The 144,179-nt window shown below is 33.0% G+C and overlaps 6 protein-coding genes across 7 annotated transcripts; 4 read left to right on the top strand and 2 right to left on the bottom strand.

Moving 5' to 3' along the window:
• Positions 1–14,199: 14,199 nt before the first annotated feature.
• LOC127723178 (sphingosine-1-phosphate lyase-like) lies at positions 14,200–32,009 on the bottom strand. Its single transcript, XM_052229689.1, has 12 exons — positions 31,739–32,009; positions 30,565–30,714; positions 25,513–25,615; positions 25,039–25,204; positions 24,515–24,631; positions 22,770–22,921; positions 22,065–22,164; positions 21,401–21,515; positions 20,738–20,859; positions 19,800–19,902; positions 18,634–18,752; positions 14,200–14,465 (listed from the first exon to the last, which is right to left on the bottom strand). Exons 1-12 carry the CDS (start codon positions 32,001–32,003, stop codon positions 14,346–14,348), a joined length of 1,632 nt encoding a protein of 543 aa, XP_052085649.1. The 5' UTR covers positions 32,004–32,009; the 3' UTR covers positions 14,200–14,345.
• A 2,599-nt stretch (positions 32,010–34,608) lies between these two features.
• On the top strand, positions 34,609–51,220 carry LOC127723176 (UNC5C-like protein). Its single transcript, XM_052229687.1, has 5 exons — positions 34,609–34,766; positions 40,905–42,127; positions 42,577–42,719; positions 46,827–47,418; positions 49,442–51,220. Exons 2-5 carry the CDS (start codon positions 40,949–40,951, stop codon positions 49,577–49,579), a joined length of 2,052 nt encoding a protein of 683 aa, XP_052085647.1. The 5' UTR covers positions 34,609–34,766; positions 40,905–40,948; the 3' UTR covers positions 49,580–51,220.
• A 13,113-nt stretch (positions 51,221–64,333) lies between these two features.
• LOC127723177 (uncharacterized) lies at positions 64,334–71,759 on the top strand. Its single transcript, XM_052229688.1, has 3 exons — positions 64,334–64,472; positions 67,574–69,332; positions 71,515–71,759. The coding sequence occupies exons 2-3, from the start codon at positions 67,673–67,675 to the stop codon at positions 71,523–71,525; spliced, it is 1,671 nt and encodes a 556-aa protein (XP_052085648.1). The 5' UTR covers positions 64,334–64,472; positions 67,574–67,672; the 3' UTR covers positions 71,526–71,759.
• Positions 71,760–72,490: 731 nt separating this feature from the next.
• LOC127723175 (deleted in malignant brain tumors 1 protein-like) lies at positions 72,491–94,696 on the bottom strand. Its single transcript, XM_052229686.1, has 18 exons — positions 94,629–94,696; positions 94,022–94,051; positions 93,219–93,351; positions 91,996–92,162; positions 90,248–90,395; positions 89,013–89,179; positions 86,778–86,934; positions 86,210–86,388; positions 83,086–83,239; positions 81,434–81,603; positions 80,639–80,798; positions 79,819–79,988; positions 79,101–79,254; positions 76,268–76,449; positions 75,526–75,608; positions 74,872–74,940; positions 74,099–74,228; positions 72,491–72,691 (listed from the first exon to the last, which is right to left on the bottom strand). Exons 1-18 carry the CDS (start codon positions 94,654–94,656, stop codon positions 72,564–72,566), a joined length of 2,409 nt encoding a protein of 802 aa, XP_052085646.1. The 5' UTR covers positions 94,657–94,696; the 3' UTR covers positions 72,491–72,563.
• An 11,433-nt stretch (positions 94,697–106,129) lies between these two features.
• LOC127723182 (uncharacterized protein ZK673.1-like) lies at positions 106,130–119,241 on the top strand. 2 transcript variants are annotated; one of them, XR_007991925.1, is made up of 6 exons: positions 106,130–106,301; positions 109,880–110,049; positions 113,141–113,335; positions 116,070–116,183; positions 117,503–117,770; positions 119,144–119,235. XR_007991925.1 is itself a non-coding variant. In XM_052229709.1 (5 exons), the coding sequence occupies exons 2-5, from the start codon at positions 109,989–109,991 to the stop codon at positions 119,194–119,196; spliced, it is 423 nt and encodes a 140-aa protein (XP_052085669.1). In that variant the 5' UTR covers positions 106,145–106,301; positions 109,880–109,988; the 3' UTR covers positions 119,197–119,241. The 2 variants fall into 2 exon arrangements, 1 of the variants encoding a protein (XP_052085669.1); XM_052229709.1 differs by lacking the exon at positions 117,503–117,770 and having other exon boundaries at positions 106,145–106,301; positions 119,144–119,241.
• An 8,228-nt stretch (positions 119,242–127,469) lies between these two features.
• On the top strand, positions 127,470–143,803 carry LOC127723180 (uncharacterized). The gene is made up of 5 exons (XM_052229705.1): positions 127,470–127,643; positions 131,861–132,022; positions 136,892–137,147; positions 140,977–141,093; positions 141,728–143,803. The coding sequence occupies exons 1-5, from the start codon at positions 127,576–127,578 to the stop codon at positions 142,085–142,087; spliced, it is 963 nt and encodes a 320-aa protein (XP_052085665.1). The 5' UTR covers positions 127,470–127,575; the 3' UTR covers positions 142,088–143,803.
• Positions 143,804–144,179: the final 376 nt, after the last annotated feature.

Raw genomic sequence — 144,179 nt, 5'->3', positions numbered from 1 at the left:
TTCAAAAGTAAAACTTATATGTCATGCCATACTTATAGAATAACTAATCGAAGAATTCAAATAGAGAAAAATATTCAACGAGTGACCGAACAACACATTAATTCACGAATGCGCGTAGCGCATGAGTTAATTATCAGTGTTGTTCGGTCACGAGTTGAATATTTTTCGATATTTGAATTCTTTGATTAGTTATTCTTTTTATTACATTGGCAAATGGCTTTTTTTAATGAAATTAATGTAGAAAATGTAAGGAACTATATCTTTTTTCTACGCATTCACAATTTGTTTTGATCCGACGTTATCGACGTCTTGACAACGCCTATTGTTGTATGACGTCAGAGAGTGAAATAACCACGTTTATTTCACATGTGAAATTATCGGTTTTTATTTGACTGGGAAATCAATGTAATTCAATGCTACCAATGTAATAATTAAAAATATTACTTTTAACAATGTTTAATCAATAACATTAACTTTGATATCATACAAACGTTTATTTTTTTGAAGTAGATTTCTTCAACATTGGAATATTTAGAAACAAGGGAGGATGCATGGAATGGTCAGATAAAATTTGTATTAACTCTAGCTCAAACGTTGTTTTTTAACTGAAAAGTTCGTTCATGTCGTAATAAGATCTTCGGTTATGTTTTAGTAATGACCATGATAACATTATATGGAACTAATTCTACTAAGCCACATTCGCATTTCGAGAAATAAAGTCAATATATATATGCTCGTGTTCAAACTATTTAATTTGGAAATCCAAAACTAAATACAAACGTTAAAGAGCTCATATGATAAAATATAACCACAACGTACAGCTAAAACCATTACAAGGAATCAGATATATGCATAAGAATTAGAATAAGTTCTAATTGCTGCAAAGGTCTCTGCACATAAGGGAGCTCTGAGAGACGCACTGTGAAAACGACTTAAGCGATTTAAGCCCATTTTGCAATAACTTTCAACGTTCGGGACAGTACGTTTGAAAATCTATATAACATGTTTGCAGTTAACTCATTCGAATTTTCGTTTTTAAAACAAATCAGACTCTTATATATGTCACTAGTGATACGATGATGGTTGCTATCATTACTAAGTGTATTGACGTCAAAGGTAAATATGTATATTGTCATATTGAAAACGACATTGTTGTATTAGAAATGCAATGTACAGAATAGAATGTGTTGTTTCAACACGACAAAGGCTTTGTCTGAATATATCTATTTTTTTGTATTCAACAACAGTATTGCACACGCTATTAACAAATACTCCACTGACACAGCTATCTCAGTGAAGGTCCCTGTTTCATTAGTACCAGAAGTTCAGGGATTCTTCAGGTAGATAAACTGCATATTGTTAGTCGTTTACAAAAATATTAATATAACATCAATAGACAAATAATGCTATTATATTTTAATAAAGTATTTATATCATCTGGCGTTATTTTCGGAATTTCATAGTTCATCCGAGTTTTGGATGATTTATAACCTATTACCAGTTTCCATGTGTTTCCGGATAACGGTTTATTTCAATCAATATCGAAAAAGATTGTAATTAGCTTTTTCTACATCATTATTCAGGTAAGACAGTTATAATTTGAAAGATTAATAGTCATACGGTAATCGAAAAACAATTGTGCTGTGTTTTTTGTAATGTATATACATCGTACCAGATTATATAAATATTGCAATGTCTATCATGCATCATAATTATATAAATACAAAATTAGATAATAAATTAATTAATACACAAAGATAACATTACTAACCATGTTATCAGTTCATACAATTCAAATACACCTAAATATTTTTTCTAATATACCTTTTCTTTCATGGTTAAAAAAAATTGTTTTGTAGAATGAGCCTATTTCTAAGCTCAGTTTTAAAAACAGAAAATACATTAATATTCTTTGTTCTAAACTCTGACAGATAGTGTATTTTGTGAATTAAAAACATAATCACTGTAAGAAAAAAATTAATATCATAGTATTCTATATCACTTATTTTGTAACCCCAAATCAAATTTTTTAGTGTTAAAATGTGTTTTCCAAGTTTAACTTTTTCTAACAGATTAAATATTTTTTTCCAAAATTTATCAAGAAAGCGGCATGTAATAAAAAAATGTTCATAATCTTCTATAATATTACAGTGATTACAGTCTGAGTTTGGGCATATTTTCCATTGTTTTAATAAAACTTTGTTTGGAAGAATAAAATGTAAGAGTTTTCATCTGAACATTTTTAATTTATTTTCTTTCAAATAATTATGAACAAATTTTAGTATATTTTGAGCTATATTTTCTATGTTCTCAAAATTTAGTAGTCTCTTCCACTTGTAAACTGAATATATCTATTAGTGTTGGATTTTCAGTTGCAGTTTCAAATTTTCTATTTTTCTCCCTATTTATATGGATTTCATCAAACCTGAAAAAATGTTGACCAAATGTGAACACGTTTTTTGCTGATTCATCATTCAGGTTTACATGCAATCTCTTTTAATATATGTTATATGTTTATAGGTTACTATTACATAAACTGAAGGTCTAATTAATGTAAATAAAATATGATTTTGCTTAATACATCAAGTAATTAAATGTGAGTACATCAAGAAACAGCATGAATGAATAAATGTCATCAAGCATGTACTTGGCTAGAAATAAAAACGAACATACAAATTGATTTCTATACCCAAGAACAGGAAATAAGGAATAATGCATCTTTTGTATTTTTAACTATGCAAGTAATAAACTAACAACAAAAAATTGCCTAATTTGATTCGACTTTTGTATTTTTCTTTTTAAATTTCTTATATCTTCTTTAGTTATTGAAAACTCATTCACGTGGATTTCAAATTGAGAACGTGTGCATGTTAACTTTTGTCTCATTTTATTAATATTTTGGTATATGATTGCAATTACATTGTCTGTATTTAAACAAATGTTTTGGAAGGGCCTCCTTGTGGTGGCATATTTCAAAGAAAAAAATGATCAATATGAAGATAAAACCTAAAGCAGAAAATGTGATAGTTTAAAATTAAGTCTCTGTGAAAATGCATATTTAGTATTTATAACCGCAAAATGTCGTGACTAAATTTAATTACATTACATAAGAAATATGCTTAGATGGCGTTGATAAATGAACCTTCTGATGTACTCCTTTATATCATTATAGTAACCAAGACATGGCCCATCAGACTTGAATTAAGCCTAATGAACATTTATGTAACTTACGTCAATAAGACAATAATCCGACAACAGGCATTAAATAGACGAAATAAACATCTCCATGTCCCAACCTGACCCTATACATACATGTATATCAGAATCAACGCAGAAGTGGTTATCGGCGGTCAGTTTTCATCCGTTTCGAAACCAACAGATGTGTCATTTTTCTAGGTACCGTTGATTCATTTATTTTCGTGGATAACAATTTTTTGGATTGAGGACAAATATAATTTTCCTGGATGTTTGATTTCGTGGTTGTGGCAAAGTCTCCATATAGACCTAACCAAATGTGTACGTCGTTGGGTTTTTAACATGCGTGTTTTACCTATAGACACGAAATCCACAACAATTCCACGAATAATAATGAATCCACAGTAATAAGGTGTCAATTTTATATATGATCTTTCCGATTATTCATTAATTCGATTTACAACATGATTTTCACTGAAATTTTATTTTCAAAACTAAACCTTGTATAAAAAGTAACGGACATATTCATATTTTATTTATCAATAAACGTTTATTTACCAAAAACATATAAGGAAATATTTTACTGTGAATGTAAAGACGTGACCTGTCAATTACCAAAGGAAAACGGTTTTGTTGCAAAATTCTACGGAACTGACTGGTATTACCTGGACGCCTCCTTGCAACGTTTGAAACTTTTCCGCGTAAAAAAAGTTTATTCAGGCTGTTTGCAGCTATACGTGCTGTCAGAGAATTCCGCAAGGATTTGATTAATTTCAGTCTACTTTTAGGATCAGTTAGTTTTCGACGCAGGTCTCTTAATGATAATGATAATTTATCTTTTTTCAAGCGTCCTTTTCTTAACATGATTGGAAACTTGGTTGGAATTCTTTGACGATTTCGATTTGAAGAAGCCGCTAGAGTCGATTTAGTCCGTTCATTTTTCCTTATATCGTTTTTGAAATTGTTCTGTTTTAAAATCACATTATCATCATCATACATCCGTCTCAAATTCAAAGGTTGTTTTTTTACCTCCTGAAACATGTTTAAACCATTTTGGTTTCTTATATTAGTGTTCATGATTTCTGACTTTTCCAGAGGAACTATATTATCTTGATAACGGGCAAATTCATTATGGCTCAAGTCCATATTTTTTTGATCGACTATTTGCATATTAGAAGATCCTTCACTTTTGAAATCTGTTGATAGTAATCCGTTCGTGATGGTTGATTTAAAAGAATTTTTACGCTCACTGAGATCGTTGTTCAAATTTATGTTTTCCTTTAAATCCAATGAACTTTTAGGGAACCCTCTAGATAAAAAACCGATCAATCCATTGTTCCGTCTGGGAAAATTTGATAAATCTCTATGGATTATTTGCTTCGAGTCATATTGTTTTTTTGGCATAAAAATCTTTTTCTGAATGGGAGATCCTGAGTCATAGAAATAAACCTCACCATCATTCTGTTTGCTATAAATAGAACTGGACCCGTCATTATGAGCGGGAGTTGACTGTGTTGTTGAACTGTTGAACATCCGTCTTTGCATTACAGCAGACTGAGTACCATCAATACCGGTGTATTTTATTCTAAAACTATTGTCACCCGCCTTGGTTTCTTTGTTCATTAAATTTCTCTTTAAATTCTTTACCCCATGTGCAAAATCAGCTCTCGTTATTCCTAATGCACCACTTTTGTGGGAATCGGAAATATAATTCAATTGTTTCGTTCTTTGGTCCTGTTGTATAATATCATGAAAAGGAAAAGAAGACAGAATTTTCAAATTTAAATCTTTATCATTTTGAAAAAATATATCACTTCTTCTCCTCTTTGCAATGTTTAATGCTGGAGAATTTGATGACTGTGACCTAAAAGGATTATTATTTCTTCCAAACGGATTAACTGGAACCCCGTGTTTAATGGAAACAAAGGGTGTTTGCTGTGAATCCCCTACAAAACCGAAAGGCATAGATCTGATTGGCGTTTTAACACCTTTTAATTTGCTTTTGTTATTGACTGTGAGTTTCAATTGACCAAATGGTTTCCATGTTGTATTTGGAAGAGTTTTAAATTTTTTCTCAGAAGTTTTTTTGAATTCTGGCGCTCTGAAAGAAGAGAAAGTCATAGAATTTCGTTTTGTCTGTTCACTGAGATAATTCGGTGCCTTTTTGTTAACAAGGCTTCCTATAAATTCTTTTCTCAGCCTATCTGCATCAGTTTCTGTGTACAATTTATTAGACATTAAATGATGTCCAATCAAATCAACAGTACTCGGATATCGGGAGTCTACGTTATTTTCCATTTTCTGGTTGTTCAATTTGACAGCGGGTTTTGATTTTACAGTATCAAAATCATGTGACCTCAATTTGTAAATTTTAAATTCATTATTTGTATCACGTATATTAGTAGATCTCTCTGAAATCACTCTTGAATTAGGAAAACTGAATTTTGTTCCTTGACTAGAAATCGTTTCTGCCTGCAATGACTGATTATTGAAGGTTTTAGTTTTTTTACTAATATTGTGTTCAGTTTGAAAATTATTATATTTTGGATATGTCTGTCGTGTATAAGATTCATAATCATTTTTTTTCCAGCTTGCTATTTTGGCAAATTTATCTGCATGGTCGGGTCCGTTTTGCTGATACCATCTTGATTCAAAGACACCAGGTTCAATATGTACCTGCCGGTATGGTTTGGTTTCATCGCCATCATTGCCATGATTGATCTTTGCTATTTTAATATAATCCTCATTGCTTTCCCCTAACAGTGGAGTCTCTATATATTTACGACGTATATTATTATCTGATAAATAAATAACACTTTTTAAATCATGAAATTTATCATCGTCGTCGCGCTCTCCGTGTTTCAATAAGCCATAGTAAGGGTAAGAGAGATGTACCTTGAGCGGTTTTTTCATTGACGGTGATAATTTTTTCAAGAAAAGCAACGGATGTTCTGTTATTTGAGACCTTTCTGGAGAGTATTTTATACCTCCACCTTTATGTGTGGAAAACAAATCCTCCTGTGATTGCTTTTCATTAACACGCGTATGTCCGGACTTTGCTAACGGGAATGGTAGTTTCCAATATTCCTTGTTTCTTTGTTTAGGAAATTTAGTCGGAAATTTTCCATCCAAAACATGCAAACTACTGTATTTTCTTCCATTCTTATCGTTCCGGTTGGAAAAATAACCACAAAATCTACATTTACCATTACCATTCTGAAAAGCCTATATTAAAAAAAGAGATAACATTTTTAAATTATGATATTCAGAAAATTAGTGTAATTTATTGTAGTAATTAATCTAACACAATATGAAGTAATTCTACATGCGTCTTTATCTGGAAAAAGTCGGTTGATGGTGGTCTAATTTGTTTTTGTAATTCATGTTATCTTTTAATTATAGAAACAGTACAATGTACACATATACGATGGTCAATCTCTACTAGTATTCACACAATGTGGTGTTTCTAAAGCTCGTACACATAAGGTTTGTAACTGTTCAAAAATGTACGTATATTCTTTTAGGTTAAAATGAAATAATTATTTACATAGGCTACAATGTTAGCCTTTCTGGGTCCTGCGTTTGTACTATAAAAGATCTGTTGATAAAATTGTCAAATTCTGAATTATCAACTCCTTTTGGGTGTGAATAAAACTGCAAAACACATGTGGTGCCTCAGCTTTTTTGATAGAAAAATGGCATGTTTAAGGGTACTCTATGGTTCCGGAATAGTATGAATGAAGAACACCCCTTACTTAATTTTGCACAAAAAAATGTTCCTCGTCACAGAGAGTTTTTTCCTAGTTTCTTGCTATTTCTTCAACAAAAGGCCAACACTCATTTCTCACTATTTTAATTTTGTTTTCTAATTAACAGGGCAGCAGAAAATTAAATTTACTTCTTTCTAGTATTATCTTGGATGTAAAAACTAGGTGGCGCCAGTCATCTTTAATTACTTCCTTTTAACCTATACTGACAAATACTGAAATAAAATCGGACAACTCTTGCATTAGTCGATTACTATATACCCCTGCTGCTTCCCTTCATTTTTTTGGATTAAAGATAAAATTGTTCACCATTTAAAATTACTTTCTTCACGGGTACCCCATTTGCAGAAAACGTTTCTTTTTCAAGACTTGGGGGACAGCATATTTTGACTGGTTGGATGTGTTTCAAACGATGTTTGATTAATTAAGTTCGTTTAAGTTCGAAGCTGATGATTTGATAGCTGTGTCCAATGTATATGTTTTATGTCAAGAATATATGAAAACAGTTGCATGAGCGAAACATCAATTTATGAAATAGACTATAAAAATGCTGAAATTAAGATTTTATCATTGCTTGAATCAATCCTAATCCTATCTTATTTTTGGGAAATATTTTTACAAATTCAAATGTGACGTCACTTTGTGCGTTGAGGCTTTGGCTAACTCGGCTGTGTATTTTTATGTGTTGGATTAAGTTGTTTTATGTAATGTATCCGTTTTTATTATGAAGTTAGTCCCCACTTCGGTTTTATCATGTATATCTATTATATAGACATTTTAGAAAATTTACTGTTTGCAAAATTATAAATTATTCTAAATAATAAGGATGTTCTTATCCCAGGCAGAAAACCCTGGCCGTGTTAGGTGCAACTTTTTGGAAGTTTTGGTCCTTGGTGCTCTTCAGCTTTGTACTTGTTTCATCTTTTTTCATCTGAGCGTCACTGGTTGGTCTTGTGTGGACGAGACGCACGTCTGGCGTATTGAATTTTAAGCCTAGTACCTTTTGTTAGCTATTATTCGTGTGTTTCTTTGTCTTATATGTTCTCCCATTTATTTGTATTGTGGTCCTGCCATGTGATGTTGTCGTTTTGGTGTTGTGTTTGACGTTGCCATAAAAGCGGGAGGTTTGGCATGCCACAAAACCAGGTTCAACCCACCATTTTTTTCTTAAAATGTCCTGTACCAAGTCAGGAAAATGGCCATTGTTATATTATAGTTCGTTTCTGTGTGTGTTACATTTTAATGTTGTGTTGTTGTTGTGTCGTTGTTCTCCTCTTATATTTGATGCGTTTCCCTCAGTTTTATTTGTAACCCGGATTTGTTTTTATCTCTATCGATTTATGAGTTTCGAACAGCGGTATACTACTGTTGCCTTTATTTATGGGTTTTATGTGAACCGTGTACAGCATATATATAATTCGACGGTACTAAGAAGAAAAATGTATAGTCTTTGAGTTCTTACCTAATTTTAATATTTTAAGGGCATTTTGGCAACATTTTAGCAATTCAAAATACAAAAAAAAAATATGCCCCTTTTTTAGATATGATAAATACATGCAATGTTATCAAAAATGAGATGAAATGATGAAAGACTGTCCTTGACAGAATTTTCGTTCTAACAGTGGGTTAATGAATCCTACCCTTAAACAGAAGAATAAAAAACAGTAAAACATTGATATAGACTATAGGTTCATGGTGATCAGCCATTTTCTTCTGATTCAGTTTACTACCTAGTAGCTTATTAATTTACCTATCCCATTTCTAAAATATCTTGAGAAATACAGTGATACGCCAGAAATCTACAATAATTTGAGTAAACAACTATAAGATTTTAACATTGATAACAGATATAATACCACAGTTGCTTCATATCTACGTTTTTGCCGGGAAGGTATCAAAAATGAACGACTAAAACATGTAAAAATTTAGATCGATGACGAACATGATTATTACTTTGTTTTGTTGTGTTTATTTCAAATGTTTTATTACAAACGAAGTAACAATAGAACTGGATCAAAAAATTGCATTAATACGTTTCCGTTGATACGATATGCAGAACAAGTTCACGTTCACATTTTAACCACTAGTAACCAGAATTAAGATTGAGTGGCCATATATTTGTCCATCTGACATTATAATTTCTGTGATGACATGAAATATCATATTTTATACATTGTTATATATTTACCGTTTCTAAAGAGAAGTTTTCGAATCACAAAGGTTTTCCTACTCTAGTCATGTACGGCCTTTGTCATTTCGGCACAAATTTTTGGAAAAATTTGTTGGTTCGATATTCTTCAATTTTGAATTTGATTTTGCTTTACAACTATTCGAGCTCGACTCATCAGTCTTATCTAGACTAAACGACCATACTAGATTACAAAATACCTAGTGTCTTTGATGATTTGTTTTGGGGGTACACATCAGGTCTAATCACTTGCCACCGAATACAACCTTTAAATACCTGAATGGGTGATACGTAGCATGGCAACGGATGCTTACGCTGTCTCCTTCCGTTTGGAATTAATTCGAATCCCAATATTTTTGCTCGTTACTTGTACTTTTTGGATCTTGTCTCGTATAACGGCTAGCAACCTCAAATTTAGTGCTAGTTTTTCATCCATGAAGATTCGTACCAACAGTTGTATAGAAAGATCGAATATTTTTAACACGAGGACACTTTTCAATGTGTGTACATAACAAATGAAAAAACTTGGGAGGTTAGGGGGGAGGGGAAGTGAACGAGAAAATAATTATTTCCCAAGGAAAGAAAATTTTTACTATCGTCCTTTATATAAAAATTCCATGAATTTTTTCGGCGGTGAACCTAGAAACTATAAGAACATTGGAAATTATAAAATGTAAAGAAATAAGGGGGTTGTACTTCAGATAAAAAACTCATGAAATAATAGAATATTACTAATGTACATACAACTTTTTAATTATTAATTGTAAGCGGTTACGATTAAGGTTGCTTCAATTGTTTTGTCAAAATTAAAGCCGTTAGATTTCTGGTTTGAATTGTTTCACAGTTTTATTTTTTTTCGGTCTTTTTATAACTGTCTCCACAGTATGGTTGTTGCCAATTGTGGAAGTTTGTACATTTCACTATAGTCGTTTAATCTTTGTCATTCGCACTTGGTGGATAGTTGTCTCAATGTCAATCATATCAAACGTCTTTTTTTGAATGGTACAAATATAATATGACTCACAGCAACACCTAATAGTCTTCTATTGTTAACTTTGATTGCATTCTTTTATTACAACCAATAACTGGTAAATATGTTTTTGAAATGCATAAGTGATGCGGTAGCAATTAGTAAATTATAATGCACTGTAATGTATTAAAACCTGTCTTTTCTGCAACTGATAGCACTCATTGCACCAAAATGTTTTTTTTTTTATTTACATGATAACCTTAAATAAAGTAAAAGATAAAAATGAGGATGGGGTAAATTTTGTTCGTTTAAATGTATTCCATGTTTTTTACTTATCAACTCTGACTTTGACAAGGGCGTTTTGTGTTCCTGATATTTGCGGTTACTGTGCAACCATGTTAACAGGATGGTTGAAATCTTCCTCTACAAATTCTAAGATTTTACAATGTGCAAATTTGATTTAAAGCAGTCTTTGAATTATTAAGAAGGAAGAATATTTCAGTTTCAAATTGATTTAAAGCACGCTTAGAACTACTAAGAAGGAAGAAGTTTTCAGTTTCAAATATATTTAATTTTGAGTTATTCAGAATCCTGTAGACAAAAAGAGACTATAAACATATTTAGTCAATTGTCTTTGAACAAAATTTTATTGTGCTAATGATAAACGCACAGACATCAATCTAATAATTTAGTCTGGTCCCCAATTCTAAATTAAATTTGAATTTGTAGTAAACAAAGAAACATAAAATAATTAAATGGGGTGACAGTGTAAATACAAAATAAACAGAATTACGAGATAAACGTTAAGAATATAGCAAACATAGAGAGTAACAGCATATTTTGGATTCATTTATTTTCGTTAGTACCAATTTTCGTGGATTGAGGAAACTTATACTTTCGTGGATATTTAATTTCGTGCTTTTGCCAAAGTCTGCATACAAGCCAATGGAAAATTTGCAATTTGATGAACATTTAAATACGTGGTTAACCTGTACCCACGAAATCCACGAAAATTGGTATACAACGAAAATTAATGAATCCACAGTACTTTATTTTATTAGCGTGGACAACATTTTTATACTTTTTAGTATATAAATAATTTGTAGTGGCGAAACGTTTCAATTGAGAAATCTGATAATTTAACAAACTGCTGTCCCTTTTGATATTCAAACGTTTTGTATTTATTTAGTTCAAGCAAGTAAATTTTAACAAAGAGGGTAGATCTGGGTAAATGGAGATATTTTTTTATCAGTAATGCGTTAAAGTTTGTAATTGGCACAACCATCAATGTTTTTTATAGCATTCTGAAGATATTGAACAGATCAAAATATTATTAGTTATTCAAAAGTTTATAATATATTTAATATAGATGGCTGTTAGAGATTTTTAAGGTGTATCAACTAACTTATGTCGATCTCCGTAAATTTTTGCAATATCGCGCTATAAATTTGTGGCACACATTCATTAAAGAATGAATTTTAAATGCAACATATTCCTACTTTATATAAGAAATCAAAATTGACCAAATAATGAATTGCGAATGTTATGTTTTTGGGAGTTATTACGTTATTGCAAGATTATTTGACATTTTCCAAAAAAAAAAAAAAACAGTGACACCAGGCGATTTTCATATAGCTCCATATGCAGAAGAGTGTATAAAAAAAATTGTAATCAATGTTTACGCTATTTAGAAAAAAAATAAAAACTAAGACAATACTTTCTTTGCGATCAAACAATTGACAAACAGATTACTAGTACACGGCGTTTTCCTAAATGATATTAAGTATCAGACAAACAAATACATTACACAAGAGATGAATTCTAACGCAGACGTTTGTAATTTGTTAGTTTGATGAAAATTAATAAAGTTGTACATGTATATCATAATGAAAAAGTATTTAATAAAACATGCTTACCAAAAAAGGAAAACAAATTCTACAAAATTGCAATTGTATAAAAGTCCATTCTATAGGCCTTTTAAATTTACATTAGTTTAATTAGCATACGGGTTTTATGCAAACTTTTAAACGATAAAACTGATGAAATTTCCCAGAATTTCAGTAGTAACTATGTAAGTTCCATAAAGGTTGCATAAAGTAAAATTATACTGACACTTATAAACATTAGAAAATAAAGACTTACTTTTTCACTTTGATATTCTGCTGTTTGTTGGGGCATGCTTTTATCAGCATCATGAACTTTCAACCAAGACGACTCTCTAGGTATGATTCGAATATTTTTCAAATATGCATAACAAACAACTACATCCAAAAGCAAAATGGAAAGCAACATCTTTTACAAACATTACAAGCAATGAGAAATCCACTTCTAAGCATATCCAACTTTTTTTTTAATAAAACCGATATAATTGTCATATATTAATTAACAGGTTTTAATTTGTTGTTCCTGAACAATTTATAAGTATATTGAATAGTTGACATGAATGAGGTTACAGAGGGGTGTTCAGACAAGCTTGTTTTGTTTCCAAGTTAATTATGTTGATTTAATGAAATAGACATGTTTGTTAAAATTTAGTTAATATAAAACGAAGAATTCACTTTAAATAAACTATTAAAAAAAGTCACACCTCCGCATTTTTTTTCAAAACTTCGATTCAAAATAATCAACACTTAAAAATATTATGCATTTACAAAAGATCCCTTATAACAAAATGACATCTCTATTTAAAAAGAATAGCAATCAATTTTACTTATACACAAATTTGTCAATCAAATAATTTATGGTATGCCATTTTCGTAAATATAAAAATGTCACAAGGATAATAAACCAGCATTAGAACAAAAGCTTTCATAACAATTAATATGTATGCAGTGATATTGTCATATTCGGGTAATTAAAAAGTCTAGTGGTTTATACTGTTGGTGCAATACAAGGGAGTTAAATCATTTTGAATTTGTATAATGACTAGACTTCACAAAGTTTTTTTCTACCGCCAGGAATGATAGTTTTAGCCAGGTTTGGGATACCATTTTGAAATATCTGGATTGAAATGGTAGTTAACTTCTAGATTGACTTAGTGGTTTATTAGGTGGATTGCAATACACAGGAGTAAACAATTCTGAATTTTGATAACTAGTGTACACAAAGGTTTTTCTACTCCCCAGGAATACATATACTTAGGTTGATTTGGCACAATAAATTTTGAATTTTTGGTTTGCAATGCTCTTCAACTTGGGTATTGAACTGGCTATCCAACTGATTCGATTCGGGCATCTATGACAAGTCTTATTCAAACAAAACGCGCGTGTGGAGTCTTTAATTATGAACCTAGTATCTAGATCAGTGTATACATTAGAAATTTTAAAGTTTAAAACTCGAAAACAAATACTAACAAATTGGCCATAAATTTAAGTCACAAATCTAGAAAAAATGAAGGAAAAATCGCATGTATTCAAAGAGACAAATTGTACATTAACTGACTCTTTCAAAATGACACGACAATTTTTTTCAATTACTAAAACACGTACTATATAAATACAAAATATACTTGCAAACTTATTTGCATATACTTTAATGCTACACATAAGATAAAAAAGAGACTTTAGTAATTCGAGATCATTATTAATCATGTTAATTAAGAAATGCTTTCCCTCGTATTTCTTGTCCGGGCTTGGTTTCACTTTTGATCCATCTTAAATTTGTCAGCTCTTCAATATTTCTTTTGGGGGTTTAAGACTTTTAAATATTTTTGCCTTGAGCATCACTGAAGAGACATTAAATATCGAAATACGCATCTGGTGCAAAACAATTGGTACTGTTAATGTTATTTAAATAAAGTCTGTTTGTTTTGCTCACACATTGTTGTCAACATAATGGATTTTTTTTTCGAATGTCATACAAGGGAGAGGTTTAGTTAGCTATAAAACTAGGTTAAATCCACCATTTTCTACATAAGGAAATGTCTGTAACAAGTCAGGAATATGACAGTTGTTTTCCAATTGTTTGATGTGCTTGAGCTTTAGATTTTGCCACTTGATAAGGGACTTTCCGTTTTGAATTTTACTTAGAGTTCGGTATTTTTGTTGATTTACTTTTTACCATTCATAATTACTAGTAAGCATTTTTACAAATTTATTAAGTAGTTCTTTCATATAAAACAGACGACAGAATGAAACTTCAATCTAATCTGCATCTTCGTCTCAGTACTTTCCGTCAGTTCCACAAAACACTTGTTCTGATATACTAGTTTGATCTCACAAATATATCATTTATAAACTTCACTAAAGAACTCTACAAGGAAATCCGAAACAATGGTTTTGTCAGGGATCGTCCCAATCATTCCATACATTGCCGCAGTACCCTTCTTAGCAAGAGTCTTGTTCTCCTACAATACAGAAATAGTTATTCTAATATGTCCTTATTTCGCTTTTTAAACAAAGCCGTGTTCTAATTAGCACAAAATATGTTTGACACATGCGCAAAATTTTACTGTTAACATTCTCGTTATTTTCATTTTTATCCTAATAAAATATATATATCTTAGCTGCTTATATAAAATTTAGTTAATATGAATAAAGGTAGTACATCTATTGAAAGTTAATTTCACACCCTATTATTAATTCACTTATGTCTGGCAGCTATGGACCTAACTATTGCATGGTTGATAGTTGACTATCGAATGGTAGATATACATATGTTTATATATATAGTAAATGAATTGTAGTCTGATTCGTCCATTCTGATCTAAACATCATCTGAAAAGTTAAAACGTAAAAACGGTAAGTTTTGTTTAGCAAAAAAGGTTTTTTATCAATTATTTTCTTGCAGTCAATCAAGAACTGTTCAGTTGCTTTTAAAACAATTCAATACGTTTACCAGGTCTTAATTGACTGCAAGCAAATAGTATAAACATAGCTGAATTTACCGTAGTGGGTAAGTCTGACCATTGACAGAATAACCGGAAAAGACCTAACAAGTTATTGTCGATTCTTTAAAGGGCTGTTCACTTAAACGTTTTAGTTCAAAAGTGGTTAACTAGTATATGGACCCAACCTCCTGAGCGGGACATGCACGATGTTTAAATATTGGCTAATTCAATGCTTTAATTTTGAACTTTATAGGATGAGAAAATAAAAAATTGTGTCTGAGGACACGAATGACCCCGCTCAAATTTTGTAATTTTCCTAACTAAAAAGTGGCATAACTCTAGAACCGTAAGTGACTCATTGACTACATTCGAATTCTGACTGCGAATAATAAGTATTTGTTCTCAGCAGTGTGTATGAGTTTCATAAAATTTGGATGAGGAATACTTAAGTTAGAGTGAGGCAACCAAAATGGGACGAACGGAAAGACGGAAAGACGGACGGTCAAGGGTAACACTTAATGCTCCTTTTGTCTACTGCGGGGGCATATAAATTTTAAAAAATAAAATGCAAGACTATGAATGTAATCTACTACTAGGATAAGGCTCGTTAGAGATACGAAATATCGCTGGAGTCTGCTCTGTCATGCACATTTCCGGTGCTAAGACTCTCGTTATCTGGAAGACCAAATTAATAAACATCTAGACAATTGCAAATGCATGGACAGCAGTAAATATAAGTACGGACGGCGTGCACAAAGTTGACGGCAACTGTAAAATGCGCTTTTAAAAGTAGTCTTATACAGCTGTGTTTAAAATATCTTTTGAATAGGAAGTTTTTTTTATGATAAAATATTGAATGCTAGCCATTAAAATCCACATTACTAGTAAGGTTATCAAAATTAAATCTATAAAGTATGAAACAACCATAGAGAAAACGGCAAAAATATGTGAAACTTGTAACACTGAATAAGCATAAAATATAGTTTTTGACCTAAAATTTATACAAATTCAACATATTTTCCCGCATTTTCTTATAATAGAATTTTTCGGATTCGGACTATTACGTCAGACGAAATTCAATGCAACAAAATTCAAAAACGGCCATGGAAGATGAGTTTGGAATGTAGTTCGTTATGTGTAAGAAGTAGTAATTTGGAAGGATTAATATTCGAAAATGTAAGAATCGGTCAGAAAAATATGAAATTGCTATTTTTTAATTTCGAAATAACTTGATATCCCATATGTGCATAACAAGAGGTTTAAAAAAATCTGTAAAATATGAATGATTCGATAGTCCAGGCTGAACACCTGAAAATTTTAAATGTCCAGCTATTATGTTACAATTTAAAGAAATGACGTTTAAACGCTATTTTCTGAATAGGGTACACGACATAGTCGCTTATTGTTTCCGTTAGACTGCTCTTAGCATATATTTATTTATATTTCCGGAATGTGTATTTGCTGCACTTTGTTGTTCGAAAAATAAAGAAATATGTTTAACGTTTATGTTTAAAGTTATGTGATAAACTAAGTGTCCAGTGTTTTTGTTACGCGTTTGTTTTCTGAGGAAAAAATGTCGACGTCGTAAATGATTTAAGTATTTTGAAGACGTTACGTTTGTAGTCTCAGCTATATGCACGCCGTCTACGAGGAACATACCTAAAAACTATCTGTCTGATTGACATCAGTAGACATGTTTGAACTTTGACGAAGTAATGAATGTCATTTGTCAGACGAGAATCTGAGACATTGTTATGATCGAACAATTATTGAAAGCGACTGAACAAATTATGAATGTCATTTGTCAGGTGAGAAACTGAGACATTGTTATGATCGACCAATTATTTTTAGTATAACTAGTCAGTTAAACGGACGAAAAAAAAAAACACCTCTTCTCTTAAACAAACAGTCATTCTTTTACGCAATTCTGTATTCTTTAATTTTCAAGCCTTTTATCTCTTATTCTTTATTTATTTTGCCCATTATTCTCTATTTCTTATATTTTGACACCCCGTTATTCTCTGTTCTTGATCTTTTAGTCCTATTTTTCTGTATTTTTTTTGCCATTTTTCTGTAGTATAAGTCCATGATTCTCTATTCTGTAAACCCCATCCAGTCCCTCATTTATATATATATTTGGTTAAGAAAGAAAATAAAAAATAGTGTAAATATATCTGATAACGAAATCCAAGTTCTTTCAACCTGGTTTCAGTGGTAGGAAAAGGAATAAATCAGGTCAAATAAATACAGTCACTTATTCCAATACGTTTCACTTTTTATTGTTATTAGAAATAAAGAAAGCCAACCTTTTAATCAATTAAGGACGGTCGCTTCTTTGTTTCAAATTAACAAGCCGTTTTAAAGACTATTATAAATTGATAGTATAAAAATAACAGAACTAATAAAGCAGAAAAAATGAAGGGTCTGTGTCCTTGTTTTCGGATATAAGCCTTTGAAAACTTGGCTGGAAATTATTCTCTCTAGACTTTTAATACGTTTAACATTGACATTTTATTTCTTTCAAAAGCTATAAGAAAATAAGAAGGAGTTTATAAAACTTCAAAATATAGCTTTTTAAACTATATATAATAAGATTATGAAAAGAAAAGAAGGGGTAAGAGACCAAACCTCTTAATGGCACTACATAGATAAAATAAGAGAGTAGAGAATTCCGAATATCAGACGAAAAGTCAAAAACAAGAAGAGCGAACATCATTAATAGCTTCGAACATTAAAAACAAATTGAAAATTGAAATACGAAGTTATTTGTATAAAAATATGAAATAATTAAAACATTGCCACATAATAATAATAATAATAATAATACTTGATGTGCGAATATACATATTAATATACATATCAAATTAAAGATTCAATAATTATCACGCCTAATAGAGCAATAAATATTATATTGGCGTGACAGTGTGACATTATTAGAATGATTGTCATTTCAGAGAACTGATGTACCGCCGTGCCATTGTACAAGAAAATTATTGAATGATGAAGCGATTTTCTGATGTATAATTAATGTATTGTTTTTTAAATGTATCGGATCATTAGACTAAGATTTAATTTCCCCGTCTGACATTTCAATTATACCGAAGGGGTAAGATTTTTTTTTGAATGAATTTTCATTTTTCTTTTGACATTTTTTTATGCGGTGTCTGTACATGTTTGACGAATTTTCAATTGCTAAAATATATCTTCACACACACACACAGTTTCTTACATGTTTATAAGAGAACGGAAGCATGTCTAACACAGGGTACGGCATCAAATATAAAATGACAAGAATATACCCATGCATACATATACAAATATACAATAAGTAACGGGACTCATAGGCGTCATCATGATACTCTAGGGCGTAGAAAAAAATGATATATTTGAGTCCCAAAAACTTCAATTACCAAAAATATTGAGATTGATTGCAGAACTCGTTCTTTGACTCACATTATCTCATTAGACTCCATATGATAAATTATCTAACTCGTGATCATCAAAACGTCGTCATGTGCGGTTCACTCGATTATCCTTAACAAAAAGGGACGTAATCAAAGAAATAAAGTTGTTCAAAATTTGATATGTAATAGGATCGATCGAATGAAGCCCCCCCCCCCCCCCCCCCAAATAAAAAAGACAAAAACCATCCACAACAAACGACTAGAAATAAAGAACGGCAAACCTTGACTTCAGCAGTGCTGTCTTTTAGATCCCGGATGAAATCATCTGCTATAGCAGTATGGCGTGGTAATATAGAACAATGAATACAACTGGGTTTCTGGTTCCTTTCTATTGTCCATCCTTTATGAAAAATATTTTAAACTTAGTTTTAACAATGATTCTTCGTGTAGATCATCATGTTATAGTATAAACATAACGTGAGGGTACCCAAATTGCACCTATTTTTGACAGTTTTTTTCACCTACGTTTATCTATGGTACAGACAAATGTTTCCAATCTGTGTTTATTTTGTAGATGTATTCTTGTCAACTATATAGTTTCACCAATTTAATTTTGAATCCATATTGAACCATAGAAAAATGGGTTTGAACCACCCTCCAAACGACCTATGAGTCAGTAATGAGGAGTACCCAAATTGTATCCATGCTTAAATTCACATCCTTAAAAATCGAAAAACATATGCTTGTTTTATTTCTTCAAATATTTAGAACAATTCGACATTAGTCCATGCTATTTTTGCTGAATAGGTGCAATTTGGGTACTGTGACGTTAATTAATATATATATGATACATGAAATAAGTTGAAAAGTATCTTTAAAATTCTGTCTCCTAGATTTAGAGTTATGTTGTTATAAAGTCCAAATACAGTAATTATTCTAGATTAATATGCGTCACGGATGATTGATTATTTTTGGTTATAATCTTTTGGAAGATAACAACAAGTGATACAAAGGATCAACTCGAATTCTCGTCCTGAACATACATGAAATATTCGGCACTGAATTAAGCAACCAACAAAAAAGCAATCGACTCGAATTCATACATTTATATACCCATATTCCGACATAGATAGACAATCTAGTGTTTCATCATTATTTCAAGATATAACTTTTGACTTGCTGTGAAAAGGAACTGCACATAGTAGGTCCCAATAATAAATTTGTAGCATGTATTTCCTAACATTTATAAGATTAGTCTTATATACATGTACATCCAACTCAAAACCATTTTTTCCTACGAAGTGTCTCGATTTGTCCGACATACATGTAACAAATTTAGAGTCAAAATTAAGTTTTGCATCCTCTGTTTCTTTTATTTTCAACCTATATGTATAACGTTTTACTCCATTACTCTTTGATGTAATGTTTAGACCAGATAGAAATATACCTTTCGTTTCCATCGCATCAGCGACTGCATATATATCCAATTCTTTATCACGTGGTCCTATAGCAAAAGAGGTCATATGCGGTTCGCCCATTATCTTTAAACCCTAAAAGCAGTTTAGATATTTAAAACAGTTATGAAAGGCTAATGTATGTGCTCTTTTCGATGAATTGTTTATTGAAGGAAAATAATATTATCAATGTATCTGTCAAGTGGGCGGTTTTGCATCGCTGCACTTGGTTTATCGATTTACTCACATGTGGATCAGGATCTACGTACCCTTCCGGAGCACCTTAGATCACCTTTAGGTGGGGTTCGTGTTGCTCAGTCTTCAGTTTTTGATGATGTGTTTTGTGTACTGTTGTTTTTCTTTTGGTCTTTTTTATTTTTTGCCATGTTATTGTTAATTCATTTTGGATTTATGAGTTTGAATGTCCCTTTGGTATCTTTCAGCGCTCTTTTATACACATTTCCTATTTAAAGATCTGAATGTCTGTTTTTTTTTCTAGCTGTAAAATAAGATTATGGTCGGTAAGATATTTATGGAATACAAGAGTATGAATAAAAAAATCAAGAGAAGATACTCATTGAAAGACGATAAGAGGGAATTTCAAAGATCAAAGAATATCAAAATGCATATTTTACTATAGGTGAAAAGCAGCTAACCAAACGAAAACGGAGAATGAATTCAAATATCGTTGCTTTTATAAATCTGTGTTCTGGTAATTGATTTGTTTTTACCAGCATATCTGTGGTAGAATACTAATAATACACTATAAATAATTGAATGAATAAATACTTGAATGAATACTTTACTCTCATAAACAAATGTTACAGATAACATAAGCATATTAACAATATGCAAACTTATAGTGCATGTGTGAATTACATAATTATACATGTATAAATCAATACTAAAAAGTTCGATATACCAAACATACCTCGATTTCCTTCACGCCTTTCATCATTTTTTCTGTTGTATCCATCAGCTCCTTAGCTTTATCCATAAATCCATCCACACCCAAAGCTTTCAGGGATACCCAGGCTGATGCTATAGTACCTCCTACAAAGGAATATCTCTTGAGAGATAGTTAGATGCTGCATAAAATCATGTGTAACTCAACGGAAAGTAATGTTTAAAAATACATTAAATTTGGAACCATTTGTGCAGATAGTCGCGGTTGGTAAGGCTGGCATAGCCCCGTACCAGGCGACGAACATACATGTATATATCGGGTCTAAAGCTATTCGTACATTTTCCTACCATGTTATGCTCCTTGAATGGTCATATTCTTTTCTGAATCCACCAGCTAATACGAACGAAAAATTTAAGATTATTTGAAAGATTGAAAATCATCTTGATAATCTTATTCCATTTGATGATATATTAAATGCCACAATATTTTTCCCCTATAGATAAAAAAATTAAAGCAAAATAATCGTAAGAACAAACAGAAAATCAAATTCTCAATAATAAAAAATGTTTTTTTTTAACAATACCCGCAGTTTATAGAGTTCAATCATTCTAAATCTAAATCTTGCTTTGAATCAGTTAGTATGAAATGAAAGATTTAAGGTCTGCCTTGTTGATTTAGCAAGCATACCTCCTCGTGTTCCCGCCATCGATGGAGAACCGTACAATCCGCCTGGCCATTCAGGATACGTATAAATTTGATGTTTTCTGATCTCAGCATTTCGGTAAACTATAACACTCGATCCCTATGAAAGACATGTAATCGGTATCTATACATTATAATATATTATAGTACTATATTCATATCTTGTATACGAGTTTAACAGTGAAAACTTTCGAATTTAAATGAGGAAATCGTCAGTCAATACAATGATTAGATAATTAAATAGAACAATATGTTGTTTTTGTCCAATTCGAAACATTAAGATTTATCGAAGTTGAATAAGCTATGGAATTTCTTTAAGGACAGAACTACGTGAAATAATAATGTGTAGATATTCCAGAATACAAAATCATAGTATATAACTTTTTCCCACAAGTATCAATATCTTTTTCGAAAATAAAGTCTACATGGATTTTTTTCACCAGTGTATTTATTTCAAAAGGACAGGAAAATGTGCATTGTCACTATACCGTTTTTAACTGAAACTGAGTTCTATAATATTGAAATTATGTCGGTAAAATTCTTTATTGCTGACCTTTGCATCTTTCGTGGAAAAAATAATGGAGGAATATATTTCACTAGGTATGAAAGAAATATAACATTATTTAAAATAAAACTTTAATAAATATACCTTTACTGAATAACCGTATTTATGAACATCAGCTGATATTGAAGTTACTCCGGGTAACCGGAAGTCAAATGGTGGTATATGGTATCCAAGTTTTTCTACCCTGTTAAAATACAATAAGCAAAAAATATTGCACTCATTGGAATTAAATTTTGTTTTGCCCTTTTTCTGCACCTTATGTCCATTATGCTCTATTATGCAAATCTCATCCAGAACCTCATTCATGTCATGCATACCTGTTTGTTTTTCTTTGTTGACATATTGTTTGTTTTTTTAGTGATTAAGATTATAACACAATGTTGACTGCTGTACCCCTATTTTTGACGTTTTTACCTTTTCTGTCTGTTTGTTTTGTTCACACATTGTTGTCAATGTAATGGCAATTTATGCGACTGTCGTACAAGTGAGAGGTTTAGCTAGCTATAAAACTAGGTTTAATCCACAATTTTCTACATAAGAAAATGCCTGTACTAAGTAAGGAATATGACAATTGTTTTCCATTCGTTTGATGTGTTTGAGCTTTTGATTTTGCCATTTGATTAGGGACTTTCGGATTTGAATTTTCCTTGGAGTTCGGTATTTTTGTTGTTTTACTTTTTTCTATGTTAAGTAAAATTGTGAAGCTTATCTCATAGATATACATTATTTCAGCATATTAAACTAATTTGAAAATATCCTTCAATATATATTTGATCAAATTATACACACCATGGAAGCATGAATCCACCAAAACAGCCATCCACATGTAATGGCAAACCCTTGGCTACAGCTAAGTCCGATAACTCTTTGATTGGGTCAATAATACCGTGACAGAACTGAGGTGCAGAGGCGACTAACATCACAGTGTTCTCGTTTATAGCCTGGTTAAAGTATTGAATACTAATTCATTGGTAGTTTGTTTGTTTGTTTGTGTTAAAGGCTACTTGTTCTCGTTTATAGCCTGGTTAAAACATTAAATACTACAAGTAATTAACTGGTTGTTTGTTTGTTTGTTTGTTAGTGTTAAAGGCTACTTGTTCTCGTTTATATCCTGGTTAAAACATTAAATATTACAAGTAATTAACTGGTTGTGTGTTTGTTTGTTTGTGTTAAAGGCTACTTGTTCTTGTTTATAGCCTGGTTTAAACATTAAATACTACAAGTAATTAACTGGTTGTTTGTTTGTTTGTTTGTGTGTGTGTGTTAAAGGCTACTTGTTCTCGTTTATAGCCTGGTTAAAACATTAAAATACTACAAGTAATTACTGGTTGTTTGTTTGTTTGTTTGTTTGTGTTAAAGGCTACTTGTTCTCGTTTATAGCCTGGTTAAAACATTAAAATACTACAAGTAATTACCTGGTTGTGTGTTTGTTTGTTTGTTTGTTTGTTTGTGTTAAAGGCTACTTGTTCTCGTTTATATCCTGGTTAAAACATTAAATACTACAAGTAATTAACTGGTTGTTTGTTTGTTTGTTTGTTTGTTTGTGTTAAAGGCTACTTGTTCTTGTTTATATCCTGGTTAAAACATTAAATACTACAAGTAATCAACTGGTTGTTTGTTTGTTTGTTTGTGTTAAAGGCTACTTGTTCTCGTTTATAGCCTGGTTACAACATTAAATACTACAAGTAATTAACTGGTTGTTTGTTTGTTTGTGTGTGTTAAAGGCTACTTGTTCTTGTTTATAGCCTGGTTAAAACATTACATACTACAAGTAATTAACTGGTTGTTTGTTTGTTTGCGTTTCACGCCACTTTTAACGACCGTAGCTATATCATTTATGCCATTACTTATTGTTCGAGGAAGCCGGAGTCTGCAGAAAGAACAACTGATCGTCGGCAGGAAAACTACCAGTTCTTGATAATTAAGACTGTAGTCAAACAAAATGCTATTTCAAAAAATTCTTCATTGCACATTCTGCATATTATCTTTCATTATTACCGCGGTATTTTACATTTGTAATTACTCATAGAGTTTGATTACTTGTGAGTTGGTCTTCTATTTCATTTAGCGACATTTTTTTACTTTGGTTAACTTTTTCCATTAAAAATATTAGATAATTGTAATTAGAAAATTAGAAGTATTGTTACCCCAATACCACACGCTCCCCACCAGCAAACACACATACACCAACTTTACCGTTATTTTCCTTTTCGGAAGTAAGCATATGCTTGTGAATTCTACAAATTGTCTTCAGTAAGTTAAGGTTCAATGTTCGAAGTTACCTAGCTTAAACCATTTAAGCGTATCATTTTATACATTCCGTATGTGTGGTTTTGTTTTTCAACCATAAAACGCAATACATGTAATAGATTGTTTACGAGATATTGTCTCTATGTATTAACGTTATATTCATACAATATTCATCAGAATTTATTAAGTGTCAATAAATGATTGATACATATATTTATAGAAAATAATGATATCTCAAATCTTTTCTCCACTATATAATATAATTTCTGACACATTTTCCTGACCTCTTTCATGGCTTGTACATCAGCACGGAAATCATCTCCGACTGGTGTATGGATCACTTTCAAACCAAAATAATGGGCTGCTTTATCAATCGTTGGATGGACGGTAATTGGTGCTATCTAAATTATAAAAAAAATAATCACGGTTTCATTTTTATTGCCTGTAAAATGGTCCTTACGAATTTCTGTTTTAGAGTCTAAAGAACATTTAGTAAATGTATAGTTCGTTTCTAAAAAAATCCATTTTTTGGCTGAATTCCCATTGTTCAGGACGTAGTTTAACAATCACAATGTTTTGGTTCACATTTGTACACATTCTCGGGTCTTTTGATCAAACTGGTTAAAGAGATTATATTTATTTTACCATATGCTTGAGCCATCAATGTAAAAAAAAAACCAGCAACTATACTACTCTATACTAGTATATGAAGTATTAAACTATATTTGACGATCGTTGGTTGTCAAAGCGTGATCATGGAGACACATAGGTAGAAATGAACAAACTTTTTAAGTAGCTGATAACTCACTATTTCTGGTACTCTAATATTAGGTCTACTTTTTCGTGCCATATCGCGGTAAGTTTTAACAGCCATTAAGTTGCTTTCTGTTCCACCGGAAGTAACAAATCCAACAACATCCTGATCTCCATTCAACATGTCTGCTGTCATGCTTACAATTTCCGTTTCCATTTTTCTATCATAAAGAGAGAAAATACAATTTGATAAGGTTTATATCGCTACTCTTTTTTTTTACAAAATTCATCGATTCATGATTTATAAGAATTTAACAATTGATTGAAGCTAAATTGAACGACATGTAAAAATTTATTGTTGTTATTTCGACCGAAATCTTCACTCCATTTGGATTTATGGATGTCAAAAATAATAATCTGTCTCACTATGACAATGTTGAAGGATTTTCTAACTTGTTTCCTTTTTTACTAAATCTGACTTTTGTTGATTACTTTAACTGTACAATATTGTTCAACAATACCTGCTTACCTGAGACTAGGAAATACCATAGGATTTAGTGCATTCTCATGTAGGAACGCATGAAGGAATTCAGCTACAATGGTGTCATGTTCTAAAGAGTGACCGATTTTTTCTGTAATAAATATAGAAATAAGGATACTTGTACGACCTTGGTATTTAGAAATACACGACATATTGAAGGGGGTCTCATTGGGGAGTTCTGATCCCGGATCCCGCTTACTGTTTTGACAGATTCCCGTATCCCGCTTACACTATGTACGTAAGCAATTCTCATTTTTTTGTAATTTCCCGTATCCCGCTAGACTTCATTTCCCGTTTTCACGGCACAATAATTTGACTTTCACGTGTCACGCTTATAAAAAATCGGCAATCCCGCGTCACGCTTAGACCCCAATGAGACCCACATTGAATGAAATGACATTTTAGTAAGAGTTACATCCCTTTAATGTGAGTACAATTGCTTTGATGCTGATCATGAGTTGCGGTGAGAGTTTATTTTCTTCCGTTTCTTTGCATGTTATATTTAGTTTGTATATGAATAAAATATTTTAATCCTTTACATAGCTGTTATATGAGTCGCGTGCAAAGCTAGATATATTGTTATTGTTAAAACTTATAAGAAGAACTATAATACATTGCAGTGACAAGTGCATACTGGGTCAAAAGTAAAGTACCCCATATCAAATTGTTTATTGTTAATTCAGAATTCATGAAATGACTTATTAAAATGGGGTGTAGACAGAGTAGTACTTGAAGTGTACACTGTTCAATGACGAAAAACGCTATATTTATCATCTTAATTACGTATTATCACGGTAGGTATAGTGTCCGGCTAGGATCGTGGTTTTTCGAGTGAATCTGTCCATTTTTTTCGAGTGTAGATCGGATTTTTTCGAGTGAGAAAACATGCATTAAGGTTAATTACCTATTATTTCGTAATTATAATAGCTTTTTACATGACTACCCATCTTATTTTGAATACTATACATGTTTTGAGCAACAAAAAAGCCCAATTTCCTTGTATTTAACTAAAACAATCAGTTTTTAATATTGTCCGGTTTTTTTTCGAGAGCAACAGTGAAACCATCCGGGTTTTTAAACAGATTGTCCGGGTTTTTAAATGAAAATTTGAATAAGAAAAAAGGTATTCTTGACTTTAAAAAAATGACTGTTTCTAGTTTATAACTGTAATTAAGTGAGGAACAAAGTCATATATTCCCAATAAATCACCAAAACATATGAAATAGTTATACACTGAGGGATAGGTGTGTCTGGATAAGAAACCCCGACGGACGGAGGCCGGAGGGGTTTCACATCAAGACACACCGTACCCCGAAGCGTATAACTATCTTACACCCGATGCTAAACCCTTTATTTGTTTATATTGAATATTAAATGAAAAAGAATGGATAGCATTTGTATTGACATGACAGTATCAAATCATGATTAATAAGAATTTTAATTTTTTTTTTAAATGAAACCCCACTAGTAACCTTACTATGACATCTTTATTCAAACTTTCACAAGTGGGTAGATGTTACAAAAGTCAAAGTTGACGTTTTTCATATTCCCGTTATTTCCATGTGCTAATATGGATCAGCAGGGCAAGGTTGGCCGTATCGTGCATTCTTATAATATAAAAAGCAATATATCATACTCATGATATGCAGTTGTCAATATGGACCGGTATAAGACGGACGACATTTTGAGTCATTCGTTGGATTTGGCAGAAGAGACTGAAGATAATGCAATATTTATAACCCCGCTCGTCACACCTTGTGGTCGAAATCCACTGTTATTCCTAACAATAGATCTATTCAATTAACACTTGCTTCAGAAATCGAACTATTAAATATAAAAATAAAACTGGCGTGTAATACAACGTGGATCAAAATTAACCTTTTTCAATTTAATGCAAATTTTCTGTTCGGAAAACGTACCACAACTCTGCAGTGTTAAATTAGAAATTATTGGATCCTTTATGAAACGGTCTTTAAAACATAGTGCAGGGGACTCATAATCTCATCAACTTCATTCCATGCTACTTTTGTTTTTACAGTTAACAATATTTTTAGTGGTGAACCCCGGGGTTTTTATAAAAAGGAGTAAGAAACCTACTAGACAGCAGTGAGGAATCAGAAAAATGCTATGTAATAAAACATATTCTACTAAAGGAGGCCTTCATGCATAATTAACAATGAAATGAATAGTTCATCAGCTTAACACACTATCTGTATGTACGTCTCAATCAAAATAAGCTATGCTACATTATATTGTTGACATCACGAATATATACTGTGCATGTAATTTATAAGATATGACAAACTACAATATATAGAAATGACGTACGATACTTGTTTATAACATGTAAGTGTTAGTACACCATTTTCAAACTGACGAATGCATTGGTTTCATGCCTTGAAATGTACTAACTTTAAACCTTTGTTTATTGTTTTTAAACGTAAATACACTGACACATAACATTTTAAGCTATAGGAAATTTGTATAATCACTCGAAAAAAAACGGACGCACTCGAAAAAGCCCGGACTGCTCTCGAAAAAAACCGAACATAAAGAAATGAATTTAGTCTCAAAATGTCGTTTTCAATGCAATAACAAGAATTTTTGTAAAGTGTCTGTATTTCTAAGGATATATAGATTCCATGTATGCATTTCCTTCGACATTTGCATTGGTATGTGTATAAAAATGGCTTTATTCTGTATTTTGGAATAAAAGTATTTTAAGGCTAATTTTAACTTTTTTAACGAAAAATAATGTCGGATTAATAATATCTTTTTATATCAAATACTAACATACATTGTATAACCTTGTTTTATTAAACTCAAGCGTCTATATCACGTCTTGTTAGAAAGGAAGTCTGTTTTTTACATTTTTGTTCATATTCACTCGAAAAAAAGTGGTCCCACTCGAAAAAAACCCGATCAAATCACTCGAAAAACCACGCTCCTAGCCGGACACTATACATACCGTGATTATAGTGTTCTTTTATTTGTCTCTGTAAATTATTATCCTTTACTGATTAGTCCATTTTTGGTAATATCCTTTAGGCGTGGCTCGGTATACTTATGCATCCCGCCAATGTGTTATTGTGCTGTGATCATTTTTTGTATTCTTGTCTTTCATTTTTGCTTATGTGCTTTGTGTATATGCCATTTTGTTTTTCTTTGTTGATATATTTGTTTGTTTTGTAGTGATTAAGATTATAACACGATGTTGACTGCTGTACCTCTATTTTTGACATTTTTACCTATTATAAAATTGAGAATGGAAATGGGGAATATGTCAAAGAGACAACAACCCGACCAAAGAGCAGATAACAGCCGAAGGCCACCAATGGGTCTCCAATGAAGCGAGAAAATCCCGCACCCCGAGGTGGGCCTCAGCTGGTCCCTAAATAAAAATGTGTACTAGTTCAGTGAAAATGGACGTCATACTAAACTCCAAAACATATAAATGAACTAAAATTAAAAAACATACAAGACTAACAATGACCAGCGGCTCCTGACTTGGGACAAAAAATGCGCCAAAATGCGGCGGCGTTAAACATGTTTTGTGAGATCTCAACCCTCCCCCTATACCTCTAGCCAATGTAGAATAAAGAAACACACAGCAATACGTCTGTTTGTTTTGTTCACACATTGTTGTCAATATAATGAAATTTTATACGACTGTCATACAAGTGAGAGGTTGAGCTAGCTATAAAACCAGGTTTAATCCACCATTTTCTACATAAGGAAATGCCAGTACCAAGTCAGGAATATGACAGTTGTTTTTCATTCGTTTGATGTGTAAAATTGATTTTGCCATTTGATAATGTTCTTTCCGATTTGAATTTTCCTTGGAGTTCGGTATTTTTGTTATTTTACTTTTAATGTAAGATTAAATGCAAAACCCTATGAATCCGATGCAAACTAAAAAAAAAAACACATTTATATGCTAATGGAGGATGATAGGGTACAGCAAGCGTTACTTAATCTTTGCAAACGTATCTATCTTTCAAAACATAACTACAATTACCTCAAACCTTAAGTGAGGGTTAGATTTCAAACCACTGATTAATGAGCATGTCCTTAGTTAGGAATCTCGACGTGGCTGTCATTTGGAGAAACATTAATAAAGGTAGCATCGACTCTTTTCTCAAAAAATGGGGGAAAAGTATCTTAATTTTTACAGAAATGTTCATGATTTACGGTTAGTTCTAATCTCTTGTATTGAAATAGCTGAAATATTGTCTGCCGGACATTTATTTACGTTAGGGACAAAAATTTCAGGAACCCATGTAGTTCAGTGGTTGTCGTTGGTTCATGTCTATCATATTTGTTTTTCGTAATTGTTTTGTTATACACTAGGCCGTTAGTTTCTCAATTGAATTGTTTCATATTTTTCATGTCGGGACATTTTATGGCCGACTTTACGGTATGGGTTTTCTCATTGTTAAAAGCCGTACGGTTGCCTATAATTGCTTACCTCCACTTCATTTGCACTTTGGTGGATAGTTGTCTCATTGACAATCATACATGTACCACATCTCCTTATTTTTATATTGAACCTACATGTATCAAATGCCTTCTTGTGAACAAGCACGTTATAAATCCCAAAACAGCATGTCAGTGAAGTACAAAGAAAGGTTCACAGTAATTTCACATAAACAAGTTCTCGTCCAGGAATGCATGTAATATTTGCCACTAGACATTATTTTATGCATAATGCTGACATTAGTTATATTATTTACCTTCAAACTTGTCATGTTCCTCAGACTGTTTTGGATGAACTATTTGCCACTGGACGTATATGATACACAACTGACATTATTTTCAAAGGTACATGTACCTTCAAATTTATCAAATTCCTAGGACTGATATGCATGTTATATTTTCCACTAGATATTACTTTACATTGCATATATAGATAATTGACATTATCTTTAAAAGGTACATTTTTTATTTTCAAATTTATCAAATGCCACCGACTGATATGCATCGGATATTTTCCACTAAACATTTATAATGCATAATAATGGCATTATTCATAAATAGTACCTTCAAATTTATCAAATGCCTCTGACTGTAATTTCCAATGTTGATCTATGACGGTATATACGTATGCAAATATTTTCCCTTCTTTTGCTGACTCAGCCTCAGCAGACTTTAATATGTTCATTTCATTTCGAAGTTCTTCAGAAGAAATTCCTGAAATATGTACAGTATCTTATTTAATATTCTAACAATGACAAAAAGTACAATTGACCAGCTCCACTCCCCCTCCAAAAAAGTACAATTGACCAGCTCCACTCCCCTCCAAAAAAAAAAAAGCACTCACATTTGTAAATATTCAGTTGTTTACATATTAATATTCTAAAACAGCATGACTATTTCTTGTGCAAAACATGTCACCCGAATGATGACTATTATGTAAAAAAATATGGTTACTTGGACTTCCCGTCGTACAAAAAGAACTACATGTATGATAAGGACATTTGTTTGGTTGTGTTATGTCCGGTCAGAATGATGTGTCAAGTCGGATGACATGTGGTGGGAGAGTGTTAATTATGGTGTATGTGCATTAAGGAACCCTTGTAACAAATCATTTACAGATCCTTAGGTGGACTGTTGCAATGGGGGAAATCTTTATCATTCATTCGCTCTTCTTCCAGCGTTCAATCCACATTCATCACATCCCTGTCAAATGGGAAAGAAGTGATGCCTGCATTTCCTATCGGTAATTTGTTCTATTCCTCAATATGCATGAACTATTTGTAACTGGGCATTAAACAAATCAAATCAATATATCAAAAACATGTAAAAAAAAAATTTAAAGTACACTTTACAGAATATACTGCATTTCATTCCTCTTTTTTTGATGAGGGTAGAAAAGGGTTATTTTCGTGCAACGTGTTTTGTCATTTTTATTTCACGTGCAGCCGTGAAAAAGGTTCGTTATTCACCGTGTTTCGTGAAATCGGTAATAAGATAAACGTGAAAGAAATTTTAAATTGTTCGTTCATCGTGAAATGGCAATTTTATTTCGCCTTCTTCCGTGCAGATACCCCCCCCCCCCCCCCTCCTTTACCTCTCTCCTCTTTGATGATTACTTTGTTGTAAACTTACATTGACAGTCACAACATGTTTAGTCTAACTATAATATTCAAAGGGAGATAACTTAACTTCAATTAATTTAATTAAAACTTCAAGCATTGTAAACTGGATTAATTACCTTCTTTAGGTAGTTGCACTCTCTGAACAGATTCTTTTCCTTCGTTTTTCTTAGCTAAAGCAGTTGTACTAACAAAACTTGTCACTTCATTATGCAGAACCTTTCCAATCAATGATTTTACTCCAGGGAGAGCCTTCAATCCTACGACAAGGACACGAAAAAATTCCTCTTTGCCATTCTTAAGATAAATGTTTATAAGAATTACAATTACTAACGTAAAAACAATATGTTCGGTTAAATTTATCCATGAGAAAAAACTGTCCATTTTTAGTTTTATTTGTTAGTTGAAAGGGGTATATGTGTACTTTGTTTACATAATGGTGGACTGTGTACTGATTATTTGATATAGACAAGTTTATCTGTCTTTAATAGTACGTTATAAGTACAGGTATATATACATGTATAGTTATTTCAGTCTACGTGTAGGAGTTTAGAATGCATCTTGTGTGATTTCCGGAAAAGTCCAAATATATAATATATATAAAAATAAGAAGATGTGGTATGATTGACAATGAGACAACACTCAACCCAGAGACCAAATAACGTTTAAAAATGTATAGCTCGTAATGTATTTCTCCTTAAGCTTTTAGAGTTTCTGAACTCCATTATTACACATCTGCACTGATGTAATCATAATAGATAATTCGTGGATCTGATATGATTAGAAGCTAGGAGGGGAATGAAATTAGAAGCTAAAATAATGAGCAAAATGTAGTTCCTTGTCGAAGTCAAACTTTAGTTTGAAAGAGGGATGTGCAAGTAAGATGTTCGGTCAAGGTAAAGTCTGGTATCAGGGGCGGATTCAGGCGGGGCGTGGCTGGCGTGCGCGTCCCCCCTAAAATTTGCAAGGCATGGGTTGAACTCAGCTTAATAAAGAATATTTCGATAAGTTTGCGTCCCCCTAACATAAAATCCTGGATTCGCCCCTGGGTATCTGTTTAACTATTCGATGTTACAATGTATCTCCTAGTATCACGGAAATTATTAAAAGCTATGCAAATCGCCGAATATTATTTCCGATAAAATGGCGTGCAATGAATTTGATTTTTTAATAAAACTACACTGGAATTTATACCTCTGAGGAAAAATACTTCCACACATATCTTTCCTTATATAGCGCGAAATCAAATCCTTGAAAGTAGGGGAAAGTATATTGACGCAGTAGGTTTTAAGTCAGTTTTAAGTCAGTTATCTTGTATATTAACGATGTATATTTACACAATTGTTCCTGCTGGATCCCGATCATTGATACGTTTACCAATTATGTCTGTTTATACTAGTGACGCAATTGTGTCAATATATTGGAAATATATATAACTGTCATACAATACAAGGTTTTGCTAGCTATATTTACACCCAGATTTAACCACCATTATTTTTCGGAAAATGCCTTTACCAAGTCAGGAATTTAGCTGTTTTCCAGTCGTTCTAAAATGGCGGGAAATACCACGAGACAAATTTATCCAACGTGTGGTTTACCAATGTTTATTAAACTGGTCCGAACCTGTTTAAATGCATACAGAATTAGAGAAATTCTGCTGAACACAATGTAAAACAGTCAACTTTGAAATAGAAAAATGGAAGACATTTAATAATGCCAGAGAAATCGCTGTAAGTTATTAGAGGGACAAAGAAACTTTATATTAAACTATAAAATTATTGAAAAATTAGAAATATATTTTTAATAATTAAAAAGAAAATTAATCTTAATTTACATGCAAGTAATTTCCACAATATTTTGATCATGTGTTGTTCTTTTTTGTTTGTCTTCTACAGGTAAATATTAAAGGTGTGGACTCAAGATTGTGCTGTCCAATATTTTGGGGAGATTTCTGTTATCCTTTTTGTGTTTTGTGTATTGATCAATCATAAAATGAAAATTTAAACTTTTTTTTAACCATTTCAAGTAAATATCTTGGTTCCTTAAAAAAACGAGTTAGAACAGTCTGAGGACAGGCTAAAGGGAGCCTCTCGATTTATTTATTTGATCATGTGTTTTATAAATTTTATGAGTGGCATTGTAAATTTTGTTTTTTTTTGTATTTGTCACAATCTTATGTATAGTTTGTTGAGTTTAAATGACTATATACATGTAGATCTGAATTTAATTTTGTTCAAATACTTTGCGTTAAAAATTCAAATAATAATTTTGTATAACTTGGACAACTTTTGATCAAGTTCTTAACCTGGGTTCAGACAAAAAGCCATTCAAATTCATATACACATCATTTGTATGTTAAGCACTTCTTTACTGTAAATATCATATCAATAATTGAATTATCTAATATGCTTAACCGATGAACCCGTACGTTCATAACAAAACTTACAAGTTTAAAGATATTTACAATTTAACTTTGTTAAAAGTTGTATTTTTTTGTTGTTGCTAAATGCTTCAATTTCACTGTAAAATAGAATCAAGTAACACTAGACGTTTATTATGTAAATGTATTCGATTACATTTACATTATGTTGAAAATCCATTATGATACTACCGGACTACAGTTTTATGTATCTGTCTGGACTTTGTCAAAATGCAGGGGCGGATCCAGTCATTTTTAAAGGGGGGGGGGGGGGGGGGGGGGGGGGGGGTTCCAACCCAGGATAAATGGTGGGGGGTCCAACCATATGTACCCATTCAAAAGCATTGAACGTCAAAAAAAGGGGGGTTCCAACCCTCGGAACCCCCTTGGATCCGCCACTGAAATGATACCCCAACCCATGTTTTCATTCTCTATATATATGTGTTTTATTTATACATTTATATTCCACCTGTAAACATGTGACGAAAAACCTTAATCTTCCGGGTTCAGCATAACAGATTATCATTGGACAAACAGCTCAGATATCACCGACCATACATATATTTGTAGATGTGGGAATTCACAGCGGTAACAATAGACACCGAGACCTTATTTTTAAATGTTCACATTTTGTGTTTGTCCCTTTCTATTACTCGCAGAAGGAATAAAGTAAGAGGATGCATTTAGATTTCATAAAGAACAATTGAACAAAATGAACAAAATGAATGGTGAGTAAATTTTTCGTTGCTTTACAAAAAGTTTACAACATGCAATCAATTTAAATCCCCGAGGTAATGTTTTGACATATGTGTATTGGGTTCGACATATAGAATGCATTTTAAATGCTGTGATTATCCTTGGGACCGTAAATTTAATTCGAGACTTCCGAAAACGAGTTAAAATATATATATTTAAATGGAACAAAGTTCGGGACCACTGAAAAATTTCAACTCATCCAAAATTTCGAGTCAACCGAGTTCGACACAACGAGAGTTAACTGTAAATGGACAATTTGCGTTGCGATAATACAGTTGGGGTGTGCGCCTAAAACAACACTAACAGGGAATACACCGATCAACCATTTCTCCGTTTGCACTTTCCATGTATTGATGGCAATGTGTCTGTTGGATCAGATATAACATACCATGCAGAATAAATCTCAGACGATTTAAAGAAGAACTACAACAGAACCTCGTTGTGTCGAACTCGGTCGTGTCGAAAACTCGGATGAGTCCAAGTATTATATACACAACAGGCTGACGATTTGCTGACACCAATGCTCTAACTTTCGACCAGGATGGCTCGAATCTCGGATAAGTCGAATGATTTTGTTTGGTCCTTTCGTCTTATAGAGGTTTGACTGTGAACATCTCAATTCAGTCCAGAGAATGATTGCATTTATCAACAATGAAAATAAGAAGCACATTGGTTCTAGATGAAAGAGCAAACAATAAAAAGTACTATTATAATGGATTCATTATTATTTGTGAAGTACCAACTTTAGTGGATTTCGTAGGAATATGTAAACCAAGAATGTATGTATTCAACAAAGTACCAATTCCATTTTTGCTTATGGCCAAATAACGGAATCAAGTATAAGCGAAAATACAATCTTTCCATAATTCATGAAAGTTTTTACCCATGGAAATAAATGAATCCACAGTCTATCGCAAAAGAATAATGAGCGCTTAACAAATATTGCGACGTACAACCTACCATGATGATATCGGTTGTACTGGACTAGTAAGCATATGGAAAAGTATCATTTAGCATCTACAAAAACAAAGCCGCACAGACAATAGCAAGTTAAAAAAGACCAATTAACACAAGACTATAAACCTTGAACAAAACAATTTTACACAGATTATTAGAAAACACCTAGTCCAGTGTGAAAATAATTATCCGGTTTATAAACGCCTTTCTAATGTCCACTCATGGATGGAAAAACCGATAGAAGTACATTTTGTGTAAGTTAAAATTGGTGAAAGTGTAACTAATACATTTTGTTACTTAAGGACGTATTTGTCAACCCACTTGTGCGTATCAGTCAATATTAAAATATGTTAAGTAATGTTTGTAGGTCCAGGGTGAACATATCCTGATTACACATTTTGTAAAACGCCTTTCTAAAGTCCATGGATGGAAAAACCGATGAAGTATCTTAAAATTGGTACAAAATGTAATTCATACATTTTTGTTACTTAAGGTTTTTGTCAACCCACTTATCAATAAAATATTTCAGTAAGTATTTTTATGCCCCCGCCGTAGGGCATTAAGTTTTACCCTTGTCCGTCCGTTCGTCCGTCCGTACGTCCCGAAAATTGTTTCCGTTCTCTAACTTAAGTTTGCCTCAACCAAATGTTATGAAACATATACACAATGCTTATTACCACAAAACACAGATCACATGACTTTGAATTTGGGTGGCGTCACTTTTACCTTTCTAGAGTTATGCCCCTTTACAAATGGAAAAAAAATGCTGATTTTTTCGTTTCCGTTCTCTAACTTAAGTTTGCCTCAACCAAATGTTTTGAAACTTATACACAATGCTTATTACCACAAAACTCAGACCAAGTACGAATTTGGGTTGCGTCACTTTTACCGGTCTTGAGTTATGTCCCTTTATAACGTTATATGCAAGCGGGGGCATCATCTGTGTCCCATGGACACATTCCCCATTAATTTTTTAAACAGTCCATACCGAGAAATTGACTCTTAACTGCGCCTTATAATAGTTAACATGATTAAATCCTTGTAAGTTTTCTAGCCATAATGCAATCGAATGAACATTGTGTATTCCTTTGATTCAAAATTTTCATGGAACCTCTGAAAACTTGTCCTTGTCCTGAAAAAGAATAAAATGTTGATGAATGATCATTGAAGCAAAAAAAAACAGTCGCGTAATTTACAGAAAATGTTGTCACGAAACTGACATTTTATTTTAATTCGCCGTTTCAGAATATATCGCAATCTGGGTAATATTTTCAAAAGCGTTCATCAACGTTGTAATTGGCACCAGTATGAATTTACCCAATAAAGGCCACTAGATTCGAAAATTCTATCATGCCTCATCTTTTAATTTAATTGCATTGATTTCTGTAGCGTGTATACAATACCCTAAATTATATTTCAGAAAATAAGAGTTTTCCTTACAAATATACACGTGTGTCATTCAAGTGTGATGAGGATTACTACTATGAGTTTGTATTGCGCATGTCTGTTTAAGGTTGCATTGTCTGCAATCGTGATTTTTTTTACTTATTTTCAATCCATACAACATAACTATAAACTTGGGGAGTTCCCTCGATACTTTGGATTATATTGTGGCCCAAATTGTGACCTGCACATACCTGTTAGAGTATATCAATTTCATTCGATGTTGTTTATATTTATTTTCTCCTAGCATGGTGTCGATTGACACGAAAACTATATTATTTCTGTATTATTTCAATGCATGCGGTTGCTGTGTTTATTTGATTAAATACTGAATTGAAGCGCAGACATGCTTTAGGTGTACATATGTATCCTTTTAAAATTTATCACTGATAAGAAGAAGATAATGTTGTAAAATTTATGCAAATTTAAATCCGATTTACGTGAGTTTACATTTGATGTACGGAAAAACTATCTAAAACAATTCTCAACACGTTCGTTTATGGTTGATGATTTATTCAAATATGTCTTTACACTATATATATAAATCTGTATAGGAGTCTCTGGATGGGAGTCTGGATGGGAGTCTGGATGGGGGTCTGGATGGGAGTCTGGATGGGAGTCTGGATGGTCTGGATGGGGGTCTGGATGGGAGTCTGGATGGGAGTCTGGATGGGGGTCTGGATGGGAGTCTGGATGGGAGTCTGGATGGGAGTCTGGATGGGGGTCTGGATGGGAGTCTGGATGGGAGTCTGGATGGGGGTCTGGATGGGAGTCTGGATGGGGGTCTGGATGGGAGTCTGGATGGGGGTCTGGATGGGAGTCTGGATGGGAGTCTGGATGGGAGTCATTTTCTTTATTCTTTCAATTTTTATACAATTTAATTTCAATTCTTTTTTTTATTTTGCACATTATTCATTTCTCTATTCATTCTAATTTAGCACCCCATTAATCTCTTTTCTTTTTTTTTTTCCTATTTTTGTCTATTTTTTATTTTTTTATGCCAATTATTCTCAATTCTAAAAATTACATCCAGACCCTCCTTATTCAGACCTATTTTTGAAATTTTCTATATATGTTTAGTAATGTCTTTTTTTTTCAATTCGGTTGGTTAAACCTGGCTGGTTATTATTTAAGTTTCATCAGATCCATGCTGGTTCATTGCACGGATGTTGTTTAGGTTAATGGAAAAGAAAAAATCGGTTGAATTGATTAACTACACGACACTTATCCTTCCGCAAAGAAAAGTTACTTTTTTTCGGCGTCTTATGATGAAATCACAAGGAAGCCTTTAAAAGCTCACTGCTAGTTTATAAAGGGTCTTGAGTATTTGCATTGAATTAATCAACATTTCATTACAAATGTAATTATTAAAATGTACATGAATAAATGAGTATTTTTATGGACTTTTACATCCTTTAAAGTTTCCCTACCATATTGAAAGTTATTGTTATATTAGCTATGCAACTTATGTATATAGAGAAGTAAATACTATATTAAAATACAAGCAATTTAAAATTTAATATTAATTTTGATATACAATTGAAAATTTAGTTTCCAGTTAAAATCAGTCCAAGTAAATCGCACTCTATTCAGCCAACGTTAACTAGATTATTCTATCTCTAGTAAATCTGAATATTGACCACCCTTTTTTCTTTTCCATTTTTTATGTTAATTTGTAAATATTCTTTGATATTTTTTAACCAATTTAATGTGATATTGTTCTTATCCATACGATATTACAATAGCAGTAGTTTATGTGTACTGCCCTTCTATTATTAAACACAGAAAATTACTCTAATATTAATATACCTTTTAAACAATAAAAAAAAGTGTTAAAATGTAATATTAAAAAGTGTGTTTCAGAGGAATATGAAAATAAAATTGAGAATGGAAATGGGGAATGTGTCAAAGAGACAACAACCCGACCACAGAACAGACAACTTTAAATAAACTTTCAAAATTGGATTCTTCATCCAAACTTTGTCTTTATGGGAAATTAAAAACTAATTGTCAGTCTGAGGAATATTTAAATTATAATAATTTTATACATAGGCAATTACTCTCAAAATTTAGACTTAGTGATTATTTCCTAGGCATTGAATTGGGAAGGTACAGAAACATTCCAAGAGCACAAAGTTTATGTAAAAAATGTGGAGTTCTAGATGACGAATTTCACTTCTTTTTGTATTGTGACATTAACATATCATTGCGTTCTAATTTGTTTGCTTATCTAAAAGACTATGTACCATTATTTCATCATCTTGATCCATTTAATAAACTAAAACACATTCTTAACCCCACCCCTGAACAGGTTTGTCATATTGGAGTCTTTATTAGGCAGTTTTTAGAACTAAGGGGGTCAGACCCATGTCAGACAAGCTTATGATTGTGTTTTTTACATAAATTTGATAATTGAACTCTTAAAATATGTTCCATTCATTGTATTGTACTGCATTGTATTGTATTTAATTGTATCATTGTTTGTTTGTATTGCTTGACCCTTATGGGTGTAATTTTGTAATAAAGATTATATAACTATTATTTAAAATTATGAAGTATTATAAAAGAAGTTCATAAAAAAAACACGAAAAAAAGAAACAAATGGGAGGTCCATACCGTGACCAAGCTTCTGTGGTTTAACCCGACTACAAACTCGACAGATCATCTGTTGAATAATTACGGACATAGTTATCTTAAAAATGAATGAGAAATGCATAACCCTATCCGATATAAATACTTATCGTGCATCCACCCTTCACTCACAAGAGTTGTAGAGACCTTTTGGGATCCTCTGGTTTTGTCGTAATGATAAATACCTTTAAAAATACGGAGGCAAAAATTTAACTGACTGATGCTATAATAATTACCAGGAAAACGAACGGAGTGTGTTTAGATCCTTGTAAGCAAAGCGTGGTCACAGGATATGTATTTTTTTTATTATATTGCATATAACCACATACAATGTAGGTTTACCTCTAATTCATAAGTAAAGTTTCAACATTTACAAATGCAATTGTAAATGATAACAAACTAAATTTACGGAATAATGTTATATTATAAATCTAAACGAACATGTACATGCATATAGAGTTACACCGCATGCACATTTTTAAACACGACTTTCACTTATAAGCGCACTTGTGTTTGAATACTCAATAACCAGCCCCCATATTGAGTAGATTTCTTTCTAAAAAAAAGTAAATTCATCATGATAGAAAACACTGAGATAATTTCATAATTCTAAGAGTATTATAACTTACAATTTGTTCGTTGTTTCCTGTTGACTGATACCATTTAGAAACATAAGTAATATATAAAAATAAGATGTGGAATAATTGCCAATGAGACAACTCTCCACCAGAGACCAAATGACTTAAACTTGTTTGCGGGCGGCCAACCCTCCCCTTACCTGGGACTGTTGTGCAACAGCACAACATATAAAACTATAAAAATTAATTGAAAAGGACTTAACTCGTCAGATCGATACAAAGCAGAAAAACAAATAACAAAAACAAACCGTGACGTGGCAGGGTATTTATACATCCCCTTAACTAAAAAGACACTAAGTACATATCTGAAAGTACTCGCAGTTACTGACAGCTAGTTCAAAGTATATAACAACTAATAAATCATGTATCTAAGACTAATATATATATATCGTTTTATTTTCTGATATTCGAAGGAAAATATACAAAATTTATATTTTTCAGATTGACAAACAAGACATGATTTGTACAATTTCACAAACATCTAAATGGCGGTAACTCAAACCTACAAGACAACCACATACCACAGATTTAAACGAGATGACCAAAGACACGAAGAGTTTGAAGAAAGTTCGGACTTTTTAAAGGGACAAGGATTCTTGATAATTATATTTTTGTTGATAATTTTAGTAATAGTTTCAATAGTTATACTTGTTATTATGTGCAGAAAAAGGCTTTTCCGTAGACAAAAAGAGTCGTGTACGGAAAATAATATCCGATGCCATTGTTTTCTCAACAGAGGTTTTCAATTAGAACATGGTGTTTCATCACAGAACTGTTCATGTCAACAACCCCGTTCTGCGGAATGTATGCAATGCAGATATTCAATCAACAATCATAATGGATTCACGTCGAATCCAAATAATGGACAATCCTTAAGTATTCCATCTACCAGTTTTAGAAATACTGCCATACCGGGTTTTCAAGGGAGTATTAGACAAGCGCCAAGTCCAATACAGAATGAATGTGAACAAATTGTCCAAAGTCACGCAAGACCTTCAGTTGACGAAACGGTGGCCGATTATTCAAACAGTGAAAACGAAGATGAAGAAGAAACACACCCAATTTCAATTCCCAATCAAGAACTATTTGCTAATATTCCTCCTCAACTTTTACAAGTGTGCGAACGAAGTAAAACAATACATGTACAAAATAAGGAAGTTGTATTCATTTCAAGAAGAGTTACCGATAAGGGAGATAACTTGGTATTAGATGGCATGGGTATATCTTTGTTTGTTCCTCCTGAAGCTGTTAAAAAGAACGAAACAAAACTAATCGTTCTGGTTTTAAATTGGGACTTAAGTGACAACCCACACATGTCAGACAAACAAGCATTAGTATCACCAGTTGTGTATGTCGGCCCCCATGACCTTAAATTGGACAAACCATGCACACTTAGTTTCAAACATTGTTCCTTTGACCCTAGACATATCCAGGTGATGAAGAGCGAAACCGAATTAATCGAGTCTAAAGAATGGGTCGAACATTGCTCCCTAAGTGAGAATAGCGGTGCTTGTGTGGTGACACCCGACGAATGTCAGCTTAAAATCGACTCATTCACCCTTTATACGTGTTTACAGTCGCCAACAGGTTCAGATGATTGTAAAAAATGGCTGCAGGTGGCTGCATTTTCTAGTCCTTTACAAACCAGCATTAATCATCAACAGGTAGGATAAAGCATAGTATATACGAACCAAATATTATATTTTCAATTACACATTTATATTTATATGTAGTGATTTTCATATCAAGCGGCACATTTTTCTCACAATTCGTCTTCCATCACGTTACAGTCTCGGTGTTTTTACAAAAGAAGTTTTGTTCAATGAAAATGTTTAGAACAAATACCCTTATGTCACATGATTTCCGAATCAATGATTTACTTTTAATTTTGTTCCTGAAATTATAAGAAGTATAATTAATAATAATATTAATTGGTTTTGTTTGCTTAAAGTCCAGTCTCAAATATGTCAAGCTGAGGTGGGGTTATTGTAAATGAGACAGCAATCCGACGAAATTAAAAGTCGAAAGACTGTATAGATATAATAGTAAAGACTTGATGTATTTGTACTACCATGACTATAAGATTTAATCTTGATTTTTGTTTTTGGTTTAGGTGCGTGTTTATTTTCTAAACAAGACACCATGTGCATTACAATGGGCTATCCAGAACGAGGCTAAGTTTGGTGGACAGTTGATGGGTCCAGAGAAGGTTTATCTGTTTTATGGAAATGCCCAAGATATGTTTATTGCTCTTAGGTAAGTATATATTCAATTTCAAATGCAAGTCTTTGTTTCCTTTTAAGTGCTGCTTGTACAAAACGCGATTCGGAAATGAATAAAATTGAGATCACATGGATATAGGGCGGTAGTACAATGTATAACTCGTAATGCATTTTATTTGTAATTTAGTACTGTAACTTATTATGAAGAAAAGTTTTCAGTTCATCAATTTGGATTTAGAAATAATCATAGGACAGCAGATAGTATTTTTATTCTAAAAACTTTAATAATAAAATATTTGACAAAAAAGAAGAGTAAAATTTACTCTTGCTTTGTTGATTTGCGTCGTGCATTTGACACCGTTTGGCATGCTGGTCTCTTATACAAATTAAAAAAGGATGATGTTCGAAAGAAAATATTTGAAGTAATTAAAGATATATATAAGTGTTGTGAATCTTCAGTTAGAATAGATAATAAACAATCTGAATTTTTTGAAATAGATAAAGGGGTCAAACAAGGGGACAGTTTGAGCCCCACATTGTTTAATTGTTTTATTAATGATCTCCATTCAATTTTTGATGGGACATGTGATCCTGTGTCCTTAGATAAAACATCAATAAGTAGTCTTAGTTTTGCTGATGATCTTTTAATATTATCAGAATCACAAAACGGTTTACAATCTGCTTTGAATAAACTGGAAAAATATTGCTACAAATGGCAACTGACTGTAAATACAAATAAAACAAAAATTATGATTTTTCATTCTAGAAATTCTTTTGAGTCAAAATTTTTTTATAAACAAAATCAGTTAACTGAAGTTAAAGAGTATAATTTTCTTGGGAACGTAATTGATAATAAAGGAAAATTTAAGAGATCTACACATGAACTATCCAAGAAAGCGCTTAAAGCGTTATTTTCATTAAAAATTATATGTCTAATTTTCATCATGTTCCTGTTGATTTATCATGTAAATTATTTGATTCACTAATTAAACCCATAATTTTATATAATAGCGAGATCTGGTTTATGGAAGATTATTACTCAATTTTTAGAGCCATAAATAGAGCCACTTTGCATGGAACTAACTGTGATATTTTATCATTGGCAGATAGATTCAGCTTTGAGAAAGTGCATCATAAATTTTGTAAAACTGTTCTTGGAATTAAAAAAAACCTCATGTAATATAGTTGCAAAGTCTGAGTTGGGACGATTTCCGCTTGACTCTTTTATTAAAACTCAAGTTTTATTATATTTTTGTAGAATAAACTGCCATGAAATAAACCCTCTTGTTAGAGAAGCTTTTGCAGTAAATAAGTCTATGTCTGAAGATGGAATATATACTTGGTATACTTTTGCCAAGCATATTTTTAAAGAATTTAATATTGATGAAGAAGAATATGTTGATTTTGATAAACCTTTTAAACTTATAAAAAATTCACTCAAAAAAACTTTTAAACATATTGTGAAGGAAAAGTATAATAACATCACTCTTCAAAAACTTTCAAATATTGATAACAGTTCAAAACTTTATCTTTATAGTAAACTTAAAAATGAAATTAAATTGGAGGACTACTTGCACAATCTAAACAATTTTAATAGTCGTCAACTTTTAACAAAATTACGTGTAAGTGATCATAATCTGGAAATTGAATTAGGACGTTATAAAAAAAATTCAAAGAGAACACAGACTGTGCAAAGTTTGTAAAATTTTAGATGATGAGGAACACTTTTTCCTTCATTGCCAAATTAACAGTAATGTAAGACATTCCATTATAAATGCAATTAAAACCCATTATCCTAATTTTAACCAGCTTGACTCAAACTCTAAACTTAAAACTATTCTAGATCCCAATAAAGATATTTTGTCTAGTGTTGTAGACTATATAAAGCAATCTATGGAATTGCGAAAATAGGGTCCACATTGGTCAATTATTATATATATATAAATATATAATTAATATGAACTTGACTTGTTTAAAACATTTATTATGTATTATGTTTCTTGTCACTTGTGTATACAATGTACTATGTTTGCATTTTAACCCGCCAGGGTTTCATGTTTTGCAATAAAGTTTATATAAAGTTTATATATAATTATAAATATGTTACATTTTATTCAATTAGTTAATAACAGCTTTCTTAATGCATTTTTTAAAAAGTTAATATCTACAAGTTTTCTGATTAACCCTTCATTTTAATCTAAGACACAATCTTCCTGTCGTGGCAGTACTTGATGGGGGAATTACTAGACTTTTGACCCAGATTTACAAACAAAAGACGAGGTCGCGCACTACCACCTACCGGTCCGTTGCTATGATATTGTGTAATAATATTCTTCTTTTAGTCCAAATAAGTGTCAGTCGGTTTATATTAACGATAACTTATCTCGAAAGTTTTTGAGGGGATATATAAGCCTTAACGGTCAATATTTGAACAGTTTAAAATGTGACCTTGCATACTTAAGTAAACGATATTATGTTTGCAATCCATGCAGATATATTGTCAAATATTTCATAGTTTAAAGTTTAATTATTTTTGATACATTGCACAAGCTTGAAGGAGTTTAAATATTACAGTGTATTACCAAGGTATTTAGAATGTTGACCTTGCTCATACATGTACAAATGCTTATTTTCTTTTATCTTGTTTCTCGAAAAATGGGGAAGACCATAATTAGGGTATTTTTTTATGGGAATTATCTTTTTTTTCACCAGCGTTTAAAAGCAGATGTGTATTTATTTACTCCCTCCGTATCAAAATAAAATAAAACAATTAATATTATGTTGTATAAATCAATGCGTACTGACTGTGTCAATTATCTTTTTATGGCGCCAATTCGTGATGCACATTAGGTGTCACGTGACAAACGACACACGTCTTCAGGGATGTTTCATTTATAAGAAACTTCTCAACTTCAAATAGATAACAGAGAAATTACAGGTTGATACAATTAAGATAGATAAAAACGCGTTCCTTCAACTAGACAAAAATGAAATTACAGGTTGATGCACTTGACATAAATAAAAAACAACTCCCTTCAAACGTTGGAAATATGTCAATAACAGCGCTTATTTTGCCGTATGAATAAAAGTAGACGATTGGTTAATGGGACATCAACTCAAACAAAACTAATAACCAATAGACATTAAGAGGTTCAGATACAGTCTCCAACAATGAACAGTTGTCAGACTACATCGTCCCGAGTCTAGCAGAATGGTCTCCATTTTATATGCAGTATAAAACAGTTTAAAAGTTCTAGATGTGGTTGTCCGATAGTTTTGACCATTGGAATTTTGCACAGGACCGACAAAATTGGGATATTTTACAATAGAAATAATAGTGACGACCAGCAGATTTTCTTCAAAGATCATCAGGATTTTTTTCTCGAGTACTCTGATTCGTTACGATGCGTGTTACATGTAAGCATGTGGCATTTGAGAGTAAGAGCAACGACTGGTCGACTCGTTCTCGGAGTCCATAAACTAGCTGTCCAGCCTTTCTAAGGTACAGCACGGATCTGTGTGTTGGTCTCATATAAAGCATGCAGGGTTCATATTCATATCACATCTTGATCTCGGGCTGACAAGCATGTACTAGTTACCATTATTCTCTATTCTTTATCTTTTTGACACATATTTTTGTACTATTGGCCCGTAATTCTCTATTCGGTAAACCCCACCCAGACCCTCATGGGCATTATAATTTTGCGGCGAAAAGATCATTGTAGTTATCTTCATAACAGCTTAATTTGATATATGTACATTTATAAAATAACTTTCATAGGTATATATTTATACTGATTGTAATTGTGTGATCCCGGTCCCCTTTGGGATCGAAAAGTAAATATTGTCTACCCCATATAACTTATAATATGCATAATTAGCATCTGCAGGCTCTTGCTAATTTTGTTGAAAATCTTGGATCCACCACTGGCATCCATGTTGATTTTTTCGAAAGATTTAATTTATGCTGACAAACATAAATAATACATGTTTGAGTGAATGTTTATTGCATGCACACGTATAAAAATTGCGTTTTTTATCCAACGCAATCATAGGTTTGAACGTTGTTTTTAATTTAGACTTGTTTATATTCTGTTATATATATACATAAAAATTAAAGTTTTTAATTTGATATTTACAGATACTTGTCTGATGGCTGGAATAACGTAGACAAAGAAGTTGAAGAACATGTTCCTTATATAAATATTTGGCATGGAAAATGTCCGCATATTACAATGTGTTTTAAGAAAAATTGTCGGCCTCGAGAATTAACATTTAAATTATTTTTGTATCAATATACACTTGAAAATGAAGGTGGAAATTTTATAGCTCACGTGACAGAAGAAAATAAACGAGACCTTTATTCCGGAACTGGAAAAGAAAGTGGAAAACAGGAAATAGTAGTGACACTTCCGAGTATGCGTAATGATTTGAAACAAGACAAAAATGAGAACCGTCCTCACTCCGAACCGCAGGTTCACCTCCATTTTACAACACCAGACGTTCGTCTTGAAAAAGTTGAACAAGCGACAAAGGACTACTATCCACATGACCTCAAAGTCAAACTAAAAGTTCTTTTAGATCCACATAGTGCTTTTGATAGAAACTGGAAAGCGCTTGCGTCAGCGCTTGGCAAGGATAAATGTATTAGATATTTAGAAACAATGAATAGTCCAACCGAAAACCTCCTTTCTTATGCTGAATCCGCAAAGTTGTCGTTAGAGACCTTAGCGGTAAGTGTATTCTCCTATATGCCTTTAAATTTGTATACCAAGTAGTCATTTTTATCCTGTCATATACCAGTCAGCTATTATTTACTATTCCCTATACGACTGAATCAACTTTACAATGTTTCATGCAAATATGAAAAAAAATGTTATTTAGGATTTTCATAAGACGGGAACCGAATACTCCCCCTAAAATAACTAGAGTATAACTAAGCACGCGATATGCAATATGACAAAATACAATCTGTTTTTTGTCTTGGCAAAATGAAAATAAATAAATAATTTGATTGATTGCTTAGTGTTTAACGCCATTTTCAGCTCTATTGACTATTTCGGGGCGGTGAGATTTTTTTGGCGGAGGTAGCCGGAGTGCCCGGAGAGAAACAAGTTGAACGATCATCGGTAGGACAATCCTAGTCAATTAAGATTGGAGTCGAACACACATGTCACGTGCGGGATTAGAACTCTCAACCTCAGTGACTTAACAGGCTAGTGATACAATAGTCAGACTACTTAGACTACTCGGCCACCGAAGCCCCCTAATTTTAGATAAATAAAACAAACAAACATTTAACAAAAAAAATATATAAATACACTTACATTCAACTGAAACATTTAATTTAATTGTTAAACCAGCCGAGGATTTCCAATAATTATTCATCATTTATCAAACTTTACATTTGTAGTATACAGGAGCAGACATTCAGAGGTCAAAACATTTTTACAAAATGAATAGTTACCATTATTGAATCCTTTAACGTGTCGAGTCAAAATATCAGAAAAAAGGGGCGTTAAATCAGATTAGATTAAAACAAATCAATTATAATCATATTATATGTGGACACAGATGTACCAAAAAACGCAATTAAGATATAGCAACTTTGTTTCATGTTAATGGGACAAAAGCAATCCAATGACACAACAAAAACCTAAAGATTTCCTGAGTTACAGCTTTGAACACTTCGGGTGCCACATGTGGAGCAGTATTTGCTTTACCCTTCCTGCGCTCACGAGATCACTCCCGGTTTGTAGTGGGGTTCGTGTCGCTCAGTCTTTAGTTTCTTTGTTGTGTTTTGTGGTCAAATGTACAATTGTTGTTTTTTTTTTTGTAACTTTGTTTTCGATTTATGAGTTTGAATACCCTTTTGCCTCTCTTTTTCAATCCATTTTATTTCTTTATGTATTATTCATAAAAGAGCAAGTAAGGAAAAGGGGGGGGGGGGGGTGAAATTACACTGTATAATATAAAATATAAAAAAAATTTGGTCATGCATGATGACCTTTAAAGTAAAGTAGTAAAAAAGGTAAACAATTATGCTTGCATCTAAAGCTGTGAAACTGATTTCAAGACCCCCTTAACATAAAATAATCCATAGTTTGAGTAAGAGCTGATAAACCAATAATTTTGATATAATTTGTCCCAAAAGAAGAACATGCAATACACTGTAAACATGTTATTGAGAAAATGCAGGTGGGATTTTTTAAATTGCTTTTATTGTTATAAAAAATGCACTAGAAACTGTTTGTGTTATCGGGCCAAGTTAATCTACACTCGTATGTCAAGCACTTAATCACCCTAAGCCTAAATAAAGACTGATAACGAATTTAACATAGACTAACAAACAATTTTTAAATAAAGTACACTGTTCAAGTTTTTTTTTATTAATTCAACAGACCCGACACAATATATATAGTTTCAAACTACAATTTATAACACACTTCAGATTGTCTTGTTTTTGTGAAATCGTGGTGTGCTTACTTTTGTATGTTTATTTTTAATTCTTTAAACAGAGTACTTTTGTCCTGTTTAGAGTTCACCACTTGCAATGTTTGGCATTATTTAAGGTACATGTATGTAATATGAAATTAGGAGATGTGATATGATTGCCAATGAGACAACTATCCACCAGAGTTCAAATAAGTTGATGTAAGCAATTATAGGCCCCGTGAGTTTGTCGTAATTTATTTAACGCACTTATCGGTTGATTTTGTTACTTTTGTTATTTTTGTTATTTTTATGTATTTGCAGGATATTTTATCTTGTATTCAAAGAGAGGATGCTTCAACGCTTGTTAAAGAATATATTCCACAAACAACCAGAAACGGCCGTGCTGGACACGAGTCGACTGAGAATTCGTATGATTACAACATCCCAGAATATCAATGAAGTTCTACAATATTGATTTGAATTTGTAGTTATATTTATATTGTTTACTTACTGTAATTTTGAAATCATCGATAATTTCGCGATTAATACAAAATTGCAAAAATATATCCCTTCGCGTAAATTTTATTTTAAATTATAAAAAAATGAACCAATGACAAGAAAACTGCGATAATAAATCCACGCGAACAGGTTTCAAATTAGCCATGGCAAAATTTCAGATCAGAAAAAAAAACAATTTCAAGTGTTACAGTACGTGTTAAGATAATTAATTATAAGAACTTTCAGATTTGAAATAGTGTACCGGTACCATGGGTACATTCAGAAATTATTTTTATTATTGTGACTGCCGACCAATGGACAAAAGGGCGAGTTTTATTATTGTGACTGTCGACCAATGGAAAAAAGGGCGAGTTTTATTATTGTGACTGTCGACCAATGGACAAAAGGGCGGGTTTTATTATTGTGACTGTCGACCAATGGACAAAAGGGCGAGTTTTATTATTGTGACTGTCGACCAATGGACAAAAGGGCGAGTTTTATTATTGTGACTGTCGACTAATGGAAAAAGGGCGAGTTTTATTATTGTGACTTTCGACCAATGGAAAAAAGGGCCAGTTTTATTATTGTGACTGTCGACCAATGGACAAAAGGGCGAGTTTTATTATTGTGACTGTCGACCAATGGACAAAAGGGCGAGTTTTATTATTGTGACTGCCGACCAATGGACAAAAGGGCGAGTTTTATTATTGTGACTGTCGACCAATGGAAAAAAGGGCGAGTTTTATTATTGTGACTGTCGACCAATGGACAAAAGGGCGAGTTTTATAATTGTGACTGCCGACCAATGGACAAAAGGGCGAGTTTTATTATTGTGACTGTCGACCAATGGAAAAAAGGGCGAGTTTTATTATTGTGACTGCCGACCAATGGACAAAAGGGCGAGTTTTATTATTGTGACTGTCGACCAATGGAAAAAAGGGCGAGTTTTATTATTGTGACTGTCGACCAATGGACAAAAGGGCGAGTTTTATTATTGTGACTGCCGACCAATGGACAAAAGGGCGAGTTTTATTATTGTGACTGTCGACCAATGGAAAAAAGGGCGAGTTTTATTATTGTGACTGTCGACCAATGGGAAAAAGGGCGAGTTTTATTATTGTGACTGTCGACCAATTTATTATTGTGACTGTCGACCAATGGAAAAAAGGGTGAGTTTTATTATTGTGACTGTCGACCAATGGACAAAAGGGCGAGTTTTATTATTGTGACTGCCGACCAATGGACAAAAGGGCGAGTTTTATTATTGTGACTGTCGACCAATGGAAAAAAGGGCGAGTTTTATTATTGTGACTGTCGACCAATGGACAAAAGGGCGAGTTTTATTATTGTGACTGCCGACCAATGGACAAAAGGGCGAGTTTTATTATTGTGACTGTCGACCAATGGAAAAAAGGGCGAGTTTTATTATTGTGACTGTCGACCAATGGACAAAAGAGCCAGTTTTATTATTGTGACTGTCGACCAATGGACAAAAGGGCCAGTTTTATTATTGTGACTGTCGACCAATGGACAAAAGGGCCAGTTTTATTATTGTGACTGTCGACCAATGGACAAAAGGGCCAGTTTTATTATTGTGACTGTCGACCAATGGGAAAAAGGGCGAGTTTTATTATTGTGACTGTCGACCAATTTATTATTGTGACTGTCGACCAATGGAAAAAAGGGTGAGTTTTATTATTGTGACTGTCGACCAATGGACAAAAGGGCGAGTTTTATTATTGTGACTGCCGACCAATGGACAAAAGGGCGAGTTTTATTATTGTGACTGTCGACCAATGGAAAAAAGGGCGAGTTTTATTATTGTGACTGCCGACCAATGGACAAAAGGGCGAGTTTTATTATTGTGACTGTCGACCAATGGGAAAAAGGGCGAGTTTTATTATTGTGACTGTCGACCAATGGACAAAAGAGCCAGTTTTATTATTGTGACTGTCGACCAATGGACAAAAGGGCCAGTTTTATTATTGTGACTGTCGACCAATGGACAAAAGGGCCAGTTTTATTATTGTGACTGTCGACCAATGGACAAAAGGGCCAGTTTTATTATTGTGACTGTCGACCAATGGAAAAAAGGGCGAGTTTTATTATTGTGACTGTCGACCAATGGAAAAAAGGGCGAGTTTTATTATTGTGACTGTCGACCAATGGACAAAAGGGCGAGTTTTATTATTGTGACTGTCGACCAATGGAAAAAAGGGCGAGTTTTATTATTGTGACTGTCGACCAATGGACAAAAGGGCGAGTTTTATTATTGTGACTGTCGACCAATGGACAAAAGGGCGAGTTTTATTATTGTGACTGTCTACCAATGGAAAAAAGGGCGAGTTTTATTATTGTGACTGTCGACCAATGGAAAAAAGGGCGAGGTTTATTATTGTGACTGTCGACCAATGGAAAAAAGGGCGAGTTTTATTATTTATACTTTAGGAAATGCTGCATACAAATTATGCTAGTGTGTTTTTTAATATCAATTGCGAAACTTATTTCGTGGCATTTATTTTCAAAAATAAAAAACGTCACATAAATTTCTCAATTTCCAGTAGTTTATGAAGTGAATTAGAATTATTATAGTGGTGTGTAAAATGAGTATGACAATAGGTACAATTTAACCAATTTTGTTTTACTTTTGGGTTGCTTGGCATACTTTTGGTAAAAATATTTTATAAAATGATTCAGGACAGAGAAACTGCTTATCAAATTTCCCCTTTTTTTAATCTGACATTTTTGTATTTTTCACACGAAGTTATCAAAATTTTCCCACAATCTTGATCATGACAGACAAAAAATTAAAAAAAAAAACTCTTTATTTTCAGATCACAGAATGATTATACGACAAATACGACAATTTAAACATGTTTAGTTCATTCATTCGACAGCACATATTATCTACCTTTTATATAAATGCAAAACGCAGATTTGTAAAATCGATTTGTGAAAGAAAAGAAAACAGTGTTGTGAAAATATCTTATTTCCTGTATCAATTGTGTAACAAATACTTAGTTGAAAATACAGACGTAAATTGATTGATTAATTGATGGTTTTACACACCACTTTCAGCACTTTCAGCTATATCATGGCGGCCAGTTTCTTGGTGTGGAGCCTCAGAGGGCCTTCGACAGGAAAACTAGCAATCCTCGTCAATTAAGTATTATATATACAATGAATAAGCGTTGATGCTTGAAAAAGAAACCATGAGCCCGGAGTAAAACGTATCTGCCACGAGTGGGGATTGAACCTGCAATCTTAGTGTGTACAGGCTAGTGATAACTGTAGTCGAACTACTCAGACCACTCGGTCACCGAAGCCGTCAATATGATATGAGACACTGTTATCTTTGAAATGTATCTAATAACTTTAACATAAATATAGCCAGTCCTCGAAAGTAAGGGTAATTTCATTGCTTTGAAAAAAACATGCTGCAGGTAATTTCTAAATAAAAGATTTACGTATAACTCACCTTTCTTTTTCATTTTCACTCTTCTCTATACAAATCGTTGAAATAGTTTTACTGTCAATCGTTGAAATACTTTTACTGCCAATCGTTGGAATATTTTTACTGTCAATCGTTGAAATATTTTTACTGTCAATCGTTGAAATATTTTTACTGCCAATCGTTGAAATATTTGTACTGCCAATCGTTGACATATTTGTACTGTCAATCGTTGGAATATATGTTCTGTCAATCGTTGGAATATTTTTACTGTCAATCGTTGAAATATTTTTACTGTCAATCGTTGAAATATTTTACTGTAAATCCTTGAAATATTTTTACTGTCAATCGTTGAAATATTTTTACTGTCAATCGTTGAAATTTTTTACTCTTTCTTTGATATCAATCGTTTATATTGCAGTCGCAAATATAAGTTTTCCCATGTGACACGTGAGCTGATATGTCAGTTTTTCCAATGTGCTTCTCGAGTAAAGTTAACCATTTTGATTTTTAAACAAAACCGAATGAACTGAAATAGAAAAGTAAGTTTTATTTACAGAACAGCATTATTTATATTAAGAAAAGTGATATTTTGTATAGACTAGAACTGTTAGTTTATTTTAGAGAATACATCTAGAAGCAGTACATTTGTATATACTTGGACTTTTTAAAGAAAATATTATATATCGTCGCTGGGCTTCCTAAATGTAGTAAATTACAAATTTTTTAACAAAAAAATTACTCATCAACAGGCTTTGAAAATTTTGGTTGAAATGCATGCTTCCAAAATGTCGTATTTGAACTTGAACATTTTTGTAACTGGCTGTGAAATAAAAACTTGGACATTTCTGGATAACACAAAAACTAACCTCATTTTTACAAAAATAAAGAAATGTAAAAGTTTAAGATTCCCAAAGGCACTATGCAACAATTTTCAAGTTTACATACAACATTTTGGAAGCAAACTTTACAAAAAATTGAGATTGGCAATTTTGTCACATGTCTTATTTCAAATAATTTGATTGGTCTAAATGTATATATAATATTTTGGAATAGCAGAGATTTCCTCCCGCCAAACCGGTTTCTGTGAAAAAGTAGTTTTAGCAAAAAAAATCATATACGACATTTTGGAAGCAGAGCGACGATATAATCCTAGTCTACAGTTCTAACTTATACAACTTGAATATCCCTTCTGTATAAGCTAGAACTGTTAGTTTATTTTAGAGAATTGATGTAGTATCAATACTTTTGTATATGCTTGGACTTTTTTTTTTTAAAACATTATATATTATAAACCTACAATTGTGAGTCATGTATCTTTGTTTGTGTTTTGCTTTGAGGAGGTAGAGGTTTTATGGAAACCATTATGGTATTATGTTAAATAACCATGATAATTCTCCATAAGACAGCATTTATTGTATTCCATTTTGAATTCATCAAATATTTATTGATGTATAAAACTAGTCTGCATATTGTTATACATAATATCTTAAAAATCTACACCCTCCCTCTTCATCTTGTTTTTGAATTTTTGTCAGATATTCGGAATCCTCTGGTTTTATCCATGTAGTGCTAACGAATATTTTGCCCGCTAACCCCTACTTTTGTTTTCATAATTTTATTACATATAGTTTAAAAAGCCATATTTGAAAATCTTATAAAGTTCTTGTTATTTTTTCATAGTTTTTGAAAGAAAAAAGGTGCCAATGTTAAATGTATGACAAATCTAGAGAGAATCATTTCCCGCTAATTTTTCAATGGCTTATATCTCGAAAACAAAGTCACGGACCCTTCATTTTTTTCTGCTTTTTTAGTTCCGTTATTTATATACTATCAATTTATAACAGTCTTTTTAAAAGTTTGTTATTTTGAAACAGAGTAGCGAACATCCTTAACTGCTGGTTCAGTTACGTCTTATATAATTGTTATATGTATTACAACTGTAGATGATTTATACAAATAAATATTATAGAATAAGCAATATGTGTTTATATTAATCAACACAACACCAGTTAGGTGTATTCTTTTTAATTTTTGAGCAGAAGATATACAATATTGGTACGTTATTTTACATTTCAGTAGCTCATTTGTTTCCTGCAGTTTGAACCCTAAAGGTTGATTGGGGTATAGACATATGGTGACCCTTTGATCGTCCTCCGACCGGCATTAAAACCTTAACCAAATTGGGGCGCCCGTTTGACTGCACGGGGTGTATAAAAGCGCAGTAACGTCAGCTCAGATAAGGGACTTAAGTAGATAGGGTGTCTTCCTCCATCTTGGATTTTGAATACCTGAAAACAATCGGTCTAGATCTTTAATAGAATGTGCAAATTTTGAGAGTAGTAGGTAATTCATGTGTAAGAATTTTCATTTCAATATAGAAAATGACATGTTTTATCATATTTATGGTTGTATTTTACAAAAAACAGAAAATTTTTGTTTGATTCAATTTTTTCCAACTTTGCCACATAAGGGGAGGCAACTCAAATGTAAGGGCAGATAATTCAGATGAAGGTACTTTTACAATAGAATGTGTTAGGAATTTATCTATTTTATTATGTAGCAAGAAAACGGGTCCGGTGACCCCATTTTTTCTTTTTCTTATCTGAAAGCATACTATTAAAGCTATCTTCTCATATTTTATCTCAAAATTCTATGGTGTAGTTTTCGTTTTATGGCAGAAAATTGGGTTTTCCATGCATAATCTATACAAAATCTGTTAATTTTGAACAACCTGTAGCGTGAAAATAAGCCCCGTGACCCATTCTTTTTATCATTTTTTTTTAAAAAGCTTGATATAAACTACATTTTGGCAAATTATTAAAAAATTCTATGGATTATGATTTAGACACCCCATCTACCTTAAATCCGATGTCTCTTGTAGAGAGAGTGCCACGTTCTATGTACGTTGAGAACCCTTGCAAAAATTCTTTGAGGGATCCGTAGCTTGCCTGTTACTAGGCTAAATTTCTGTTCCTAGCCATTTTACCCACATTTTTAAATTTCTATTTTCTTTTTTTATTTCATCCCGCTCGACTTCTTTTAAAGCACCTTCCTTGAAAATTTTGTATTTATTGTAAATAACTTGTCGTCCTGATCATGCATGGAATATTTGCCACTGCACATTAAGCAAATGATCAATTAAACAATCTCTGCAGTTTGTTGACTCGGTTTCGTCGAACAATTCTTTTTAAATATGAATCCCTCTCAAAGAATATGTAAATTTGTAAAAGGCAAATTAAAAACCACCACAAGGATATATGTACATGATTTGTGGATTCCAACACATACACACACACAAAATGATTACAGACCTATATATTGGTGAACAATACTTACTCCACATATGATACTGGTATAGAGGTAAATAACCCCGCCAAAAATCTGTTAAAATCAGAAAAAGCTTACATTTTTTTTAGTTGTACTATAACGGAAACAAAAATGTTTGAAGATGTGAAATTGTTTTCTTTAATCAAAAACTGTTAAATTCCCTGCCAATTTAAGTCATCTTTGCTAGCCAAGGGTTGCGATCCGACCCGCTCCACATCTTGGATAGTCAAGGGTTACTATCCGACCAGCTCCTCTCCCCTTTCAGAAGGTTTGACAAATTTGATATATTGACCCAAAAATACAGGGTGAATGACCCCACCTCTTTGATTAATTCAAATAAAATTATGGCTTTGCACATGTGTCCCTTGGCTTGTCTCTTGTAGGTAGTTCTATCATATTTCAATGCGGAAGAAGCTGACCTATAATTGTTAAGGATTCTATTCTACAAACATAAAGAAAGGGTCATGCAGGAGATAAATCGATTTACGATCCCTACAATTACAATAGAAATATCAGTAAATAGCTATACTGTTTTGTTCTATTTCGAAATTTCTGTGGTTTTCTATTTTGTTTTGTTTTGTCTTCAAGTTAATGAATTTATTTTTTTTCCAACTTTTTTTACTTTGCTTTTATTCAATGTACAGTTATAACAATTTACAATAAGACGATGTGGAATAATTGACAATGAGACAACTTTCCATCAGAGACTAAATGACACAGAAGACTATAAGTCACCGTACGGCCTTCAACAATGAGCAAAACCCACTCCATATACAGTTAGCTATAAAAGATCCCGATATGACAAAATGTAAAATAATTGAAACAAAAAACTCAACGTTTTGTTTTGTTAAGGAATGCAATTTCGACATAACAGTTTGGAAACTCTGTTTAAATGCTGCTGTACACATTGTATGCATTTGTGTCTTTTGTCTTTATGCTCTTGCTGTTGTTGTTAGTGCTTCGTACCAATCTGTTGAAAAGGCATTTCAGACTGATTTTTACAATTTGTTCTTGTGTTGTCATGTTACACAACTGTCTCAGAGGGGGAGGGGGGTTGTTGTTGTTACACAACTAGCCAAGAGGACGGGTTGATGACTCACAAACATGTTTATTCCCGTCACATTATATATGTGCCCGTCTTAAATCAGGAACCTGTAATTTAGGGGTTGTCGTTGGTTGCTGTCTGTATTTGTTTTTCATTTTTTTTTCTTTTGTCGTTTGAATTGTTTCACATTTTGTTATGCAGGGGCCATTTATAGCTGACTATATATACGGTATAGGTTTTGCTCATTGACGAAGGCCGTGCTGTGACCTATTCTTGCTTCATGTTGACTCTATTTGGTAGTTTTTTTCATTGGCAATCATACAAAATCTCCTTATCTTATGTTTACTTGATTTTATATTGACCGAAATATACACCGTGTACAAATCACAATAATTGCAAATACTCTCGTATAATTGATAAAGAGGCATAACTCCTGAATATTTCTGACTAATAATATTTATAGTGTTTCCTAACGCTGTTTCTTCCTGAGTATTTTTTTTTAAATTATCATTTAAGATATATGCATCTATAATACTACATGTAGTATCTGAGGAGACCTCTTTTTCGTGCGTCACTTCTCCGTCTTCCAGATAAAAAAAAACAAAACAACCAGGCTCTTTAGCCTAAAGGTAAGGTGCAAACAATAGTTTGGGAAATAGTTCGAAAAATATATCCTTTCCGTCATTACCATCATTTTTGGATTTAATACCTACTACTTCCGCTTCTTACTCTTCAAATTATTGACGGAAATGTAGATTCTACTTCAAAAACTTTATGTATGGTCGTCAGAACCTAACGACACAACACAAGCACTGAATCGACTATATTGTAGGGTTTCAATTCCAGAAAACGCACCCGAATTAAAACCAAGGCTCATCAAATTGAATGGATACCCGAAAAATATTTGTGATTGAAATATACCTTAATCTTCAATATTTCCGCAGTATTATACCCCTAAATGTGACATTCTTCTAGAAGGGATTACTGCAGCGTGGAGTTAACATAGATTATATATAGACGATTAATGGGATTAATAATTTGTTATCTATAAATAGGAGCTAAGGGGGACACTTCGACCACCTTTTTCATATATTTCGAATAAACACAAAAACATGCCCTATCATATAAAAATATACCTATAGTATCATGTTTACGCTATTTATGGAGAGATAAATAGATTTGACAAATATCTGATGCATTTTAATCGTACCTTAGGAAAATAAATGACATCTGATTAGTTTCAGATACTTATGATTCAATCGGCAACGTTAATTGTCATATATTTCATCTTAATTTCTAGACCTTGTCATATATAATGAAGCTAAAAATCCAGAGGATCATTCCTACCACTCATTACATAGTAAGTGGCACCCCAAGAACAGAAGCAAGTGTAATTTACATGAACATGTATACCCGTCGAAATACTACTGCTATTTAAACAATCTGTTTGTCGGTGGCCTTGGGCTGTTTTCTGCTCTTTGGTTGGGTTGTTGTCTCTTTGACACATTCCCCGTTTTCATTCACAATTTTATGTTTATCTGTAACCCTCTTGCTGCCGGAGGGACACATGTGTTCACACCGACTGTGCCGGAGGGACACGTATATGTCCATGTTTTAATTTATGCTTGCTTCACATCATTGCTGCTCCTCTTTCATATAAAAGACCAAAGATTAAATATTGTAATATTTTTCTACAATGGCTCCCAAATGTAACGGTCATTATGGCATGACGTCATATATCGAATGACGTCATTGTTGGGCATTTGACGTCACAAACGTCGAGCGGTTGTATTTTCTGGCACATGAAATGCAACCTTGACATGCTTGAAAAACAACTGGCAGCGAGAGGGTTAAGAATTGAAATTCTCTTTTTGTAACTTTATTGGTGTGTAAAAGCGTTGAGCAAAGTACATTTTGTATGAAGTACAAAAGCGGCGCTTCATATTAAAAATGTGTACACGATCAACACGTTTACAACATTATAAAATTACAAAAAGCAGCATTCAATTCTTATAATTACATTTTTATGCTACACAACCGTGAAATTACAAGTTATAGCTAATTTTTTGTTTGTTTTCCTATGCATTGTTGTGACGTTGTAATGGGAAGTACCAACTTCTAAGCAAGGACCGAAGCTCATAAACTCGGCAATCAACGCAGGACTTCGGGAAAGTCTGGAGAGCCGACAACCTTGCTTCGGAAGTTGGGGAAGTACGTGCCGTCGGAGAAATGTGTACGGAGAAATATATAATTTGATATTGGAATGCCTTGCGATTGCTTTTAGCCAATCAAAAGTACGAGTTTTTATGAAACATACATGTAATGTAATTATTACGAAACAAAACAAACATTCATAGCCTTTTATAATATATAATAAACATAACTTATAATGAATGGGATATAACATAAACGAAAAAGAAATTGCAATTGAGGAATGGATACGACCCTGCCCATTCGTGCAATACCAAGTGATCAATCAAATCATGTGAATATCAGCATAAAAATATGTAATTTAAGTATGTAAATAAGATAAATTTTATATCAAACCATCTTAAAAATTTATTTTTGAACATTTTACGTCCGTCATTTTCATGGATTTTTTCCCGCTAAAATAGTGCCGTCAAATCCCAGTCTCATTTGATTTGGACAACTTTACGAGGAAATGAAATATCCCAGTAGGGTAAAAATGAAAGTCTATTATCATTCACAAAAGAAATTAAACAAGACCAATACCGGGTCTAGACCTGCGTCGCTGCATGCAATTAATTGAAGTTATATAGATATAAGAAGATGTGGTATGAGTGCCAATGAGACAACTCTCCATCCAAGTCACAATTTATAAAAGTAAACCATTATAGGTCAAAGTACGGTCTTCAACATGGAACCTTGGCTCACACCGCACAGCAAGCTATAAAGGGCCCCAAAAATTACTAGCGTAAAACCATTCAAACGGGAAAACCAACGGTCTAATCTATATAAAAAACGAGAAACGAGAAACACTTATGAACCACATCAACAAACGACAACTACTGAACATCAGATTCCTGACTTAGGACAGGTGCAAACAATTGCAGCGGGTTTAAACGATTTAATGGTACCAAACCTTCACCCTTATCTGAAACAATAGTGTAACATCACAACATAGAAAGACACTATAAAATATCAATTAAAATGGCTTACCTCAATCTAAAGACATATTAACACAAGTGAACATACACCGAACGAATAAATTTGATCAATGTAAATACAAAATCAATAAAATAAGGGATGAATAATTAAAGTAACAGTATTATACCGCTGTGAAATGTTATACAATTTCAGAAAAACAACAATAACCTTAAACAAATATCTGCCATTTACAATAATATATACACAGGTAAATGAAAATATTTTTTTTGTTAGGTATACAGTTTAAAAGGAGAAAGGAAGTATTTTTACAAAATAAATAATTTTGATGTTCATAGTTCGAAGAAGTGAAAATTTATAGTAATACCAAACACTTATCAAAGCTGGTATAAAGACCAGGGGCCAGTTTCACGAAGCTGTCTTAGGACTAAGACATGTCTTAGGATGGTCTTACGACATATCTTAGTCCTAAGTGGGTTTCACAAAGTGGTCCTAAATAAGGACATCTCTTCAAGTTGGTCTTAAAGTTAGGACTACATGAGAGGTGTCTTATGATGGTCTTATGATAGTCATAAGTTTATTTATATAAATTACACTCATTTTTATATTAATTTGGTAAATTATCTAATTATTATCTAATTATCTATTCTACTTTTCCTGTTCACAACTAAATCTTTATTGGTTGACGGATTGTCATGATTTGTCAACAATGAACATTCGATGTATTGGTATCAAGAATGCACGATTTTATCATTTAACCCTATTATAACCGATTCAGTGACAAAACGAATTCAACTCACTTAAAAAAGTTAAAATTTTATTCATTTTTTTCAATTTTGTATTTAAAGTTCATATGTATATTAGTATATCATTGATAGATTATTTATATAAATTACACTTATTATTTATATTAATTTTGCAAATTATCTTATTATATTAATCAATACGCTTAGTAATTTATGGGAAAGACATACTACATTTACATGAATTTTTCCACAAATCAATGTTAATATTTGAAAATTTAAAGAACTTGCGACAGATTTAGGATATCTTTGCTAAGATCAGTATCAGGATAGCTTCGTGAAACCTGCCCTAGATATAACCCTGAATAAGTAAACATTAGATAACAAAAAAGCATTACAAGTAGTATCAACAGGTCAAATTAACAAGTACGATTTTAGAGTACTCGTAGTTACTGACAGCTAGTTAAAAGCCAGAAACAATTAATAATAAAAAATCATGAATCAGAGACTAAACTGTATACTGGAACATAACTGATGATTCCCTTTCGCTGATGCAAAAAAACTTTGACGAACATTTTCCTCGTACAATGAGTGATAAAATGTCAAACTATCGGCAAACAGGAAGTGGCTACACGGCAGATATAACACTTGCTTACTCACTACAACTCAACATTATCAAGCTGCAGACCAAATCTTTAATAGGAGCCGAGAAAACTTTGACGAAATTGTTCTTTCGGATGGACGGACGGACGGACGAAATCGAGCGGTAACTAGACCTGCTTCCGCCTTCGGCAACCCGGCTAAAAACTAAGAGCCGTAAATGTAAAACTAGTAAATGCCTGACATTTTCAAAAGTTGAGGCGGATTTTTTTTTAATCTGCTTCAGATAACATGACAAAGATGACCAGGTCAAGCTGTGGTCATCTAAAATACATTGTATTGTATGTGTTGTTAAGAATGGAAAGTCTTGACGTGAAATTAAATATTGAAGGTGTTATTTCGAGCTTTCAATTTAACTGATCTGTAAATTTTGCTTGAAATTTAATTTCTAATCTGTTAAACATAATTATATCAGTTTGTAAATTAAACGGCCCAGTTCATATCCATGAATACCCGTAGATATCTTAGTCCATAAAACCAACCTAAAATTCTTAAAATGAAGAGGTGAAATATGTCTCAGTCAAACTCGATCCATATACTTAAAAAATATTGAGCGAAAATATCAGTGTCAAGGCGCGTATTCAGACGGGGCACACCTGGAGCGAGGCCTCCCTAAAGTAGAAAAAAATGTAATTTATAGTTAAAATAACAGCCAATTTTTGGTCAAAATATGATCATCTTACTCCTAATTCTCAGGAGCGCACCCCTTACACATCAAATCCTGCATCCGTGTCCATGTTAGTAAGGACTTGAATATTAATGTTCTTAACCTGTCGTCGGTTTCCAAATACTATGCTGAAGTATTAAATTAAATCATTGTTGTCAGGTCACTAAAGATGGCATATTTTGGTATTAATATTGATTCACTCATAGGGTCTTTGCATAGGAAATAAACACAATGTCATTTATTCTAAAACCAGTTGTTGGCATGGTACGGGTTATGTTTTTCTCATATATTTTATGATGGTATGATACCAAACCTCTAACGGGAGGGATTGTGCTTGATTTTCGTATGATGAAGATATAATCTTTCAATCAGTTTAATTGAGGTCTGGAGCTGGAACGTCCGTAACTGCTAGTAGTCCTTTGTTAACTTATGTATCATTGTCATTTTGCTTAGTTTCTTTTGTTACCTATTCTGACATCAGACTCGGACTTCTTTTAAACTAAGTTTTACTGTGCGTATTGCTGTGTGTTTTTGTTTTTTCTACATTGGCTAGAGGTATAGGGGGAGGGTTGAGATCTCACAAAACATGTTTAACCCCGCCGCATTTTTGCGCCTGTCCCATGTCAGGAGCCTCTGGCCTTTGTTAGTCTTGTATGCTTTTTAATTTTAGTTCATTTGTATGTTTTGGAGTTTAGTATGACGTCCATTATCACTGAACTAGTACATATTTTTGTTTAGGGGCCAGCTGAAGCACGCCTCCGGGTGCGGGATTTTCTCTCCTTCAGCTGTTTCTGCTCTTGCGTCGGGTTGTTGTCTCTTTGACACATTCCCCATTTCCATTCTCAATTTTAAACTTACGGATGGAAATCGCAGTCTTATTCTGTTTGCCTATTTGATTACCGGGATATTGGTCTGTTGCAGTTAACGGACTTCTACACGTATGGGATGTGAGAGAGAATGGTCGATCGGACTGCGGGCCAAATAAAAAATCGGGCCATCCAAGTAATTGAGTTATTTTGAGTGTCGCAAAACATAATAGAATTTATCAAAAATAACAAAAAGCAATATAAGAGGACTTAATATGATGAACACAATTGTCATTGAAGGATATGGCCTTTCATTATTAGCGAATCGATCTAAATACACTAGTCTTGAATATGAATATGAATTCGAGTTAACAATTGCAAACAAACTTAAGAATAAGAATATCACAATACAATATATTCAAATACCAGCATAAAGAAATTTTGAGCATATTGTTGTTCAGATGTAAAATCTTCAATCAAACACTATAATTAAAGATTATTACTTTTCGTTATTATATTCAATTCAAGTACATAAAAGTTATTATAAACGATGCAGGGTTGGATGATCTTTGCTTATAGATACCAATATAAACATTCATTTTACAAAAGAAGTTTGTTCATAAGGATGTGAAAGGAAATCATGTCATCTTATTTCATGCAAGGGGCACCTGAAGGGAAATACAGATGTATTTACAAAAATAACAAATACAATTTTAAAGTATGACAAAAAATAATTATTATTTTTAAATATTGAATGGTCATATTATGTTGAAATTTCTTTCAAATATATTTTTAGTACTTGTTTCAACATTAATTTTCCTAATATTTTCTTTCATTTTACGTACCCCCATTTCTTTTATAATTCTTTTAAGGTAATTCGCCTGAAACGTCGGTTTATTTTAGTGCATGCAGTGACGTATGTCTCTTTATAATAAATATTAAGGAGTATATCATAATTTGTTTTTGGTGAACATTTTAAAGAACATTTTATCACACATTGGCTGCTGAAAAATTCGTCGTTTGGCGGTAAGCTAAGATTTCAAGCTAGTAAATTAATGAAAATAAAACATCAATAATTTACTTTAAATTTCCTATATTCTTTGTTTTTAGATATAAATACAGCAAAATTTTGGTTTATTTGTATATTGTTTCTGTGTAAGTTCAATCTTGAAATAGAGGTTTCTTTTCTATGAAAAATTCTAAAACCAATTTGCGACTTTTTTACACACGTATAAAGCAATAACTCTAAGAATAAATTAAGGACAAATTATGTATTATGTATTTTAATTATCTAATAAAGGAGTATGTACATGGTTTTGTTATTGATGATATCCCTTTTCAACAGTTATTTCATTGATGCGTTTTCAGTTCTCATGAGTTCCTAGTTTTTCCCGTCTTTCTGAAATTTAGGTGGCATCAATATGTCCTTAATCTTTTTTTTTCATAGTGAAGGCTAAAAACAATTTAGGTGGCATCAATATGTCAGCAATCTTTTTTCATATTGAAGGCTAAAAACGATTTAGGTGGCATCAATATGTCCGCAATCTGGTTTTTTCATAGTGAAGGCTATAAACGATTTCGATGGCATCAATATGTCCGCAATCTTTTTTTTCAAAGTGAAGGCTATAAATCATTTACATCAATCAATATGTCCGCAATCATTTTTCATAGTGAAGGCTAAAAACGATTAAGGTGTCATCAATATGTCCGCAATCTTTTTTTCATAGTGAAGGTTATAAACGATTTACTAGGTGGCATCAATATGTCCGCAATCTTTTTTTCATATTGAAGGTTATAAACGATTTAGGTGGCATCAATATGTCCGCAATCTTTTTATCACTGTGAAGGTTATAAACGATTTATGTGGCATCAATATGTCCGCAATCTTTTTTTCATAGTGAAGGTTATAAACGATTTAGGTGGCATCAATATGTCTGCAATCTTTTTTTCATAGTGAAATTTATAAACGATTTAGATGGAATCAATATGTCCGCAATCTTTTTTTTCATAGTGAATGTTATAAACGATTTATGTGACATCAATATGTCAGCAATCTTTTTTTCATAGTGAAGGTTATAAACAATTTAGGTGGCATCAATATGTTCGTATACTTTTTTTATAGTGAAGGTTATAAACGATTTAGGTGGCATCAATATGTCCGCAATCTTTTTTCATAGTGAAGGTTATAAACGATTTAGGTGGCATCAATATGTCCGCAATCTTTTTTTCATAGTGAAGGTTATAAACGATTTAGGTGGCATCAATATGTCTGCTATCTTTTTTTCATAGTGAAGGTTATAAACGATTTAGGTGGCATCAATATGTCCGCAATCTTTTTTTCATAGTGAAGGTTATAAACGATTTAGGTGGCATCAATATGTCCGCAATCTTTTTTTCATAGTGAAGGTTATAAACGATTTTGGTGGCATCAATATGTCCGCAATCTTTTTTTCATAGTGAAGGTTATAAACGATTTTGGTGGCATCAATATGTCCGCAATCTTTTTTTCATAGTGAAGGTTATAAACGATTTAGGTGGCATCAATATGTCTGCTATCTTTTTTTCACAATGAAGGTTATAAACGATTTAGGTGGCATCAATATGTCCGCAATCTTTTTTTCATAGTGAAGGTTATAAACGATTTAGGTGGCATCAATATGTCTGCTATCTTTTTTTCATAGTGAAGGTTATAAACGATTTAGGTGGCATCAATATGTCCGCAATCTTTTTTTCATAGTGAAGGTTATAAACGATTTAGGTGGCATCAATATGTCTGCTATCTTTTTTTCATAGTGAAGGTTATAAACGATTTAGGTGGCATCAATATGTCCGCAATCTTTTTTTCATAGTGAAGGTTATAAACGATTTAGGTGGCATCAATATGTCCGCAATCTTTTTTTCATAGTGAAGGTTATAAACGATTTAGGTGGCATCAATATGTCCGCAATCTTTTTTTCATAGTGAAGGTTATAAACGATTTAGGTGGCATCAATATGTCCGCAATCTTTTTTTCATAGTGAAGGTTATAAACGATTTAGGTGGCATCAATATGTCCGCAATCTTTTTTTTCATAGTGAAGGTTATAAACGATTAAGGTGGCATCAATATGTCCGCAATCGTTTTTTCATAGTGAAGGTTATAAACGATTTAGGTGGCATCAATATGTCCGCAATCTTTTTTTCATAGTGAAGGTTATAAACGATTTAGGTGGCATCAATATGTCTGCTATCTTTTTTTCATAGTGAAGGTTATAAACGATTTAGGTGGCATCAATATGTCCGCAATCTTTTTTTCATAGTGAAGGTTATAAACGATTTAGGTGGCATCAATATGTCTAGAATCTTTTTTTCATAGTGAAGGTTATAAACGATTTAGGTGGCATCAATATGTCCGCAATCTTTTTTTCATAGTGAAGGTTATAAACGATTTAGGTGGCATCAATATGTCCGCAATCTTTTTTTCATAGTGAAGGTTATAAACGATTTAGGTGGCATCAATATGTCTGCTATCTTTTTTTCATAGTGAAGGTTATAAACGATTTAGGTGGCATCAATATGTCCGCAATCTTTTTTTCATAGTGAAGGTTATAAACGATTTAAGTGGCATCAATATGTCTAGAATCTTTTTTTCATAGTGAAGGTTATAAACGATTTAGGTGGCATCAATATGTCCGCAATCTTTTTTCATAGTGACGGTTATAGACGATTAAGGTGGCATCAATATGTCCGCAATCCTTTTTTCATAGTGAAGGTTATAAAAGATTTAGGTGGCATCACTATGTCCGCAATCTTTTTTTCATAGTGAAGGTTATAAACGAAATTGATTATCCTAACTATGAGGGTTTAAAAGGATGAGACAGGCTTAGAATGATGATACTCTCGTGTTTTAATAGTCCTTCAGCAGTGGTATCTACCAAGTGCTAGAACAAATGAAAAGGTATTTTTCGTTTTGTTTAAATAATTGGCAACTTCAATGAAATGTAATTATATAACTCTCACCAGTATTTTAAATTCTATCAAGGATGTGACGAAAGAAATTGGTCAAGAAATAAACTTAGTCATAAAATACAGTAACCAATAAAAATTGTAATTTTTGCTTAATGGTATTCTTTTCCCTTTCTATTTTAGGATCACATACGAAAAGCAACACCAAAAGCGTACAAAGATAATTTCTACTGCATTGTGGTCGTTTTTAGAGACTTAATAAGTTTGGCAAGTTAAACCATCATGTTATACTCAAAATCACACTTTAACACGACTCCGGGTGATTATAAAATACATTCTTACGACAGGGTTCATGAATATAACCACGTCCATGACTATAATCATATTCACGATTATAATAAAATACACGAATATGACAAAATTTACAAATATGACAAGATTCGAGAATACAAATATCATGAATACCAACCTACGAAAACACAGCAGAAGAAACCACGACCAATTATTGATAGACCAGCTGCGCAACCCGTAAAACGGAAACGGAAGTCAAGATTAGAATGGCCGGACAAACCAATTTATACACATACATTTAGGCCATATGAATATATTCCTCCGCCTCAACTTCGGAACTATGAATATACTGAATATCAGATGGACAAAGATTATTATATTAATAGAAAATTAGGAACGTATAGAGGCAGTGTTGATTATAAATTAACTCCAGATAACTATTATCCGTTCAGATACCGTAAAGGAAAACAAAAAAGAGAAGATTTCAATAATAATGAAGAAATAAAACGGGAAGCAAGTTTAAGAGATATAGATTTTAAAGAACCGATTTATAAACCGGAAACACGACGTGAGGTAAAACTTCCAACTAAATTCGTTTATATGCCAAAGGCAGTTCTAAAAACGCAAGCAAAAGCAAAACCTGCAACACCCGTATATAAACCGGAAGTACGCCAACAGGAAGTTCTGCCTACAGCATTTGTGTTTGCGCCAGCTATCATCAAAAAGGCTGAGACAAAGCCACAAACTCCAGTGTATCAACCAGAAGAACGCCAAGAGGAAATACTTCCGAATGCATTCATGTTTGCCCCTATTGTTGTTACAAAATCACAAACTCAAGCAAAACCACAAACTCCGCTATATCAACCCGAGGAACGTCAGGAAAATGTTTTACCATCAGCTTACGTCATAGCACCAAGGGCAGTGCAAAAGATCGAATCACCCACACCTGAGAAATCACCTAGTCCTGTTATAGCAAAACAAGCTGCAGCTGCAGCAGCAGTCAGACGTGCCTCTCCAGTACATAACCCTAGTCCTGTAAGGAGCATTTATACTCCAATAGGATCTAGATCACCTTCTCCAGGTCTTCCACCTGTTGGTGCCATCTTAGCAGGAGGTATGATCGGAGCAGCTGTGGTCAGTAATAAATCTGAGAAAAAGGAACAAGAAAAAATACCAAAACAGTCTACCCCACAACCACCATCCCCAGAGCGCCAACGATCACCCTCAATACAAAATGTCGTGGTTGCTGCGGCAGTAGTAGGTGCCACGTCACCAAGTCCTGAACCACTATCAAAATCAACACCAAAACCAACAACACCCCAACCACCTCCTGTGCAACCAGCCCCTGCCCCTAAAGCTGTTGCTGTAGCTGCTTCAGTTCCTGCTAGGAGGGCAGCTCTGTCCGTTGGATCTCCTAAACCAGAAAGAGCACCAACACCAGCGAAATTAGAAGCACGGCATGCACCAGTGGCTAAGGCGGGAGTAGTTGCTGCAGCATCTGTACCTGCTTTATCTAAACCAGTAGAGCAGCCTAAAACACCAGATAATCAGTATAAAGAGGAACCTTCCACTTGGTCTCCTGTACCAAACAGAAAGAGGGGTCTACCTCCAGAAATTATTGCGACAATTGAGGCATACGACCGAGCGCATGGTTAGTATTAACTTATATGAATTCATATGCAGCACATACATGTGCATGTAGTGATAGGATTCGTAAATATTTTCTGCAGCAAATTACCCATTAATAGCCTGTTTTAGTACGTTTGTCAGTTTATAGCTCGGTCTTGTATATAACATTATGTTGTTTACGTAGTTACTGGTAAAAATAGATACTAGTAAAAATAGATACTAGTACAAATAGTAAAATGTTCAAGAATTAAAATTAGTACATTCGAATGCATATGCTACTGATATATTTAATATACGACACGACAAATTCGAAAACAGTTTTTTTCTGTGTCATTTGGTTTTGTTTTCTCTTTTATCATATTTTATTCATTTATTAATTATTCTAATAATTTTTTTCTGCCCTAATTCTGTCACACAAAAGAAAATACAATGCAAAATTATAAATATTTTTATCTAAATTTGATTTCGTGATACTGTATTGATAAATAATTGAATGTTTTCGTTTCCTGTTCATAAAGACGTAATTGTATGATTTGAACACGCATACCGATATGATCCAGTTTTGGTAAACGTCATTAAAATATGTGAAAAGATGTCATTTATAATAAATAATCTGTATTTCTCATAAAAGTATCACATGGTTCACCTGTAATCTATTGTCCCGTTTGTGTCAAATAAACTGATCATCAAAAACGTTAACGTATATTGAATTTTAAATTTTCATCAAAAGAATATTATTTTTTACCTATTTAAATTCTATTTTTAAATCGATTAACGTGTGAATGAAATAAATTTTATTACTTTTATAGGTGATTTGTAAGACTTTTAATACCAAATAATCTTATTGCCATATAAATCATTTGAAAAAAGATTTGTGACATTAAAATACAAACAGATCACATAAAAATTATATACATAAAAAAGACAAAAAAAACATATTATCCCATAAAACATGTATAAGTAAAAAAGCGAAACAATCTATTTATATATTTATATAAATAAATCAAAAGTCCCCTGTCCTCAGTTCTAATAGATATAGGAAGATGTGGTATGAGTGCCAATGAGACAACTCTCCATCCAAGTTACAATTTATAAAAGTAAACCATTATAGGTCAAGGTACGGCCTTCAACACGGAGCATTGGCTCACACCGAACAGCAAGCTTAAAAGGCCCCAAAACATTACTAGTGTAAAACCATTCAAACGAAAAACCAACGGTCTAATCTATATAAAAACGAGAAACGAGAAACACGTATGAACTACATAAACAGACGACAACTACTGTAATCAGATTCCTGACTTAGGACAGGTGCAAACATTTGCAGCGGGATTAAACGTTTTAATGGTACCAAACCTTCTCCCTTTTCTGAAACAATAGTATAACTTCACAACATAGAAAAACACACTATAAAATATCAATTGGAAGGCTTTAACTCAATCAAAAAACGTAAATGAACACACAATGAACGAATAAATATGCCTGTCTAAAAAAGGACCCTATTAGCCTTCTACTTTTTTCGAGGTTGATGGGCAAAGAAGACATTTAATTTTCTCATTTTCTTGCCAAGACATAAAATCTGGCATATGTTTTACTACATTTCCTAAAATGTTATCTCTTAGTTAAGAATTTTGTTTGCAGTATAAAATAAAATAAGCTTAATCCTGCAATGTATTACAGGATGGGCATAGTCTTTTTTCTCTAGTTATTGTTAAATGTCTTCCTTATATATTAATAAATTATGGTCGCTAATTCTCATTTTTGTTATGTTTAATACATAGCTTAAAAAGCATAAGCAATATATAGCACAGTACATCAACACTTCTATAGTAGGGCTGTACTGCTATCCCCTTGTCCGTCCGTTTGTCCAACAAGCCCTTTATCACACTTTTTCTCATAAACTGCAAAACAGAATGACCATTTGTTCAACAGCGCAACAGTGCCGAGAGATCATAAAAAAAGGCATTACATCGACCACCGAAAGCTATATTTTTATGTAGCCTAGGTGGACGAGTGGTCTAGGGCGCTGGACACGGTGCAGGCGGTGTCGCCACAATGGCACAGGCGCAAGGGTTCGAATCCCACTGAGGGAAGAACAAAAATTTACTAACGCAAACTTGAAGATCTAACATTGTTGGGCTCAATTTGAGACGAATTTTAAAATATTAGAAGTTCAATTTTTTATTCTTTGAATACATTTTTTTCAGGCAAAACATGAGAACAACAGACAAGTTAACAAATCGTGTCAGCGTGTGATTGACGACGACGTATGTCAGAAAAACATTACTGCAAACCTTCACAGATTGTGAATGGTAGCCACCGATTACGAGAAACCCTAAATGTGGGGTTGGAAATTACATTTGTATTTTAAATCATTTTTCCATAACTTGCGTGTCTTGCCATGTTGTTGAAATATAATGCAATAATGATGATAAATAAAAATCAAAATGTAGATTTCATGGTGTTCTGACAGCATCATTCTATACGTCATCAATTTTGGGTTAAACAAGTTCATGTTTAAATGTAAAATCAATGCTTTTCTGGTGTACAAAGTTTACAACATTCGTAACAATTTCGAAAAATCTGTTCTTCATGCATTTATATAATATATTAATTAATCAATCGATTGTTGATGTTTAACACCACTTTCGTCACTATTGGCTTTATCTTGGCGGTCAGTTTTTATTGGTGGAGGAAACCGGAGCACCCGGAGAGAACAATTTTATAGAATATAAGGAATATCTTTATGGTAATAACATCGGCTATGCCGTTGTCAGTTTATTTTTGACTTTTGAGTTGGAATGTCTCTTTGGTATATTTCGCCTGAGTCTCTTTTACTATATACTCAGACGAGTAAGAACCGTTAACGTTTTTTTGTGGACACTATTGTTGTAGACTGAATCTTGCTATCTAGATGTCTTTTTAGTAATTTTTGTCGTTGGGTTAATGTCTCAATGCCGTATACCTCAAAACTTTTATTTATCAATTGTCAATGACAATACAAAGCTACAATGGAATATATATCCGGTAACGGACCGCATCTTCCGTGTGTTTAAATTGTCTGGAAGATGATTCTTGATAGGTGTCTTATGGGTTCGCTTCAGATAACAAAGTTCTGAATTTTCCTAAACAAATATAAAAAGTCCAAATATATCTTACAGTAAAGAAAATCAAAAGCATGAATGTTTTATTTACAATTTTATTCCAAATGTATATTTTAATTAAATATAAAGTCTAACCAGATGTACAACCTAACCTATGTACACAAACCACAATGTTTTGGACAATATAACTTAGCTGCCTGAGCGTTTGCACAAATATTAAGTGTGTCTAGTTGGTTACAGTCAATACCAACTTTGTCTGCGCATGCTCCTGTACTGTGACCTGTTAAGATATAAACAAACGTATGCAGCATCTGATAGTGTATTCCTTTAATTTATTTCATAACTATTTCATCTTTAAACCATACGTAGCAGAACGATTACATACCTTCTTGGAGAAGTTCATTTAGGATTGCATTTGTACACCAGAAACGGAGAGGAAATTTAAATGTGATTTTCATGCAAAATATGACCCAAACTAAAATCCTTGATTCTCCTGTAATTTCTGTATCCATGTAGCAATTACTAATTTAAAACTATATTGTTTGGACGAAGATAGTACGTTTTTGTCTTTGTTTGTATGTTAGTTTGTTAGTTTGTTCGTTGTTCTTTGGTTTATTTGTTTATCATGATTTTTTCGGGGGAGGGAAAAAGTGTGATGTTTACCTTTATCAAACACGCATGCAGGATATGATATTTTTTATTTATCAGTAACATTGTAACGATTGTTTGCAGACGACCAAAACATATCTGACGGGTTAACAATATATTATAAAGAAAAAAAACAGCGATAATAGGAATCCTGATTACAGGACCTACGATGACAACATAAGAATTCTTTCACAAAAAACAAGACTTTTTTTTTCAATTTTAACACAGAAACTGTTTTGAAATATTGAAATGATATGGCATATTTATATATTGAATAAGTTTAATTCAATGTTGTCTTTAGTGTATACTAAATTTTACGGACACCATCACGAGTTGGTTGACCGTTATGGAATAACCGTTTCACAGATGATATCAGATATGTTCCTTATGTCGTAACTACTATACCTTTCCTTTTCACGAATGTGACCTACCGAATTAGACTATTTACCGGATTTGTAATAATATAAGCAACACGACGGGTGCCACATGTGGAGCAGGATCTGCTTACACTTCCGGAGCACCTGAGATCACCCCCAGTTTTTGGTAGAGTTTGTGTTGCTTAGACTTTAGTTTTCTGTGTCATCTGTACTATTATTTGTCTGTTTGTCTTTTTATTTTGGCCATGGCGTTGTCAGTTTGTTTTCGATCTATGAGTTTGAATGTTCCTCTGGTATCTTTCGTCCCTCTTTTGTTGAGTGTTCCATATTTGTGTATGTTTGTGCCACAAATTGTAGAAATTAAATGTAAAGAGAAGACGATAACACATGCAGAGGCGGATTTAGGGGGGGGGGGGGGGGGGTGGGGGTCGGGCCTCCCATTATGGAGCTGCATATATGATCAATGCATATACTTTTTACAAGCATCAGTTCAAACGTTCACTTGGCTAACTAGGTATCCCTCCCTTTTTCAAAATCCTGGATTCGCACCTGATATGGCGTTGATTTCTCATCACTTTGAATGTGATGTAGTATGTATAAGATTTTATTGATTATTGAGGTTACCATGTTTTTCCTTGTTTTTATAATTCATAAGTATATACCTTGTGCATTTGGGTCGAAGTCTAACAACATCTTGTTACATAGTGGAGTATCACAACACTTCACTTTTACAGTTTGTGCCTGTCTTTTTCTTCCAACTATAGTACCACCGCTAGCAATAGCATCGCATACCTGTAAATCAAAATCACACAAAAGGTATAACAACATATGAGGGTGTGGATGGGGGTGTACAGATAAGAGAATAATGGGCAAACAAATATAAAGGATACAGAAAAATGGACCAAAAAAATAAAGAATAGAGAATAATGAGGTGCTAAAATTTAAAGAATAGAGAAAAATGGGGAAAAAAGTATAAAGAATAGAGAAAAATGGCCTAAAAAATTAAAGAATGCAGAAATGAAGGACCCCTACCAGACCCTCCTGTATCAACTTTGTGCACTGTTTTGTTTGTATTTTCATATTTTAGTCGTTTTTTTCTTTTTAATAATGGTGTTGTCTTATTTTAATCGGACTTGTTTTTTACGAATTGGCGAAATGAAAATTATCTTCACAATACAATGTATCATCATGAATGTAATTTTTACAAGAAATATTATTTTTTATCATTTAATAAAAAAATATCACCAAAATGAGATAACACTTTTTTTAGCAACTCTATAAAAATTAAAAAAAAGATTATGGTAGAACTAATTGCGTGCGTTAACATAATTTATTCATTATTTCTCAGTAGATACTCTGACATAATACATATAAATAAAATCATTAAGAAAACAAATATATATGCATATCACCATAAGTCGTTTTTATAACTTACCAATTTACTCTGACATGTCAGTGAATATCTTGTTAATCCATCTACAATATAAGATGCTTCCTCACAAGCCTGAAACAAAATATATACAACTCTGTAATTTTCTAATGCTAAAACAATGGTTACATCTCCGTGAGGCAAGATGAAAGCAAACAATGGACGTGTGACATATTTGTTTTCATGCTTTCAAACGTTTTGGCTTGGGTGTACAAAATGAATGTTGTACGTTCCAGAAACACGTCTTGTGCGCACATACATGTAAATCTTATCATTTGATAATTCATTTGTAGATACAGCATTTAAATTTGTTCAAGGAAGATTACATGTACTGAAGCTTATTTTCTGTAGCATACACTTGCAATTTGAAAAAATAAATATTTATGGCCATTTACAGAAATGTTGATATACAATATACTGATTATATAGTTCCCAAAAACGTCGTCTCCCAAATAAAAACAACTTTATTGAATCGGTATATTCCAATCGCTTTTCCGAGTTTCCAGTCACCAGGGACGGAACCCCCCCCCTCCAAAAAAAAAAGGAGATCAATGTATTTAAATACACGAGGAGCTGTAAAAAACCAAAAGGGACTCTTGTCTTTTGAAAATGCAGATATTGTTTTGGAAAACAATTCAGGTATCTTTCAAAATGACTCACCTCTCCAGCTGCACATTGCATGGTTTCTTTACAGTCGGAAGGTTTATCTAAACCATCGCAATGGTAGCAGGTAATACCATGGGCTACAAAAAATTATTAGTACACCAGTAGTTTTAATCATTAATACGAATGATTATAATTATATAATTGGTACACATACAGCAAATTATTGGTTAACTAAATGTTAGGAATGATATATGTACAGAATACATGTATCTCTTTGTGTATCATGTTTCTAGTCTTTCCAGATTATTTCAGAATTTTGTTCAAATCGAAATATTGATGAGACGTCTTTCATATAACATGTATAAAATCGAAACTTAAATATCGGACAGTACAACAGATCAAGCCAATCACCAATACCTGACTCCATTGAAAATATACCAACAAAGACAAAAAACACAAATGGTCAAGTAAGCCTGACTTCTTACAATGTACTAAAGTATTGTTTTCCAAATACAAATGTATGAGCAATAGCTGTTGTTTGCTTTTCATGTATGTTTAACTGAATGTTCTACATAGATGGGTTGTGAGTCCGAATTCCGCACTCGGCAGGTGCGTTCGACTCCGTTCTTAATCGATTAGGATTGTCAGTTTTCCTGACAAAGGTCGGGCGTTCTCTCCGGCTACCTCCACCAATCATCGAAAAACTGGCCGCCACGAAAATGCCAAAAGTGCTTACAGTGGCGTTAAACACCAACAATCAATCAATCAAATTACATTGCTGTCTAGACTAACGTACCTCTACATTGTATGACAACATCCTGGTTGTGTGTACAGTGGTTAGTACCCCATCTATCGTGACTGCATTGGTCGAGTGAGGTCTCATTTCCTTGACATTGTACGTGGTCCATCCAGATAGGCATAGAGCTATTTGTTGTGGCAGATCCGACAGATGTTGTCTGTTTAATTACTGGTGTATCACTGACAAACGATAGAGGATGATTTGTTATATTGATTGGCGCTTTATTGAATCCACTAATTGGTTAATTAAATACCAACAAACTAATTCCGAATATTGAACAGATATATCATGTTAAGGAGGGGTATTTGCGAAAAATACCAGTCGAGAGAATATTAAATTTCGCGAGCCGTAAGGCGAGGGAAATTAATTCTCAAGACTGGTATTTTTCGCAATTACCCCTCAAGAACATGCTATATCTGTTTAATTACACCGAATGTTAACGTTCAAAAACGCATTGATGATCGTGACGTTACAAGCGTCCAGTCGGATAGAGTATTTTTTGGCAAATACCACGGCAGAGAGGGTAAAAAAGGCATATCCTTTTTGCATATACCCCGGCGGCGTTAAAAAATGAACGATATTCATTTGATAACAGTAAATTGGTGAAAAATACACTGGCTATCAACCAATCAAAACCCAGGATTCTTACATAAGGTGTAATTAATATATATATATAATTCAAGTCAATTTGATATCTTATTTGCATCTCACTTTATGCATACACTAAAACAATACAATGAGAAAAGAGTATAACATTTTTTTGTGCATAAGCCAATCTGTGTAGACTTATGAGAGACGATAACAACTAAAGCAACATGTACATATTTATTAATTAAACATGAATGATGAAAATATACAGCTTAATTGTTACATTATTTAAAATGTAAAAACCAATCTGAAACCGTATAAAGCCTTGCACTTTTAAAAATTGATGGTGTTTCTCTTTATTTCTTTAAGTATGCATTGTATATGTTGTGGTGTCTCGTGAACAGCTATGAAATATTAGATTTAAAAACCTGTGAGAAGAGCTGACTGTTTCATACTATGCTCCCTCATTAATAATAAAAGTTACGACAATAAAGTACTAAACAATTTTCTCCATTCTTAATATTTTTGCACCCCATTCTCTATTCTTTATTATTTTTTTTTTTTTTGTATTCTTGGCTCATTTTTGATCTTTTCTGTAAACCCCATCCAGACCCTCATATATTCTACAACGTGGATTCATTTTTTCAAGTATATTTGGGAGTGCAACTACAAAAACTAAGTTCTTAATTAGAATAAAAAGGAATCTTTTCACATAAGTGTATTTGTAAATGCTCTTTTGTTCCGACATTGGAAAGTTTCGGGCGGAAAGAACTAACAAATGCTCTTTTGTTCCGACATTGGAAAGTTCCGGGCGGAAAGAACTAATTAGCCGAAAAGTTCCGGAGGAACTTATTAACTAGTTACTTTGTTCTTCCTCTGGTTTAAAAGTTCCACCGGAACAAAGTGACTAGTTGAAAAGTTCCAACGGAACATATCAACTAGTTAAAAAGTTCCTTTTTGCCAAATTAGTCAAAACCGGAGCTAACAAACTAGCCCAAAAGTTCCAACGGAACTTATCAACCAGGCAGAAAGTTCCATTTGGAGAATTGATGCAAAGTAAAAGCGCAACATATTATATTTGAACCTTTCAAAGGGAAACCAAGATACTGATACTCTTTGGCAAATAAGTCAAAACCGGAACTAACAAACAAGCCCAAAAGTTCCAACGGAACTTATCAACCAGTCACAAAGTTCCATTTAGAGAATTGATGCAAAGAACCACATGAGGAGGGGGGTATTCTTCCCTCTCTTGAGGGTACTATGAATACTAAATTTGCATGATAATGCAACTTATTCCGTTTTATGTGAGCTATGAAATACAACTTAAATTTTGAATATTTGTCCCCAAAGAAACCCCTTTCAGTGCGTTGGGTATTCTTGTAAATTAATGATTTGATCTTATATATACTGATACTCATTCTTCACCCTCTTTCTACAAAAAGGACGAAATATGGTATATTTGGAACGATGTAAGGGAGCTACCATTTGATTTTTATGGGGGGCTAGGATGAAAAATTTTGTCCTGCCTTTTTATTTTTCCCTCTATTCGGTCCTGCCTTTTTATTTTTCACTCTATTCGGTCCTGCCTTTTTTTTTTTTAGTTTATCCTGACTTTTTGTTTTACATAAATTGTCAAAATAATTTCATCCTGCCTTTTTTTTTAACTCAAAACTCCTGTCCTGCCTATTTTTTTCAAATTTCATCCTAGCCCCCCATATAAATCAAATGGTAGCTCCCTAACTAGTTGTTCTGTTCCGCCAGAACTATTCAAATAGCTACATTGTTCCGGGACTTTTCAACTAGGAATCTGATTACAGTAGTTGTCGTCTGTTTATGTAGTTCATACGTGTTTCTCGTTTCTCGTTTTTATATAGATTAGACCGTTGGTTTTTCCGTTTGAATGGTTTTACACTAGTAATGTTTTGAGGCCCTTTATAGCTTGCTGTTCGGTGTGAGCCAATGCTCCGTGTTGAAGGCCGTACCTTGACCTATAATGGTTTACTTTTATAAATTGTAACTTGGATGGAGAGTTGTCTCATTGGCACTCAGACCCCATCTTCCTATATCTTTTTCTTATCTACTTTTTTCCGGAACTTTTCGACTGCACTCGGAATAAAACAACTAGTTGGAAAGTTCCATCGGAACGAAATAACTAGTTGAAAAGTTCCGCCGGAACAAAGTAACTGACGGAACATAGTGGCTGTTACATATTCGCATTTATATATTGTGATCATTTATATACCTTGGATATCCCAGCATAGTACAGACAACTTGAGCTGCTTGTTTGTTAAACCCATCACTACAAACCGTTCCCCACTGGTTTAAATGGAATACCTCTAATCGTCCTTCAAAGGGTACTGAGGTACCAGTTAGACGGACAGGACTCTCAGTTTTACCTGCCATGTAACAAATACTTCTTTTAATATTATTGATTAAAATGTAATCGTGTTCTAATGTATTTTGACTGTTTTGTCTGACCAAACATCTTTATAATTTTGGAAAACAAAAGTTAGATGCCGACAAAAAAAGTAACACACATGATCGAGCTGACACTCAGTATCAACTTCCGAAGCAAGGTTGTCGGCTCTCCGAACCCATTGGCGAATATACAAAACATCTCTCCTACGTCAATAGTCACGAGGTGTGTAACAAGTAAAAATTTCTTCATTAAAAATACTTTCAATATGGCGTACATGTCAACAAAACTACAATAAAGTCTTTAGTACATTGTTTGAACATCGTTATGTGTTTATAGTATTAGATTTATTCTGATTTCTGTTTAGACAGATAAAAAGATACTATTTGTTTTCATATAGTCGTTTTGACACTCGGTTGCTTTTATAAATAGAAGTGTTTTCACAATACCGAGGCAAAATGGAATTAAAAAAAAAAACTCTTTTGTTTCGGAATTTATCAATTGTTCCGATTAAAAACTTCAACACTGTGGCAATATTTATTACCTTCGCATCGAATTCCAACATCTTCTGAATGGTCACAGTTATTGGTTAAATATGCATTATGACGACATCTAGACAAGCTGTCTTCTCGTCCGGAACAAGCAACATTATCCAGTATAATTGATCCTGTTCCTTCTCCAAAATGGGCAGCATGTACAGCTTGAGCATTTGATCTTTAAAATGGCAAAACTAAATATTATAGTAAATTATACAGTATCATGTATTTTTATGGTTAATGATGGACTTATAGATTATGCAGCCAAAAGGAAAACAATTATTAGTTTAATCGCTCAACATTATGTATTGGCATCTAAACTTTATTTTTAGGGCCTCGGTGGCCGAGTGGTCTAAGTCGTTCAAGTACTGTATGACTAACCAGTCAACACTGAGGATGTGAGTTCGAGCCCCGCACATGGCAGGTGCGTTAGACTCCAATCTTAATTGACCATGATTGGCAGTTTTCCTACCGAATGTCAGCGGTTCTCTCCGGGCACTCCGGGCAATCAATCAATCATTCAATCAAAAAATCAAATGAACAATCAATTAATCAATCAATCAAACCTTCATTTTGAATTTGGTATGGTACATGTACTAGTCGTTAATGGTGTACATGTACTTTTCATTCCGGTCTACTTACATTTTACGAGTTACTTTTATTAGCAGTTTTGTATAACAGGAGTGTTTACTTAGTCTTGAGAAATCAACGATACAATACATACATAATCAGAATGCCTTTATATATTTAAGTTTAGTATTTTACAAGTAACTTGGACCTTGACCGCTTTGTGTTAAAGGCGTGTGAAATATACGTCATTATACATACTCGGAATACCCTAGCATTCTACATGCAACTTTGGCAGCTCTGTAGTCAAATTGGTCATCACAAACAGTACCCCACTGACCATGATAGTTAACCTCTAAACGACCCTCGTACTGTGTTTTTCCATTCACTAATCTTATTCTTAAATCATTGGTGATATTACCTAGAAAAGAGTTTATAAACAACAAAACATGTAATATTTTAAAAGTAAGCAAACTTTCAGTAACTGCGAGAACTATTGGTCATAAGTGCGCGAGGACATGGTCCTGTGTTGAGCCCTCATGGTCCCTCCCCTTAATTATCATAAATCCCCGATGTTCCAATATACATATGGTACAAATAATTGGTTCAAATAACTGAGATATATCGGAAAATCGGGATTTATGATAGTGAAGGGGAGGGACTATGGGGCTCTACACATGGTCCTGTCCTCACGCACCAATAATCTTAGATAAAATATGAAATTGTTTAAAAAGTATTATTGTTTATTTTAGACCTTGTTTTTGTCTTTTATTATTTCTTTACTTTTGAGAAATTGACCAATGAATCGACGTGTTACGTGCAATTAAATGTTCCAAAATCTTCTTTTTCAGTTTTGATTAAAATCTCATATGACATAGATAGAGTTCAATTCGTCAGAAACGTCAATCCCTCCGATCAGTCAAAGATTCTCACTACAAGTCTGACGGATTGGTGATGTTAGTTTGACGCGAATTTGACTGATTGGCGACTGGTCGATGACTGCTGACTGATGGCTAAAAATTTTACGCACAAGGTTGCAAGTACTGTACCACCTACCAGCATTGCAGATAACACCGGCGTCCTCTGTGTGATCACAGTCATGATTTCCATAACCGTCAAACTGACAATCTCCAATGCTCGCCTCTGCACCACTACACTTCAACTCGTCCATAAAAATAGGGCCAGTAGCTCCAGACCAACGGGAATTTCCGATTGCTATAGCTGTACTGGTAAAATAAAATGTATCTATAGTATGAATGGTATGAATGGTATGGATATAGACACAAATAATCATTCATTTGAATGTTCCGAAGTCATCACCCGCTGCTGCCACCCAACCCACAGTATTGTTTTGGTCGACACATACATGTTAACGGATTACTGTAAAGGTTTCATTAAATATAGTCATTGTTTTGAAAGAGTTGTGGATCTACCTCATTTGAAGGTACTGGAATGGCAATACCATATGAATAAAAAGATATACATTAGTTTTATTGTGGAACGCGCCGAATATCATTTGGATAAAAAATGAATTAGGAAGTGCACAATGCTATACTATACTAAATCTAATGTTGATGCAAGATACAAGATATCTTATCAGCCATTTATGGCTCCCATTGCTGAGAATAGTAATCATGCATCACAAAACAAAATAGATACATAGTCTATAGGATGGACGAATGTTATGACAGACGGTCGAATAGATATAACAATCACTATATACCACCGATTCATGAGTTTTTATATTTTAAAAAAAAATTTAGGCCAGCTTTTATCTAGAGATTTTAAATCTTACGTTTTTGTATACATTTATAAAATATTGAATTTCAAAAATCAAGTGTAGATAGCTACATGTAATTCGCTTTCTGTAAAAATTAATTTATTCAGGACTAATTTTCTTAATTAAATTAATTAAACAATTTCCTTTAAGTTAACCGGACTTCCCAAGTTTTTAATGGGTTTGTTTTCTCTACACTTGTTTTTCTGTCTTATGTTTTGTAAACTCGTCTGTGTACTTTTGTCATTTTCTTTTAATCATGTGTTTTCTGTGATTCCATAAGTTTTTTTTATAATTATTTTCTCCGTGTGCTCAAACATTATTTTACATCCATGTCCAATCTAGCCAAAGTAATTAAAACTTTGACATCAAATTTTAATTATACCATATTAAGCTCAGTAATAGATGAGGGACTGGGTCTAGATGAGGTTTACAGAATAGAGAATAATGTCTAAAAAAATAAATAAAAAACCCCAAAAAAAACTAAGCAATAAAAAATAAAGTATTGAGAATAATTGGGGGTCAACAGTATATATTAAAGAACTTTGGAAATTAAACAACAAGGTAATGCAATACTGATTGCAGAAATGTACGATGTACAGAATAAAGATATCACATAATTACAGATAAACTTTACGATGTACAGAATAAAGATATCACATAATTACAGATAAACTTTACGATGTACAGAATAAAGATATCACATAATTACAGATAAACTTTACGATGTACAGAATAAAGATATCACATAATTACAGATAAACTTAACAGTAATGCAGTTTTCATGAGAATTTACAGACCGCGTTATTTTTAAAGATAGACTATATTAATAAGACCAAAATATTATGGAATACAGAAATACAAGGACCACCGTCCAGACCCCCGTTCATTTGAAATACATTATAAACCCACTTTGTATCTTTATTCTTACCCATTAAATCCAAGCATTCTACAAACAACACGTGCTTCTCTATCATCGAATTGATCATCACAAACTGTACCCCATCGGCTGCCATGTTGGATCTCAACCCGACCTTCAGTAGCAGAAGATCCACCGACCAAACGAACAGCTGTTACACCCCCAACTGAAAATTAATTGCATCAAGAAATGTTTGTAGCATGATGCTGTTTATGAAGTCTCATAAATGAACTCCCCTTATAACTCACGAATTAATATATATGTATATATACCTCTTTGGGACAATCGGCAATCCTCGGATGAATCCGCTTCTCTCGTTAGATGGAGGAACGGAATCGGCCGAGTTTAGACGAATGCTCTTTGGGACAGGCTATTTATCAATCAAAGCATCTAAGTAAATACATTTCTTATAGAGTGGGAATCTCAACCAAATACCTTACATTTTACTGCTTCCCTTTCAGGGATCACCTGAGTTCAGCCCTAGTGTAATTATAAAGGGGTTCATGTTGCGTTCGTTTTAAGGGTTGTATTTTATGTTTTTTTTTATTTTTCAATGTCGGTATTGTCTCTACCGGCAGCCAATATCTCGTTTATCCATAGTCCTGGAAAACCTCGCTTTCATTTCCAATCTAGTCTTAGGGATAAATAATTTACATGTACCGATACGTTTTTGTATTTGGTGATGACTTAGGGTTATATTAGAGTCATTTATCAATCAGCTATTGTTACATTCTCTTCTGGGATGACCCCTTGGACTCACTAAATGTAGAATTCGATAAATTCTGACAAAATCAAACGATAAAGTCTAATCAGAAATAAATAACTGGTATCACCATCTATACTATTAAATGAGAAGACCTCATTTTGTGTGTCGCTTCTCTTCCTTCCACAATAAATTAATCATCATGCCTCTGTGTCCTATAAGTACCATGCATAGTCGCATTTGTCATCCTCGCTTACGATTATTCAGTTTGGGTTATTTTGGAAGGAAAACGAAAATAAAGGCGTCCAGATATTGTTTCCGTCATCGGACAGATTTTTAAGTCATAGACAAGATTTCCTTTAAGTTAGGACTGTTTTAAGTATTTGGGGACAGGACAATTATTTTCGCGTTTTTCTGTATACGGGTCATTTTAAAAAAATGTCGAATTTTCAGTACACCCATGCTAATTTTTTTTTATTTCTAATGGAAAATGCAGTTGTATTAGTGTTTAATTGAAAGTTTGTAGGATTTGTGAGTCAGAACATTAATAATAATCATGACTTAGATCTATTTTGATAAGATTAAAATACATTAAAGTCCGATTTTGGCGTAATTTATGTGCGTACAGTGTCCGAGTAACACATTTCAAATGATTGTTTTCCTATTTTCTGATCGCCTTGATATCTGCAAAAGGGACTTTTTTAGAACGTAAATAATAACTCTAATGAAAAATCGTAGCTTCTTTATTATTATATGTAACATTTTTTCTACAAACTAAATTCAATCAGCGTACATGAAGTTCATGTCCATCCTGTTACCGCTACTTAGATCGGCCGTTGAATTTTTCTCCCTATGAATATTGAACTGATCAGTGTTGATTTCAAAAGCGCAAAGTAACCTAAACATTTAACGCAGCACATTTCTTGTATAACAGTGTAGAGAAAAGAAATTTCAAGATATTTAGCGAAAAAAAAATAGTGGGTACTTTTTTTTCATGTCTATGCTGTTACCAACATATTGATTAATTACACCAATATTATACTTGCAAAAAGTGCAATGACGTGTTGGAAACCAAAATCACAACAGAAAAACATTATCACTTCATCAAAGGGAGTAGTTATTTCACAACAGCATTCAAAAATGAAGAAATTTGTCTATCCTGTTACTATGGTTGCTATGGTTACAGTAACAGATAGACAATAGTAGACAGAAACGTCTTTAAGAAATTTATAATAACACATAGTTGCACACATAATGAAATGTTTCGTTGTTTGAACTCATCTAAAGGTTATAACGCCTTAATCTTCGCAATTTAGCATTTGCATGTACAATACTGCTATCGGTAACAGGATAGACAAAAAAGTAACAGGATAGAACTTAATATAGTGATATATCATTTACGTACGTTCCTGTTACCAATAAAATAAAGAAAAAAGTAAACCAACGTGCGAGGGATTTACTTGATGTTGAGTTTATTTCAAAGAGAGAAAAAAATGAATTGATACCTTAGACTTGGATTACTGGTGGTTATTTTTATGACCTTTGAAAACCAATTTTTATAGGCATTTTTCAGTACAACATGGAAAATTGGCAAATAATCTATAATTTGACAGAATGAATATATTATAGAAGTTTTTACTCTTGAAAACCATCTTATTGGCTACGAAAAACAAGCTTAAAATTTTATCGAAACCTTTTCTAAATAACCCGAAATTTCTTTTGAACATGGTAACAGGAGAGACAAAATATTGCACCACCTATCAAAAAATGTTTCAATATATTCTTGTATGACATTATCAAGATTGCATCTTTTTATATGTTGTTCTATAAGTACTGTTTGTTTTGGTTTGCTTATGACGAGGGACGTTTGCATAAGTAACTTTAAATCAATTTCAAAATTTCAAAATTCGACATTTTTTGAAAATGACCCATACAATGATCATACATATACTATAAATAAAGTGTATTTACTATTTACTATCAATTCAAATATAATATATCAGTGACCGCCGTGGATAGTAAACTTGGAATTGATAGCAAATAGCAAGTACACTTTATTTATAGTATATGTATGTTTATAGTATACAGAAAAACAGAAAACAAAAAATAACGGACTTTGGAAAAAAAGGGGAGGGCTAAAAAAAATAGTCCTGTCACCAAGTACCTATGACTTTTGATACCGTTCCTGAAATTCTCCAGTCATAAAATCGTTTACAAAAATTCATCCTACAACAGTTTACATACTTTCAACCACGCTCTAAATGCCCGCGATTTCGCGGGTGTGTTCTAGTAATTATGAAAAGAAGAAAAAACAACTATTCAAAAGTACAGTTTTCCGACTTCTATCTAATAAATATAATATCAAAAATGAATTAAAGTAAATTGCTAATGAAAATGTTTCTTTCAATTACCTGAATTGCCTAAACAACTTACCATCCTTGCCTGAACAACTTACACCGGCGTCCTCGGTATGATCACAATCGTGGTTTCCAAAACCACCAAAGTTACACATTCCTAGAGTGGACTCTGATCCCGCACAGGCAACATCATCCATTAATATGTCTCCTGTACCAGCTCCGAAATACGCACCGCCAAATGGTTTTGGACTACCACTAATCAAATTGAAAAACAATATCTTAAATAACTGATGGCAATAAATCACGGTAAGACTTATCAACGAATATTAACAACATATTTCAAGAAGATACTATTATACCAGATCTACATCAAAGTGTTTAAATAAAGATATGCGAGAAGTCGCGATCATAATAAACAATTTACAGTAATAAAAAAATTTAACATTCTTAGTCTAATAAATCGAAATTTGCTTTTTGTGAATTTTCGTAACATTTGAAAGTCATGTTTAGTTACAACTTCCAAGCGAGGACCGATGCTCATAAACTCGACAATCGGACTTCGGGAAAGTTCGGAGAGCCGACATCCTTGCTTCGGAAGTTGGGTTGGTTACTGTCAGTTTAGATATGTGATCGTTCTGACATACCCTGTATATCCAAGCATCTTGCAGACCACTGTGGCATCTTGGGCATTCCAACCATCATCACATACGGTTCCCCATCCTTTACCAAAGTTGACCTCTACTCGACCTTCATCAGTAGTTGTACCACCAACCAGACGCACTTGGACATTTGGAGGTTGATCTAAAGATATTCAAAGTTAACAGTAAAATTTGAATTACAAACATGACTGTCTGTAATAACACAGTAAGAATACGTACTATTTATTAGCAGAGGTACATGCTAAAATTGAGAATCGAAATGAGGAATGTCAGTGGCGGATCCAGAACTTTAGTTAGAGGGGCCCACTGACTGACCTAATGGGGGCCGCTCCAGTCATGCTTCAGTGATTCCCTATGTAATCAACCAAACTTTTCCCACAAAAGGAGGGGGCCAGGGCCCCCTGGATCCGCCTATGAATGTGTCAAAGAGACAACATCCCGACCAAAGAGCAGAAAACAGCCGAAGGCCGCCAATGGGTCTTCAACACAACGAGAATATCCCGCACCCGGAGGCGGGCTTCAGCTGGCCCCTAAACAAAAATGCATATTTTAAATTTTATTCAAAACGTTGTTACTGATAGTACCACGCAATCCACGAAAATTGGTATCCAACGAAAAATAATGAATCTACAGAAGTGTATTGAATTCGAATCATACTTGAATTAAAGGATTATTTTTCTGCAAAGGTGGTAAAAACAAATTGAGAGAAAATGTAACTACACCATTTGGAACATTTTATGACTGCATGGATTTGCAAAACTATAACTTATTTCTTCCATGGTAACTGAATCTACCGGCATCTCATCGCTTATACCTTGCATGACAAATAAGAAAAAATTCCACACTTTATTGGTCTCTACAGGTACAAGACCTTCTTAACGAAAGACAAGTAAGGACAATCGATTCTTGATTTTTTTTAATTTTTTCAAGTCGACATTTCTCAGTTCCAATATAAAAATAAGGAGATGTGGTTTCATAGCCAATGAGATAATAACCAAGAGTGTTCAAATGAAGTGGATATAAGCAGTTACAGGTCATTGTACAGCCTTCAACAATGAGAAAAACGCAAGTTATTATTTCTCTCTTCTAAGTTGGAACTGATTAATGTCACTTGGAACTGAGAAAAGTCAAGTTGGAACCCAGAAATGTCAAGTTGGGACAGATATAGGTCAAACTGAGGAATATCAAGTTTGAACTGATCAATGTCACTTGGAACTGAGAAATGTCAATTTTGGACTGAGAAATGTGTAGTTTGAACTAATCAATGTCACTTGGAACTTAGAAATCTGAAGTTGGGACTGAGAAATGTGATGAAGTTGGGACTGGGAAATGTCAAGTTGAGACTGTGAAATGTGAAGTTGGGACAGATAAAGGTCAACTTTGAATTGATAAATGTCAAGTTTGAACTGATCAATGTCATTTGGAACAGAGAAATTTCAAGTTGGGACTGAGAAATGTGAAGTTGGGACAGATAAATGTCAACTTGGAACTGAGAAATGTCAAGTTTGAACTGATCAATGTCACTTGGTACTGGAAAATGTCAGTTTGGGACTAAGAAATATGAAGCTTGAACTGATCAATGCCAATTCTAATTGGGAAATGTCAAGTTTGGACAGAGAAATGTCAAGTTGGAACTTATCAATGGCTAGTTGGAAATTAGCAATGTCACGTGAAACTGGGAAATGTCAATTTGAGACTGAGGAATGTCAATTTGGAACTGAGAAATGTGAAGTTTGAACTTATCAATGTCATTTGGAAATGGGAAATATCAAGTTTGGACGGAGAAATGTCAAATTGAACCTTATCAAATGTCAAGTTGGAACTAGGATATGTCAATTGGAACTTGGAAATATCAATGTGAAGTCTGAATTTATCAAAATCAAATTGGGATTGAGAATGTGAAATTAGAAATAAATCTTGTCAAAATGGAAATAAAGAATGACAAAAAGAGAATGCCCTTACCAGCTTGTCGTACCTATGCGATAATAACACAAAACGTTATGTCATTGGAATATATTTGTTCTAATAGATACTTTAAAGCAATTCGCGATGAAAAAAGTTGACTTACCTACAATGTTCGTTAAAATATGTGTATTACATCTTTACATACTCTGTCGTGAGTAATTTAAACTAAACTGTTTGCATTCTTGGTTTTTTTTTTTATTAGAAACGTTAGTAAATTTGTTTATGGAGGAATGTCTACAAAGGTCAACAACGTACCAGCGCAACGAACACCGATGTCTTCAGTGTGATCACAGTCATTGTCTCCTATTGCTGTCATATTGCAGTTGAGTATATCTGTTTCAGTACCAATACAGTGAACGTCATCAAAATAGATTGGTGCTGTCGTCAACCCGGAACCAAACGCAGCTGGTGTCGCATATGTTCTATATTAATTGAAATAATAGACTGTAGTATAATTTAAAATTACCGACAACACCTTCAATATGTGTAAAAATTAAAGCTGAATCAGTGATTACAAGTTTCCGCGTTCTTATCAAAAACAAAATAATAATGGTAAACTATTAAGTTAACCCTTTCAATTTCATCATGTTCATACTTTCTTGCCTTTAAATAAGTTATCTCGTGGTTGTAATATTCAATTAGTTCAATGTGATTGAGATAAGAGCTTGTCATAATGTATATATATAACCTTTTCTTTGATAAAGTGCAAAAAGTGTTCCATGCGTACAAGTGTTCCATGTGCAAAACAATGGCTCCATGCGTGCAATAAGTGTTACATGCGTGAAACAAGTGTTTCATACGCACAAAAAGTGTTCTATGATTACAAAAGGTGTTTCTGCAATAACTTTCATCAGGGTACACAATTGACCAGAAGCTTAGATGACCAAATAAATAGAACGCTGATAAGCAGGAAAACCCAAAGAGTCTAGACATATCAGCTAAAACCTTAAGTTAACTTACCAAGTTGTTTACACAATACCATAGCCGAGGTAGCATCAAACTCAATATCACACATAGTGCCCCATAATCCAACGATACAATCTTATAATAAGTCAACTTACGATGGACGACCAAGTTGTTTACACAATATCTAAGTCGAGATAGCATCAAACTCATCATCATACATAGTGCCCCATACACCATTGATAAAACCTTAAGTTAACTTACGATGGACGATCAAGTTGTTTACACACTATCTTCGCCGAGGTAGCGTCAAACTCATCATCACACATAGTGCCCCATACATCATTGATAAAACCTTAAGTCAACTTACGATGAACGGCTAAGTTGTTTACACAATATCTTAGCCGGGTAGCATCAAACTCAATGACATCATCACACATAGTGCCCCATACACCATTGATAAAATTTTAAGTCAACTTACGATGGACGACCAAGTTGTTTGCACAATATCTTAGCCGAAGTAGCATCACACTCATCATCACACATAGTGCCCCATACACCATTGATAAAACTTTAAGTCAACTTACGATGGATGACCAAGTTGTTTACACAATATCTTAGCAGAAGTAGCATCAAACTCATCATCACACATAGTGCCCCATACACCATTGATATTAATTTCTACACGACCACTGTTCTGATCCGATCCATCAACCAAACGATACTGAACTTCACCTGAATGGAAACAACAGGATGTAAATAGAATGCTTAGTAGTAACTACACGCATAAGTAAATTGTAAGTTGTAATACAATCAATGGCGGTCGTTCTGTTTTAGTCGTGATATCGATGTCATTCAAGGCTGCACAAACCCAAACAGAAAACTATATTAATAATGTGTATATGATAATGCTTCTTCAACATCACACTGGTGTTTCAGGTCGATAGGGTTGTGACATTGGAAAATTCATATAATATCCTCTATATATCGAACTTATTGTTTAATCACATTATTTGTATCAGTTATTTTTAGACGATTTAAAATTCTAAATTAAGAAAAATGATCTTATTATGTCAACTGTATAGACGATTCAGATCTTTATCCAATGCAATTCTCTGAATGAAAATGTGGAATAGGCCCATCATGGATAGTTCGGCCATGTTAAATAGGGGGCAGATTTTCATAATGGAGGTAAAAATGGTTTGCAAAATGCGGGAAAACATAATTAAAACAGAACAGTTGCTTGGAAACATGCATAGGATTTCCCGTACTATCATACTATTTCACCTCTATCCAAAAAATCTGCCCCCTATTCAATATGGCCGAACTAACCGTGAAGTGGCCTTTTGATGCATTATCCCGTAAACTACAATGTATGTTTCACACACTTGATATGTAATATCATAAGGGAACTACTGTTTGATTTCTCTGTTTTTGGGAAAGGGGGAAGGAGTTTTTGAAATGGATATTTTGGACTGGAAGGAAATGAACAAAATAATGTTGCCGAAGACAGGATAAAACAAATATTCTGACAAACAAAATGTTGTTTACAAAAATGAAAATAAATAAGCAGTCCTAGAAACAGGTACACATGATTATTGAACTAGAAAAAAAGACATACAACCCACAGAAACTAATATTATTACACATTCGTTTATTTTCGTTTGTATTTTTTATCGATATAAAAAGGGGAAAGACTGAGAACTTTAAAAATCGTGTTTAACCACATTACATTGTACACGTTCACCTGCCTGTCCAAACCCGGGATCTTTGATAGATTATGTTGAACTTTAACGCCTTTTCTACGCAATTTGGATCTTGAAATAATGTGTTGAAACTTGTTTATTGTTAAAATTTGTTTGTTGACCTTCCAGATATCTTTTTTTTTTGCTTTTGATTTTTAATGTTGTAAGGTTCTTGTCCCAAACGTCTATCTTACGTTTTAATATGCCAGTTAGTTTTTCTTTGTTGACATATTTGTTTGTTTTTATAGTGATTAAGATTACAATACAATGTTGACTGCTGTACCCGTATTTTTGACATTTTACTTATTATGTCTGTTTGTTTTGTTCACACATGGTTGTCAATATAATGGAATTTTAAGCGACTGTCATACACGTGAGAGGTTTAGCTAGCTATAAAACAAGGTTTAATCTACCATTTTCTACATACGGAAATGCCTGTACCAAGTCAGGAATATGACAGTTGTTTTCCATTCGTTTGATGTGTTTGAGCTTTTTTATTTTGCCATTTGATAAGGGACTTTCCGATTTTAATTTTCTTTGGAATTCGGTATTTTTTTTATTTTACTTTTTCCTTGGAGAGGGTTGCTTACTTGAATCGCAAATAACACCTGCATCCTCGCTATGGAAACAGTCGTTAATGGCGCCACTTTGACATTGATCTATATTCTGTTCAGTACCAACGCAATTTAACTCATCATAAAAAATCTTCCCAGTTCCTGGTGGAAATACACCTTCAGCAGTTGGTGAAGCCACACCACTAAAACAAAATCATGTATTTGAAATTTTCATTTAAATTGCAATAATATCAAATATCGAAAATTATTATCCAAATTTATACTTAATGATTAGTCTATTGTTTGGTATTACATTCTCTTAGATTTTGAAGAACAATGTTGGTAGATATAAGAAGATGTGGTATGAGTGTCAATGAGACAACTCTCCATCCAAGTAACAATTTATAAAAGTAAACCTTTATAGGTCAAAGTACGGTCTTCAACACGGAGCCTTGGCTCACACCAAACAGTAAGCTATAAAGGGCCCCAAGAATTACTAGTGTAAAACCATTCAAACGGGAAAACCAACGGTCTAATCTATATAAAAAAAGAGGAACGAGAAACACTTATAAACCACATCAACAAACGACAACTACTGAACATCAGATTCCTGACTTAGGACAGGTGCAAACAAATGCAGCGGGTTTAAACGTTTTAATGGTACCAAACATTCAAATTATAACAAAGATTATGGAAAAGATGTCCAGTTGTAGATTTTGAATTCTTTCTGATTTCTTTCCTTATCTAAGAGTCAATATATGCCTTTATTTCAAGATCTTGAACCATTAAATAAATTAGTCCACAAAAAAAAGTCATTTTTACCAACACCCTAATCATATGTGTCATAATGGAGTCTTCATTAAACAGCCGTACGGAATGAGGGTGTCAAAAACTAGTTCATGACTCACATACTGATAAACACAACCTTACATGTTTTTATTTGCTATGGTTAAATGTTGAGTTGTTGAATTCTTGTATGTGTTTAAATTTTATTTGCTAATATAGCCTGATCCTTATTGGTGGAATATTGCTTAAAAAGATATCGAAATGGTTTTTAACGTTTTCACCATCTATTGTCACAAATGGTACAGCTTAGCTCATTGATGATCTAATGTGAAATGATAAATATACAAAACATCAAATAATTAATAAGTAATAAAAAACAAAGCTACTGACGACGATCAAAACCTAGAAAACAACAGAGAACAACCGAAATGTTTACATTCGGATATTCTTTGTAGGTATCTACAGTTACATACCCTTTGCTACCTAACATACGACATACGACTTCTGCGTCTGCCTTGTTGAAATGGTCATCACATATTGTTCCCATAACGCCATCTTTTGTTACTTGTATTGTACCGGAAGCTTTGCCAGACAGCTGCACTGTCACTGAAAGTGGTTTGAAAAATGGTGATCATAGTTTCTGAAACTTTATAAATTGATATCTATACAATTATACAATATATTGAAATGAACTTAAGAAAAAGAAAACGTTTGTTTGATTCCCAACTATACATCTACGTTGAGATCTATAAACAGTATCGTTTATGATATAATGTGAAACATCTGGACTAAATAAGCATTATTATATATATCTAAAACAAATTACAATGTGACTATTTCGTACTTTAAAGTAAAACGTGTGTGTATTGCCTGCTTTTCAAATTACAGACTTTTTTAGATTCTAGAATTTTTAAGAAATGGAGAACAAATCCTGAAATTGAATAGAAAGACTGTTGTCCTGTTAATTAGCCATATGGAAGGAGCATGTATGTAAGCTAACAATTTTCATTCTATAATAACCACCTGCTTTGGAATCTCGATGGTACTAAAATAATGTGATGGACTATCAAAGTCAAAATCATTGCAAGAACCAGTTGAAAGCACCATGCTTGTGTCACTTGCATTTTACTACTAATGTATGCATATGGATATATATCACAGTTTGTCCAACAAAGGAGGTGATTCCCCTTGCAAAAATACTCTGTATTTGAAACAATGACTGTTGAGAATACAAATTTTCTATGTAGGCATCTTAGAGTATGCATTGAATGCTTACCTTGACCTACTGCTGACTGTACAAAGACCACTGCAAAAGAGAAATAATGGACTATAAGTTAATGTATACTTTTTAAAAAAATGGTTGAAAAGTTAGCAGCAGCTATCAAAAGGTCTTGTTCATTCTTAAGTAAGATGCACAACATATTGTTTTTTATATTTTTTGAAAAATAAAAATAAGTTTGCATTTTATAACATATGACTATCTTTGTTACAAGGAATCTAAAAACGTTAATGTCCCAGTATGCTTATTGTTTAAACGTCAATTTAGTTTTCAAAGTTCACAAATGACATCTTTGGACGTAATGGAAATGAATATATACAGTGTATTTATTCATGACACAAAATCCCTTCACACACTTGGCAAAACCCAAAGAAACATTTATTTTATTTGTATTCAAGTTTTTATTGGTGGAGGATGCACCAGCTTCGGATAACTTACAGTTATTGATAGCTATTATAAAACGCATTTCCATGCATTGCCAAAACATATTATACACTGCTGAAAGGGTGAATTTTGCTTTATGGAAACCATAATATAAATTCATTATATATTGACGAATAAAACTACAATTTGTGAAGTAAAAATGAACAAAAGAAACACAGACCTGACAAAAATATGCAGCATAAATTCATCTTGAGTGACCAGTTTGCCCACTGCTGTTATAAGTAATGTATATAAGATTATAACCCAATGTTCGTCATAAGATAAGAAACTGGTTTGTAAGTCAAACTTTGGTCATTTTATCACGTTTGATTCACGGTTCGAATATTAGAACTGTTACAGCTACCTTGACACAAAAGTTGTGTTGTAAGAAATAAATGAATTTAAATTAAAATTATGAATGAACCAATCCATATGAAAGGTAAACATTTTCAGCCAATGTATTTTTCATTGATTTAGCCTACTAGTAATATTTGGTCATTTTTTGGCGCAGCTCAATTTATAGAAATTCCAAAACAAGTGCCCATAGACATTTGTATAAAGATTAATAGCTTAGTAATAGAGTTATTTAGGGGCCAGCTGAGGACTACCTCCGGGTGCGGGATTTTCTCGCTGCGTTGAAGACCCATTGGTGGCCTTCGGCTATTATCTGCTCTTTGGTCGGGTTGTTGTCTCTTTGACACATTCCGTATTTCCATTCTCAATTTTATTAATCTGTATTTTCTATAGACAATGTAAGCGTCTACTAAAGTGCAAAAAATCATCTAATCAGAATAACGAACCTAACTACGAAAATTATCACAATATATCTAGAAGGAAACATACAGTCTTCAACAACAAGTGTCCATACCCAGTATGGCAAGCTCTTTATCGTTCAGAGTCTATACAAGTTGCGAACAGAAACATTTAAAGTTCTAGCTGCCACTCACACCCTATTGTCTAAATAACAAAAAAAAAAAAAAAAAAAAAAAAACAACTTTAATATCAAATAAGTATATCTGAGGATATAATTAGGTCTATCGATTTAAAAGCAATGTATCTATTATACTATCATATGCATGCCAAACACAATTGTTATGCCATACCATTGACCTGAAAAACTAAAACCAACTGTTTTATTTGTAAAACAGAAGGGGATTCCCATTCACTGTGCTCTTAATGAACTTTGGCACACGGAACTAAATGTAACGAGCTTTATCTTTATACAAGATTCTAAAGATAAACGTCTATTACGAAATTTTCAAACAAAATAAAATGGCAACCTGTGGTTTTCTATGTACTTTTCTGAGTAAGTCAGAATACCTTTTGTTCATTTTTAGAATTACAAATGTATTTTCCTGTTACCCTGACCATTGTTTTTCATTGAAATGAAGATTTATTATGAGTTTTCATTACGTTTTGAAATTGTAATTATTATTTGAAATATGCATAAAACTTCAAAATTAATAACAATGGTTTGTATTTTTAGTCGACCATGTTTGCCTTTTCTTGTTGTTTTGTTTGTTTTTTTTCTGCAGGTTTTAATTTGATTTTTTTTAATGATTCTCCATTGTAATCCAAGTCACGTACCATTTATTAAAAAAATTTTGCGAAGGGCTGTATTTAAAGTGATAAATTGGCGTTGAGGCCTCAAAGATCAATATTTTGATTTTTTTTTATATACAATGTACCTTACAAATTGGTGCTCATACAACTATAGCCTTTGTATGAGGTCGATACGAGGTTTAATCGACATAAGAGAAGCATATTAACTGAGAGCAAAGTCCGAGGTCGATATGCCTTCTTGGTCGATATAACATCGTATTGACCTCAACCAAAGGCTACAATTGTTATATTATTAATCAATGACTATTGCATGAACAATGTAAATTTGGGATTTCTATAATGTATTTTTAGTAACATGCTGTATGTCCTGTGCAACGGCCGTTTTTGACCTACGAAAAGCTAAACACAACAGCATTGCTTGCAAACTGAGTAAATACAAATGTACATGTGATCAAGTTTTAACGAATCACAAATCCTGAAAAATATTCAATTAATTATAGTATACAATATGGATGTTCTGATGTATTTATTTTAGAAAAGTAAAAAGATATCGCAGAGGTGAAAAGAAGAACAGGCAATAACGCGAACAAACGAGAAAAAGTAAAACGACAAACAATTGTCGATTAAGGATGTTTTCTCTTCTTGTTTTTGAACTTTTGTCAGATATTTGGATTCCTCTGGTTTTATCCATGCAGTGCCGTTAAAATTTTTGCCAGCAAACCCCTACTTTTCTTTTCATAATTTTATTGCATATAGTTTAAAAAGGCCGATTTTGAGAATCTTATAAAATCCTTGTTATTTTTTCGTAGTATTTTATAAGAAAAAAGGTGCCAATGTTAAATGTATGAAAAATCCAGAGAGAATCACTTCCCGCCAAATTTTCAATAGCTTATATCTCGAAAACAAGCACACGGACCCTTCATTTTTTTCTGCTTTTTAAGTTTCTTTATTCATATACTTTCAATTAATAACAGTCTTTTAAAAAGCTTGTTATTTTGAAACAGTGTAGCGAACATCCTAAAACACAACACAGAAGAAAAAAAAAAAAGATTCAGCAAAACAAACCCCTCTTAGACTGGGAGGAACTTGGGTGTTTTTGTAATATATGTACATAAAGTTCACTAGTCGTGATATATATGGCATGATAAACTTATGGCAAGACATAACAACGGAATAGAGGACTGTGTTTGGAACCACGACAAAATGAACACGTTGTTATCCGTGACAACATTATTTCGTAGCAGAAATCTTGGCTAAAATGGCGGCTGCTAAAATATTGAGACCATTTTCGTTAATATCTTTTTGCAAATGAAAGAATGATTTCAAATAAAACAGCAATGCACTAACACTTTGATTGTTATAGAAGAATATCATGGTACAATTTCTAGCTATGTTTTAGAATCTGCTCATCATTTTTCTTTTCAGTTTCTTTAGCTTTTGGAACAAACGCTTTTCTAAGTGAGTATACTTAAGTATAACCAATATTCACTGCAGATGCATTTGTTTTCGTGTATATCAATTTTCGTGGATAGTTGATTTCGTTGTTTTACCAATGTCTATAGGCTATAGAAAGTGTTCACTTCTTTGAACATTTTAATTATTGGTTAACTTTTACCCACGAAATCCACGAAAAAGTGGTATCCCACGAATAATAATGAAACCACAGTATAAAAAAAAACAAATCATCGACACGTAAAATTCAAGAATCAGAAAACAAATAAATACTAGTAGTCATTCCTCTTCTTATTGAGACTCGGTATACTTTGATTGTTACACTGTAACATATAAATCACATAAAGCAGGCTGTAAGCCATCCTGTTGAGGATTGTATTCACTATTTTTTCGAGTGCCCTTTTCACAATGAAGCACGATAAGTAATGTTTTTAATAAGAAAGATATGCTGTATCAATTGAGCTTCTATTGGCTAGTGAGGGTGACCTTACGTTTCAGCAAAAATGTAAAGACTTCTGGGTCTATGCAATGTTATTTCAGTTTTACACAAAGATTCAGAACACACAATTAAAATTCTGAATTCCTACTTACTCACATTTTCTTTCTATTTTTTTTGTTTTTTGGATTACATGCATTCCTATTATGTTTTCGGCATTATCAAATGTATTTTGTATTTATATTTGTATAGGAAGAAGACTTATGCCCAGTCCTTTTACTACTTTTGCAAATAGAATATATTCAAACTCAATTCAATTCTGCTTTTATACATTTATAAATTATTATGAAACCTATGTTCTAACTTCCACATCCAAAGTTTAACTTGTGTGGATTTTGCTTTTCTTTATGTCTCTTTTTATCATATAGTCCGAGAGCATCATTAACGTCTCCGAGGAGACGTTATTAAGAGTTGAACGATGGACAGTCTGCGGGCTGAATGCTTCTTACTATCTAATTGGAAGATATTGCTGACTCTATCCAGGAACATATATACTGTTCCAAGCTCTATCATAGCTAACTTGTGCTGATTGGTTGGGACAATTCGAAACCTAGTAAATGTCTTTTGATCCCGTAAAGTGTCGGAATTGAACTATTAGATTTTGCCTGGTTACCAATCATGCAAATCGGTACACAGGTAACACTTATCTATAAATAGCCAAAACTCCTGAAATATTGTAAACACAACGTTCTATCCAGTCGCTCACTGTTACGTACATCTTGTACACGAAAGCATACTTACGAAAACATCGTGCTTTTTCTTAGCCTAGATTATAAATATTTATACTTAGTAAGATAATCCAAAAGCAATAATAAAAAATGACTAAAAGGGAGATATGTTCGATTAAATATTAATTTAAACGGGAATTTTTACCTCGGAAAGGGGGGTGCGACCTTTTTATGGTAAAAGCACATATATGTCTCAGTCTGGTAAAAGGATCAAATATTTTTTTAACAATTAGTATGTCTACACATAGCATTGATGCATGGTTACGCTTTATCATCATAGGGGATACATTGCTTGACAAATATATAAAGCATTTACGACAGTGATTTTAATTGCATTTGAAAAAAAGTATCGACATCTGATTAGTTTCAGATTCAATCTTCAACCTTGACTTAGCTTAAATATTACCTTAATTTCTCGACTCATCCCTACCTCTCACTACAAATGATAAGTATGATAAATCCCCCCCCCCCCCCCTTTTTGTTATGGATTGGACTGGGTTCAACGTTTTCTAGCTCTCCCTATCAAAATAGCAGACGATGAAGAACAGATGAAGAACAGAAGACTAAAAAAATCGAAAGGGAAATATATATATATAAGAAAATATAAAACTACTCTCAGACGATGAAAGCAATTAGCAATTATACATGTATACTATCATATTTCAGCAATGCTTAATTTCTATGAATGATTTTAAAGGTTATATGAAGTATACGTAATAAGTTAATACAGCAATCCAATTAAACAACAAACAAAACAATTTACTTCTAAAATTCAACCTACGGTCTTCTACAATGGACATGTCATTACAATATTTTAAGTTTTTAATCCTCCCAAGTCTAGCTATGATATATAGAATGGTTGTGAATACATGTAAAAAAAAATCTTAATAGCAAACAATGAATATTACTTAAACAATGAGGAGGGTCAAGAAAAAACTTCTAGTAGTCTTTATAGGTATTTATATTTATGTGTATTTAATACTTCTGTCTGTTTTGTCATGATCGTATATTTTTGTAATCTATATTTAGTATATATATTAATTATACATGTACATATATGTTGTGAAACATTTGGTTAATAAAGAATTGAATAGTTGTTTTGAGGTTTATTGACCATTTATACTATATATATATATATGCTATATGAGAGAAAGAGAAATAAAAGAAAATTATAAATTTCAAATACGAAAATACTGTTGGCATTTTAAAAGAACGGTCACTCACAAAAGATTATGTCAATCCAGTGTGTTAAGCTTTGAAGGATTAGTACGATAAGGACCTTATTTGACACCCAACATTGAACGGTACACTGCTTCATAACGTGTTTGGTAAAATTTGCTGATTTATATGCAAGGCTATTCTGAATGAATTTATCTACAAAGCGAGAACACTTTCCACTTTTATCAGCTATGAAACGGCTAGCTTCTTTAGAAAAGCTATTACTTGTCAACACAGTAGTCAATGCTTCGGTACTGACATTATAATCCAGTGCCATTTGGATTTATAGCTCCTCAAGTGTGCAATTTTTTAAAAACTTTTTTCACTTTCAATGCTTCGGTACTGACATTATTGTCAAGTCCAATTTGGTTAGATAGCCCCTCAAGAATGCAAGTATTTAAAACATTTTTGCCTTTCAAATCAGACAATGTTTTAGATTTGAACGTTTCAGCAGATTAAGGTAAATCCAATTAAGCGATTCGGACGCACCAAATGTATATAATTTCTGTTTCACTCTTTTATAGAAACACTTCTAAAGTATATTTAGTTTTTCACTCATACAGTATTTAGTTCTTAGTATCAAAATTACAGTCGATTTTGGCATTTCCGCCCAGCCAGTGAAGTCATTTTCATTGACAAAAGGATATTTTGAACTGGATTATTCGTTTTTAATTTAGTATTTAAGGTGGTACATAACACTACAGGGAGATAACAAAAATCAGCTGAACGTTTTAATCACGTTCTATTGTTAATGAAATATTAAGCTTCTCAATGATCGAAATTAGTGTTTGTTAAACTGCAGCTATATATGCAATGAAATTTTTCCGATGAAGTGTGTGGTTCAAGATTTTTGAAATTTTTGTATTTTTTGTCAAAGGGTCAAAGTGAATATTTTGTCAAAATTTTATGAAAATTAAACGAGCCAAATTAATTTTAGTCAAGGTGTTTGGTACCACCTTAAGTATTTTAATGTAGTTTAAAACGATTGCTGTAACTAGAACGTATATGTTTAACTGTGTTTGATTTTTTCTTTTTGTCTTGACTTTAGTATCAAATGTGAAATTATCACAGACAAGATCTGGTGTTGTACAGATCGAAAAAGATGGTCAATTAGGAACGATATGCTCTGACGGATTTACTCACGAGGATGCTAAGGTGGTCTGTCGGGAAGCTGGATTTGGACAATCGTAAGTCAAGTGATAGATATCTCCTTATTTTATATAGGCTTACATAAAAATGATAAAGACACAGAAGATACCAAATGGACAATGACACATGATAAGTCGTAGAAAACTCGACAATACCTTTGCAAAAAACGACAGAAAGACAACCAACAGTCTAAAAAACACTGCATAGAATCTAATGAAATGAGAAACACGAACCCTGATAGAAACCGAGGATGGTCTAACCGCTGCTGGTGGGCTGTTAGTCCCGAAGGATATCATCAGCTCAGTGATCAGTACTTTTGTACTGACTTCGGTACTGACGTGATTGATAACATATACTTATTAAAAATTCCCCGGTCATAAATTAAGAAATAAGTAAGAAACTAAGGTTCCAACTTTCTTAGGGAAAGTTTACCTTAGGTGAATTTGGCAATTCAGTTTAGGTCCTTTTCAATCATATAGCTCCCATTTTTTCAACGCATTTACGCATTACTGGCCATTAAATATTTAAAAGGTTCGAGCGTTCCTAATGGAGGTAAATCCAGAAAAGCGCCTCAGACGCAAGAAATTAATAAAGTCTTTATTTCAATAACGGAAAACCCTCGATTTTTTGTAAACAAAACACATGATGTCATACAAATATATAAATTTAAAAAAACATTGAAACATCTAAAGGGTTTCTGAATAAAAGCTTTTTGACCAGTGTTGACAATGATTATATGTTCGTCACAACTCGGCCGATTCCGTAACTCCATAAGATGGAGAGAAGCGGAGTCACCAAAGGTTTGCCGATTGAATGTCACTGATTATAATGATATGCAATAATCAGGTTCATTCTTAACATGGATGTTTGATGTCTTAAATCGTTTAAAAAGTGGTTTTGTGCATCAAAGTTACATATATAAAAATAAGAAGATGTGATATGATTGCCAATGAGACAACTCTCCACAAGAAACCAATGTACGGCCTTCAACATTTAATAAAACCCATACCACATAGTCAGCTATAAAAGGCCTCGAAATGACAAATGTAAAACAATTCAAACGAGAAAAGTAACGGCCTGATTTATGTACAAAATAATGAACGAAAAACAAATATGATATACAGCAACAAACGACAACCATGCACTGAATTAAAGGCTCCTAACTTGGGACAGGCACATACAGAATGTGGCGGGGTTAAACTAGTTTGAAGGCGCGCCAACCTCCCCCCGCCCCCCTGGGAGAGTGGTGTATCAGATCAACATAAGAACAAACTATAAAAATCATTTGTAAAGGGCTTAACTCATCAGATCGATACAAACCAGAAATACATCTAACAAAAACACAGAGTAGACGTGGCAGGGAACTCATACATGCCCACAACAAAAATACACTAAGTACCGATCTTAGACATGTTAGACTACTCGCAATTACTGACAGCTAGTTCAAAGCCATTAACAAAAAATCAAAAAAATCATGCATCTAAGATTAAAATATCAATCAGTTCACATCCAACATCCAATGGATTTAGTGTAAAGACGTCATGCTGATTGGAAAGATTTGTTTCATTCCAAGTAGAATAAATGTGACAGATAATTTCAGCTTATGAGATTATATTGTTTTAAGCTACCAATATAGCGGACAAAACATGCATATATATTTATAGACTAATAATATACTAGTAATCCAAAAATTCAAATATTGAAAAATATTCAACGAGTGACAGATCAATGCAATAATTTGTTATATTTCATTGACTTTTAATGTAAATAAAGTATAAAATGCACTGAATTATTATACCTTTCTCTACGCGTAATAGCAAACACAATTGACAACAGATATTGTTGTTTGACGTCAGGGGAGTGAAATCAAAGGATTTGTTTCACATGCGAAATCAATGATGGTTTTTATTTTACTGGGAAATCACTGTAGAACCGATATAATAATCTGATAATATTACCATCTCTATTTTGTTAAGTGGAATAGCTGTTCCTACTCTCGAACATATATTTGGACCAGGCACTGGAACAATTCATTATAACGAATTAGGATGTACTGGAAATGAAACAACTTTAAGTAGTTGTAAACACAGAGATTTCGTTGATTGTTTACACACGGAAGACGTTGGTGTTATTTGTGCCTCAAGTATGTATCCCATGTAGTTAAAAAGCATTATTTTGCAAGTTTTTAAGACGTGTATATAGACCTACATATTGTATTTGTTGATCCGACATATTTTGTAGGAAACATAAACTAAAGATAAACCAAATCATATTTGGAATATCTAGAAAAGAATTGTAAGTAAAAAGCGTACTCGAATGAAAAATTATATAATTCTTTCTAACATCTAAGGCACCTTTTGGGATTTACAAATACCTTCATCAAGAAACGTTCAAACCTGAAAGTTTGAAAGCCAAGCTAACTTGAATGCGTGAAGAATTATATGACTAAGAGGTACATAGAAAGAATATTTAAATCCACCCACGGTCAACTGTACCAGAGGGAGTTTTCTAAGTATACGGAGAATTGAAGAAAAGTACGGAATGGTCTTCATCCTTTTGGAGTTCCTGTGATTCCGTCAGTTTTCGTTATTTGCCCCCAATTTTTATTCTTAAATGATTTACGAAATTGGAACACCTATAAACTACTTATGACTCTGATTTATCATCAATTTGGTACAACTCGTGTTATATTTATGATCGATTATAATGTAGTTAAATTCCAAACAAATATATTTATCGTTGATGTTCAGAGCAATGAACTGTGCTTGGTATCGATCTTGTCAATCAAGCTCTTTTTAGAAAAAAAATATTGTTCGCTGTTACACCATTTTCCTAGATTAGGCAAAAATTGAGCGTTCACAAAAATCTATAACCACACCATACACTTAATGTTCCTGCCCCCAAGCCAGTTGCCTATAGTTCAAAGGTTGTCGTTAATTTCCGTCTGTCAATATACTTTTTATATCTAATTAGCCTAAAACATGTATTTGTTTTGTTTTCAATTGTCCATGAGACTTTTATATACTGACGGACCTTAACAACGCAACACTAGATCATTCTTTTTAATTCTCATTTTCAAATATTATGCAATTTTTCTAAAATAAATGTATGAACATAAATTTCGTTCACTACTTCATTGTCTTAAAAAATTTAGAAATTCGAAAGTTGAATTGATTACGTCAGGGTTAATGCTCAAATCATGTGGTGAGCACTAAAACCCTGGTTCTCTCCTTTCTAATGGATGTGTCAATGTCGAAGGCAAATGACTGTCTGTAACCAACGCCTTATACATGTAGCTTACTATACGATGTTGGTTTTGATTGTTATTGGATAACAATATAATGACTTGATTTGTAACATTTGTCTTAGGTGAATAGCTGTCTCATTGATTCAGTGTGTTCTCTTAATCATTTCTCAAAATTTCTTTTTATTTTGTCTTGTGAAGCATGGTTATTAACCCTAAACGAAACACATTGTAGTCCTTCTTTACAATATCTATTTTACAGCAATTGTAACTTAAAGGGAATTTCACAGTGCCGTAACTTAATTTGGTGAATATATAGAGAATATCATATGGCTTTTTCAATATCACATCCGTACCAACTCGAGACACCAATATCATTCCAAGAGCTCTGCTCGAGGGATTATATTGGTTGAGGGTTGATACGGTGTGTGATATTGAAAAAGCCATGCCATATACACTTTATTATATACATAAACCTCACGTAGAATTTTTTATGTGACATGACGTCATACAGATAAGGAGGTTTGAAATGACGTCATACAGATTACAGGTTTGACATGACGTCATACAGATTAGGGGTTTGAAAAAGACTTTGCAACAGTGACTGCAATCGATGACGTGACGTCATACAGATTAAAGGTGTGATAAAGCCTTTGCAACCGTGCTGATATCGATATCATCACGGGTGGCTGATTCAGCACACTTGCCAATGATTGTATTACACATACAATGTATCTGTATTAACTACTAAGTATATAATAAATGAAGATAAATACATGAATATGATTCGAGCATCACTGATGAGTCTTTTGTAGACGAAACGCGCGTCTGGCGCAAATACAAATTTTCAATCGTGGTATCTATGATGAGTTTATTTGTACCAACAATATGTTTGTGCAAACCTGAATAGTTACCTTAGTGTTTGTATTTATATTTTCTCTTACGTGTAATACGTAACAGTTATTATATTTATGTGTACCAATATCATTGCACAAATTCTGAGATATGTATTATATTACGATATGGTATCGTACTGTCCAGGCGATAAAGATATGTATTATATTACGATATGGTATCGTACTGTCCAGGCGATAAAGATATGTATTATATTACGATATGGTATCGTACTGTCCAGGCGATAAAGATATGTATTATATTACGATATGGTATCGTACTGTCCAGGCGATGAAGATACGTATTATATTACGATATGGTATCGTACTGTCCAGGCGATAAAGATATGTATTATATTACGATATGGTATCGTACTGTCCAGGCGATAAAGATATGTATTATATTACGATATGGTATCGTACTGTCCAGGCGATGAAGATACGTATTATATTACGATATGGTATCGTACTGTCCAGGCGATAAAGATATGTATTATATTACGATATGGTATCGTACTGTCCAGGCGATGAAGATACGTATTATATTACGATATGGTATCGTGCTGTCCAGGCGATGAAGATACGTATTATATTACGATGTGGTATCGTGCTGTCCAGGCGATAAAGATATGTATTATATTACGATATGGTATCGTACTGTCCAGGCGATGAAGATACGAAACACATATAACAGAGAGGCGAAAGATACCATTCAAACTCACAAGTCAAAAACAAACCTATAGTTGTTAACTTCTGTGTCAATTGGTCTCTGATTGAGACTTGTCTCATTGGCAGTTATACTAAATCTTCAGTACCAAATAAAAAAAACCCACTAAAGACTAAGCAACACGAACCCCAACAAAAACCGGGGATATATCAGGTGCTCCAGGAGGATAAGCAGATTCTGCTCCACTAGGAAAGTTCTATATATCTAATGCTTTAATATAAATTTATCAAATGCCTTCTTTCAAGATGGAATCGGTTTACAATTGGAGAATAAGGACCATGGTAGACTTCACGTCACAATAAATGGTAAAACTGGAACTGTATGTAACGATTTCTTCGACGATAACGCAGCTAAAGTTGTGTGCAGACAACTTGGACTTCCATTGTACGTTTATATAAATTAACGCATGACTTTCTGAAACAATCTTTAATAGCTACATGTACGTTATGAACGAAAATGTTTCTATGCCAAAATGTCAAGACCCCTAAATCTAAAAGTGTCTCAACAGACCAGTCGTATATCTACACTTTTATTGTGCAACAACACACATCAGTGGCGGGTCCAAAAGGGGTTGGTCTTTGATCGCCAATAAAGAAAAATCTCAAGTTTTTCATGATATCTATAAATTTTTACTATAAAATTGTCCAAGCCGTTCCGCTCGGCAGGATATATTCAATTATCGAGAATTACGTCCCTTATAAAACATCATAGATCCGCCACTGCACACAAATAGAACTTAAGATATGTTTAATAGGTAATATAGATATACACCTTAAAGGTGTAAAAACACAAACAAAAAGGGGCTACATATTCAAAATAAGTAAAATATATAAATCGTCTTTATGAATTCCAGTTTAAGTCATCTTTTGTGTACCGTCCTAACTTGTGTTGACCTTTATGGGATATCTGTGTCACAGATTACCAAGGATATGTTCTTATTTTCGGAGACACAATCCCATTTGCATTTCCAAGATTGCGACATCACCGAATAAGACCTTTTTGAACTTACAACGAGCAAAATGACGGGGACCATAAGTGAAGCATGTCATGTGTGCGGTCAGTTCAAAAAAGTAAATGGACCAAAGCGACACTTTGTTATCTTTCGTAAACTATTAACTACACACATAAGCTAGTGCAATACAATACTCTCTCGGGACAAAATTATACAATTATCGGTCGTCCCTCTGTCTGTATCACTCTGCTCAGCTTTTAATAAAATTGCATATCACGGCTTTGTGAAGTCAAATACGTTGACCCGGCCTTAATAACTTTGACCCGGACATATCACCGACGTCATAATATATGAACCGACGTTGATAAGATTGACCCGAACTAATCACGTTATCTTCCGGTTAGCTGGTGAAACAAAGAAAACACACGTTTCTATCATGCAAAATACGCAAATACAACCCGATAAATCGATTATCTGGTTGTCTGCATATTTATATTGTAAAATATCAGCTGCTCGACACAATATGAAGCCTTTTTGATCTCGTTCGCTGCGCTCACTCGACAAAAAAGCTTCATATTGTGACTCGCAGCTGATATTTTACGATATCAATATGCACACAACCTGATAATCGGTACTTATAGCCTTTGTATAAGGTCGATACGAGGTTATATCGACCTAAGAGAAACATATTAACTGAGGACGAAGTTTGAAGTCGATATGCTTCTCTGGGTCGATATAACATCGTATTGACCTCAACCAAAGGCTACAATTGTTATATTATTAATCAGCAACTAGTACATGAACAATGAAAAATTGGGAATTTCTAGAATGTATTTTTAGTAACATGCTGTATGCATGCCCTGTACAATATGCTGTTTTGACCTACGAAAAGCTAAACACAACAGTATTGGCGTGCAAACAGTGTAAATACAAATGTATATGACTGTGATCAAGTTTTAACGAATCACAAATCTTTAAAATATTTGATTAATTATATTTTAATTACTTATTGCGAGAACCCCTGAGGGTTCACGCATATTAATTAGTTAGAAATATAGTCTATGGAGGAATATTCGGAACCCTAATTATTGTTCATTCGGAAGATTTATATTTCTTATCTGTATTAGCTTCCTGCAATTAAGAGCACCTCCATACGGATCATTTAAGATATCTAAATTTTGGCAATAAAGAACTTTACACAGATCGCTTAACCTCACTTATATGCTATATGGTAATAAAAGATATAGTTGATAATCTATATAGAAAAAAATAGAAATAGATTCCCATACGTATAATTCTTAAAGAATAATAATGATTCAAAACATGGACACATGTACCTCAGTATTTCAAAAATTCATTAAATTAATCTAGAAATAATTAATGAGTAATGGTCAACTAGTAGGAGACATTAATTAATGTTCCTTACAACTGATCATCAATAAGTGTAACTCGACCACGAAACGCATTGAGAGATTAAAAGATCTAATATAAAACCATTTTTGTAGAGGCACAACTTTTAAGTTCAAGATACAAAAGATTTCATTAATAAAACACACGAGGTAAAAAGGGAATGCATTCTTATTGCCTATGATGAAACGTAAATGTACACAAATATGATCATTGATAATTTAAAAGAAACAGTTATCAATGCAGAAGAATTAATTGACACAAAAGAATATCCTTTAAAAATTCTCAACAAAAAGATTAAACTGTATCTGTTTAATTAATTCTAAGAAACAATAAATTTGAGTTTAATGGAAAGTTATACAAACAAGTTATATGAGCGCACCCTCCATAGGTGGTATATTTTCACCATCATGCACATATCTGCATCTGTCTGTCCTATTAATAAATATCTTAGATAAGTTCAAATGGAAAGAAAACATCAAATTACACTGTCAATATAGAGATGACGGTTGTATGGTCTTCACATGCAAAATAGAGCAAGTAGAAGATTTCTTTAACATAGCGAACAAAATTTCCACTATACTTAAGTTCACATATGAGGTAGTAGTTGGGAGACTTTTGAAAAGGGACCCATGCTTAAAAAGTTAACTTTAAGCAAAAAATCACAAAACACTGTTAAATTTCTGAATCATAGACAAGAAAGATCAGTTAGCAAAAAACTGTAAAGTTTTGAGATTTATTACGTATGTTGATTTAAGGAACCGCATTTCATAAGAATCGAATTTTCCTGTGACTGATATGATTATATAATATTTGGTAAACTATGCTTGCCAATGAGAGAACTTTTCAATAAACATTGTGATGAATGTTGAGTCTTAGCAAAGCGAGCTAAATGACATCAAATTGACCAATGTTGTACAAGATATAAATTAATGGCAATATTTTCATACAAAAAAAAAAACGAAAAACAGACACGATAATAAGGAAACAAAAAAAAAACAGGCTCCGGATTTGGACAGGTATATAAAGCATACATGTATAAGCAGCAAATTGAATGTATTAGCTGGATCCAAACTCATTTCTAAGGTGGAACGGGATTTTACGGCACAAAATAAAATGGTAAGCAAGTAGATTTTGTCTTATTTGGTAGGAATAAAACTTTCAAATTTTATGAAACAAAATATCGTACTTGCTCTGAAATATGTATTTTAAAAAGAAAAATATATAAAATTACTGAGGGATTCTAGTTGAAATATTACCTCTACCAATAAACACCCTAGAAGTGTCATCCATTGGTAGTAGTTTGACCTTTCACACTGGTAAAAATGAAAGCTTACACCATCCAGAAATGAACTATTGAAATTAAAACATTGAATTTCCTTATCTCCCTACTTTATATTTAACACAACTCTCAACATGCCATAATTGTCCTGATTTACAATAAAAAGAAAATATTATCCTCCGCACACATGGTAATGAAAATACTGAGATATAATTTACAATTCAATTGAAATAATAATTAGCATAAAAAAGTTCTAAGGTTCACGTATTGACTTTTTTTTTAAAAAAGCAACTTGTATCTATATCTTTTATTATCTTTCAGCCAAAATGCACATCACGGTAAGACCCGAAATGTTTTGGGATACAACGTATCAATACTCCTCGATGATGTCCATTGTACTGGAACAGAAGACAATATATTAAAATGTAAAATGAGCATGGTTGGTAAAAATGATTGTTTCCATGAACAAGATGTCAGCGTTTTTTGTAGTGGTAAGATCTAATTCATGTAAATTGCGATAGAATAATTGGCTCCATGGTGCTTTTTTCTGCCATTGTAATTATCAATAAGATAAGAATAAAAACAGTACCAATTTTACTGCACCAGATGCGCATTTCGACAATAAATGGCTCTCCAGTTATGCTCGAGACCAACATATTTGAAATACAAAAAGCTGATGAATTAAAAAGGACAAAAAACTATAGCCAAAAATGTATATAACTGCAGTTCAAATGTTCATGTGAATTAGTAGACATTATATGAAAAATACTGATTTTTCAACTTAATCGAATTTAGAGTGTCCAGTTTTAAGTTACTAAGAATATTTAGATATTCAATTATGCACCGACCATTCATCTTTTGTGTGAGTGTATTTCTTTTTTTTTGATTAAATTGTTTTACTCTAGATTCAATTACAAATTAATAATTTTTTTCAGACAGAAATGAAAATTTCCATTGACACTTGGATAAAAAGAAAAATGCAACATCAAGCTAAAACAAAGTTCTTGCACCTAGCTGAATTTGACTGAACTATTTTTTTTATTGGCCGAAAAAACACAATGTATTTCCAGATATCTGCCCCCTCTTCCCGCAAAAAAAAAATGAATGGTCGGTGCCGTACAAGTTCTGATTCATTATTTTATATACATGATATAGTTTCAAGATATTTGTTAACCGTTACCGAAACAGCTTTGGCATAAAGTATACTAATTGTGTGCTCAACAAATGAAGTACGTAAACGAAGATTGATCTACAGATCTATTATGTAAGGTTAAAAATGTCTAAGGCCAAGTCAGTCTTATCCTCAAAGATTTTAATTGGTTTGCACTTAAAACATTACCGTGGACATACATAAAGGATGTAAGTTTGAAGTATGCATATACGTTAAAGCATGAAAGATAGAATAACTATGTTTCAACAGCAGCTATGATTTTAATCAAATTAAAGCCTTTCGAGGTTTTTGTATCATCATAACGTATTCGTCTTTCAATATTGATACTGCATTAATGAATGAAGAAGTTGAGACGATGTTTAATAGATGATAGACTTCCGAGCGTACATCACGTGATTCAAGTGACCAAAAGTTTTGAAAGCCAAATGTGTATGGTTTCCTGGTGTCTGTGTCAATTTACTGTAACTTGGAAAATTTTTGCGAGAGCTTTATTTTGTTAATTTCGCAATAAAGACCAAATTGCGAAAATCTAATCTGGCTTAAATCTAACATTTAAGATAGATAGAAATTAGGGACAATAAAAAAAGGAAAGAAAAAAAACAGGTTAATAAGAAATTGATCTTAACATGTATTTACATATTCAACAGATATCAAAATATCATCTTATGAATATTGTTGTTGGTTGGCGACAGTGAATAAATGCTTTCCGTCCTCGTAGAATATTTTCAGGCTGATTTGACACACCCTTTTTGCTTTCGTTAGTGTCAAATAAGCATGAAAATTCTATTTATCATTCGTCAAATCGTATCGTTAAATGTCTAACAGAAAAAAAATGTTATCTTTAATTTTTTTAATGAAACTCTTACTACGAGTCCAATCGTCAAAGCTCGACAGATTTCGCTTCCCTAATTCTACTGTTAGATCTACTTGGGGAGTTCCGCCCGTACGAAATAAGTAGTGGGAATCCACCTAGAAACTAGAAGGAATGTAGTAGGAATCTACCTAGAATCAAAGATTCTGTATAGAAAGTAGACGGACAGAAAAAAAATTGAACAAAATTCTGACTGGATTTTTTATCTTTTCACTAGCAAACTCCTACCATCTAGCAGGAATTTTAAAAGTCTGTATGGATTATTTTCTATTTGAAAATCTTAAGTGGGAATTTGGACAGAAAATATGATTAGATTATTCATTTTCCCACTACAGAATTCCTACCAAAATTAATATATTCCTACAAGAAAATCTTTCTACATGTTTTAATTATCTTAAACTGGATTCCTGTTTGCTAATAACACAAGTTTTGCTGTGTTAAATGCAACGAAGTTCCAGTTCATAAATTCAAAAGTTGGAGGGTAAAAGAATGAAAAGTTGTGTTGGAACACAATGCTGCAAGAGTCAAACAACTACAATATTGAAATATGAGAAAATATGGCTCATGTAGATTGAAGGTAATTTTTATACTTTAAGATGAAATTTTTGATCTGTTTGCCAATATATTTAGTAATCACTTAATTATTAGTGCATAATTTTACACATTATTTGTTCATACCTCTTCAATTTCATCTAATCAACATTTTTGCCCATCTACATATATAACACAATTTCTAGCTTGAATATATCAGTTTCATCATACATTTCAAAAGTCAACTTTTTTAAATGAATATATTCCATGCATTTCCTTTGTTCTTTGTTGTTGAGATTCAAACTTAAATGATTGACCCAGTTGTGTATTTGTGAATATACACTTACATTTTGTATATTTTTAGAATCCTACTAGAAAATATTGTTTTCTAGGTGGAATTTTGAAAAATTCTTACCAGGTTTTCTAGTAGGAATTTTATTTTCTCGCCAAATTATTTCTGCTTATTTGAATATTCCATGTAGGACTATACAATATTCCTACTAAGAAATTTCTGTTAATTTAAATTTTTCGGCTATTTTCTGTGTGGACTCCTATTACTGTCTGACTAGAATATAACTCTTTTCTGGTAGGAATTCAATGCAACATTCCTACTATATTCCGTGTACACTCTGTGTGAAATATTTCATACAGGTGTAGTCTTTTACATTCCAGAGAAGTAGCAAGTACCAGTTCTAAAGACTTTAGGTTGACAAATGACTATACCATCTGTACTCGAAAGAACCTCACCACCGAACAACAAGTTCATATCTAACAGTGACAGACTTTTTATCTTTAAACGCGTATATGAACCAGATTTCTAATATGACCGGTGACACTGATGGGAATAGAATTCGCATTTATTCCTAAACAACAATCGTATATATGGTGTCATAATCTGATATTTTTTTCTATTGACAGTAGGCTCATTTAAAAAAGAAAAATAAGACATCTTTTGTGAAAATGAATGTATATGAGATGTAAGGGTATTTATTAACCATGTATATTTAAGCATCAACAACAACGGCAGCTCCCACGACAACGACAGCTCCTACGACAACGGCAGCTCCTACGACAACGACAGTTCCAACAACTTTAACAACAAACGGTGTACACTCCTGTGTAGATGATAGTCGTATTACCTGCGATAAATCTTCATGCAATACTGACTTAAAAAGGTTTTGTCCGGTTACGTGTAATCTTTGTAGTAAGTATTTTTACATTAAAGTGCCAGGTTACGTGTGATCTTTGTAGTAAGTATTTTCACATTAAAGTGTCCGGTTACGTGTAATCTTTGTAGTAAGTTTTATCACATTAAAGTGCCCGGTTACGTGTAATCTTTGTAGTAAGTATTTTCACATTAAAGTGTCCGGTTACGTGTAATCTTTGTAGTAAGTATTTTCACATTAAAAATTAATGTTCGGTTTTTATAAATACAAAAGCTCATTGTGCCACCAATACTGATGTTTACGGAACATATCTATACATGTATATATATACACCTAAAACGTGTACAAAACAACACCAATATTACAAAAAGGAATCAGTAAATACAAGTATCAACAAATATTTCAATCTATTTTGATTTTACTTAAACAATCTTGAACAATTTTGAACGTGATACAAATTAAAAACCGAACCATGCTTGTACATGCATGTATAATAGGACAATTTCAAAGTTCACGAAGGTTAAGTTGTTACAACAAAGACTGTGTAGTACAGAATCCAAAATTCAAAGTTAACGAACTCGAGGTTAATTTATTACACCAGAAGCTGCACACTTATGCATCCAAAAGGAATAGTACTGTCCGATTTGAACTTGTATATATACTAAAATTTCAAAGTTGAAGCAGGTCAAGTATTCATAACAGAGACTGCGTACATATGCATCCAAAATAAATAGCACTGTGCGATTTGAGCTTTTGTGATTCTAAAATTTCAAAGTTGACGAAAGTTCCCGAGTGATTCGTTCCTCCATAGACAAAATAGTGTTGTGGTAAATGATGGTTATAGATTGAGATCTGCCTTAGTGAGGTCAGGGGATCTCAAATATCTGACTGACATCCATAGTCACTATGATGGACGTTCATGCGTTTGTAAAAGGGCTGTTCTGACTCAACAACATATTGTTTACCTCATTTTCATTGTAGAAGACACACATTAGTTGTAGTCTTGCAAGTAACATTGCAAAATATGATGTATTTGGTACCAATGGAGTGGTTGTTCAAAGTCTGGGTATTAAGTATGTGCTTGCAAGTCACCCATAAACCTTGCAAAAGCCCGCTGACGAAGAGCCTGGTCGAGAGGATAAATCAACTCTTACCACCAAGTATTTAAGGCTTTTGGGCCAACAGAATGCCTGTACGGGTGGCTCGTGAAAAATCTTGGATAGCTTATGATGTTTTTCGATTTCTTTGCAATTTTCGCGGATAGGGTGTGATAATTTGTCAAATATGTAGGATGGTAAGTCAGCACCAACGGGACTTCTTTGTTGACCTTTTTTCTCTTTATATTGTAAAAGTTAATCTCAGCTGATGTTGTTAGAACAAGCAAAACCTATATCACTGTTTTTCTTCTGTAGCCTCGATTTTTAGGTGACCGCGAAGTTCTTGTTATCGGTTTTTCACATTATCGTTGGTAGAGTTTTTTATGATGGTCTGACTGTAGGGAATGCTCTTGGTGCAGTGGTTTTGATGATAACGCAGAGGAGAAAGATATTGATGTTTGTCTGTGGGCTTGCAATACAGATCTGTAAATATGATTCCAACTTTCACTGATGTAGAAGTGTCAAGAAATGTGATCTTAGAGGCAGAGATTTAATAAATGAATATTATTGAGGGATGGCCTTTGTTGGCATGTTGAATGAACACATCAAGTTCTTGCTCAGTATAATCCTTCTTCATGTAAATATCGTCGATGAATCGGAATCAAGAGAGAGGTTGACAAAGAGAAGTATTGAGAATTTCCCATAGGATGAGGCCATCTTTGTTCCCATTAATGTTCAACTAACCTGGAGATAGTGTTCACCATTGAATGTGAAGTTTTTGCATTTCAATACCCAAGTAAGAAGCTGGATTAAACATTTCGTTGGTAGGTGTAAGGTGCTGCGAGAGTTCCATACTTCCTTACAGGCTTCAATACCATCTTATGGGGGATGTTAATATAAAGAGAAAGGTAACGTTTAGCGAGACAAGGGTTGTTTCAGTTGGGAGAGGGTTCAACATTAAAATTCAATTTTCTCTAAGAATAGTGTATTGTATCTTGTTTGTTAAATGGTATATTTTCTACATCTTAAATGAAATTCAATAAATTCTGATAGCTTCTCTATTTGTGGTCATTGACAGAAACTATTGGTGTACCGGGAATCCTAGCTTTGTGTATTTTCGGCTGAAGATAAAAACGTCCTGGCTTTGATTTTTCAAGTTTTAGGTATTTAAATGTGCCTTCATCTATACGACCCTGTTCACGCATGATTTTCAAGTCTGTAATGACTTTTTTGTTGAATTAAGGAATTGGATCAGAGTCTAATTTCTTATAAAATCTTTCACCAGAAAATTAGATTCTGATTCAACTCCTAACGGTTATTGTCCAAATTGGTGTTGTCTTGCATATATTCGTTGTTGTATTTGACACAGAAAGTCGTAAACTCAATCATGACAGGTTCACCAAACTTCGAAGCAAAGAGGCAAAATGCCAAAAAATGAGATACTCGCAAATCCTCATAAAAGTCATTCTTGACCATTGACTTCAGTTGTGTTATTCAAAAGACTCTAGTCAGAAGTAAAGTAGACGTCAATACATTTTTTAACAATGCAATAGAAAATAACGAAGTACTTGTATATAAGTATGTCTTTTTTAGTTTTACATACATCAAATGTTATTTATTGTTCAATATGGCGGTATTATGTCAATTACATGACTTTACATTCAATTTATATCAGATATAACCACCCCTCCACCTTGTAATGATGACCCACATGTGAATTGTGATCCCTCACTATGTAATGATCCTGTGCTGAAAAAATACTGCAAGGCAACGTGTGGTAGCTGTGCAGGTATGGTAATTTATATGCAACGACTTTGATTTTTTATTAGTGTGCATTTATCATTTTTATGTGCAATATTATGGAATTCAGGTTTAAAGATGTTTGCTCCTCTGTTTGAAAATAACTATTTTTTAAAAGACCATCATAAATTGATAGTTTATAAATAACGATATTTAAACAGCAGAAAAAAATGATAGGTCCGTGTCCTTGTTTTTGAGATATAATCATTTGAAAATTTGGCGGGAAACGATTCAAAAAGAGGGACGAAAGATACCAGAGGGACAGTCAAACTCATAGATCGAAAACAAACTGACAACGCCATGGCCAAAAATAAAAAGACAAACAGACAAATAATAGTACAGATAACACAACATAGAAAACTAAAGACTAAGCAACACGAACCCCACCATCATCTGTGAAACGGTTATTCCATAACGGTCAACCAACTCGTGATGGCGTCCGTAAAATTTACGAAGGGATGATTTCAACTTCACCATTTGGAAATCTTGGTTTAATAGTTTCCTTATGAGTAGCAATCCTCTATCAAGGAAATCATGATAGGAAATACAAGCCCGGGAATATCGTATCAATTGGGAGATATATACTCCGTATGCAGGCGCTGCTGGAATGTTGCTACACAGAAATGGAAAGTTCACAATTGGGAAGCTGAAATCATCTCTTTTGTCGTAAAGTTTTGTTTTCAGCCGACCCTCATTGTCAATTTCTAGATGTAAGTCAAGATATGAGGCAGACTTAACTGTATCTGTAGTATCCTTTATCTCTAGTTCGATGAGATAGATTCGTTCAACATAGTCACCAAATTTTGTATTATTTAATGAGAGAACATCATCTATATAGCGGAACGTAAAGTTAAATGATATTGCTAACTTCTTATCTTTCTTCCTAAGAAGTTCCTGTATGAAGTCAGCCTCATAATAATAAAGAAACAAGTCGGCAAGAAGAGGGGCACAATTGGTTCCCATTGGAATTCCGACAGTCTGTTGAAAAACACGTCCTTCAAACGTAACAAATATGTTGTCAATCAAGAAATCAAGCATCTTGATAATGTCAGTTTCAGAGAATTTTTTGTATGAATCAGAGTGATTATTTACAAAGTAGGATTCATCCCTCCCCAAGACAAGATACTTGTTTCTACGTTCCCCATTCATTTTAATGAAACATAGTAATACCAACTCTTTCAATTTGTCTTTTTGTTTGGAATGGGGAATGCTTGTGTAAAGTGTAGAAAAGTCAAATGTTTTTATACTATTGCAAGATGAGAGAGTCTTAGATTGTATGTACTCTAATAGATCTTTGGCATTTTTTAGTATCCACATCTGATTCACGCCACCTCTAGAATAGGCAGTTTCACAATAACTTTGGAGCCCGGCTTTGATTGCTGATAAAATAGATGTTAATAATTTAGAAAGAGGTTTCGTGGAGCACTTGGAAGACCCAGCAATATAGCGTTGTTTGTAAGGACACTTATGTAGTTTAGGTATCCAATACAGTGATGGAAGATCCAGTTCTTCATCTTTGGTTGAAATTCCAAAGGAACATAGAACAGACCTATGATTATCCAGGATTTCCTCTTTGGTAAGTGTCCTGAGGGTATATGTTGAGTTTCCAAATGAATTGTCAATACCTAATTCATTTATCAAGCAGTTTATGTAATGATATTTACACACAAACACGATGTTGTTTGGGGCTTTATCTGCGGGGACAACAACATATTTGTCATAGAGGTAGGACAAGTGTTTTGCAAGATTTGGGTCTTTAAAAATTGAAGTAGCGTGGGTATTGATAAACCCATTTAGTTTCTTAATTCGGATTTGTATCAACGACCTCACAGCCTTGATCTATTCGGAAAGAGTATCTTCGTCTTCTTTCTCGCGTTTAGCCCATTGCCTGGCATAATCCTCGACTGAATCCATCAGTATTTTGAAGTTTTATTTCCAATTGATGGACTTAGGCTCACGATATTTCGGACCTTTGGATAACAAATTTCGCAGGGAAGTGTTATTGACAATGTTGAGGTCTCCGGTATTAACGTGGCCAGCCGGATTATATATGAATTGGGAACTAGCACAGGTGCAATCAGGAGGTTTAGACTTGAAGTCCATCTGACTAGACTTTTCATACATTTAAGATTTAGATTATGAAAAAATAACAAGGATTTTATAAGATTTTCAAAAATGGCTTTATATATGTTATAAAATTATAAAAAGAAAAGTAGTGTTTAGCGGGCAAAATTTGTATTGACACTACATGCATAAAACTAGAGGATTCCGAATATCTGACAAAAAGTCAAAAGCAAGTGTAACGAACATCCTTAAGAAGATAAAAAACAATAATTTTATATGTTTAATATAGGAAATTAAATGAACCTCAAAACTATAAGCAAGAGTTAAAAGTGACCACGATGACCTCTAAATAATTTTTTGTTTGACATAAAGTTCACTAAATGTTAAATTATGGTCCGTTTGCCTGCCGAGGAAAAAACTGATGCATTGTTCTATCGGATTAGATAGGATCCCAAGAGCAAACAACGTCAATTACCTTGGAACATATGTCTTAATTAGAATACACATGTTTAGTTTTGCGAGCAAACTACTAGTAAAGCGTACAGCTGAAAAACTGCACAATTATTATAGATACATACAATTAAAAAAAACATAGATTGAATTACTTTAATTATATATTGATAAATAGCCATCTAATGATCTATACTAATTACTATTTGTACAAATTTGCAATAAAACTGATGCAATTCAACACAAGGTAATTTGAATATTGGTTGATTACCTAGTCTAGTAGAACTGATATAAATTTGAATGATATTACAAGGTTTATGAGTTCTGGAAAATGAAAACAATTTCTAGTGTTGAGATCGTGAATTTGAATAAATGCAATGCCATAACTGATTTTGATTATTTAGTTTATGCAGTTTCTTCTTTCGTTATTACTAGGAGCTTCGACAACAGCATGGATCCATATACCAGTTACTCCTGTTGTTGGATGATGAATTGTATGGCAGTAAATATAACGTTTTAATATTTTAATACAGTCATTTCCTATGTTCTTTTAGTTGATATTTTTATAATTTTGTTGATTGAAGTGTGATATTTTTCTTTTTTTTAACACCAAATCAAAAGAGAGAGAGAGAGAGAGAGAGAGAGAGAGATTTAAACTCTTCTCCTCCTCATGTTGTTACCTTCAATGATTTTCCGTCATTTATACAGATGTTATTGGGTATACTCTGTAGAAATTGTGTTTGGAAACCACTGTTACAAATCCGCTATTAAACCAATACAAACTTACAGATATTGTACATGGCACATAGTTTCAGACAGATTGGGAATGGAAAAAAAGTCAAATAACAAAAAAAATACCGAACTCCAAGGAAAATTCATAACGGAAAGTCCCTTATCAAATGGCAAATTTAAAAGCTCAAACACATCAAACGAATGCAAAACAACAGTTATATTCCTGACTTGGTACACGCATTTCCTTATGTAGAAAATGGCGGCTTAAACCTGGTTTTATAGCTAGCTAAACTTCACACTTGTACGGTAGTCGCATAAACCAGTTCATCGAATATGCCTCCCTACTTTATAGATCTGTACCCATCACCAATCATTATGATAAGTTCAGATCATCAAGAAGTACGTGCAAAAGGTCAGGTATACAATTCATATAACAAAAAAACGATTTGAATATCAAACTGAAATGAGGTTCAATAATAGAGTTAATTTGTTAATAAAAAGTTTAGAAATTCGGATGCTCAATCGTTTCGTTGGAAAATAAGACCCCGAAAAGAAAACTCCACATATACTCTCACTTAGGAAGTCCTGAGCTTTCTTGGTCTGCAAAGTGCAAAACAGAACATATTTCCATGATGTTGATATCAATTTAGTCAGCAATAACTACCTACTATATGGGGTGGCAAATCATATGTGGAATTCCAATAATTTGTTAGATCACAAACAATCTAAGTCTCTTTCCCCTAGCTGGCAGTATAGTATACAAAACTGTTCTCTACAATTTACACCAATATTCCACATTCTAAACTTAAAGACAGATTGAAAGAATTTGTCTAAATTTATTTCATTAAAGAGAATGGTCAACAGAGATAAAAATATCTTGTTATAGAAAGGAATGAATCATAAATTGTATGAAACCAATCTGATCCAAACAAAAAAATCCATACAACTGACATCATCAAGATGATTGATTGTTTTATTCACAACATATATGTTACCTCTGAAGGACGTGGTTTCAACAGACAAGCAGCATTCCTATTGGAACACATTTTATCCCTTTGCTTGTCGACTTGTTCTTTTATTCACATAAGGCACACTGCATACAGGAGCTTCTAAGAAGGAATGAAAAGAATCTAGCATTATTCTTTTAAATCACGTTCCACTATATAGATGACATCATCTTATTAAATACATCAAAGCTTGGTGACTATATTGAAGGCATCTATCACATCGACCTTGAAATATAGTATACCACAGATACAATTAAGTTTGTCCTATATCTTGACTTACATCTAGAAATTGACATTTTCGGTCGGTTGAGAACAAACCTTTACGACTAAAGGGATAATTTCAGTTTCCCAAGTCTGAAATTTCCATGTTTATGTAGCTAAATTGCAGCAGCTCCTGTATGTGGAGTATTTATTTCCCAGTTGATACAATATTCCAGTGCTTGCGTTTCGTATCATTATTTCCTTGATTAAGGGTCGCTTTTAACAAGGAAACTATTGAACCACCAATGGTTCTAAGTGGTAAAGTTGAAGTCATCCATTTTCAATACGGTTCCTTAATTTTGATTTGCCAAAGCATTCCAAAAGTTGCTTAATCCTTCGATATACGTGAAAAAAGGATGTTCAGAAATTACTGCAGATGAAGTCAAACAAGCGTTTGGTGCAGGATGATATTTATGTGATGACTATAGACAGATCGTAACATTGAAAGACTCACACAACATAGCAAACATTACGACACCTCCTTTTATAAAATAACAGATATGTCACAGGAAATGATGAAAAACCTCAGAGTCTCCTAGGCTTCGAAATTGAACCTTCAATTGTATTTACTGAATGCATAGAGTCCTTCCTACCAATGGCAAACACCTGCATCTCTAGAATGACCTTACAGAGACCAATGCAATTCATCATTCTATACCAGAAGATTTGGAACTATTTGGAATTTACGACTTTTATCCTCTTCAAATAATAACAGTGATGGGCGGAAATGAAATGATATTTAAAGACAACATAAAACAACATCACATGTTTCCAACAAACATTTTGGACGAAAATATAAACATTTCAAGAATAAAAAAATATTTTTCACCTAAAGCTTATGGCAGACATTGAAAGTTGCTATAACTTAAAAAAGGATTATTGTTGAATGGAACTGTTTAATCTGCAAATCCGACGTGTACATAAATTTGCTGCATCACTTCTTTGTGATGGCTGCCTAACGTCAAAGTACCCCATTTAGCATAAATAGCAGTTGAAATCTTAAATGTTCTCTTAGAGACTAAATAATTTGTATTTTTATGTTTTGACATAAGCCACGTCTTTCAACATAGCTAAATATATTTAAATATACACAAAGCGTCCACAGTACATTTTTAATATACCGACAGATGAAGTATTCACTGAAAAAAATCAACTTTTGAAAAGAAGCAATCAAAATATGTTACAGGCATCCATTTCTTAAAAAAACGAATAGTAAGCATAGACTATTGTCAAATTGTTTTTAATATTTGAAGAAATAAAACAAATCATCAATTTGGAGACTCCTCATTACAGAATCATGGAACGTTTGGAAGTCGGTTCAATCCCATTTTTCTATGATTTGATATGGATTCAAAATTAATTGGTGGAACTATATACTAGTAGTAAATAAGGATACATCTACAAAATAAACACAGAATGGAAACTTTTGTCTGGGTCATAAATAAACGTAGGTGTAAAAACTGTCAAATTAGGTGCAATTTGGGTACCCTCACGTTAGAGTGTACGTGGTTTCACCAAAATTGCGTCGGACTGAAACATGCTCCCAAAAGCACATACTGGATGTGTAGAAGCTACTATTGTAAATAAAATAAAAAATTGAATGCACTATCGTAGCATTGCAGTGTTTACGAATAAAAGTTTTCAAGTTGTATTTTTATACATATTATTAATACCAGCACGATCAACGCTTTTACAACCATGTAAAACTACAAAAAGAAACACCCAATTCTTATAATTACATGGTTATGCTTCAACCGTGAATTAACGATTTCTGATCAAATTTTTCGTTTGCCTCTCGATTATTATTGTCAGTTAATCAAAAGTTACCTGTTACCTGTTACCTATTCTGTAAATTCCACCTTTATCAGATGAACCACTTCAGTTGGGAAATCCTCTTGAAGTGTAGGATCCCTTATTGAAATGTAGTATCCCTTATAATTTGAAATCAGCATTTCTGGCAATTCCATTTAATGTAGAACTTCTTCTTTATACACTTATATACACCGCCACCACACTTAATTATATATATTCAAACTGGTATATACACAGTCATATTTAAAATCTAAAAATTGATCGACTCAGCAACTGTCATTTTCAAATTTGTCTCAGTTGTGACTCCTTTCTTCATCGTTAGAATATATCCGAGGAATACACATAAAAACTAAAACTTGCTCGACTCAGCAAATGTCTGTTTCTCCTTTATCATACTTAATTTATGACTAACCGAAAGATGCACATTAAAATCTAAAACTTGCTTAAAATGAACAGCTGTCATATTCACCTCAACATTAATATCTTATTTATTCTTATACTTAGAGTATACGGAGAATACACACTAAAATCTAAAACTTGCTGGACTCAGCAAACGTCTTTTTCTCCTTAATCATACTTATGACTAACCGAAAAATGCACACTAAAATCTAAAATTTACTCAAAGTTTACACCTATCATATTCGGCTTAACAACTTTACTGACTTATTTATTCATATACTTATATATATAATTAGAGTATATGCAGAGTAAACTTTAAAATATAAAACTTGCTCAAATCAGTAAATGTCATTATCGCCTATACCACACTCTTAACATTATTACACTAAATGTCTCTTTTATCTGGAAATACTATTTAGACAGTCTTTAAAGGATTAAACTTGATCTCTTCTGATGAGCAAAACATAAGCTACTTGTCAAGCGCTCAATATTTATCCATAAATGTTTTAAGATTTGGAATTTACTACAGTCCACTATTATTTGTAATATATTATCATCAAAATCAAATAAATCCTCCACAAGTGGCAAATTCATCTTAGCACTCAGTAAAATTCTTAGTAGTATTATGAATTTCAGTCTAACTCCTTCCAGTGGTTTACATTTTAATATAAAGTGCATGAGATCTTCAGGAAGTTAAAACACAATGGACATGAAGAACTAGTTCTGTTTCCATTATATTTTATTCGTAAACACTGCAATGCTACAATATTGCATTAAATTTAGCACGATCAGCTCTTAGAGTATATGTCCCACTTACCATTTTGGATTTTACACCTGCTCTTTTAACAGATAAAAGTTCTGAACCACTACTCTTCCAAATATTGTGGACATCACCAACATTAAAGTTTCAAAATTAAGCAATTACATAGTTACTTTTGTCCTAGCCTCAAGAATTAAGCTGTTTTTCCAGTAATCATTCACTGCATTATATACCTTTTTTTCCATAATTATGTGTTTTTCTGGAACTCAATCCAATATTTCTATAGAAGAGGGACGAAAGATACCAGAGGGACAGTCAATATAGGGGATGGCAAGTCATACAGTTCTGTTAATTCTCAAATTTGAATAAACCAACTTTCGGAGTCCCTTGTTTTTAAAGCAAGCTGTCTTTCAGCAATACTGCGTTCAACAGATCCGTGATTATCAGCAATGTTCCGGTATAGGGTAAGCATTTTCTTGTGTATGTCGGAATCAATAGGTAACTGACCAGCTAGGATTAAAACGGCAGAATTAGCAGGTGCTGGATTTGTTTTAGCAATTGAATTTAATAAGTGGATAGTTAAGCGATATCAGTTTTGGTTAAGCGAATAACATCCAAGCCATATAGTAGCCTTAGTATGACAAAGCACTTTATCATGTCAACCGATACCATATAGGATTAATCCCATTCAAGCCATAAAGTCCTGAACCCATCAACGCATATACTGTTTTACGGGCAGTTTGTATTCTATCTGGTATTACTTCTTTATCTCCAAATTTAGAATTTATGGCCCTTTTAATTCAAAAAGTAAGGATACGCCAGTTCCGGGATACGGTAGTTAGTTGAATCTGTCATGTGACTTCCATCACCACGTGGCCAAAATGTAGGCATCATCACTTCTAAAACATATTGAGCGAACGGGTGAAAAAGTTTGATATTATATCCTCGATGGTTGGAAGTTCGAAACGAAAGAAAAAAATCACAACCTTGGAGCAAATATTATCCACTGTGAATGTAAATATTCTTTATTTATTTGCAAACAGTCTGATGCACTTAATTGATGATAAGCTTCAGAAACATGGTCAATCTGTCTATGTTTCGTATTGTGACCCGATTCCGTTTAAGTATACATGCTTGTAACACGTGTGTAAGTTCGTGACCTTTGTCTTGGACGGTGGCTTTTGGGCATGTGCAACAATATACAGGTCAGGCCTATTGTATTATGTATTTAAACATCACAGAATAAATTTGAGATCAAATAACAAATGAATATCTCGAAAAAAAAGAGAAATTGGGAAATACTAACTTTTTTATTCTCCATACAAAATTTATTCTAATTTTTACACGCGACTTTCAATGCTCAATTTGTAAAATCCAGAATTAATATAATAATAAACACTTTAAACACGTTTAAGATATTTATAACGATGTCACAATGTCATTAATGCATCAAAGTAATTTTTCGTTCAATTTGCATCCAATGGCATAGGATTAAATTACTTTACGAGCCAATATTTGGCAGATTTTGTTTTATCAAAATATATCAAATCATTCTCGGATCATAAAAAATCCGCTCACATACAGACTTTAAAAAATAATACTCTTGGCCTTAAAAAAGGATAAAGAGTGCTACATAACCTAAAATAGATGATTTCTCATTGTTGAGATGTCAATAAAATAGCTCAGGCGGAAACCAAGTTAAAATTAAATAAAAGAAATGGAACTCTGTGTTAGAGAAGGTAAAAAAGGCCAAGTTGGTAAATTTGAAATGTTTACATCTGTTTCTATGGGCTTTAAAAGTTTAATGAATGTGCCTAATTTAGGATTTTATGAATCTTATGTATGTAACTTTACTTAAATCAGGGCATGGAGCTTCGAGATATTTGTAAACTTTTGAATTATAGACACATTTTCACAAAACAGTCGATTGTGGTAGGTGCAAATGCATGTGGATCTTTTTCGTGCATAAGCATAAATTGCACCGAAAAAAAATCCAAAGAAAGATAATAAATTGATCTTTTTAAAGCATTAATTTGCATCTCTGCCACCGGCGACAGTTTTTTGGCCAATAATTTCATCGAAAAGAGAAAATCGAGTACACCTTTTATGTTTAGGCGTGTTTGAGTTGACTATTCTGTCTTGAAAACGTATAAAAGAAAAATATTTGATACATCATCGCTTCAGATTATATTATTGTTATATATTTTGGCTCTAGGTTTATATAATAACATTGAAAATTTACAGTGCTAAAAAATGAAATATATGGGTCAAATGAAATACCTTTCTAATGAGTCATAACAACAGAGTAGGTGTGTTCGAATAACAAATTTTCACTAAAAGTACTTGACGACAGACTTTTCAAGTGAATCTAAATAATGCATAAGTTAAAAAAAAACTTCATTTTTTGTGTGTGTTATCTAGGGTAATTAGTCTTCAACCTCTGAAAATGTTTAGCCTGCCCTTCCACGAAATATTAAATTAGAATTTTTTTTAAATATTTTTGAACTTTCGAAAATTCCTCCTGACAACCGATCAGACAATTGTTTTAAGTTGACCAAAATGCATAAAAGTGCATAAAATGATGCTAAATAACTAGTAGATACATTTGTGTTTTAAAATACAACTGACATATAAGAATCGTAATGATGCTATGTGGATATATTTATCGGTTTTCAAGAGCTAAATTGGCAGCGCGTCATCACTACAATGGCTTCCATTTTTAGGATTATAAATTTAGGTGGGGAGATAATTTTGACGAAGTAGAATCCTGACTGAGCTAGCTGAAAGGATTTTCCCAAGAACTCAACGAAATTCTATGAGAGGAATAAAACAGTAATAGTGGAAATAGACGTTTAAACAAATGTTATGCAAGAACATACTAAACTTCTCTTTTTCAAGCCGATATTAGTGAAAATGCAATGAAAAATATCCGGTTAAGCTTTTTTTGAAGTAGCACGTTGCCAATGATAAATACTGTTTCATGACGTCACGAATAAATTGGAAATCCCCAAATGTCGCGAAATTGCAAGCATAACGAACTTGCAATCATCGACGATACTGCACAAAATATTTGGGATATTAAAATCTAATAAGTTGGTCACCCTCCATTCTAGTCCAAATAATTATGACGTCTTGGAAGGCTATTTTAAATTTTTGCTTTGACGCCTTCCTGCGTCGATGTAAGGCGTCAAAGAAAAAAAATATAATAGCCTTTCAAGACGTCATAATTATTTGGACTACCTCCATTCAGTCGTACGGGAATTAAGATTACGTACTTACGGAACATAAATTTTGTATAGATCTAGTACCCTGCAGAATGAAGATTCTGAAAGTGCTTAAAACTTTATAAAATAGAGCAGGGATACAGGCGCGCCTTCTATCTGGTAAATGACGTCATAAAGGCGTGCGAAATTGACGAAAGACATGATTCCAGAAATCGCCTATTCTTAAGAAACTTGCATTTAATGAGGGGCCTGATGGGTTATTTTCGTTCTTCGTGATCGGCGCATTTTCGCTATCGTGATCCGTTTTTCTACAGATTTTTTTTTTTTTTATATTTTCGTGATCCGTGATCATGGAAATGTATTTTGTGTGAATCGTGATTGACAAAAAAATCAACTCGTGAATCGTGATGAGACCCCCCCCCCCCCCCCCCCCCATCAGGCCCCTCTTTAATGTTAGTATACGTACTGGAATAAAATAGAACTTTGGAATACCTCGGCGAATCAAAATTAAGGAATCGTATTGAAAATGATAAGTACATCTTTTGCAGAGACATATAAATTTAAGTGAGTCCAAATTTAGTTGAGAAACAGGTGTGCCGAAAAGGAGGAATTTATTTAGAGGAGAAGCATCTTCCTAGCATAATAACATAGCTTTCCGTCCCCTTTACCTTTATGCTCTTGGATTTTTTTTTGTGGATGGCCATGGAAAACCAAATCAAACGAGGAGGACACAGAAACTGGTAAAATACTTCACACATCTCATTGTTAAGCTCCTTGTTATGTGAGAAACAAAAAAGGAGATTGGAAAATAAAAACAAAACAAAGCGAAACGAATAATTACTATGAAAAATAACAACATCAGTCTGCGACACTGTATTTTGCACTAAAAATTTTGCCGTTTTAATATTGTTGACGGTCACAAATGCAGTGTTACTGATGACGCATAGAAAACCAAGTTAAACTTATATTTGCGACTGTCAAATTCAATGCACAAACTTTCCCGTAAAATTATGATGTGACCAGAATCCTGGTCTGTTTGACCGAAATCACGTTCGCCCCCTCAATCACGTTCACCCCTTTCATGTTTGCATCATATTTATTGCTTAAGTGTTGAATAATTTTCTAAAAGTGTTTTAGTTAGTGTACATGGTGTATTGCTATAAAATAAAGGTAATTAATTTTTAAATTAAGTGACATTCCTAAAAACGTTAACAGGTTTCCTTTAGCGTCTTGTGAAACATTTTGACAAATTGAATGTCAATGATGAATATTGTAGTTATGATCAAAGGCCAAGTTCATTCATATAAGACTTGTAAAAGAAAGGCAGAAGATACATGTACCAAACGGCTATCAAACTCCTAAAAATTATTGAACCATCTTATATCATACATGTCCAAACATACATGAGATCATAGGGGCCAAGCTGTTTAAAAAAATGTTATTTCATTTAAAATCGTTATTGCTTTTATTCATACCAAGCTACAGATATTTTACTTTGCACCAAAGCTAGTTACAACAAGATTTATAACAATATCATACTGAACATGCTGAATGATTTAAACAATTCATAATCAACTAATCAAAGGATTTATAAAAAATATTCACAAATTTGTATTTATGAAAATATGAATATTTTTATATATCCATCTAAAAAAAAATTTGAATTCAATCTGTATTTGAATTAGAATAGGGTGCGAACGAACCCAGGGGGAGAACCCTTTGGGTGCGAATGTGTAGGATGCGATCATGTAATGGGAGCGAACAGACCTGATATCATGTGTCCATGTAGTAAGAAAAAATGTCTAACACATAAATACTGTGATTGTTGTATGACGTCAATAGTTCAAGTGTCTTATAATCTGGGATCAAGTGTCACAGATTATGAAATAGCAATAAGGTCAATTGGCAGCAACTCTTCTTCTACTACAGTCATTGGCGTAGCTTACATTGAGGCAACCGAGGCAGTTGCCTCAGAAGAAAAAAAAAATTTGTAAGGGTTCCGCGAAACCCAGTGTCTCTCCAACTTTTGCTGTTAGTCGCAGGCTCAACAAAAATGGGGAAATAATTATTAAAAATTTTCCACTAGATACTATCTTTTAAATGTAAGAAGCTTCTGTTCAAGTTTGATAAGAATCCAGAATGGTCTAATAAATGTTTTAAAAACTTTAACTGCAGACTGTATGTAATTAATGTTAACTGGAAGAAAAAAAAGTCCATTTATAAGTAAGATACTAGCTTTTAATCATAAACAAGCTTCTGTCCAAGTTTGGTACAACATGTACAAATCCAGGAGAGTTTAAGAAAGTTATTAAAATTTTGAAAACTTTAACCACAGAGTGAATGTAATGTTAACTGGCAGAAAAACTAAGTCCATTTATAAGTAAAATACGGATAAACAGGATTTTTGTTAACAAAATTTACTTTTGAATACTATCTTATGATCATAAAGTTGAAAAACTTTAACCACAGAGTGAATATTTGTGGACGCCGCTGCCGCTGAAGGAATGTAGGATCGCTATATGTCTCGCTTTTGCAACAAAAGTCGCAGGCTCGACAAAAAAACAAAACCAAAACATTTTTCCTTTATAATCTTTTTAAAGATTTCCACCTTTTTTCCACATAATGCAGCAAACTAACTACTAAACGCTAATATACCAACTTGTTTTGTCGTGTTGTCGTTATTGATTCATACCCTTGCGAATTCAAGACTTTATGGAAACATTTCCCTCCTCTACTTGGAAATCCCCTTTACCGGAGTTTCTGTCATCTAAATTTGTCTGAGTAAAACAAAAATCGACAACATATTTATTGAGTCCTACCCCATTGCAAGCAAAATCAGTAGAATACGATTGAATCACTTTACCATTGAATCGGGTAAATTAACAAGTCAGGAGCCTCTGGCCTTTGTTAGTCTTGTATGTTTTTTTTAAATTTTATTTCATTTATATGTTATGGAGTTTAGTGTGACATCCATTTTCAGTGAACTAGTACACATTTTATTTAGGGGACATCTGAGGACCAACTCCGGGTGCGGGGTTTTCTCGCTGCGTTGAAGACCCATTGGTGGCCTTCGGCTGTTGTCTGCTCTTTGGTCGGGTTGTTGTCTCTTTGACATATTCTCCATTTCCATTCTCAATTTTATTTGAAAACCACATTCTGAACATTCAAACCACCATTTATAACGTGTAAAACTTCAAATACACAGAGTGTCATTGACTTTGGTTCCAATCAAAATAAAATGTATGCATCAGAAAATAATTTATCTGAACTTTGCGGTTCTCAACTTTTATTATAGCTATTTTAAATTTATAGTTTTCACTAGCTGGGAATTTAAGATATTTAAAGGAGTCACTAATTCCAGAGAAATATTTATTATGTCTGTTAGTTAACACATAATGTCAGTTTATATATAAAAGTTTCAAGCAAATACTGTTTTCATTCATCACAAAGTCTTCAGAATAACGTAAATGTTAGTACTTTGACGGTTGTCACTTTCATCGTGAATGGAAAAAAGTTCAAAACCATTTAATAATTTAAGATCTTCCAAGTAATACCAGGACGAAACACAACCAAAACAAGTGCTGTGGTGGGCTTTACACGTAGCATGTATTTATCATGTTTATCTCCTACTTTATCTGGAAATTCTGCTGTTCAATCCATCCGTCGTTTTGTGATGATTATCTATAATTCGCTTATTCGTGACCCACGACCAAGCGTGTAAATGATCATCGCAAAAATTATTTCAAATAAACCTTAATCGTTGCATTTGTTTTTTCTGTATTAAAAATTCTGTACAGGTTTCCTCTGTCCATCGAACAAGGTTATGATTTATTTTGATATGACGTTATCAAAAGCCTAATCTCCCAATATATTTCAAAGCCGTGATACACTCTAATATAGGTGGCTGTACCTCACTGTGGCATATGCTATAACGTCATATGTCACAGTGAGGTACAGCCACCTATATTAGAGTGTACAACGGCTTTGAAATATATTGAGAGATTAGACTTTTGAGCTGGCTTTCAGTTACTGCTAGTAAGTCAGGAAACTGACAGGAAACTGACTTATCAGTGGTTGTCTTATGTGATATCTTCACGTGTTTTGTTATTTTTATAACTTTGAGTTGACCATCATGACCATAGATTAGAAAGTATCGGTTTAAACAATACACAACTTTCTATAGGCTCAGGACTATTTTGAACTTGAGAGATCCAACTCCTGTATTCAGAATTTTTAATCTGGGAAGTTCACTGAGAGGATTCAATTAGAAAAGGTGATAAAGGCTTTTGAATTATGTATTCATGTGAACATTGAAAATGATGCAGGTACCAGAAATCCCCTTATAAATCTGTAGTATAACTTAGTGTTAGACATATTAACATTATTATGAAGAATCCTTTTAAAATTAAACAACAACTATTATTTATTTTAAAATGATTCTTCTTGTAAAAACCTCGATAACTTCTGGGGGACTACTGCGCCACCAGACCCTCTGCCTCGGTAAAAACAGAAGGCATGCTACGCCACTGACAGAACTGTTATTCCTATTCTACAGGGCTTTTAAAAGTAAGTGATAGCCAGCCAAAATCTGCCAACTGCAGGACTTTTAGGTGCCGTGTACTTCAGTGCCAAAAATAAGATAACAAAAATATAACAAACATGACAAAACTAAACGGCAAGACTGTTTCAATGCGAACTTTGAAAGTAATATTACACAAAGGTGTTACATGACCAAGATTTATACACAGTTTTTTACTTAACACAAGACATATAGTTGGTAGAGGGTATGCATGTTATACACAACTGTAGACAGTTTTTAATCATGTGTATTATTTTTTTAATTTAAAAAAAAAGTTGGTTTCTTTATAAACGTGATGAATACATGTAATAACGTTTTTTTTCGCACTTGCAAGAATTCCTTCGACATCAAAGAAGAATTATTTTTGCCTTTTTTCAGGTCAAATGTATCTTCTACCAAAATTTCATCAGCTCACTGGCCTTTTAGATATTGTGATATTGTAGAAGTAGAAACATGTGAGGAAATTTTTGGAATAGAGTTATGGGATCAAATACAGGCTAAAAATAAATTGGAGTGTATAAACTCATGGAACAGAACACAGTAAGTATTTGTAACTAATCTGATGTACATTATCATGGTTATACATGATTTATAATATTGAAGTCAGAGTAAAGCTATATGTTAGCAGCAATAAGTAAAATTAAGCATTAAGCTTAAATCCTACATATACATGATATAACCTAATACCTAGGATTAGGAAAGTAAGAAGTTGTGAAACCCATTTTACCCAAAGAGTGCAACAGTAGAGGACAGGTTGATTTAATGGATTTCCAATCAAACCGAGATGAAAACTACAAATTGCTATAAAATCACATTACAACATGTACAAAAATTTGTAATATTTGAGCTCTCACGTCAAAGTGATGATCATGATTATATGGAAAATTGCATTGTAATTTGTAAGCGCTCTCACTAAGGTACAATTTTTGCCAGATTTTTGTCAAATTTATATCAAAGGTTTATCATGTTTATATCAGCAATGTCATGAATGTTTTAAATTTGGACTATTTCAAAAATCAACATGATCAATGCCGACGAAATATTTTTAAAAGAGTAATGTCCCTTGGAAATATGAAATATATCTGAAATTGCATTGCATTTGCTCTGAAGATTTCATTTCTCTAAGATACTGATAAACATTTTAAAGAAATTTTTAGTTTTTGCTAATGGCCAGATAAAATATGTGCAACACGGGGGACATTGGAACTCTGTTCTTTTATTGTCCACCGGGCAACGCGTATTGGGGACGAAGAAAAACTAGAGGTCCGTCTGTCCATTTGACCGTCTGTCCTTGCGTCCGTCTGTCTGGTCTTGTTAGCACTTTCATGTGTACAATTCTTGCCAGATTTTTATGAAACTTACATCATAGGTCTATATCAGCAGTGTCTTGGATGAGTTCGAAAATCAGTGCTGATCAATTATTTTTAAAAGAGTTATGCCCCTTGGAAACATTAATTATATGGAAAATTGCATCGTTAGCCTTCTCATTTGTACAATTCTTGCCAGATTTTTATGAAACTTATATCAAAGGTTTATATTAGCAATGTCTTGGACAAATTCGAAAATCAGTGCCGATCAATTATTTTTGAATATTGTTAGTTTCAAACATATATCATATGAGTTATGTTGTGCCTTTAGTATACATGTTTTCAAAAATCTCATGTGCCAATCCGTACATCAGAGCTCCAGATAAGCTGCGTATTTTTGTGATCACCCAATTAAAACAATTGAAAACCCAAAGCAATTGACGATTGTAGCGTTCAAAAACCCAATTCTTGCAAAGGAAAACCCAATTATATGTCAAAACCATGTGTTCTCAACCGGAAGCAAGTTAACTCGTACCATTGTAAACTCGTACCACGTAAACTCGTACCAAAAAAGTTAACTCGTACCAACGTAAACTCGTACCACTGGGAAGTCGTACCAAACAGAACTCGTACCACTGCAAACTCGTACCATTAAAAATATATTCAAAAATACGAATGATTTATGATTTTTTTTTTGGTAAACTAAATAAAAAACAGTTGAATTACTTGAATTTTATACTAGATTTTAATGAAAACTTAGACAAAAATACGAATGTTTTATGATTATTTTTTTTTAAGCTTTATACAAAAAATTAAAATATCTTTGAAATTTTTACCAGATTTTAATGAAAACTTAGACAAAAATACGAATGTAATTTCTTAATTACCATGCTAATAAATATATTAAATTCCTTTGATTGTGTGATTATTGGTTGATTATTAATTAATCAACTTGTTTTTTTTATCTTTAACTAATCAACTTGAATAATCATATAAGCATGGTCATATTCTGCTGAAATGTGCTGAATATTGTATAAAAATAAATTTCATACTTTCTAACTGTTGGTCATAAACAATTTTAAACCTTTAAAACACAATCAATAAATTCTTTCATTAAATAAAATTCCTTTTAGAAACAATAGAAAAATACCCAAATCTATTCAATGTTACTGATTTGGAATGATTAAAAATTAAATCAAATAGTTGTCAGTAAAAGTTTAAAAAAGAGTCTATTCAAGGGAGACAACAAAGCCAATCTGTCACGGTTTTCTCTATCCAATTAGACAAGGAAAATTAGCTACAAATTGGTTATTGTAATTTCAAATTATATACATTTTACAGACTTAAGAGGTATTGAGTGAAATTAAAGTATATATTCATCATTAAACACCATTTGAATGCATTTAAATAAGTTGGTACGAGTTTACAATGGTATGAATTTACCGTGGTACGAGTTAGCAGTGGTACGAGTTTGCATTGGTACGAGTTTTTGTTTAGTGGTACGAGTTGACATTGGTACGAGTCTACAATGGTACGAGATAACTATAATTCTTCTCAACCCTTCTAGTCGCTATCGTGTTTTACCCTTATCTAAACAGTGTCGTCGTGTGAATCTATTTTTGTAATATTTATTATTGGAAATCTCCTTTAGTTCTAAAAATAGAGTGTTACTTCAAATAGGTGATCTGGGTCCCTTGCTAAAAAAAGTAAAGGTGCTGATGTAAACAGATTTCAATCTTCTCTGCATTTATTCAATTAGCATAAGTCATCTGATCATACTTATTTTCGTATTACTCGGTATTTATCATTACACATAGCAATGAATTAAAACGAAAGTAAATTTCCGGTAAAAGCATGTTTTCAGCTTCATGATAACAAGTCTCAGCTAGCGTTATCAGGAAGCATCCCTCGGACACACGGGTTCATGCAATGGCGCATCCAGGGAGAGTTTACGCGCCTCAACAAGAACATTGTTAGTACGACAAACACTGACAGGTTTCGTCTGAGTGGTGCAAGAATTAAATCAGTTGGAACAGTGAAAGGCCAAATCAATTGTGTAGTTGAAAAGCATTGGGAACCAAAAGTTCTAATAAGGGACAAGTTATGTCCAGATTTATGTGAATAAAGTTAAACAAAAACATTCAAGTATTATTTTAATTTTAAAAGAGTATATTTTTTTTCATTTTAGTTGATGAGAGACACACATATTAGTTTTGCAACTTTTTTATATAATGATCAGAGGCGTATTTAAGTGGGGGCAGGGGGCCAGGGCCCCCTTTTGTGGGACAAATTTGGTTGATTACTTAGGGCATCACTGAAGCATAACTGGAGTGGGCCCCCTCTTAGGCAGTCAGCCCCCCCCTCCCCGCCCCCCCCCCCCCCCCCCCCCCCACCCTTTATAAACATTTCTGGATCCCCCATGTGCACTGATGATTGATCTTTTTCCAATAAGACAACTATAGATAGTTGTCTTATTGACAAGTGAAGTACAACATTGTCATTTATTTGTTTGCTGCTACATGTACAGGATTATTTAAATTAATTGTGGTCTCAGTAATTAAACCACCCCATGGTCATGGATGTATCATTAACCTGGTCGTTCTAGTCAAGGTTTTAAGGTTATCTTAAATCAACTGGGAACGACTGTTAATTCAGAAATTATTGCGAGGTTTTTATTAATGCGAATAATGTGACTCGGTGAGTATCACAATAATAAGAACTTGCATTCTGATATCTGAAACACTGTATGTAGTTTTTCCTAAAATTGCAATTATTCAACTTGCATTCTTGTTTCTTTCTTTGGAAATTACAATAATTTCTGAATTTACAGTATTTATTATTTAAAAAAAACTAGGTCTGGCGAACAGTTGAAAGGACTGGCAAAACTGTCTTACAGGACCAAATGTTCACAAATACTACATAAAAATCTAAAAGCATAGCCACACCTACCCCAAATAAACCGAATGATGATTGTATTTGCTCTAGAAAGGTAATTAGTTACTGTCCCACTAGTGACACCAGTTTATATTAGTTGAGAGAAAATACAAAACTGGCAGAACGGTTGAAACGAGACACAAATTAAACGAACAATTGCTCGTCACGGTATAATCCAAATAAAACAGCTATCACATACATTTGTATATAATGAAAAACACATATTTAATATGGATGAACATCTCAGTTTTAATATAGTTTCATTATAAAAGCCTAAATTCAATATCTTGATGATGAACAAAACCCAAAACATTAAGGAGCTTGGTTGTGAAAAACCCAATTTGATATTTGCTTGAGGGGTGAATTGGAATTAATAATGCAATTAAAAAACTATAACTCAAATATACATAAAAAATGGTGGGTAAAAACCCCAATTTGTGAATTCTTATCTGGAGCTCTGAGTACATTCTCTCTATATAAAATAAGGAGATGTGGTATGATCGCCAATGCGACAACTACACAATAGAGTCCAAATAAAGTGGATTTAAATGAAAATAGGTCACCATACAGTCTTCCACAATGAGCAAAACCCATACTGTATACTAGTAGTCAGCTATATATAAACATGAAAAAGGTCCCAACAGTAACATATGTGAAACAATTCAAATAAAAAAAAAAATGGCCTGATTAATGACAAAGCAATAAACAAAAAACAAATATAACAGACAGCAGCCAACAACAACCACTAAATTCTATGTTCCTGACTTGGGACAGGCTTATATAGAATGTTGTGGGGTTAATCTAAAAATAGGAAGATGTGGTATGATTGCCAATCACAGAGAGAACTCTCCACAAGAGACCAAATCACACAGAAATAAATAACTATAGGTCACGGTATGGCCTTCAACAATGAGTAAAACCCATACAGCATAATCAGGTATAAAAGTCCCCGAAATGATAAATGTAAAACAATTCAGACAAGGAAACTAATGGCCTAATTTATGTACAAAATAATGAACGAAAAACAAATATGATATACAGCAACAAAGGACAAACACTGAATTACAGGCTTAAATGTTTTTGTGCAGACTCAACCCTCCACTAACCTGGGACAGTGGTATTACAGCACAACATAAGAACAAACTGTAAATATCTCTTGTTTATTTAGGATGGTAAAAAGTAGACAGATGATATCCAGATGTGAATTAAACTATGGAAATTCTCATGATCAAGCTAGAAATCTTTTCAATCTACTTCTTTTGAGACATTTTGAAGACAGTTTCATTTCACAACAAGGTGTTAGCTTGCAGCCATTTGAGATATATGTAGCTCCTGATTGTTATGTAGAATATAAACCACAGGTTGACATATGTTTATTGGATCAAACTAGCGATAGAACCATCTGCTTCAACATAATTAAAAATGTAAGTACATGCTATATGAAAATAAAGAAATGTGGTATGATTGCCAATCAGAGACAACTTAGTTACTATCCACCAGATACATGTATAGTATTTATTTTAACGAGACACATAATTTTTATTACATTATTTTTGTTTAAGCTTAAACATTTAAATGGCATAAGCTACGAGATAAAAAAAAAAAAGATTAAAAAGTGATTTTTTTTTGTTCAATCATTAATCATGTTAATGAAATTGAAATAGAGAAATAATAATTCGCATTTAGCAGCCAATTTGGTTCAATTTTGTCAAAGCAAGCAAAGAAACATCGATGATGAATTATTCACTTGAAAGTGCTAATTTGACCTCGTTGAATCCGTATGCATGCAACCTTCGATTTAACCCCTTAGCTGGAGATGGGTTAAGCATGTATTCAACTATTAAAAGGAAAATAATGTCAACATTGAAAGTGAAACAAGGATGAAACATTTGGTTGACTGATTGGATCCACAAAAATTTATTCTTATACAGGTAAAAACAATGATAAACATACTTTTTAAACTACAATATGAAATCAAACAGACCTAGAAAAATCCATGTATAATCACTGAGTCTTCTTTAAAATTCAGGCCAGTATTTCATATTACCCAGCTGTATTGCCCAGTATTACCCGGTAAAACCCAGTAAAACCCGGGTTTTCCTAGTATTTCCCACAGGGCTGGACAATACTCATAAAACCTGGGTTTTTACCAACCCTGCATATAGTTTCAAGGTTCAGCAACTGCTTAAATAAATTGTATTGTCATGTGATTTTCTCACTTATTATGAGTAATAGGAAAACAATATCTGGAATCCAGGATCTTTGCAAGGCATACATATCTGTCAGGGTACATCTGACCTTGTCCTTATTTCATGGATCAGTGATAAAGGTTAAGTTTTTCGTGTCAAGTTCATTTATCAGATGTTATAAGCAATAGGTCAACTAAATGTGTTGTATGAAATGATATAAAGGTATACATGTCCATTTTGAAGTTTTTATCTGACCTTGTTGAAGGCCGTATGGTGACCTATAGTTGTTAATTAATGTGTCATTTGGTCTCTTGTGAAGAGTTGTCTCATTGGCAATCATACCACATCTTCTTATTTTTATATTGGCATCATATTCCATGTTCTTTGGTCAATGTAAAGTTTTTGGAGTTTGGTCTTTTTTTTCTAGATACTGTAAGCAATATACAGTCAGGGGTCTTATTGAAATAAGTGATTTTTAAATCACCTACCGGTATTTAAGTAGCGAATTCGAAGTTTTGTCACAAATTGTGATTTTGTTGTTTTACCAAAATTTTAAACACATAGGTTTAGATAATATCTTTTCATTAGTAAAATTGAAAAAATGAACTTTTTGCTTCTTTTAAGCAGCAAGGGTTATGCCTTTGATGCAATCATTTAGCTGCAAATTCTATTTTAGTTGAAAAAATGCTATAAAAATGGCTTTACATAATGAACTGATACTTTCTTAACAGATTTTTCCCAGCAGTGGGAGTATTTTTCCTGTAAAATTCAAGGTTTCATCTTATAGATTATGTAATAAAATTCTACTGTTCGCGATCAAAATTTCACTGTTCGGGGGTGTTGAAATTAGTAGGGGTTATTAAAATAATGATACTTAAAGAAGTGATTTTTTTGGAGGGAAATTGAGGTATGATACTTTTTATGTCATTATCCGAGATTTAGTACAAGGTCATCACCTGACATGACCAGGTCATCCTATCAACACAGATGTTGGTTCTGATAATTTTAGCAACATAATTAGTCCCTGGATCATTAGTATTCTATATTTAAAGCTACAATAAAATTAAATTACTTAGTCTAGTGATTAATTTGTACTACTTAAATAGGTGATTATTAAAGAAAGACAACTCTTACTTCCAACCTTTATGGACATAATGTTACTTGAATCAGTGATTTAGAAAATCACTCATTTAAGTAAGTCCCCTGACTGAATATATATATATATATATAGGTCAACTATATTTGTTGTATGGAATGATTGTAAGGTGTATGTCCATCTGGCAGTTTTCTTCTGATTTTGACCTCATTTTCATGGTTCATTGGTCAACATTGATTTTTATGGCCCACCACTTATGGCCCCATCCACAAAGTGGTTGGGCCATATAGTTTCACCCTTGTCTGTCATTCCACAACGAACAGTTATACAGACATTATTTTTAAATGCCTTTACATATTGAACTGAATTGTAGTATGTAAATAGATATAAGAAGATGTGGTATGAGTGCCAATGAGACAACTCTCCATCCAAGTCAAAATTTATAAAAGTAAACCATCATAGGTCAAAGTACGGTCTTCAACACAGAGCCGTGGCTCATACCGAACAGCAAGCTATAAAGGGCCACCAAAAAAACTACTAGTGTAAAACCATTCAAACGGGAAAACCAACGGTCTAATCTATAAAAAAAACGAGAAACGAGAAACACTTATGAACCACATCAACAAACGACAACTACTGAACATCAGATTCCTGACTTCAGACAGGTGCAAACAATTGCAGCGGGTTTAAACATTTTAATGGTACCAAACCTTCACCCTTATCTGAAACAATAGTGTAACATCACAATATAGAAAGACACACTATAAAATATCAATTGAAATGGCTTAACTCAATCAAAAGACATATTAACACCAGTGAACATACACTGAACAAATGCCTACTATGATGAGTTACAGATAAAGTTTACGTTTTGTTCTGCTCTGCTGTTTTTTGCCGAAATTACAGGCTTTGGACCTTAACAATTTTGTGAAATACAGTTATACAGACTTTTTTTCTAAACACGTTCACATATTGAGCTGATTTTTAGTATGTGAGTCTAAAATGATGAGTTACTCCTCAAAATGGCCCTTTTTGCAAGCAGGGCCATCCCTGTCATTCCAACACATCTAGTTTTTGTAAGGTTTTTTTTACAGATTCTGCAAGATAATAGGTTAATAAATTAGGCCGTTAGTTTTCTCAATTGAATTGTTTCATATTTTTCATATCGGGGCCTTTTATAGCCGACCATACGGTATGGGTTTTTCTCATTGTTGAAGGCGGTACAGTTGCCTATAATTGCTTACATCCAGTGCCACTTCATTTGATCTTTGGTGGATAGTTGTCTCATTGGCAATCATACCACATCTCCTAATTTTTATAAATATCTTTGATGTATAGAATGATTCCAAAGTCGGTAGGATAATGTTCATCTTCAGGACCTTGACCTCATTTACATTGATCATATATAATGTTAAGTTTCTACGATACTAGCATGACTAGTAGTAAAATATTTATCCGAAAGACTCCCAACATAAATTCAGTCATGATCAATAAAACAGCAGATATGTCTGATTGTGCACTTTTGTGTATAAATGCATACTGATTTATGTGAAAATCTTTTGAATTTTGAATAAGGAACAATGGTAAAATATGTAACTCCTTGATAAATTTAGGAATTAAAACTATATGTTTGGAATTTAGACATCAGTAGTTGTCGTTCGTTGATGTGGTTCATAAGTGTTTCTGGTTTCTCGTTTTTTATATAGAATAGAACGTCGGTTTTCCTGTTTGAATTGTTTTACACTAGTCATTTTGGGCCCTTTATAGCTTGTTGTTTGGTGTGAGCCAAGGCTGCCTATTGAAGGCCGCACTTTGACCTATAATTGTTAACTTTTTACACATTTTGACTTGGATGGAGTGTTGTCTCAATGGCACTCATACCACATCTTCGTATCTCTATTTGAATGTATGCAAAAGCCAACATTGTTGTTAAAAAAAAAACATTTATTAGAAAACAATTTTTTTCAGTGTTCCAAGCAGAATATTGAAGATAGTTTATACCAGACAATGTTTTGCACACTAAGTGGATGTAGTTCAACAGCCTACTGCTTTGTAATAAAAGAAACATTTGGAGGATGTTTTGAGGTATGGAATTTGAGATACTGGTGATTATTCTAATACTTTGGATTCATTATTATTTGTTGGAGACCAATTTTCGTAGATTTTGTTGGTACAGGGAAAGGACGCATTTAAATTTTAAAAAAATCACAAATGTTCTTTAGGAAATTGTGCTACTTGTGCAAAACCACGAAATCAAATATCTACAAATATGCAAGTTTTCCTCAATCCATGAAAATTGTTACATGTGTACTCACCAAAAATAGGGAATCCTCAGAGGATTTAAGAATATATAAAAAACAACATATAAAAAATTATTTGAATTCTTTTGACATCGTTTTACCTGGCATGTATATGCTGCTAGCAAACAAGAGGTAGAGTGTACCAAAGGGACATTCAAACTCATAAGTCGAAGACAAACTGACAATGCCATGGCGAAAGACTACAAATTATAAAGAGACAAATAAAACACAACCATGACAATCATGACAACTTATTCTTCTTATGCTGCACATTATAAACAACACCATAAGAAAGAAAAAAACATTGGTGTGTAATTTTATTATTTAGGTTAAACATTTCTGGGTCAATCAAAGAAGGTTTTACAGACGAAAATAAATTATGTATAATTAACAAAATATTTCTCCTTAACATGTTTCAGGTGTATGTTGGGAAGGTTAAATGGCCGATGGAGATGGTACAGATGATGATGATTTGTGGCAGTGATGTTTCTAGACAATTGGGATTTAATCATCACATTCATTCACGACCAATTGTTGCGAAATATGCATACCTTGGAACGATTGATACCAAGACAGACGATTGTCCAACAGTGTCTCTGTTTCTGAATACAATATATTCACTGTCATCAATTGATGAGCCTCGTTTTCTACCTCTCACACAAAGTATGCAAAGTGTTGTGGACAAAAGAAAAACAACACACAAGCATATATCAAAATGTATATGTGATAGAGAAAAGGTGTGCAATCACAAATTTGAAGAAAGCTCATCATTTGGCTAGAAAATGTTTTAACATTTTGAGAATCACCAACCTAGCAAAGGATTATGTGTCTTAGAGATTTTTCTAAGATAAAGGTACTAGGATAGAAATTTCACTATACCCCACAACCAAGGGGAAAGTACATTGTTTTAGAACAAGAACCAACTGGAACTCTGTTTCAAGATAGACAAATACTCTTAGGAGTCACTTCATGTAATACACTCAAAACAGCATTGTTTGTGTTTGAAGAGGCTTTGAGAAGTTTGAATGGAACTTTTTTCCAAAATTAACAGGCAATACAATAAGTATAACGATTATAGTACTTACACCTACTGTCCTTTGATTATATATGTACCAAAAGCACCTTGTGGTTATAGTATTTTGTAGTGCATAAGGGATGTGCCTTTCTTTTTTGAAGTATTTTTTGGAAAAAGTGGGCAACTCTTAATAACTTAACCTATTGACATTCATTAAGAGTAATTTTTGTATGGTGTTAGTATTCATTTTATGCTTTGACATCAAACTTGCGTGGAAAGGTCAATTTATTGTATGATATGTATCAAAAAAGTGTAAATAATACAAATTTGTTCAATTAACAAAGTAAAAGTATGCATGATATACATTATACAAGTTTTTTCAAACACTCAACAATTCCAATAATTAAGAAATAAATCTGTCATGCCATGCTCTATGTTTGAATTTTAACATGGGTAGGCTTTATATTTGTCAATATCTTTATACAGAGCGTTAGCAATGTGTAAAATGTTGACAAATATGATGCCTACCCATGTAAAAATGAGCAAAGAGCATGGCATGATAAAATTATTTCGATTCTAATAGGAAAATTAAGAACTTATAAATCGTCTGCAGCTGACATAATAGTACATGTTCGAAACGCAGCAGTTTGGTTTGAGGAAGACAAAACGATATAGAAAATTAACAATTTCATGATAAAAAATGAACAGATACCTGTAAACTTACTTTCAGAATGACTTTATTTAATTTCCTATTCAGCAACACCAACACAAATGTCCATTTTGATCTCTGATGTTGCAATTTCAATTTTTACTGCCACGTGCAGCCCATGTTTTATTCAAATTAGAACATGGCTTTGTTTCCAAATTGAAAGAAGAACGTCATAACATTAGGATTTGTTTTTAGATGTTAATTCATTGTGATGATTTTCCTAAAGCCTTTTAAAAGAATGATATAAAGACCAAATGTCATGTTTTTTTGTCTCCATTTTTGTCTCGCCTTGACAGAGTAAAAAAGCGAGACATAAGTATGCTATTTCTGGCGTCGGTGACGGCGGAGGCGCAACTACAACAATGTATTAGTTTGTGATTAGGTCTAGTTCATGGTGAACCACTAGTGGTAGGTCAATGATATTTGGTATGCAGTTGTATTAGCATTGGCACATCTCATTACCATGGAGATTATTTGGTCCCACCCCCTCAGTCAAGGTCTATTGACTTTGAAACTTTTCATAGTTAACATGTATTAGTTTGTGATTAGGTCAATTTATGGGGAACAACTAGTGGTAGGTTAATGATATTTGGTATGCAGTTGTATAAGCATGGGCATATCTCATTTCCATGGAGATTATTTGGCTCCGCCCCCTTAGTCATGGTCTATAGACTTTGAAAATTTTGCTAAGTTTACATGTATTAGTTTGTGATTAGGTCAGTTCAAGGGGATCCATTAGTGGTAGGCCAATGTTAATTGGTGTTCAGTTGTATAAGCTTTGCACATCTCATTTCCATGGAGAATATTTGGCCCGCCCCCTCAGTCATGGTCTATTTACTTTGAAACTTTTGTTTAGTTTACATGTATTAGTTTGTGATTAGATCAGTTTAAGATGAACTGCTAATGTTAAGTCATTGATATTTGGTATGCAAATTTATTGGCATTTGCAAGTACAGTACACACAGAGAGGATGTAATCTCATACTCCCTACACAGTGTAAAAACTTGGTGTCACACCAAGAAACTCCAGCAACTCTCTCCAAATCTTGGGAGGAAATTGGGAGAAACTTGGAGTAATTCCTCCCTAAAACTCCTTAATTGTTTATTACCTTGGTGTGGTTTCTCCCAACAACATGATTTTTATTGCT

The sequence above is a fragment of the Mytilus californianus genome, unplaced genomic scaffold, assembly GCF_021869535.1.
Source record: "Mytilus californianus isolate M0D057914Y unplaced genomic scaffold, xbMytCali1.0.p SCAF_13, whole genome shotgun sequence".
NCBI classification, from domain to species: domain Eukaryota; kingdom Metazoa; phylum Mollusca; class Bivalvia; order Mytilida; family Mytilidae; genus Mytilus; species Mytilus californianus.
The sequence above is the reverse complement of the archived record's forward strand: the minus strand, read 5'-3'. Positions and strand labels throughout refer to the sequence as shown.

Excerpts from the sequence above, each read along its gene's own strand:
- LOC127723180 (XM_052229705.1), top strand. The coding sequence starts at position 127,576 with ATGCTCTTGGATTTTTTTTTGTGGATGGCCATGGAAAACCAAATCAAA. Across the intron at positions 127,644-131,860 it reads CGAGGAGGACACAGAAACTG|GTCAAATGTATCTTCTACCA; the intron begins GTAAAATACTTC and ends GCCTTTTTTCAG. Across the intron at positions 137,148-140,976 it reads GCTTCAACATAATTAAAAAT|TGTTCCAAGCAGAATATTGA; the intron begins GTAAGTACATGC and ends AATTTTTTTCAG.
- LOC127723178 (XM_052229689.1), bottom strand. The coding sequence starts at position 32,003 with ATGGACAGTTTTTTCTCATGGATAAATTTAACCGAACATATTGTTTTT. Across the intron at positions 25,205-25,512 it reads ATGGTATTTCCTAGTCTCAG|AAAAATGGAAACGGAAATTG; the intron begins GTAAGCAGGTAT and ends TCTTTATGATAG. Across the intron at positions 21,516-22,064 it reads AATACGGTTATTCAGTAAAG|GGATCGAGTGTTATAGTTTA; the intron begins GTATATTTATTA and ends TGTCTTTCATAG.
- LOC127723175 (XM_052229686.1), bottom strand. The coding sequence starts at position 94,656 with ATGAATTTATGCTGCATATTTTTGTCAG. Across the intron at positions 86,389-86,777 it reads AAGATGCTTGGATATACAGG|TGGTAGTCCAAAACCATTTG; the intron begins GTATGTCAGAAC and ends CAATTTGATTAG. Across the intron at positions 80,799-81,433 it reads CGGTGTTATCTGCAATGCTG|GTAATATCACCAATGATTTA; the intron begins GTAGGTGGTACA and ends ACTCTTTTCTAG.
- LOC127723176 (XM_052229687.1), top strand. The coding sequence starts at position 40,949 with ATGGCGGTAACTCAAACCTACAAGACAACCACATACCACAGATTTAAA. Across the intron at positions 42,128-42,576 it reads CCAGCATTAATCATCAACAG|GTGCGTGTTTATTTTCTAAA; the intron begins GTAGGATAAAGC and ends TTTTTGGTTTAG. Across the intron at positions 42,720-46,826 it reads GATATGTTTATTGCTCTTAG|ATACTTGTCTGATGGCTGGA; the intron begins GTAAGTATATAT and ends TGATATTTACAG.
- LOC127723182 (XM_052229709.1), top strand. The coding sequence starts at position 109,989 with ATGAGCATGGTTGGTAAAAATGATTGTTTCCATGAACAAGATGTCAGC. Across the intron at positions 113,336-116,069 it reads GGTTACGTGTAATCTTTGTA|ATATAACCACCCCTCCACCT; the intron begins GTAAGTATTTTT and ends AATTTATATCAG. Across the intron at positions 116,184-119,143 it reads AACGTGTGGTAGCTGTGCAG|GAGCTTCGACAACAGCATGG; the intron begins GTATGGTAATTT and ends CGTTATTACTAG.
- LOC127723177 (XM_052229688.1), top strand. The coding sequence starts at position 67,673 with ATGTTATACTCAAAATCACACTTTAACACGACTCCGGGTGATTATAAA.